This window comes from Rattus rattus, chromosome 1, assembly GCF_011064425.1.
Source record: "Rattus rattus isolate New Zealand chromosome 1, Rrattus_CSIRO_v1, whole genome shotgun sequence".
Classification (NCBI taxonomy): Eukaryota; Metazoa; Chordata; class Mammalia; order Rodentia; family Muridae; genus Rattus; species Rattus rattus.
Genome location: NC_046154.1, coordinates 253,758,730 through 253,895,615, shown reverse-complemented (window position 1 = coordinate 253,895,615; position 136,886 = coordinate 253,758,730). Strand labels below are relative to the sequence as shown.

At 52.5% G+C, this 136,886-nt stretch overlaps 1 protein-coding gene across 2 annotated transcripts; it reads left to right on the top strand.

Annotated features, from left to right (window-relative positions):
- Positions 1 to 59,430: 59,430 nt before the first annotated feature.
- Positions 59,431 to 122,035, top strand: Shisal1 (shisa like 1). 2 transcript variants are annotated; one of them, XM_032918886.1, is made up of 6 exons: positions 59,516 to 59,586; positions 84,374 to 84,469; positions 87,335 to 87,548; positions 98,366 to 98,683; positions 109,721 to 109,770; positions 121,584 to 122,035. In XM_032918886.1, coding segments are annotated over exons 2-5 (600 nt in total). In that variant the 5' UTR covers positions 59,516 to 59,586; positions 84,374 to 84,402; the 3' UTR covers positions 109,722 to 109,770; positions 121,584 to 122,035. The 2 variants fall into 2 exon arrangements, with proteins under 2 accessions (XP_032774788.1, XP_032774777.1); XM_032918897.1 differs by lacking the exon at positions 109,721 to 109,770 and having other exon boundaries at positions 59,431 to 59,586.
- The last annotated feature ends 14,851 nt before the right edge of the window (positions 122,036 to 136,886 follow it).

Genomic DNA, 136,886 nt, shown 5'->3' with positions numbered 1-136,886 from the left:
AGTGGAGAAGATGTTGAGCATGGCACCCGTTTAGAGAAGTAACCTAGGTAAGTGGGGGGGACAGCAGAACTGGCCCCCTTGGGTAGCAAAAGTGAAAGTGCCCTCCCTTCGGCTCCTCCCATCCCCGCACTCCCACTAAATATCCCATCGAGGAGAAATCAAGTTTCACAGAGCAAATGGCTTTGTGTGTCATAGGCAGAATTGGATCTAAGGCCCACAGTCTCCCATCCTACGTCTTATCTACTCCCTCCAACTCCTCCAGGAGAAGGGCCCTGGAGGTAGTCATTACACCTGTGCCAACCCTTTAGAACATTCTAGAATCTGGTTTCAGGAGACACATTTGGCTTCCATGAAGCGCTGGTCTACTTTCTGAGTGCTCTGTGGTTGGCACTGCCTGCCCAAGCACACAGGCCTCACCTCTGCCTGGCTGGGGCCACAGAAGAGGGCGAGCTGTGGTACAGGGGGTCACTCATCTCCACATCACCTCCCGAGGCCTTACACTGAAATGAGACTCAGCAACTGTTAACACTTCCCATTTCCTCTGGGAAGAGAGGAAAACAAACACCAATGACCGCAGAATTGCCCATTGGAAAGACTCTGACCACCACTTGCCACTGAATTTACAAATAGCTCATTAAGCCTGCCAGGAGAGCAGCTCCAGCAGCCACATGTGAGCCGTCTCGTGGACCTTCGGCCCCGGTGCCGGCTGGCCCAGGGAATATGGGAGGGTCCGGCAGAACAGAGGCAATGGCTCCTGGGCAACTCTGCTTCTCTACCTGGGGACACAAGGGTGTCAGGTACGGTTCTGTCCCTTAATGGTGGGGACTCAGAAACTCCCACTGCTTTGAAAGATACAATGCCGACTCAGGCGTGTGGTCCTGGTGAGGACAGACGTTAGCAGCAGGCAAAGTTTAAGATTCTTGGTTTGGGTCCGAAATCAGGAATAATGTGTGTGGAGGGGACGCTTGTCTTGGCACACGCATGGAGGTCGGAGGATAACTTTGTGAAGTTGGTTTTCCCCTTCCACCTTTGTCTGGGTTCTGGGGAATCAAAGCCAGGGCATCAGTCTTGTAGGAAAAGCTCATTTACCTGCCGAGCCATCTAGCCCGGCCAGTCAACACAGTTTTAAAGCCCTGCTGTGACGCCCTGTTCTTGCCAAGAGCGATGAGCACTAGCATGTATTGAACACGCCAGATCCACCAGCTCTCAACTCCCTCAGTCTCCAAGGGCACCAGGCCATGTGCCTTAGGGACTCAGGGCCCATGTGGCTGCTACCTTGAGGCTTGGAACCCAGCCCCCCAGTGTGAGGCCTGCTTCCTGCTCTTCACATCCTGTGTTTCAGGGACTTCCTGCTACGCTTTCTCCGTTCTGGGCCCAGGCGTGGGAGTGCGATGGAGGCTTCCGATAGACTTGGCTCCACCGGGATGGTGTGTCTACTTGGTTCTGTTGCAAGGGAAAAGAATGAATGAGAATGTGTGTGCGAGGGGGCGGGGTGCTGACGGAAGGCACGGCGCGGCAGATGGCAAAGGGGTGCAGGAGGGCTCGCCACAGCTCTGTCAAGGAAAGTGAAATTGTAAGTATGTAAGGCAAAGCTAAGCAGGGGAGAGATCGGGGTACGGTATGCTGTGCTTACCGATGGGAACACACTCTGAAAATTGGGTTATCGGGCTGTTCCTTATGGGAATGCCACATACCTTAGTGGTCTGGTCGGCTGTCTAGATGGCTTCTTTTACAATCTACGTGTGTGTGTGTGTGTGTGTGTGTGTGTGTGTGTGTGTGTGTGTACCAGAGAACGTGTGGGGACTTACAGGAGTCAGCTCTCGCCTTCCACTGTGTGGGTCTCAGAGATCGAGCAGGCTTTTTAACCCTTCAGCCAAACGTCAGCCAAACGTTACCCCACAAAAAGAAACCCATTTAAAAACGTACATGTGAGAAAATGTATAAGTACAATGATGGCTTCCCGGGGTGGGCCTGCAACAGACCAGACATGACAGGGGAAATGTCACTAGAAGTCACCTGAACCTAAGAATGAAGAGGGAAAACGCAAGAAGTGAACAAGGCGGAAAACAGCCTTTGTGCCAACGGTGTTACAACGGTAGGCGCCACCTGCCTATTGGCAATAGCAGTAGGCGCCACCTGCATACCACAGATGCGATATGTTCAGACGTACAAACGAAAAGGAGTCGGAGAGGGGCAGATCGGGAACCAAAAATGAGAAATGGGGAAATTTAAAACTTGTGGAAGAAGAGTGAGGAAACATCACCCTGATTTGGGACTTGGGCTCCAGTGAGAATGCAGAGCAGAGAAACCCTAGACTCTGTCCCTGCCTGGGGAGAATGGAAACTGGCCTGGCCGCTCAGAGACTCAGCTTGACAGTTTCCTTCAAAGCCGGATGCTGGCGTGCTTGACAATCCAGCAACTGCTCTCCTGGTATCTACCTAACCGACTGGAGAGCTCGTGCCCATACAAAAACCCCTGCAGTGGCTATTTATAGAGCCATTATTCACAGTTGTCAGACCCTGGCCGGTAGGAGGATGGCTAAACGGTAGCAAGTCCTTACAGCCGAGTATCATTGGGCCATAAAGAGGGGCGAGCTGTCAGGAGGAAACGTGTGAGGCACCAGGCATGCTCGCCTCATCGCTGCTGGTACCGGAGGCTGAGCTAGCGTGCTTACTAGAGTAAGGCATGCTGCGGACAGGACAGGGGCAGGATGTTAACCAGGTGGTCTTCGCTCAGAGACCGGGTGGAGGAGGGGTGAGGTGGAAGAGGCGAAGGACAGCAGACTTTGTTCCCTGTGCCATGGTGACAGTCAGTAGAAGATGATGGGGGTTGGGGAGGTGGCTTGGCGGGTAAATCGCCTGCCCAGCTAGCATGACGATCTGAGTTGGGATTACCGGAACTCATGCTACAAGCCAGTGTGATCGTGTACATCTATAATCCTAGTGCTGTGGAGACAGAGACGGGAAGATCCCCGGAACTCGCCGCTCAATCAGCGAGCACCGGGGTCAGCGAGAGTCTTTGTCTCAAGAAGTAAGGTAGACAGTGATGAAGCACACCTAATGTTGACCTCTGGCTTCTACTAACGCGTGTGCACACATGCATGCCCATTCACATGTACTTGCACACACACACACACACACACACACTTGTACATTCATGCGCAAGCACACACACGCACCCACATTCCTTAGCTTTGCCTGCTATCTTTTCAGGGTGCCTTGGGCAATTCCAGGACTGAGACAGGAAAGACAATGTGAGCCCAGAACATCTGTGTGTCAGGAAGTAAGAGAGAATGCTGGACACACAAGCCAATGAAAGAGCTGCCAAGGATGGTGGACTAGTGTGAGCTATAAGGTAAAGCACCAATGCCCACGTGTGTGAGGCAAGTGCCCATGTGCCCACACTACACAAGCTACAAGTAAATGAGGAGAGAATCCAGATTTCCCAGGCTGAGGATCTCCAAGATAACCACAGAGCTGCTCCACACTCAAAGGGTCTGGGGAGGTCTTCCCTCCAGAAGTGGGTGAGGGACACGATGGATGGCTCTCCCCCAAAGACTACAGGCTGAACAGATGAGAGGAAGGAACTTGCGGAGTTGGGGAGGTGCGGTGGGGTGAGGACTGACATCTGCTTTATCAGTTACGTGATCAGGTCACATAGCCTGCAGCAACTGAGAAATGCCCCATTGATGGTATGTGGTCACCTCACCCTCATGGTCCCCCTCCTCCAAACCTGTACCCTCAGTTTAACCTTAAGAAAAACTGTCCTCAGTTAAAGAGCGGTCTAGAAAATCTCTGCACACTAAGCCTTAACACCATAAGAGCATCAGAAACAACGTCGGAGACACTTAGAAACCATGGGGGAGGGGAGGACAAGAAACTGTAAAGTGATCTCCTGGCAGGATCCTGGGGCATTGAACATGAGGAAACCTGCATAAAGTGTCTGCAATCATGTAGAATATATGTCCACTCACGGTGAGCCATTCCCCATGTGACAAGATGAATGACCAAAGAGAAGCAGCCCGAGGTACACAAGAACTCCACGTTGGTTCTATAAAAAGCCTGCAAGTGCAAAACTGCCAGAAATAAATACTGAAAGGCAGAGACCTGGATGGGGCGGGGTCTTCGGTGGCTAACGTGCTTGCTGAGCACCTTTGGGCTTCCCTTGCCAGCCAGCCTAACTGCATCACTGAGTCCCGAGGCAGCAAGGTATCCTGTCTCATGTAAATACATGCACAGAAATGAATGGCACCCAGAGACAGCTTCTGAGGCTGGCCCCTGGCCTCCACACATGTGCACAATCATGCCAGGACTGTAGTCTACCTCAGGTGTCTACAAGGGTTTATTTATTTATTTATTTATTTATTTATTTATTTATTTATTTATTATTTCAGAGAGAGAGAGAGAGAGAGAGAGAGAGAGAGCGCTAGCTCTGAAAAAGCAACATCAGATAATCTGTGTATTGGTAAAGACTTTAGATTGCAGAAGAAAACTCTTAAAGGATTAAGACCTAACACTAATTTGATTAACGAGGTGGGGAATACAAACCACTGATAAGTCTGTAAAACCAAGCTGGATATACACACACACACACATACACACATACATACACTCACATACACATACACACATACATACATGCACACACATACACACATACATACACTAACATACACATACACACATACATACATGCACACACATACACACATATATACATATACACATACATACATACACATATGCATACATATATACACACATACACATACATCCACACATACATACATACACAATATATACACACATACATACACACACATACACATACACACATACACACATGCATGCACACATACATACATGCATGCACACACATACATACACACATATCCTGTCATATTGAAGCTTTCAAAACTGAATGTGAAAATGGCGCCTGAGGAGCTGGAGAGATGGCACAGTACTTCGAGCGCCAGATTTGATTCCCAGCACCCACATGGCAGCTCACAACCATCTATGACTCTGGAGCATTCATTACCTTCTTCTGACCAAATGCATGGTGAACATACACTTGTATGTGCAAAACATCCATGCACAAAAAATAAAAATGAATAAATCTGTTTTTTAAAAATAGGAGAAGAAAAAGAAGCCAGAGAGAGTAAGTCACATCAGAAGAAAAAGGAGGAGGAGGAAGAACAGGAGGAGGAGGGAGAGGAGGAGGAGGAAGAGGAGGAGGGAGAGGAGGAGGAGGGAGAGGAGGAGGCCGCAGGAGAAAGCCAGTTACACGGCATGCAGGGAAGCACGGTGAGCGTGCGTGTGGGAGACTTCTCAGCAGAAACAATGCGATGAAAACAGCAGCGGCATGGCGTGCAGGGAGACCTGAAGTGAAGAACAAGATTCTAACAGGCTGGAACTAGACAGCCACCAAAAGCACTGTACAAAAGCAAGAGCTGGGTCTGGAAAGACGGCTCAGCGGAGAAGAGGCTGGCGGCTCCTCCAGAGCAACTGGGTTCGGTTCCCAGCACCCACAACTGCCTGGGACTCCTATTCCAGGGGACCCAATGCCTCTCCTGACCTCTGAGGACACCAGGCACATACATGGTGTATAACCGTGCATTAAGCAAAACACCCATACACATAAAATATAAAGGAATAAATCTCTCTTAGACTGCCAATTTGTCACTGTTAAAAATAAATAAACGTTGAGTTCAAGGCCAGCCTGGTGTACAGAGCGACTTCTGGGACAGCAGGATTGTATAGAGAGAGCCTGTCTTGAAAAACAAAACAAAAGAAATCCCAAAATAAATGAATTTTTAAAAGAGAAAGATGAGTGAGTCTGAGAAGTGCTCAGCGGGAACACACAACATGGTTGTTACCATTGGTCACCGTGTCACCTCCCAGCCCAGAGGACACGGGGTCTCCAGGAAGCACATGGCGACCAGAGCAGGGTGGAGATAGGGACCGTGCAGTACGGTAGGCAGTATGGGGGTCCCACCAACACACACAAAGAGAAGTACAGCATGGTCAGGTCACTCCACTGGGGAGAGTAAGAACCCAGGCAGGACTCCGGAAAAGCCAGCACCCACGGCCTGCAGAGATCAGGCCACGCCTCCCTGCAGCTTCACGGAGAGTTGAAAAGTTACCAGCGCTGTACCCACAAGCAGCCCCTGAAGTATGACCCTGAGCAGTACCTGACTCATGCCATGTTAACTAACGTTAAATAAGTCACGGGATGTGAAGCTTCTCGCCGGCTTCCCCATTATCTCATTACAAACAGACCCAAGAACTTATCAGACATGCTAGGCCAAGGAAAAGCTCTCACCTGGACCCATGGACAGGTAGACATTGCAGTAGCAATGTCCCCACCAACCTGTCCCCTGACCACCCACTGGTTGTGTCAAGGGACTGGAAGGCAGAGAACTCCTGACTACCCTGGGGCTTCAGCTCGGCTCTGTTCCCACTGGTCATATGGCCCCCTCGAACAGTCAACCTGTCCACTTTCATCACCAGGACCTGCTGTCCATCCATCCTGTCTGCATGTCTGGACCTGGTCCTATACTTAACCCTGACTCTGGAGCTGCAGCGTTTCCCCGCTCAGTATGATTTGTCGTTGGGATCGAGACTCTTGCATCCCGTCTGTTTCTCAGCATTGGCCTCTCAGGTCTCTTTAGAACACCTTGCCTTGTTAGTATTTAAGCTCGAAGCAACAGCCTGAACTCTCTTCACCGTCAAGAGTGGGAGCCTTAGCCACCTTGCTCCCATTGAAAACACCGCACTGTGTGAAATGTTATTGAATACATTCTGACTCTGTGGAAAGAGGCAAGCACGTGCTAACAGCACTCATAACACTAGCCCACCCTGTCCCCAGCACCCTGAAGAGCTGCACAGAAGAGGTGCCCAGGCAGGTGAATGGCTGGTGCCAAGCAGGCAAGTACACAGCCCTCCCCCTAATGTCTAACTTCCTGCCAGGGCTGGTGTGCACACCTGTCAGTGAAGCCCTACTCTGCCTCATGCAGTCAGCTGCACATGGCCTCAGAGATAACCCCTCCCTGAACAGATAGGGAAACCGAGGTCAGAGAGGACAGTTACCTGCCTGGGTCACACTCTGTCAGGCCCTCATGTCTCCAGAGCCAGCTCCTATTTGCCATGGCTGGCCCTGCCTTTCCTCGTTCACAGCCATCTTTGGATGTCTGTCCATCAAGGCACTGCCCCACCCACCTCCCTCTAGAGCCAATCTGAGTGGCCTCAGAGACACCGGTTTCCTCACAGCACACATTCAGTGTGACAGCACCAAATCGGTCCCCTGAAGACCCTGGTTCCAAGTGCCCGGCCCTCCCGTTTGTCTCCAGGGGTTTCCCAAGGCTACCCTTTCTCCGACAGCTACAGCCAGGCCTGGCTGTCACTTTCCTGAGGTCGAGGTCACTGTGTTTGCCATGGCTACCATTCCTGTCCGGCACCAGCAAGAGCTCCTGACAGAGTCCTCTGCATCGAGAGACTAGGGATGGGATGGTGACGTAAGGACAGCAGTCCAGAGAAGACCCCTTTAAAATGTGTCTGGTGTCCCTTTATGAATCCTTGAACAAGCCCTCCTCAGGGTGTAAAATAAGGGAAACACAGGAAACTTAACAGGAAAAGGAAAGTATCCTGGTGCAGCACTCCCACCAGGCACTCATCCCTTCCCCGTATCCAACTATAAATACACGCCTTAGACAAAATTGAAATCATTCTATATTTACAGCCTGTAATCTACTTTGCTTCCTCGCCACATTCCCCAGGATATTAAATAATTTTAGAAAACAATTTGAAATGGCCCTGAGGCGTGACATCGTGGGGAGCCCATCATTACATGCCCCCTCACCTGGGAGGACCTGCCCTTGAACAAGAATTACAGGTCTTTGGGGCCCTTTGAGGCTGTGCTCTTGCCTTGGGGACTGGTCCCCTGTTGTGGAGAGCAGTGTGAGTCAAGCCAGGACAGTAACTCCTGCAGGGCAGGCTGGGTGGGCCATGCTCTGCTCCTCCTGGCTCCTCCAGAGCGAGAGGGAGAAGGATAGGTCACTACCTCCCCAGGCATCTCTCGACGACAGGCCAGGAATAGTCCTTTGGCTGAGCCTGGGGAGCCATCCTGGAACGCACAGGGTAGTTGAGGAACTGGGGGAGGGTGAAGGGGCTCCCCATTTCCTGTTCCAAGGCTGGAATGGGCTGACATCTATCCCTGTGCTGGGAGGGGATCTCTGCCTGTATCCCCAGCTGCCCCGACTACAGCATCTGGTCAATCAGCCTCTCTTTCCACAAGAGGTGGGTAGCGGGAGGGCAGGGGTCAAGAATTTCTGACTCCAGTCCTCTGGGGTTCTAAAAACATACGTTAGTCTCAAAGTACAGAGGCAGTGGTGCATCCTCCAGGTAGGAAAGGAGGACAAGAGACTTCCTAAACTCTGGAGCAACACCTGCCCAGGAGGATGGTGGGCAGGCCATAAAGATCCTGCTTCCTCAGCTCAGATTCAAGCACCTGCAACCAGTACACTTTGCTACTGCAGCGAGGCCAGAGTGTGCTGAGTTCACTTTGCAAAGATTAGCAAGTTTCTCTTATTGGGAGCCCCATGCTGCCATCCTTTGGTGGGGCTCTCCGGACAAGTTCCTTGTCCTTCCAGACCTTGGATTCCATTGGTCAGATGTGTGCCTTTCTGGAGCGATCGTAGGATAGGATAGGAGGAGACTGAAGTTAGTGCAGCAGAGGGGAAACATTTACTAAAGAGGGTCCAGCACTTTCTGTGATGGGTGCAAGAGGGACTGTGAGGGAGCCCCTGTGTGACCCCGTGTGGGGAAAGTACAGAATAGGAATTGCTGGTGGTCCTAACTCAGACCTGCTTCAGACAGGTGGGTCTGCTCTGCTTCGCCTTTGAGGAATACTGAAGAAACTGAGGCGGTCCCTGGAAGGGTGCTCCCTGCCTCCGTTCACCCAGGCTTTCCTTTGCTAGCCTAGCAGAAGAGCCCCTATCCAGAACCCTAAGAACCTTGGGACTCAGGTCCAGCCCTCGGTTTTTACACGAGGATGCCTGGGACCAAATCTTTTAAGGTCTCTTCTTCCTTCTAGAACATTCCCAAATCAGGGACAGCTCTGCCCATAATGGGCTAGTTTGAGTGGCTGGAAATCTCAGCTGGGATCCTGGCGTCTGTGGAAGGGCCGGGCTCTAAAAATAAACCCAGCCTCAGTCAGCCAGCGGCCGGCATAGCTGGAGTCAGAGCACAGTGCCTGACACTTACGCAGAGGACAGTGGCCCCTCCTGGCTGCAGAGCCCTGCTCGGGGGAAGTGGCCCCTTGGGTGGGCTGGTGGCCAGTGACCTCTAGGAATATCTGACCTGGGGTTTGAACACCCCCACAAGCACCTGCACATGTGTGCCCCAGCATGAGATGTGCATGCCTTGGGAGGGTGGCCTGGCCCTGGATGCCTGGATAGCTTAGAGAGGCAGCCTTTCATTTCTGCTGGACAACGACCACCATCTTATACAGGTAAGGAGTCTGGCATTGATCCCCCGAGGAGAGGAAGCGGTTGCTGTGGCCCTGGGATGAAAGGAACTTGATGGGAGACAGGGTGGCTTCCCTTGGTTCTTACATCTATCCTGCTTTAGTTGGGAAGCCAAGTGTAAGGATCCAGCTCCTGGGGCGGGGGCCAGTGTCTGCTTAATGTCCTTTCTGTCTTTCACAACTCCTGGCTACTACCCAGCGTTATAGTCCTGTCCCCTTCTGCAGATGTGTTACTGAGGCGACACTACAATTTCAGAAGGGATGCTCTACTGAGTGGCAAGAAGCCCGGGACTTGGGGACAAGAAGGGTGGTTCCTCTGTTCTGTGGGGTCAGTGGGGCAAGTTCAGCAGAGGATCCGCTCTATTGGAGGACAGCTACCAATCCCTAAAGTGATAGAGGCTGTTCTGGGACCCGGTCTCTAGTTTTCTGACTCTAGTGACTTTCAAGGCTCATTAGGAGGAGCCTGTTTTAGCAGGATCTGCACTGGGTGCTGAGCCAGGCCCGAGGGGACTGGTGTAAAAGCATATATGACCCATCATGCATTGGGAGCTCCGAAGGACTGTCACCTTGGGCTTTCTGCCTCTCTGGCTTTCTGTGCCTTGTCCCTGGACACACAGCATCTTCCCCCAATGATGAGGCCGTTAGTGCTGACGGGCTCTGTGGGTGCGGGTGTGGGTGCTGTGGGCAGCCATGAGGGGCCTGGGATGATACTCAGTGGAACTCAGAGGGAGAAACGAGCTGTGATTGGTTTTCCTTGTTATGGAAGAGCTGGCAATTTCCACAGCTGGGTCCAGTCAGGCTGGTGGGACAGAAAGGATGGTGTAGGGGCTTCTCTGGAGTGTTTGGTCCAGGGATGTGGCTGTAAGGGGCCTGGGCCTGGGAGGGAGGCATTCCATTGGTCAGTTGAGAGATGGCAGGCAGGCAATGTTGGAATTGAGGCTGAGGAGAGAGCTAGGCACATGGCTCCTGCTAGAAGTACCTGAGATGTCCATACCCCACCCACACCTCTCTTGCTGCCTGCTCACCCTCATCTAAGGGTCGACCCCTGCTCTCTCTTCTCTGGCTGGTTCTGCACATCAAGGGCCCTGCCTTCTGACTGTCCCAGGCCACCTACCCTGACTCCAAGCTCCCACACAATGTCCAATCTTTGTATGTGATGTCTGTGACTAAGACCAGGCGATTATCAGCTCACTTAAATTTCCACCATGGGCTCGCTCCTTCGGCCAGTGGACCTTTGCTCTGTGAACCTGACAAAGCCCCTGGTCCCTCTGTGACTCCATCTTCTCATGAATAAAAATGGAGAGGCCCACCCACCTCCGCCAGGCTCATCAAGTTGCCCAACAACACATTCCCCCCTTTGAAAGGTCCCTGATACCACAGATCTCTCTTGTTCATTTTGTCTCCCTGTCTGTATCCCTCATGTCCCCACTCCAAGATGGCCTTTCACTCTTCCCCTTCCCCCCAGCAAACCTCTTGCATTAGATCTATTGCGTGAAGTGCTCTCTTAGCAGCACACCTTGGCCCTGACCCTTCAAGGGGACCTTTTTCATAAGAGAGGTGTCCTAAACAGTGGGTGCAGAGGTCAGCAATTGTGGTGGTTAATATCCACAACTTACTGAGATCTAGAGTCACCTAGGAGACCGACAAGCCTGGACGTGCCTGTGAGGAAGTTTCTAGATTATGTTAACTAAGGAGAGAAGACCCATCTAAACAGGGCTGTGTCATGTGGTGGGCTGGGATCCTGGACGGCAGAGCACCATGTTTACCTCTCTCCGGTTCTGACTGTGGATGTGGTGTGACCAGCTGCCTCAGAAGCTTGCCGCCATGCCTTCACCAGCATGATGGACCGTGCCCTAGAACTGTGACCCAAATAGTCATTCCCTTCCTTGCTGTGGCAATGAGCAAAGTCAAGTTGGGAGTCACCAACTGGTGGAAACACACCCCCCCCCAACCCCTGGTACACAATGTCTAAGACGAGCAATGGAGACTGGCAAGCATCTGAAGACCTTGGAGAAGGTCCCCAAGTGACGAGATGCCTGGGTCCCAGCAGGCAGAGCAATGGAGACTGGCAAGCATCTGAAGACCTTGGAGAAGGTCCCCAAGTGACGAGATGCCTGGGTCCCAGCAGGCAGGACAGGGGCTGGGCTGGGCTGGAAGGCTAGCTGTACTCTGGTTGTCTTGTTGCCTCACGCTGAGTAAGCCTTTCTCTCCTCAGTGTGGACACAGACGAGGGGCCTTATCAGATGTTGTATCTCTCAGCCAACTTGCTCCCTCAGAACTCCTGTGAGCCCTCTGGCTCCAGCCCTGGATTCAGTGCCAGGACCCTCTTAAATCATTCATTCCAGTGCAGCCTTGGAGGTAGTGGCTGGGCTCTGGAGGGCTGGCCAGAGGCTGAGTAAAGAGAGGCCTGTGGTTTAAAGGTCACTTGCTAGCACAGCTTTACATTCACCTACAACATAAGGAATCCGTGTCCTTCGTCGGCGAAGGTGTTTAATGCCAGCCTATGCAGATGACTGAGGAAACTGGAGCTATTTTTCCTGGCTAAATATTCCCTGGTCCCCCAAGACCGTGAGGCTTTGGGCAGAGTGCAGACACTCCGGACATAAAGCTGAGACAACGGCATTTGTGTGAGGTGCCCCCTCCTCACACAAGCCTTCTGGTGAGACCCAGGAGGTAGGAGACCAGGGGCCTTAAGACTGTTGAGACTGTTTCCATGGCATATCTATAGCCCCCTTGAGCCTCTGTTTATCCATCTGTGGAATGGACTGGTGCTCTCTGCTTGGGACCATCCTTTAAGAGGGCGGAGAGAACTAAGAGGCAGAGGCTCTGGGAGTGAAGTTGTAAGGAACAAGTCCAGGGGGCATGAGGCTGGTGGTAGGGGAGGATACATAGGGTGTCCCTTGTGGGCACAGGGGGAGAAGGGTCAGGAACTCAGTCACTTCACATCTGCAGCAACTGTGTGCTCAGGAAGTGAGGGGCTCCAGAGTCAAGCTGGGTGCAGCCCAAGATCACCATTTGTCACCATGAAACTTAGTGGCCACTCTTCCTCTTAGTGTCCTCACTGCGGCAGTGCCCAGCATGTGTCTCTGTCTCTGTCTCCCTCCCTCCCTTCCCCTCCTCCTCCTCCTCCTCCTCCTCCTCCTCCTCCTCCTCCCTCCTCTTCCCCCCCCTCCTCAAAGTGAACAGAACAGGAGTTGTGGATCAGCCAGTATGCAGGAAGCCCTGGGCTCGATCCCAGCACTCCGGAGGTAGAGACAGGAGGAGTTCAAGGTCATCCTCAGCTACAAAGTAAATCTAAGGCTAGCCTGGGCTACATGAGATCTTGTCTCAACAACCAAGTGTTTTCTTTGGCACTCAGGAAACCTTCCCTAGTCCTGGGCAATAAGACCCCTCTCTCACAGCTGTGGTGGAAGGCCAGTCTCAGGGCCTTGGTTGGGTGGACAGACCTTGACTTTGGGTCCGGTAGACTGCAGTGCGAGGAGACCGAGAGTCTCTTCTAAGTGGATGTCTTGCTTGTGGGATGCTGTGGGGCCAGCTTCTTCATGTCGGTATCACCCACTGAACTCTTGGTTAGAGACAGTGTGACAACTCCTGGCTGAGCCTATCTCTTCCAGGAAACGCATCTGACTTTGGGGCAACAGACAACTGGAGGGGACAAAAGTCAGGGCCTTCCTTCTTGAGTCTCCTTCTTTCCTTCTCAGCTTTTCCTGAGCCTTGCCCTGGACACACCCCCTGAACTATGCCAAGGGGACAGGGTAGGTGACAGGAGCCATTATCAGGCTTGTGTGGGCAGATGGGTCACCTGGGGTCCTCTTGATGTACCTCTGAGCTCCTGAAGACGGCTGCAGATGGCCCCTGTGTGGGTTGCCTGCCTCTCCTCTCCTCCACCTGCCTCTCCCCGCTGCTGACCACTCCTCCTCTTCCCTCTCTCTTCCCAATTGGCCTCTTCAGCAATTCAAATGCAGGGCATGTTTTCCCTTCTTGATTTGAAATGTGGATGAGTGGGGCATTTTCTCTCCTCCTGTCTCACAAATGTGCAATAAAAGCCACTCGGCCTGAGCTAATTGAGTCGTCCTCCATCCCTCCCTGAGAGGCTAATCCTCCTCAGCTGCAGGTTCTTAATGCTGCAACCCGCCCTGTTGGGTCCAAAGGTCCTGCCCCGTCTCTCCTTGTCATGGGGGATGGTGGTGCTCGTGATGAGGGTGAGGGATACACAATGCCTAGCCTCATCACCCTTTTCAGACACTCTTAGCTCAGCCTCAGCAGCACAGACCTCCCCTCTCCTCTGTCCTGTGGAGCCCTGCCCTGCTACACTGGAGCAGAATGATTGGCAGGGTCTCAGACCCAGGTGACTCTGTCCAGCATGGGGATCCTACTGGCTGGTTTCTTTCCTAGCTGCTTCCTTACCGAATGCCCCACCAGTCCTTTCCCCTGATGAGGACCAAGGTGGACAGGACCTTGCTGGCCACTTCGCTGGTGGTAGTAGCTAAAGGGACCCAGACATGCGTTGTGCAGACCCAGAAAGAACAACTATACCTGGATACTGTTGTCCCTTGGACTTTCTTGCCTGTCCCTTGGCCCCTGTTATTCTCCTTGTTTCAAGGGCACCTGTATTTCTAGTAAATGTTTAGTCTCCATTTAACTGTTGCAGGAGGGCAGGGGCAGAGGCTGACTGGGCCTGTAGCATGTGAGAGCATAGCCTGAGCTTCCATAAACCCCAGCCACACAATGTCCACGGCATAGGAGCTCTGACCATGCACTATCTCCTAGGCAGGGATCTGTCCAGGCACGGTCCTGAGGACAGCTGGTTCCTGAATCTCTGAGATACAGAATTTGGGGGTGAGCTGTGGGTAACAGGATTGAACCAAGAGAAAAGGGAGAGCTGGGTCCATCCTGGAGCTTTCTTCACTGTGGTTATTCTCCATGGTAGTTGGTAGTCAGTGAAGTAGAGAGAAAGCCAGAAACCCATTGAGGGGGACTGAGGTGGTATTCAAATGATATGCAAAGGAGCTTGAGATGTGCAAGAGGACCTGAGATTGTTGCTAGAAGTGGATAATATGCATGTATGCATGTATCATGCATGCATGTGTTATGTATGCAGCATGTATGTATGTGTGTACATAAGTATGTGTGCCTGTGTATTTAATGTGTATGCATGTACGTGCTTGCATATGTATATGTGCATGTGTATTATGTGCATGTATATGTTTATGTGCACATGTGCATGTATGTGTGTATGTATGCATTGTTTATGAATACATCTTTATCTGCAGGGTCTGGGAAGAACATGAGGGATTCTGCGTAGGGAGAATTTGGGCTCTCTTCTCTGGTCCTTTGAGAACATGAACCCAAGGACAGAATCTTCTATGGCCACTCTTGCCATTCGCCATTTCCTTGATTGGGACCAGTGCAGATGTGGACATGGGGCTGGTGATTCCTTGGGGTTAGGTTACATAGCAAAGAATCAGAAATTCCTATGCCCAGAGGCTATTAACCTGCATTGTGCCCTGCCACTTTAGAGTCAGGACCCAATTCCCCTTGACCTGGGCAACTTACCTCACAGTCAAGCCTCCTGTGCCTCAGCTGGTAGCCCCAAGTCACAAATCCCTTTGCCACCTCGGTGCCAGAGTCCCATGCAGTCATCCTGCAGCAAAACCCCAGCACCGCGTGGTCCTGCCACCAAGCCTGCTCAGAGTGTCTTCAGAGGGTGGCTCCCAGCTTTCTGATCTCCTTGAGATCAGTCACTTAGAGGGAAGAGCTGCTTCTGGCAAACTCCGCTCGCCTGCCAATTAGCACCGTAGATGTACGGAGAGAACACCACACACAATGAAAGCCTGGAAGCAATTAGGGTCACTGCGCCTCCTGGTTCTCCTCTGCTCCTCAGAACAGCCACTTCACTGAGGATTCTGAGCACTGTCAAGACACTTGATGTTACAGGTCTGAGGTTACAGCTCTGAGGGTGAGCAGGGCCACGGGGACCCAAAGGGGCTAGTTTCAACCTGCTGTCAAATCTCACCTCTCATAGCAGGGTGCTGAGGTGTGAATGGACTCATCTCCTATTTGGTGCCCTGTGACCTTGGTAACAGTGACCGAGGCTCCAGAATCTTCTTGGGCCTGTGATCAGAGTTGTAGAAGCTGGGAGTGGTACCAAATGCCTAGAATGCTAGCATTGTAGGGAAACAGAACAGGGGCTGCAAAATGCTGGCCCTGGCCTGTGTCCTCCACTGCCGGGGTGGATGGCAAGGTCTGAAAGGGCAACGGAAGTTGGTGGTGACACCTCTTAGTAAGCAGCTGCTAAATGCAAGGCCAGCGAGGTGACAGGCACAGGTAAGTCCAGCCCCTTGTGTACCTGGGCAGGTCCCGCCTCTCCTTTGGGAAACAGAATAAGCTGTACCTTTCAGGCTGCTGCTCTGATCTCATGGGATAACAGAGCCGGATGCTTTGCTGTCGGTAGTGCTACATGGACAGCAAAGGAAGTTGCTAGAACCCATATGTGTTGATGAGCATGTGTGGCCAGGACATTGGACAGGCTTTGTGTTGGTCTCTATGTGGAGCTCCCAGGAGGTACCGTTCAGGAGGCAGGGGGGTGTGTTCTGAATGAATTTTCCTTGGCTATATGGCTTTGTGTGATCTGTGACCCCAAAGTACCACATCTATAAGGTCCATAAGGTTCATCCATTTCAGCGGTGAAAAACCTCCCCCTTCACCTAACCCAACATTGCGCAGAACAGAACTGTGTAGTTCCTCCTTGGCCTTTCGCTCTGGTACAGCCCATGCTCTGTAGCCTGCCTTTCTGGTCCATCAGCTGCCCTCACCCTCTCACCATGAAGGCCCTCCCACATCCTGGCGCTTTCTCACCTCTGCAGCTCCTCCTGGCTTCTGCCCTGCCCTGCTGTGTTCCTGAGAGTCAAGGCCTTAGCTTTGACTGTACCCCCTTCAGGACCCCAGCACCTCCAATCCGCTTTCGTACACTCAGTCTCTCCCCAGACAGTTCATGCCAACGTCTCATGAGCCTCACTAACCTGTATCCTGGAAATGGGACTTAGAACCCCTGCACTCCAGGAGAGAGAGCTCAGGACCAGGCAACTGGATCTGGTATTGGACACCACCCCCTCTCGAAGAGGGTTTAAACCTGAAACCAAGAGGAACTAGACCTCAGGGGTCATTCTGGGACACTTTCCCACGATCTATGGTGCAGCCTGAACACTGGAGGCTTTCACAATATTACCTTCCATTTTGGCCTGACCTTGCAAAAGTTATGTCTAGACTCATTGTCACAGTGTACACAGACACCAGAAGCCACTGGCTTCTAGTAGTCCTCCTATGTGACTCCAGTGTCTTCTTGTTCAAGGTCTAGGTCTGGGCACTCTCTCCTCGGGTTCCTTCAGGGCAAGGCCTGGGTCTTGTTCCTTCATGTATAGGGTCTGGAGACAGGAGCTGGACACCCGAGAGGCCGAGGGACAGCATGAGAAAGAGCTATGTCATTATGTAAGTGGGGACAAGGAGTGCTCCAGCTCAGGGAGCCGGGGACACTTAAGCTGAGATCTGGGGAATTGGTCAGGAAGTAGGACTGGTTGCTGCCTTCTAACTCTGTGCTCTGGGGGTCTCCACAGGCCCAAGGCGTCTGCTGCTGTTTTGATTTACAATTCTGCTGCTGTATTTATAATTTGAAATAAATGTTGTTTCCTGGAGAGTCCTGGACCCAGCTGGTGCCACTGCTTTGTTGGGGGCTGGACTTCTATCTCTGCCTTTGTAACCTGTCTGCAGGTGGGGGCTGCCAGAGGCAGCCTTGGCCCTTAGTGGAAGCAACAAGGGCTGCCCAGGGAAAGCCAGTAGACTAGCTATCTGGGTTCAAGTCCTACATCTGCATGTCCTCCGACTCTGGGTGAGCTGATGTCTGGTTGTGAGCTTCGGATCTACACAGTGGGCACACCTGTACCCACCTCAAAGAGTCAGGAAGTCGCCGTGCCTATGTTTGGTGTGGGCATGACACAGAGAGCTTCTGCCCACAGTGACTGTCAGACACAGCCGTGAGTTACATGTGGTGGCAGGCTTGTCACCACACAGCCCCCAATTCAAGGATGCCTTCCAACCCCAGGCCAGAGCCTTCTCCTGCCTTGTCTCCCTATTTGCCCCTGGTAGCAGTCCCCTGCACCCTCATAGCTCCTTTGGACCTCACAGCTCCTACCTCTCCAAGATTCACCAATCAGCACTCCCACACCCTTTTCAGTCCTGCCTTCCTGGATGGATTAACTCTTTGCATATGCTTCAAGGTCACAGCAGTGTGTCTCAAGGTCACAGTGTTAACTGTGTCTTCTCCCCTCATGGAGTTCGCCTTAGTGACTTGATTTTTCTGGAAGGGGGCCCTGGCTACATCTTCCTAGCTTCTCAACTCCCCTCCTTTTTTAATTTAAAAAAAGTTACCCACAAACACGAGCCTGGCCACGTGGATTACACACGCAGATCTCACAGAGAGCATAAAACAGAGCGTGCCAGCCTCCCCCACCTGCTCCCATCCTCCCCCTGGGCTCCCTCCCCTTAGCTGAAGGCTGTTCTCAGTTTGGGCTTTGAATCCTGTCTGTCCTTTATACCTTTAACAACACACTCCCACACATCTTGCCAACTCGGCAGCACACCTGGGTCCCCTGCTCTGTAGTGTGGCTTTCTCCGTGGCCCGATCCTCCTCTGTCTCCTGCCCTTCCCCCACTTCATGGTGTTTTTTTTTCCTTACAGAGTCTAATTGACTCCATGATTTCAAACCTAGGCCACCTAAGCCTGCCTGATTCTAACTGTCATGCCTGGTTCTGTCATCCTCCTGTCTCTGTGTCCCCCATCAGACAACAGCTGGTGACATCGGGGCTGTTCCCCACTTTGACCTTCTCAGCCCCCTTCAACAGTACCTCTGGTTAAGACTGGACTCCATCTGTCCAGGCTCCAGTATCCAGTTGCTCTGAGCCTGGGACATCCGCTGTATTCACTCCACTCTGACACCTCTCCTCTCTGAGCCTCTGCCTACCTTGTGTCTGGCCCACCAAGCAGCAATGCCCCTGCCTCAGTTCCTTGAGTCCCTCAGGCTGCTACCAGCCTGTCCTAGTTTGCCTTCTGTTGCTGTGATAACCACCACGACCAAAAGCAACTTGGGAGCAGCTCACAGGTTAAGGTCCACCATGGAAGCGAGGGCAGGCGCTCAGTGCAGGAACTGAAGCAGAGACTGTATAAGGACGCTGCTTACGGCCTTGCTCTGAGGCTCATGGGCCAGGATGAGGTACCCGGAGGGACTCAAAGTGTCATTTAACATGTTTAAAACCACACAGTGTACAGGGGAGATGGGCCTGAGAGCGGTGTCATCATGTGACACCAGCCAGCACCTAGGGCTCGTGTGTGGTCCCCTTAGGTGGATAATGCAGAAGATGCCAGTCACTTCCTCCTGCCTTCCTTTCTGTGCCCCTTTTCCCCTATTCTGCTTCCCTGAGAATCAGCCTGTTGGAGTACTTTTGGGGGGTTGCTTTACTGGGCTCTACCACCCTTCTCACCCTTAACCACACCAATCCCTTCCAACTCCAAACACTAGGTAGGAGAGAAAGGTTAGAGGGGAAAGGGGGTGTGGACCTCTTTTTTTTTTTTTTTTTTTTGGTTCTCCCCCCTTCCCCGAGCCAGGGACTGAACCCAGGGCCTTGCACTTCCTAGGCAAGCGCTCTACCACTGAGCTAAATCCCCAACCCCGGGCGTGGACCTCTTTAGACCACTTCCTGCTGATCAGGGGCGTTGAGTTCCATGAGGCAAGTCCAACCTTCATCGACAGAAGATCTCCAGCCGGCAATCCAGCAATCCGATAATCCAGCAACAGAAAACCCAGCAGCAGCAGCAGTGCCAGCAGCAGGGAGTCGCCACCACAGGCCCTCTTGAGGCGGTCACATTTATATCCTCTCAAGAGTCCCCAGCGCGCCAAACATAAGCTATCTGCAGCTGACAAAAGTCACAGCCCTTCTAGAACACGAGACAATCACAGTCGGTGCCTCTGGACAATCTGAAGCGGCCCCGTATCCCACACCTGGGATTAAAGCAAAGAAAAAAAAAATACTCACATAACCGTGTCTTTTAAGAAACCAAAATTCTCACTGCATCAGCCCGGAGGAAGATGAAGGGTGACCCGATGTCTTAGTTTTGTTTTTATTTGCTGTGAACAGGCACCATGACCAAGGCAACTCTTTTTTTTTTTTTTCTTTTTCTTTTTTCTTTTTTTCGGAGCTGGGGACCAAACCCAGGGCCTTGCGATAGCTAGGCAAGCGCTCTACCACTGAGCTAAATCCCCAACCCCCCAAGGCAACTCTTATAAAGGACAGCGTTTAATTGGACTGGCTCACAGGTTCAGAGGTTCAGTCCATTATCATCAAGGCAGACCTGGTCCTGGAGAAGGAGCTGAAAGTTCTACATCTTCATCCGAAGGCTACCCGGAGAGGATTAGTATCCCAGGAGGCTAGGAGGAGGGTCTTAAAGCCCACCCCAACAATGACACACTTCCTCTAACAAGGCCACACCCACTCCAACAAGGCCACACCTCCTAATATGCCACTCCTTATTGGCCAAGTATATTCAAACCACCATACCCATGGTTTCCAGACTTTTACAACTGAGCACCAACATGCTGTGTGACCATTAGGAAGCCACACGACCTCTCTGAAACCACAACTCTTACACACCAGAGAACACAATATTCTCTCCAGCAGGAGCGGTGGTGCGGGTCCAAAAGGAGAAATGAGTCCAGATCCCAAGAAGGAGAGGCAGCTCACTGTGGCCGGATTGGTATTCATCCATCCATCACCATCAGAGCCTCGAAGAAGGCATCCGGCTATCCTGCTAGTCTCTGCCTTTGGCCGTGGGCTCTGAGCTCAGCCCATCAGCATTCAGAAGTAATCATCTGATGTGATTAATGTCCCTTCAGCCCTCAGGAGAGACTGTAGGCTGTGGGCATTGTAATCAGACTTTGTGACAACCGATGGCATTAATAAAAATCATTAGTTCCCAGCAGCTAATCCTGCGAAGAGATGGGCTGACTGGCCGTTTGAATTCTGTCACTCGGTGTTCTGTTTTTAATCAAGAATGGTTTTAGACAACTTGTCAGGGAGATGCGGCAAGCAGCCCAGGAAGGAACCAGGCCTGATTGGACCTCCTGCCCTGACGGAGCCCAGGGCCTACCCCTTCCCCGAACCCCTCCTTACAATACGGCTGGCCAGGCACTTCTTGTAACAGTATCCAGACTTCTGGGGGAGGCTGGTGCCAGTTTCTCAAGACATCAGGCTGCCCGGGCCCCTGTCCCTAGAGTCTTTTTCTTATCTCCCTGCTATCCACACACCAAAATCTCAACTTCTTTGAGGGCCAAGGATGTGCGCCTGTACCCTGCCATCACCACCAACTCTGCAGTCCACCTTTCACACCCCACTGACCTGACATCTGGAACATCCCCTTTCCTCCCTGACTCAGCCCCTAGATATTTTCAACACTGCCTCCATTTCCACAGGAAGTCCCTGCTTCTCCCTTCATACTGCATCGCCAGCACCATTTCTGCACACCCCATCGGCTGCTCGTGTCTCCCCGGCATGCCCACAGCTGTTTTGCTCATTGTCCCCACCGATACTTACACCTCCCCATCAGCACCATCCAGGTCTGAGCACCTCTCGAGAGAGAGAGAGACCCCTGACTCACAACTCCTGCAGGGCCTGGCTTATGGTGGATGTCTCGTTGCTTTGCGCGGGACAGGAGACACATGGGCGCCAGTAAGTCCTTGCCCTCCAGGAACGCCTGGTGACAATAGACACAAGACTTCAGGAGATGCCACGTGAGGTTAAAGTGGGAGGGAAAAGAAGCAGGGGACAGCTGCCAGGCCTTGGCTCTGCAGAGTTCTGGGTTCGGCCCACCTCCCTGCATCTTCTCCGCTCAGACAGCCATATCTCCAGTGGCAACCCAAAGCATCCCATGGCCATCAGAGCATCTGGTGTCAGAGACCACCTATCTTCAGCAACACTCAAGCAGGAGGCAGAGGAGAGCTTCATGGTCCCTGCTTCCTTTTCAGCTCCCAAGCCTCTAAAACCACCTACCGTAGGGATTAGGGCAAAATGAGCCGGGGATGTCTCCCCTCGCTGCCTGGGGCTCTGCCAGCATCTCTAATGGTTCCTTGGCTCTTGGCCCTGAGGATACGAGTACCTCAGGGTCTGCCAGCGGCCAGTGAGGCCCACCCCAAGCTCCGGGCATCTTCTTTCCGGAGGGATTTGATGGTGGATTGTTTTCCTTTTGCTGTGTCTTGAACTAACTACAAACGGAAGGGGATTAAACAGCACTTTCTGCCGGAGTGGGGCTCAGACTGGAGAAAGCAGATCAGGGCCGGAGTGTGTGTGTTTGTTGGGATGGCACAGGTGATGGAACCTGGGGCTTCAATATGTGAAGCCCCAAGGTTGATCCTCAGGTCTGGGAGCTGACCAGACATCCTTGCCTGTGCTATGAGATGCCTCTGAGTTCACTCACGGCCGGGATCAGCACTTTACCGTGTTAAAGACAGATCCGCACACACGGCCTCCTTAGAGTCACAGTCTGGCTGTTAGCAGAGGAGGTACAGGGACCCAGCGTGAGGACCTTCCCATAGTCCTGTCTCCTCACCCCCACTCCACACCTCAAGCCAGGACAAAGCTACTGGGATGCCTAGCTCTTCCTCAAGCTTCCCGGGGCCCAGAAGGTCCTGGGAGGCACCCCAGGCCCTCGTCAAGACAGACTGTTCTCATCCTTCTGCCTGCAGCACACGGGAGAGCTTTCAAGCCCAGGGTCTCAAAAGAACCTGGAGGTTTTGCATTCTTGGCCCCACAGACAGGCAGCCTGGAGCCAAGGGAAATCAGGGCTTGTAAACACTGAAAAAACGAGGGCAATTAGGGAGAAGCTCTCTGCTTCCCCCCATTAATTCCAGGCAAGTGCTCTTCAGCCCTCTCCAGGGCCCTGCGAGTTCCTCTCCCCACTCGCCTCGCACAGTGAGCCGTGGCTCCTGGGACTCAGCACCGTGGGCAGTGGGGGCTGGAGGAAGGGTCTGAGTGTGGAAGGAGACAAGGCTGACCTGGGTGAGTTCACCTGGTACTCCTACTGTGTGCTCCTGAGTAAGCTCGGATCTGCTGAGACAGCCTGGGGGCATTAATTGGGTTGTCTGGATGAGCTGTGGAAGGCTCCTCTGGTTCAGTCTTTAGCATTGATTGCTGCTCTCAGAGCAAAGCGCCCATGTCTGGGGCCAGCAGCACACGCGTGGTGTGTGTGTGTGTGTGTGTGTGTGTGTGTGTGTGTGTGTGTGTGTGTGCGCGTGCACGCACATGCGTGCGCGCAGGTCCCGTTTTAATATGTTGAGAACTGGAAGCTTCCTGTAGTAGGTGGACTTGAGCTCTATACGCCTAGATGGAAAGCAAGGGCGGGAGGGCTCACCTGAATAAAACATGGAGGAGGTATATGGGTGTGGACACAGCAAAGGGACAGAGGGAGGGAAGGCTTGGCTAGACCCGGGGCTATGTCAGAAGCTTCTGGAATCCCTGGGAAACCTTCTGTGATGGGTGGGGGTCTCAACCCGGGCCTTGCCTTATAAAAGGCTGGTCATTCAAAATCAACCACCCCCATCCCTCCTGTGTGCTCCATACGGCCAGGCTGCTCTAGGTAACCAGGGAGGGCTTCCTGGAGGCAGAGACTGACTGAGCCTGCACAGCAGCCAGGCCTGTGGTGAAGAACAGTCTTGGCAAAGACACAATTCATGCATGAGAAAGGTGGAGGCAGAGAGGCAGAGGAGGCCTCTCGCCATGCCATCCACTGTACTGTCACCTTACCCATTTCCTTAGCAACCCCCTCTGGGCGGTTCCTCTCCTCCTACCATGACACGGGCAGGAGCATGGAGGGCCAGAGAGGCTAGGAGGTCACTAGTAGTTGGCAGAACTGGCATCTAGCAGAGGGGACCTGGCTACAGCAGTGTCCCAGCCAGGCCATCAGGCAAGGGAAAGACAGTGTCAGGTCTGAGCTGTCCCAGGCTGCATCTGTCAGGGGAGGGGAGCTGGCTGGCTGAACTGCTGTGCAGGGAACAGGTCCAAAGGCACATTGCCCTTGTGAGTGTGGCCCAGGCTGTGGGGTCTGCTACTAGGGGCCTGGCTCATTTAGTCCCCAAGGCACAGCCCACACCTGAACCAGGTGGGTGGAGGCCGAGGACCTCCTGAGAGCTGGCGGGGACGGCGGCCCATGTGGAAGCCCTGGCAATGAGGTGATTATGTCCTGAGCTTTGCCTTAAAATCCTTAATGGATTTTTTCCACTCCATAAAGCCGCCCCGCGGTCTAGCAACGCTAATTGAGATCTGGGATCAAGATGAATGCTCTGAGGGCCGAGTGGAGCCACCTTCCCCCACCCGTCTCTAGGAGCCAGGCAGCAGGGTGAACAGCCATCTATTTAGAGCCCACAAGCACGGGACAGTGGTCCCAGCCAGCCTCCTCGCACACCAGCAGCCTGCCTCAGCTTTGCAAATGAGGGTGTACTCTGAATTCACAGCAACGCCATAAACTGGGAGGGGGCCCCTATTTCGTACCATCCCGTGTGAAAGTAGAAAATCAGAGGCAATGCTGGCCCGGGAACCCTTCCCACACAGTCAGTCTGTGCTCGTGCACCCTAATTATTGGAATGCTCACTGCCAATCCCCGCTACCCTGGTAACCCCGGTGGTCTGACCATGTGGGGATGGGGAAGGCATTACATCAGGCCAGACCTCTCCCATCTCCGCCTCTCTTCCATCTATTTCTCCACACCTGATCCCAGAGCCTTTGATGGCATGGGCGACACATTCCTCACAGTTCCAGTCTCCTGTGGACTCCTCCTTCCAGGGTCCTTCTCACCATGTCCATGAGGGTAAGGATACGGGTACCTGGGGACACCTGGTCAGATGACTCTGTATGTGGAGTTACGAGCCTGGCAGCCCGGTCTAGTCCTTTGCACCCTTTCTTGGGACAAATCCTACAGTAACAGCACCAAGGAGAGGAGCAGTAAATACACTGGCCGGAGCTGCAAGTACTGGGGCTGTTCTAGGTAAATCCATGGCTCTGCTCTCCTTGCTTGGGGAACAGGCAGGGCTTGTCTTGGTGATCAGGGTAGGACTGACCGACTACCCCAGCTGGGGCTGAGCTCAGTTGCACAGCAAAGGGGCCACTCTTGCTTTGTCTTGCTTTGCTCACCAGCTCCAAGGTGGCTCCTCCACCTCCTCCTCCTTCCTTCTCTTCCTCCTCCTCTTCCTCCACCTCCTCCTCCTTCCTTCTCTTCCTCCTCCTCTTCCTCTTCCTCCTCTTCCTCCTCCTTCTCCTCCTCCTTCTCCTCCTTCTCCTCTTCCTCTTTCTCCTTCCTCCTTCCTCCCCCTCCATATATGAACTTGAGAGCCCAGTCTTTGAGCTCTGGATTCTTCTTCCTCTTCCTCCTCCTCTTCTTCCTCCTCCTCCTTTCTCTTTCCTCTTCCCCTTCTTCCTCCCCCTCCCCATCCTCTTCTTGTTCTTCCTCCTCATCCCCCTCCCTGCTCCCTTCTTTTTCTTCTTCTTTTTCTCCATTTCCTTCTCCTCCTCCTCCTCCGTCTTGGCTTCTCACAGCTCACATCCCTCCCAGACCTAGGAGGTGTAGTCAGGAGCCACCTGGGCTATGTGCCACCCAGCTACAGCAGCCACAGGAGCCCACAACATTCTGACAGGAGGAAAAGAGTGCAGATAACCCAGACACACCATACCTATCTCTCAAGAGGGTCCCGCCTCTAAGGAAGGATGCTGGCCCCTCTGTGTGACTGTTCCCTGATCACTCCTGACATTCCTCTCTGGTCTAGGCCTAGACTATTGCATTAGATCTGTGAAAATCCCAATCTTGGCTGACCTGAGGCGAGTGATTTTCACTCTCTGAACTCAGTTTACTTATCTATGAAATGGGATAACAAGAGGTACTACAGATGACTCAGAATGCTCATGCATGAGTTTACAAAGTGTGTCTTGATGTCCCAAATGGCAGATGTCCTTGTCACCCTCCCTTTACCTGACCTTACTGGATGCTGTCTCTGCTCCCCCTAAGTGCCTCCCTCACCTGGTCCTCCATGTTGGAAGCTAGGCATGCTGGACTCACTAGGAAGTCTCAGATCCAGCACTGTGACATTCAACTCTGCTGTTTTGAATATGACAGGATACTTTGCTTCTCTGCACCTTTTAGGAGCCATTTATTGATTTATAAATGCATACTCCAAAGCCTGCTGGGATGGTGAGAACGTCGAATGCATAGGTCACCATGGGTGGGATGGGGATGGCCACAGGCCCAGTCCTCTCCCAGGTGGGCGTCTCTGTCATTATGAAACCTTACTTTTTTTTCTTGGTCACTTTCTGATGCTTCTGGTTTCTTCAAATGCATTCTTGGGTGTTCTGTGTTTCTGATGCTACTGTAAGAAGTTTACATTTTAAAATTTTGTCTACTGGTGAGAGGGAAGGAGGGGGAAGGGCGGAGGGAAAGGGAGAAAGAGAGGGGGCAACTCTGTCTCTGGGGATTCACCTCATGAAAAGAAGGGGCCCATAGAGAAAGTATGTCCTCTATGCCTTTGAGATAAAGGTTTATGTCAGGTATCCACCCTGGCTTAGCAGAGCTCCTACACATCTTCAACCATTCCATGTGCCCACGATGTGTGCCCTTGTCTGTCTCCTTGCCCGCTGGAGAGAGCTTGGTTTAACCCCCACCCCCCACCCAACAAGCCCCAAACAATAAGCCAGACTCAGTCACCATAAGGGAACAAAGTGCTCAAAGGCACAGGGATTTGATGAACACTGAGCCATGGTGAACCCAAGGCTCCTGGAAGCCCCTGCTCTGCACCCTACCCAGGCTCGAGTTGGCACAGTAAGGCTGGGTGATCCCCAGATCCCACACCATCTGTCCCGCAGGCAGCTGGCACACCTAACCCAGCTCTAACTGGGCCACGGAGTCCCAAGCCTATTATTCTGCTACTCCCTTGGTTCCGGGCTGCCCCCAGCCTCCAGGCACTCAGGCTGGAGAGACTGAGAGGAGCCTGTGTTCGCAGCAGCTTGAGAAAGCTGAAAGGTAGCCATCACTCCCGTGTTACGTGTGTAGAAGGGACTATAGCCACCTGTGGAGTGGGCCCGGCAGAAGAGATGTGCAGAGGACACAGGCAGGAGTGGCACAGGGTCCACATGGCTGGAGGGAGAGGGGTATACAAAGCCACCCACTGAAGACTCCCTCACCACTCACGGGTATCATAGGGAGACTTTCTGAGGACCTGTGGTGGGTTTATAAGTGGGAGCAGAAGAATGGATATCTGAGGCCACATGGGCTGAGATGTAAGGTTAGACCCAGGATGGTTGATTCATCTAAAGTTACAGAAGATTCTTGATCCACAGCCAAGCTCCTACCTACTTCCTAACCACCTCCAGGTCTTGATGATGGACTCCTGTTCATCCCTCAGAGCTTGGATGTTGTCTTCTCTGGGAAGCCTTGCTCGGCCCCCATCATATCTCCATCACCTCCATCACCTCCATCATCTCCATCATCTCCATCATCACCATCATCTCCATCATCTCCATCATCACCATCATCTCCATCATCTCCATCACCTCCATCATCTCCATCACCTCCATCATCTCCATCACCTCCATCACCTTCATCATCTCCATCACCTCCATCACCTTCATCATCTCCATCACCTCCATCATCTCCATCACCATCATCTCCATCACCCTCATCAATTCCATCACTTCCATCATCTCCATCACCTCCATCATCTCCATCACCTCCATCATCTCCATCACATCCATCACCTCCATCACCTCCATCACCTCCATCACCTCCATCACCTCCATCACCTCCATCACCTCCATCATCTCCATCACCTTCATCACCTCCATCATCTCCATCACCTCCATCATCTCCATCACCTCCATCATCTCCATCACCTCCATCATCTCCATCACCTTCATCATCTCCATCACATCCATCACCATCATCTCCATCACCCTCATCAATTCCATCATCTCCATCACCTCCATCATCTCCATCACCATCATCTCCATCACCTCCATCATCTCCATCACCTCCATCATCTCCATCACCATCATCTCCATCACCTCCATCATCTCCATCACCTCCATCACCTCCATCTCATCCCACCCACCCTCGTCCCATCCCCATTCTATCCTACCCCATCTTTGTTCCATCTCCATGGCACCCCCAATCCTCACACTATTCATACTCAAAAATTCTGTTCCTAAATGGTATGGAAGGAAGGAGGCAGGTTAGAGGCAACAAGGGAAGGGGGCAGCCATCATCAGGGACTGGATCCGGCCAACAAATGCACACTCTGATGGAATGCACACCCTGGGTGGGTCCCCTCAGTCCCCTCTGGTGGTGGCAATGGTACACTAAACGGGTCACATACAGACCCCTGTATCTATCGTGAGTGGACAAAGTCCAGGTAAGGGCAGCATCAGGGGCTTACAGACAAAACCAACTGTTTTTAGCCTTTAAAATAAGTTGTATCTGAGCTCAGCGATTAAGAGCACTGACTGTTCTTCCAGAGGTCCTGAGTTCAATTCCCAGAGACCACATGGTGGCTTACAACCATCTCTAATGGGATCAGATGCCCTCTTCTGGTGTGTCTGAAGACAGCTACAGTGTACTTATATAAATATAATGAATACATATTTTTTAAGAAGTTGTATCTTTATCTCTTTAAAAGGAGTTTATTTCATGTGTAAGCATCTGCCTGAGTGCATGTCTGTGTACTGTGTGTATGTTTGCTGCCGTGGCAGGTCTAAGAGGGCATCAGATCCCTTGGAACTGGAGTTACAGATAGTTGCGAGCCACCATGCAGGTGCTGGGGATTGAACCTCTGCAAGAGCAGTCAGTGATTTAAACCACTGATTCATCTCTCCAGCCCCAACACACTTAGGAATCCTAACTCCCAGGCAGGAAAGGAACAGGAACCAAGCGGTGGCTCCTAGTGGTGTAGGACCTAGGCAGGTCTGGCTATCGGGGCCCCTGAATGCCTTTCGGACACTGCTCACTGATGGTGTCATCTCCTCCAAGAGCCCACAGCTCCTGTGTCTTTGCCTCCAGGCCAAACTCTGGTGAGCCTCTGATTGGCTAAGCAGGTCACATGATCACCATCTCTTGGTGAGACATTTCTAGTAGAAAAGGCATAAGATTGTGGGTTCCCTGAGGTGGGTGGGAGCTCACGTGCTGTGGCCCCAGTCATCTGGAGTTGGCATCTATAGTCACTGTCTAGAACTGTGGGCACAGATGACCTCAAACCTGAGGCTAGAAATGACAAGTTGAAAGTTACATGGTGTTGGACACAGAAATCAAGATCAAGGTCTCAGTAGAGTTGGTCCCTTCCAAAGGACCCAGGAGAAGTTTTCCTATTCCTTTTAGACCCTAGCAGCTGCAATGTCCCTGTGTTGCTCCAGTCTCTGCCTGTCCCCTCATTAGCTGTGCGTCTCCGTTATGGATATAGGACTCCCAGTCCAGCACAACCTCACTTGGTTGAATACCATCTGCCAGGAGCCTGTTTCCAAGTTCCCAGTGGGCTTTAACTGTCAGTATAAAGCAACCTAGAGTCACTGAGAAGGAAGTCAGAGTTGAGATAGTATCCAGATCAGACTGCCCTGTGGGCGTGTCTGTGGGGGATTGTCTCAACTGCTAACTGATGCAGGAGGGCACAGCCTACTATGGGTAGCAACATTCCCTAGGCAGGTGGTTCTGCGCTGTGTAAGAAACCTAGCCAGCAGCTCCTCTGTGGTTCTTGCCACACTACTTTGGCTATGAAGTGAGTCCATTGGTTGGAGGTAGTGCTGTGTGGTTAGCAAGCAGAACTGCCTTGGGCACCTGCTTGGACTTCCCTCGATGATGGACTGTGGCGTGGGAATCAAAGCCAAAGCATGAACCTCCTTTGAGTAGTTTTGGCTATAGTGTTTGCCACAGCAACAGACAGGAAATGGGAACACCAAGCACCCTCACATGCTGAGTTCCCAGATGCTCTTGGAACACTGGTCACCTCATACCAGAGGAAGGGTGCTGTCACACCTTCCCCATAGGGTCCCATGCTGGGGTCCCAGCTCCAGTCAATTCCCTCAGAATCAGAGCCAGGTCACTTTCCCTGGGGCTACCTTGCAGGGTCTATACTCACAGTTGGCTTTGCCAGGGACTGCTGCAGTTCATTCCCTCTCTCAAGCAGGAAACTGGTTTCAGATGTTCAAGCCTCAACACTTCGTTAGTGCTGCCCATGGCATCTGGTTTGGATGCTTCTGGAGAAAGGCCCCAAATGCTTCCAGATACCAGGGTGATGGCAATAGAGAGCCCAGGAGCTTGGTGACATCTCCACAAGAAATCTTCAAGGACTCCTGTCTCTCAGGAAAAACCAAACCTTTCAGTGGAATTCATAAAGCCCTCCCTGTCTTGTTTTGAGCCATCTTGGGTCTTTCCCGTTTCAGTTACATCCCAAGATCCTGCCTCAGGGCCTTTGCACAGGCTTCTCCAAGCCCAGCCCTTCTACCAACCAGCTCGTCCCTGACCACCCTCTGGGTCTCAGTGCTAGGGCTCGGGCTGGTGCAGGTCACTATGCACTGTTCTCCTGATACTGTGCTTCAGTTCCTAGGCAATGTGTTACTAGTGGTGACCATGTGACTTAGATAAGGGTTACTAAATGTGTAGGTATCTACATGTGAACATGTCTTTGTGCACATGTAGGTACATGTGTTTCTGTGTGCATGTCAATGTATGTGCATGTCTGTGAGCATAGGTAGTATATAGGTGTGTGTGCACAGGCATGTGTATGCATTAATGAGTGTGGTTTTGAGCATATGTGTGTCTGTGTGCATGTGTGCACATTTGAGCATATTGTGCATGTATGCATGGTTGTACATACATGCATGTGTGCGTGCGAGCACGAGGGAATAGCCATCCCCTCCCTTGTGTGAGGAACTCAAGGATAGATCAGAGCTGCAGCCCAGATTTGGCTTCTTCAAACTGTCATTCATGTCATAAAAAGATGTATTTGCTTCAAAAAGCTTTTGAAGACCAGAGCCTCTTTTCAATGTCCCTGGCTCAGATGGAAAAGCCCTTCATAAAGGCGCAGCTTCAGGAAGTGTGGGGCACTCAGGTGGCGAGGAAGAAAGAATTGCTCTATGCTGGGATGGCACTGCCAACTACAGCTGACCCTGAGGGCCAGCCCCATGATTAATGTGGGCTCTGGGTCCCCTGGGATGAGCTAGCTCCACCTTGGCTGCCTTTCTGGGGACTGTCTCTCCCACTCCCCGTACCCGACTGACATAGCCCCTCTGTGCTCCAGGCTGTGGCAGTGGGTAGCTACCATAGGCAGGAGGACACACTGCCAGCTCACAGGTCACCAGCTCATGCCCCTGCTCTCTCTTCTTATGCTGGGAGACCCAATCCTCAAAGGGCTCTGCCCCACAACCTAGTGTAACTTTATTTTTTTCAAAGTCTGCTTTTAATGAGGGTTCTTCAATGCTTTAACCTCCCTTCTGGCCCACCCCCCACCAGGGGTAGTGGGAAAGAAAGGATGCAGGTCAGCAGCGGCAGCTCAGTCCCCTCAGAAATCCTTCACACACACCAGCAGTCCAAGTTCAGTAGGGTTGGGATAGCAGCAGCGGTGACATGACCTAGCAGGGACAGCCAGGCCTCAGCCAAGTCAGTGGGGGATCTGGACCAAGGGATCTGGAGGAGCAGCAAGATGAAACAGATGCAAGAACAAGAAGCCCAGCTGGCCAACCCCTCACAGTCTGTTTTGGTGTCCTCCACTGGTTTCTCTCATGGAGTCAGCTGACAACGGAGTCTCAGCAGCACCACAATTTAAGGCGTTTCTCTCTATGGAGTCCTGACAAACGGAGCTCAGCTACACAATGTAAGGTGGGCCGAAACATGTGTGTTGTTAGCAAAGAATCTTTCACCACGTGTCCTATCACGTGCTTGCTTTAGCAGAACATCCTTCCTCCTGTGTCTGCTCCAGTGAAACGTTCCTTCGAGAGTCTGCTTTAGCAAAACACCATCCGACACAACTGACTTTCCAAAGAACCCTTAAGTTTCCACTTCAACCTTCCTCATAGCAGCCTACGGGGGGTGAGGGCCAGCATAGATGAACTTCGATATCCCAGACTCTCTGCCAGTCCTCTCACTCCCAGGGACCATCTTTTCCTGGAACCCTCATCATGGGCTCAAGGAGCAACAAGAACTGGGCGTGACTTGCTTCTCTTCTACCCTTTTTTCTTTGCTGACCTTCTCTACTGGCCCCTGGTGGCCAATGTCCCTCTTATCCAGGATCTGCTGGCTTTTTCCAAATCCACATCAGTTAAATACTGGACAGAGTCCCTTTGTCTAATGGTTTCTAGCACAGCATAGCTCCTGGCCACCAGGGCATGTATCTAGCTTTTGAGTAGTTTGCTGTTCCCACCCTCCTGCATGGCTCCCAGAACTTGCTTCAGATGTGGACAAACACAGCCAGACCCTTCCTCTAGCCTCACCATGGTTTAGCTGGACAGGAGGCTGAGCCCAACCCCTATCGTAGCCCATGGCCACTGCTGACCATCCCAGGTAGTCACTGGCTGTAGCTTTTGCCAGAGCCACAGCAGGCAGAGAACTTGGAAGGGCCAGTCATACAGGGTGTCTTCTCTGGATGAACTCAAGCTCCCCACCCTAGCTTGCCTGGTCACACTGTGTCCTTCCCGTGGTGCCGAGAGATGGTCACACTGCCACACAAGGTCTTAGGGCAAAGAAACTTTCCTGAACAGGACCTGGACAACTGAATGCTTCAGCCTGTGTATGCAAGCTGAAGTTCCTTGGGGAAGGGGACCAGCCCCAGTGTGGCCCAGGTAGCCCGGGCTGGGGATGTGTTATCCTGAGAGCATCCTTGCCTCTGCTATGGTCCCTCAGCTTTGGCTTCCTATACTGACCTTACAGGACCTTTCCCCAACACCCAGAGTTCCTGTTCTCAGTGCTAAGTGGGTCCCCAGTATCAGGAGATGGAGTCCAGGTGGATGGGGATGATGGACAGGAGGCAGGCCTGAGGTCTTGATCTTTACATCTGTGAAATGGGAAGTTTGGGTCAGGGCTATGGCCTTTTTCTGGTATCTTCTCTGGGTCAGCTCAGAGCCAGCTGGTTCCAGCCCCAACTCCATCCTTGTCAGACTGAGTGCCAGGGCGGAATTCTCGGAATGCCCTGGAAAGGCTCTGGGTACCATCCAGGCCACATCATCAGCCGAATGGAATCTCTCTCATTCATAGCTCTCCTTCACTTGCCAGCATCCCAGATCTAGGGGGAGAGCTCTTTCCTTCCGGAGAGCTGGAAGCCATCAGGGCCGGGGCTGTCCTGGGCAGAAGGACTTAGTATGGTCACCATGACCTCATAGCTTGGAAGTGACCCCGACTGGCCCTCAGGGCACTTGGCTTGCTAATTTGTATATGGTCCCATTGGAGCTCCATCAAGCTAACTCTGGGACTGCAGAGGGGCCAAAGGAGCTGAAAGCCATCCTGTTTGGAAGTCTAAGTCTGTTTTTGTGATTTACACACTGTGTTCCTAGCTCCCAAGCCACAGGTAGAATTTCATGGCCACCATTCTCTCTGCTTCAAAGTCTGTCACTCATACAACTGGACATCTTGTCCATGTATCACCAATTCCTGTCAGATTTCCCCTACAGTGCCCTGAGGAGGCTCTGGTGGGGACACACAGAGGCCCAATTAGCAGGTGAGGTTCAGGGACTTGCACAGGGCCTGGAGCTCCTCAGGATCACAGCCGTATACTCAGTCACTCAGCAGGCAGGGAATGAGAACCAGAAAATGCCAGGTCCATACACACAGGTTCTGGCTGTTTTGAGTGATTCCCTTGGGCAGGTCATTTGTCCTCCTGGACTCCATCTTCGAATCTGTACAATGGGCTTGTGCGCTGAATATGAGTAAGCACATAGTAGGGTATTGTTAGCACATAGTAGGGCATTGCCCAATGTTTATGTCCCTATTGCTTTCTGCCATGGAGTCTTGGGTAGGGGGCAGGGACACGGGATGGAGAGAGTCACTGATCCTGCCTTCACGATGCCCACGATACTGGGAGACAAAACACAGTGTGGGCCTGGATGGGAGTGGTCTCCTGGAGACAATCTATTGAACACTCTTGTTCCGTCTGTTATGGTGGTATTTGAGAAAGAAAGCTTCCCCCTCCCCCCTGCAAAAAAAAAAATCCCACCACCCTCTCCTCCCAGGATGCAACTGTGAGTGAGGTTCACACTGCTTCGCCTGTGCCTGGATTAAATCTGTTCCCCTGGGTCAGTGAATTAACCCCAGTACTGGGGCTAACGACTGCCTGCTCCAGGGTGTATTCTTCAGCCTGGAGAGTAAAGGCGGATTAAAAAGTATCCACCATCCTCAAGTGATCATAAACAAAGCTCATAAGATAAAGTGTGTGTTGGGGACCAGCGGTCACCTGGGGGTCCATGCAGTAAGTATCCTCTCACCCCCAGATGCAGCTTTAGATCCTTCAGGTTCGAGCTGGGCCAAACTGTATCCATGTGTCCCATTTCCCCAGCAGTTCTGTGAGCAGGATGACGTCACTGTGAGCCCCATGCCTCAGGCTACTTCTTGGTTTGCATTGCTGGGAGTGAACCCCAGGCCTCCACTGCTCAGGGGCATCCCATCCTGGAATCTCAAGGAGTGAAGGGGACCTGACTGATGCCAGTGAGATCCATGGTGACCGCCAGAGGCTCTGATGGTCAGACCGTTCTCCGCTCTTCACTATTATGGGATTTGGTTATCTGCCACCACCACAAACACCCGAGCCTGCGTGCATGGTTAAACGACAGACAGATTCTACTGCCTTCCTCTGCAGGCCCCAACTTCAACATTGAGGCATGGCCAGGAGCCCCATTCCTTACTGTAGAGACCACCTCATCCCTGTTCTCATAAGGTTGTGTTGGTTGGTGTCCTGACCCCTTCCTATAAAGACTCGATCTATTTAACTACCTCTTTTTGACTCATCTCTTCCCTAAGACCCTGTCCCTAACATCATCCTAGCTCAGGGGCTGAATTTCATTGAGGGAGGCATACAGTGTGTCCCTAGCCACAGGATTTATTGGGATTCTAGAGCTTAATTATGGAGCACCAATTATGGAGGTCCCCACAGTGTCTCCCAGTAAGACCCATAACTGCACCATCGGGCCGGCCATCTCATCGGACGCTGAAGCACAACCAGACCCAAAGACAGTCATCTTTCTACCAAGCGCCAGTTTCCCAAGCCACCTGCAGGGGCCATGACAGAGATGTACAGGTTGCAGGTAGGAGAAGGAGAAACCAGGCATTACTTCTCTCAGCGTCAGCTCTGCCTGGAAGCTGTTGGCTGAATCTTTCAGTGACACGGTGCTGGTTTCCGGCCTCAGGAGGTGCACACAGTCCTCCATGTGGCAAGTTGGCTGGCCACACTGAACACCAAAGACGCCAGGGAGCCAGAGTCAGAGTCTAGTCTGGTCCCATAATGGCTCTTCCCAAAGCTCTGAGTCACCGAGAAGATGGTGCCTTCCCCATGGAAATCTGGCCCCCAGATGTTCTCTCTGCCCCTTCCTCACCAGTCAGATGGAGCCACTTGACACACCACCAGAAATATGCATCAGGGACACATCTTGGCTGGAAGGACACGCCTTTCTGCCCCAGCCCTGAATTCCTCCACTCTGGTCCCCAGGTCCTGCCAGCTGTCACCAGCCCAAAGCCACTGCAGGGCACGAAGCTGAGGTAGTGAAGAATGCGTGCCTGGCCTCCCACTGAGGATTTTCTCCCCAGATTGAATTGCATGTGGTGGACCTGCTCCGTGAACAGTCCATTTGCAAAACCCCGAACTACCGGGCAGAAGAGGACCAGCAGGGGACAAATGACAGAGTCTCTTTTGTGTGCACGAGGTACTCATAGCCACCCATGTGGGCTGTCAAAATCCTGTGTCAGAGGGTCAACTCAATAGCCCAGGCTCTGCCCCAGAAAGGGACAAAGCGGAGTTTTGTCAGGGGGCTGTAACATTTGGAGAGTAATTGGAGTACATTTTGGTGGAGGTCAGTTCTCATACCCTTCCCCCAGTTTGCAAATCACAGCTCCTTCCTTCCTGGTCTCTCTCAGCCCATATCAGCCCCTCGCTGGGAACAGGGAAGCCCCTCTTGGGTCCTAAAGCCCAGTTTCCTTCATAGGGAACTTGGGCAGCCATCTTCCTGCGCTTGCTCCATCTCGTCCTCCACAGAACTATCATAGTCTAGCGGCTACTGAGCGTCATCCTACCAAGGGCAGATGGATGGGAACAAAGAGAGAATGGCTTCTAAAAGAAAGTGTCAAAGGACGTCACCACCAGATTCCCCTGGCCCTTTGCACAAACCACTGCACAGCCCCACAGAAGAGGGGCCTAAAATATCAGCCAGGCTTGCCCAACATGAGCCTGTAAGGTAAGCTAATTCTTCAGTGTCGTGAAGTCACTATCTGGGCCAGGCTAAGGCCATGTAATCCTCAGGACAATTCCCAGGAAGAAGGTGCCCTGATTATCTGTTCCCAGGATGCAGAATTGGACCTGGGCCAGGGTTGTGTTCCCTGCCTAGACATGGCAGAGATGGATGGGCCTCTGTAGCCACAAGGACTCTTGACGTCTGACCTTCCTAGAGAACCTGAGATAGCAGGTGGGGGCCATGCCCACCCCCAGACAGATCACTTGTCCTGGCTCCTCCCTATGGGACCAGGCACATTGCTCCCTAACCAAAATCTGCATTCTGATAGCAGGATATGAGACATGGCAGCCTGGGAGTGATTGCCCCACCCCAAACACCTGAGAAGTGCTCTCAGCTGTAGGAGAGGGTCTCCCCTCTGATGCCACAGGAAACTGGGTGGCCTCACACCCAACCCTCAGGCTATACTGCCTTCTGCTTGCCAACTTACCCTGGCTAAGTCATCCTCCCCACTCCTGCTCCTCTCATGACCATGACTGGAAACCTCAGCTTTGTCAGGACCCACAGAGGCCCCAGGGTGACCCTAATCATCCTTCTCCTGGTCTCAGACACCCATTTTCCCCCTTCACCATATCTAGGATACAGCTGAGCCTTGCCAAGTTTGTGGAGGTCTTGGCTGGTCACACTCGATCAGAACTCTGGCTAAGCATCCCGCCCCGCCCCTGACCCAAGCTCCAGCAGCTGCCTTGAGCTCTCCAGGAGGCTGCTCCCAGTCACTCAGAGCCCTACTTACCAGGCTGGCTCCAGGGATACCCATTTTCAGTCAGCTTCCTTGTTTCCCAACCTTGCCGTCTGAGCCATGCGCCACTCAGAGGAATTCCTTGAAGGACAGCTTGGCAGCATCTCATTCCCAACTCAATCCTGATCCACTCGCTATGTCCCAGAGGCTGGCCTTGAACCCCTGATCCTTTTTACTTTAACCAGCACTGGGTGCAGTTTCTCTTCCTTAGACAAACCCTGAGTCCCCAGCAGCCTGAACATTTCATTAAAAGTCCCTGAAACTGGTCCATGATTAGGTTTATCTGGGGCCTGATTCAGAGGGGTATCTTTACCCCCCCTCGCACCCTGTCTTAATCTGTTTTCTGTTACTATAGTAAAATCCTGGAGGCAGGTTGTTTTACAAAGAAAAGTGCAAAGGTTTATTTAGGTTACTCTTTTGGAGGCTGAAAGTCCAACCGGCATAAGGTTATGTCTAGTAAAGGTTATGAGAGAGATGCTGGGTGTGTGTGTACAAGGAGAGCGATGAAACAAACCAGTGTGGCTTGAGAGATCCCGTAAAAAATGACCTTAATGGGGTAAGGATGTATAAGGACAGGCTCCCTAATCCTTCCCACCTAACACCCTCCCACTAGGCCCCGCCTCTTAAAGGTCCCCTCACCTCTTACACACTCATCTGCTCTAAAGACCAACCTCTGGACACCTTAGTTTCATGGGGTCACACACTCAATCCACACCCAAGCTGCTGACCCTCTTGAGTGGACTCAGCGACTGCTCCTGGTCTTCTTTAAAATGGTGTTGGAATGAAGGAACCACACGCAGAGTCCACAGCCCAGAGCCTGGCCAGCATCGGGCCTTGGCAAGTTTGTTTCTTTTTCTTCCTCTAGCTCCTGTTTACACAAAGCCTTAAACCTGCCAGCAAAGAGAGACTGTGTGTCGCTGGGGGATTCTGTCTTCAATAGGGAAAGCAAAATCCCAGGTGGCATCTCTTAGAGCTGGCCACATCTGCCAGCTTCCCCATTTAGCCTTCCCTTTCAGCCAACAAAAGGACCGGTGGGTGGCCAGCCTTGTTCATCAGAGCGGGAGGCTGTTGGCAGCGGTGGCGGTGGCGGCAGCAGCAGAACTGGGCACAGGTCTTCCTCCAGACCAGCTCCGTGCTTTGTTAGGGAATGTTCAGCAGCTGGTCCGGGAGGCTTTCCTTATCCTCAGATACATACAGCTCCGTGCTGACTGTGAAGTCAGCGCAGTGGGTCTAACCTTGCCTGAGTGTCTCATGGGTAACTAGTAAGTATCCTTGTGTGGGTTGACTTTAAGGGGAGAGCCTGGGGATACTGAGGCTCAACCAGTGTGCGTTCTCTGGGCCTTTCCCAGAGGTACAGGAGACTTGGGGGCCCCGGTTTTTTGTTTGTTTGTTTGTTTTTTATCTGCTGTGCAACATTCAAGACTGCCTGTTCTGTGGCACTTCCTTGAATAGCCTGGACTTTCTTAGATGGTATCTGGTTCCTACCGGCCTTCAAAGCCCCTGAAGTCACATCCTCAAAGCCCTGATCATCTGAGCTGTTTTTGGACATGCCACCCTCCTCGGAGGCTGGTGTCGATGAGCTGGCATTGGGACAGTAAAGACGTGGATACTGATGTTTCTGTGTCCTACATGGCTTTAGACTTGACCCCACTGGGGAGGTAGGAAATGGAGAAAGGACAGACACACAGACACATGTGCAGAAAAACTGCTGCCCAGTAGGTCGTGTGTACTCTGACAGTAGTATGAATACAACTCCGGGAACCCCAGCACGTCTATTATGTACAGCATGGGGGAGGGGCTCTGTAGGAGGTCTGGGGGGGTAGGGTGAGGAGTCTCAGGGTGCCATCACCTAGAATGCTCCTAGCCTTCTCCTTAGCTGCTTGCTAGCTTTCACACACAGTCAACATTTGCACTTGGATCAGAGGAAGGCTTTTCCATCCCTCTGAGCCTGACCCCAGGGGAGAAGGCTTTGCCACTCGCATGGGTCTGATGCATTTGGTTGTTGACATCACTGTCAACAAAACATTTACTGGAGCCTTGTCTGTTCTTTACACATCCACTCAGGCTACCTGGGCCCCCCCACACATGTCGGAAGTGCACGGAGAGCCGCCCAGACAGAGTAAGGGAGAAAGTTGATGACTGGGTACAGCCCAGTTCAGCATGGCACCACCATTAGCTTCCTGAGGCTGTCTTCATGGGTACCGCAGGCGGAGGGGTATGCAGCACAACACCCACAATTGATGATAAAGTGAGGGCAAATAAAGTTCCTTTTGAGTGACATGGAGAAAGCAGCCTTCTAGAGGCTTCATCAGTACCTCCCCTTGCCCTCCCGGTCCTGTAGACACACAACCCTGTCTTCACATGTGTGCGTGGTTTTCTCAGCACACCTGCTCCTGTGTCCAAACTGAGCTCGTTGGGAGGTCCTGAGTCTGACTGGGTAAGGGAGTAGCTGGGATGCTCTCCTCTCAATCAGCTGCAGCACAGGAACTTCCTTCTATGCAAAGATGCATTCTGAAGGCCAGGGCTTGGCCTCTGCATGTGAATCTGGAGACAAGTTTAACTCCAGGCAGCAGCATGCAAGTGTTGCAGGAAACCGGCGCCGACCTGGGAAGCCAGCTCGTGTTGTGGGACGTCCACCAGAGAAGACTACTCGGCTATGGGTGTAAGCCAATAGAAAGTCTTTTTATTCGCCATCCAGCGACTACACTGGGTGCTTGGATCCCAGAACAGCCCTGAACCTTTCCCAGGGTGATCTTTTAAGCACAAAACCATATCCTCGGTTGACACACTTCAGTTAGCAAAGGCAGTTAACCAGAAGCAGAACTACAGGAGCCAAATATCAAGGCTCGTGCACGTAGACACTTTCCCAGAACTACGGACTTTGATGGATTAGGTCTGCTTTAGTGCTGGCAGAAAGTGCTCCACGTGCCGAGATTTACAGCCTGTATGGTGCTTCCATCATGGAGTCAGTTGTGCTAAGGTCTGGGGCCCTGTTACAGTCAGTCGATTGCTATGTGTATCTTGCTATAGCCCAGGTGAGACCATGGGTCACTGAGGTCACTGGGACACATGGGAAACCTGAGCTTGCCAGACAAATGCTGTCTTGGAATGCATTCACAAATACCTTCACTTACACCCCACTCTCTCAAACCAGAAACTAGGGGAGAACTCCTCACTCCTAAGTCCTTCTGCCGCCACTTCCACATCTCCCAAAGAGCTCTGGAATCTAGTCGCTCACTCTCAGTAAGTGTGTACATAGGGATGAGAACGGGGAGGGGATGATTGCTGAGAAGGGAGAGAGTAACGGGTGGGATGTAGGTATGTCATAGACGCTCTCCCGAGAGGGGGAGAGCAGTTAGTGCAAAGGTCCTGAGGCAGCAGAAGGCTTAGCTGAAGGCCCACAGAGCTGACTACAGGAGACCATGTCCCAGCCCAGGTTTCTCCAGTCCAACCCCTTCTACTCCCTGTCCCTGGTGTCAGGAGAAGCTTCAAATCCCAATCCTGGGTCCTACTCTACCCCAAGCTGCTGTAGTCTGTACACGCTGAGCCTGGCCTACACCAGCAAGAACCGAGTCTCTTGAGTTTCATTATTGAGATCTCTTTATGTAATAACACCATGTCACCCGTGGGCAGAGAGCTGAAGAAAGTCCCAGAAATAAAGAAACAAAGCCCACAGCTGTGTAGGAATCAGATCCCCACCCCCACCCCCAGAGAAACCACAAAGGAATCCACAGGCTTCCCTTGTGTCCTCTGGCCTCACCTTAATTACACCAGGCATCCCTCTCCTGCCAATCGGCTACTCCGTGTTTAGATTCACCAGCACTGATGAATGAAAAGAGAAAATTTCAGTGCCTGAGTGAGAGCCACCTGCCCCGGGCTCCACCCAGGTTCCAGAGCCCCAGGCAATTACTGCCCTCAAAGTGGTCCCTGAGGGTGGCTCTATTCATCTGCCGGCTTGTCCCTAAGGCTTATGGGAGGCTCACACACAGACTCACCAGTGCCTACCCACTCTGAAGATCAAACCTAGATCAAAGGGTGAGTTTGTAACAAGGATGAAGCAAGTTGCCTAGGGAATGGGAGGAGGCTACTGGGCTAAGTGACTGATGACAACAGGAAAGGGACAGATGGGAAGACATACCAGGGTGGGTGAGCTGCACCAGAGTCCCGATGGCACGCTGGCATCTTGGCCAATCCACTTAGCCCTAAGTTGGAACAGTTTTGGAAAGAGGGGGCCTGTGGGCTGGTTTGGTGCCACACAGGGAACATGGGGGGCTGAGTAGCCAGGTACACCATCACTCTAATACCCTTTCCTTGGATCCCCCAATCTGCCCACTGGACAGCTAGAAACAGTTGGATGCAGAAGTCCCTTACCCCGAGACCTCTGCTGACTGTGACCTGCCATCATCAACGTGGGCTTCTAGGTAGACCACCTGTGGGCTCCTCCTTGGAGGCTTTAGATTTTTCAAACCCTACTTTTAATAACAGCTCTTAAATGCTTTAACCTCCCTTCTAGCCCACCACCCATCAGAAGTAGTGGAAAAGAAAGGTTATTAGGATATGGGGGAAGTGGACCTGTTTAGGAATTGTTCTTTGGAGCGAATCCCATCTGCGTTGTCAGGAAATCGGCAGTTCAGTTCACAGGTCAGCAGCGGCAGCTCGATCCACTCGCAAACACTTTGCAAATACACCAGCGGTCCAGTTCAGTGGCGTTCAGATAGCAAACACCATTCAGCAGCAGTGGCACGACCGAGCAGAAACAGCCAGGCCTCTGCCAAATTGGCACAAGTTGACAGGAGTGAACAAGACCAACAGGGACGCCAGGGGAAGTTCTCTGCTGTGCTTCTCTCGATGAAGTGAAGATCAGCAAAGACTGACCAACGAAGCTTTGCAAAGCTAGCTACCCCAGCAACCCTCCATCACTGTCCGTCGAGTCCTATTTATCCTCCCTCCAAACATCATGTGTCCTCCACAGGTCTTGCCTCACCATGTGTCTTGCCTCACCACATGAGTCTGTCTTAGCAAAACTCCACGAGTTTGTCTCAGCTGACCCTACTCTGCCAACCAGCCATGGAAGTAGCAAGAAGCCATCAGAACAGCGCCAGAAGTTTTTTGGTGCATTTCTGTCTATGGAGTCAAGACAAATGGAGCTCAGCTACACAATGTAAAGTGGACCGATATGTGCTTGTCGTTATCAAACGATCTTTCATCACAAGTCCTTTCACCTGCTTGCTTTAGCAAAACATCCTTTCACCTGTGTCTGCTTCAGGACAACACCTCTTTACGTGTTTGCCCCAGCAAAGCACCCTCTGACACAACTGACTTTCCAAAGAAACCGGAAGTTTCCACTTCACCTCCATGTTTCCACCATCAGCATCCCTGGGCCTCCTCATTCCCAGAAGCCTCTGGGGTGTTTCTGTTGCAGGTTGATGTAACAGGGCCAGTTCGTGCATCAGAAAGGGCATAATGGGCAGAGTTACAGTGAGGGCATTACTCCTTAGGCCAGCAGGAAGAACTCTTCCTGCTTTCATTGAGGCTGCTGATCTTTTCTCTGTTTTCTCCAGACTCTTCTGAAGGGCAAACCTATATCACTCACTGCCCAGAGCTCTATCAGGGACTGAGGTGGGAAGGGCAGGGGTCGGGGGTGCCTATCTTGTCTGAATTTGTTGCTCATGGGCATACATGAAATCCTAGGACAGTCCCTGACCCACACATGTGCACCTGTGCTGTGATGTCCCCAAGCAGAGACCCAGAGGATATTTGATAGCCTCTAGGAGTGGGAAGCATCCTATCAGGAGTGGGGACTCTTGTTCTGGAACATCCCCAGGGTTCCCCTGCTCTCAGACCCAGTGAGCAAGGGCCTCTTTCCATTCTCCATCATCACCAAAGCAGCTGTCCCATGAGGCAGCAGGAGGCGTCCACTCCTACCATATGACATGTACACTTACACCCCCATTTGATGCAGGACTGAAGTCTGAGAGAGACTCCTCAGGACTCCTCCAAAGTCACCAGGTCCAGGTCTGTCAGACCTGAGCTTTGCTCCAAGCCTAGGGCTTGGGGAAGCACTCAGCTAGTAGCCCTTCCTGTTTCTGCAAGTAGTTCTGGGAGGTCAAGGCTAAGCATGCAGGTTGGACAGCTAGCTGCAGGTCTGCACGGGGGCTGAGTGGGAGCTTCGATCCTCAGGTCACTCAGTGGGAGCAGAATCAAGGGGGTAGGGAGTCACACCCTGAAGCCAGGCAAGGCCAGATTCTTCTGGGCCACAGGCTTAAGATCACTCCTTCATAAGTGGCACAAGGATGTCCTTATCCTACAGAGAATGGAAATAGGACTAACAGCCAGGTGCTGGCTCAGCACATTTGAAGGTGGCCTCTCCTGTCTCTCAACAGCTAGCAGGGCTTAACCATGTGCCCAGAGCCTCCAGCAGCAGCTGTTCACACTGTGGGGGGATACGACACACAGCAGGGGTGGGTAATGGGACTGCTGTGTCCCAGGTCAGCTTTAGATCCTCAAGCTAGAACAATGTCACCTTCTATTCTTGGGAGGCAGTTGACTCTGGTTGGGATACTCTGATGGAAGACTCGGTCAGTGGGTTTGCTCTGCTCCAGAAGGCAGGATGCTGAAGGCTTAGCAAGGTGAACAGCCAGGTGAGAGTGGGGCCCACTAGGCCCTGTGCCTTGTCCCATTTGCCGTGATCCATGATCCCACCTTTTGGTTGCTATTCTTCAATAGGTATCATGACCTAGACCGTGTCTTGGGATAGTTCATACTCACTGGGGTACCCATCCTCTAGGCATCTTACAAATACTTATCAGAAGTAACCATGCCCCTGGGGAAGAAGGGAAGCATGGGTCTTGTTTCCCAGAAGCCCACCATTTGGTGGGGAAGGCAGTCCTATCACAGCCCAATGTGAATGGTGCATGGTACAGACCTATAAGTCGGCTACTCAAGAGAATGGTTAAGACAGAGACAGGCAAGTTTCAGGTCATCCTGGGATACACATTGAGTGGAAGGACAATCTGAGGAATTTAGTGATGGCCTGTCTCTAAATGAAAGGTAAACACAAGGCTGGGGTTGTGGCTCACGGTGGAGCACTTTCTTAGCATGTGAGGGACCTGGCTTTGGGTCCCAGTACTGTGATACTAGTAATAAAAGCATAGACTGCTGCCTCTCTTGTTTAGTCCACACGACACAGCACAAGGCGGCATTGCCCCCACCCTCCTGTGTGGCTGGAGCAGGATTTTAAGCTACAGGAGAAGCTAAGGTCACCACCAGGTGCTGGCCATAGGCCCTGGATGGAAGAGAAGTTGTGTCGACTTTTAGATGGTCATGGTGGCTATGCCAGGAGATGGAGAGCCCCGGGCTCTGGCATGGCTAGAGAGTGGTCCAGTCTGCTGGGAGCTGAACCTGCTAGGTATGTGTAAGGGGCAAAACAGGGTGTGGTTTGGGGCAGAGAGGCAATGAAATGAAGTTGACTGGCAAGGCTTCTTTAGCTGCTGTGGTGGTGGGGGGCATGTAAAAAGCAGGTGGGGAGGGTGGTAACAAAATCCATCAAAGGTTAGAAGGGTCTAAGTTGGGGGTATAGACACTCAGAGCTCTGCAAAATGCAAGTAGAAAGGCTCACCCACCAACTCACCAGTCCACCTACCCACCCACCACCAACTCAACCACTTATCTACCAATCCATCTACCCACTCATCCATCTACCCACCTAACTTTCCATCCATCCATCCTTCCATCCACCCACCCATCCACCCACCCATCCACCCATCCATCCATCCATCCATCCATCCATCCACCATTCATCTCACCCATCCACCTTCCTGTAACTTTAATTTTTTTCAAAGTCTACATTTAATAATGGTTCTTAAACACTTTAACCTCCTTTTTAACCCACCCACCACCAGAGGTAGTGGGAAAGAAAGGATACAGGGGGTGGGGCTGTGGACCTATTTAGAAATGGTTCTTTGGAGCAACTCCTGTCTGTGTTGTCTGGAAATCCCGCAGTTCAGTTCACAGGTCAGCAGTGACAGCTCAGTCCACTTGCAAACACTTCACAGACACACCAGTAGTCCTGTTTGGTAGAGTCAGGTTAGCAACAGCAGTGGCATGACCTAGCAGAGACAGCTAGGCCACACATCAACAGGAGGGGCCAGGAGGGACTCCAGGAAAAGCTCTCGACTGTGACTCTCTCAGCGAATCAAAGATCAGTGAAGACACAAGACCAACAAGCATTGCATACCTGGCTGTATAAGCAAGCCTAGCTCAGCCTCCTTCGCTGTCCATCGAGTCCTATTTATACTCTCTCCAGACATCATGTATCCTCCACAGATCTTGCCTCAGCATGTGCATCTGTCTCAGCTGATCAATCACTGATCACTGATCAATCACTCTGCCAATCAGCCCAAGTGGCAAGAAACTGCAGCACACCACCAGAAGTTTGTTGGTACATCTCTTTCTATGGAGTCTTAACAAATGGAGCTCAACTATACAATGTAAGGCGGTCCAATACATGTGTATTGTTAGCAAAGAATCCTTCATCACGAGTCCTTTCATGTGCTTGCTTCAGCAGAACATCCTTTCTCCTGTGTCTGCTTCAGCTAAATGTTCCTTCACAAACCTACCTTAGTCTTTCACCTGTGTCCACTCCAGCTAAACTTTCCTTCATGTGTTTGCCCCAGCAAAACATCAAACCAACTTTCCAAAGAACCCTTAAGTTTCCATTTCACCTTCTATCCATCCATTCATCTACCATCCATCCATTCAATGTTCCATCCATCTATCCACCCATCTTTCCATTCACCCATCCACCCACCCACCCGACTTTTCATCCATTCACCATTCATTCGTCCATCCACCTTTCCGTCCATCCATCATCCATTTATCCATTCATCCATCTATCTATTCACTCAACTTTCCATCCATCTATTCATCCACCTACACACACACACACACACACACACACACACACACACACACACTTTTATCTACCCACCCATCTATTCATCCATTTATCTACATATCCATCTTCTTAATTACCATTTATTCACTCCTGCAGCCCCCTACTCATACATATCACCTTCTGGATACCCACCTGCCATCATTTCCACAGATGTACAGACATGGAAATCTGAATCCACAGTGAGGCCTCTCAGGGTAGACAGAGAAGCCAGGTCTAACTGCTTTAAGGACAGAAGGAAGCTGCAAAGTAGAAAGCCACACCAAGTGGACTGCCAGGACTGGGAGGCCACCTGGAGGGGGAAAGTTTTGAGTTTCTGTTGTCCCCTGAGCAGACCCAGTGACTTGCAGGAGCTCCATTCCAGTTCTTTTGTTATCTTTCTAGTGACACTGCAGAGATCTGGAGGCAGTGATCCTGTTCGTGGATTTTAAACAACACCACGATACACTGACACCCTTGCTGGATCCCCCCCCAGTCCACCTGTGGGGAGGCCAGAAGGCTGAAGAGAGAATCCTAACATGGTGTGAAGTTCATTACAGCACTTTTACAAAAAGAAGAAGAAAAGGAGGAGGAGGAAGAGGAGGAGGAAGAGGAGGAGGAAGAGGAAGAGGAGGAGGAAGAGGAGGGGAAGAGGAGGAGGGAGAGGAGGGAGAGTAGGGAGAGGAGGAGGAAGAGGAGGGGAAGAGGAGGAGGAAGAGGAGGAGGAAGAGGAGGAGGAAGAGGGAGGAAGAGGAAGAGGAGGAGGGAGGGAGGAGGAGGAAGAGGGAGGAGGGGGGAAGAGAGGGAGGGAGAGGAGGGGAGAGGGAGGAGGGAGAGGAAGAGGAGGGGGAGGGGGAGGGAGAGGAAGAGGGGGAGGAGGAGGAAGAGGAGGAGAAGGAGGAGGAGGGGAGAGGAGGAGGAAGTAAGGGGGAGGAAGAGGAGGAGGAAGAGGAAGAAGAGGAGGAAGAGGAGGAAGAGGAGGAAGAGGAGGAGGAAGAGGAGGAGGAAGAGGAGGAGGAAGAGAAAAGGGAAGAGGAGGAGGAAGAGGAGGAGGAGGAGGAAGAGGAGGAGGAAGAGAGGAGGGGAAGAAGAGGAGGAGGAGGGAAGAGGAGGAGGAGGAAGAGGAGGAGGAGGAAGAGGAGGGAGAGGAAGAGGAGGAGGGAGAGGAAGAGAAGGAGGAGGAGGAAGAGGGAGGAGGGAGAGGGAAGAGGAGGGAGGAGGAAGAGGGGGAGGGGAGGAAGAGGAGGAGGAGGAGGAAGAGGAGGAGGAAGAGGAGGAGGAGGAGGAGGAGGAAGAGGAGGAGGAGGAAGAGGAGGAGGAAGAGGAGGAGGAAGAAGAGGAGGAGGAAGAGGAGGAGGAGGAGGAGGAGGAGGAGGAGGAGGAGGAGGAGGAGGAGAAGGAAGAGGAGGAGGAAGAGGAGGAGGAGGGAGAGGAAGAGGAAGAGGAGGAGGGGAGAGGGGGAGGGAAGGAAGAGGAGGAGGAGGAAGAGGAAGAGGAGGAGGAAGAGGAGAAGGAAGAGGAGGAAGGAGGAGAAAGGAGGAAGAGGAGGAGGAAGGAGGAGAAGAGGAGAGGAGGAGGAAGTGGGAGGGGAGGAGGAGGAGGAGGAGGAGGAGGAGGAAGAGGAGGAGGAAGAGGAGGAGGAGGAAGAGGAGGAGGAAGAAGAAGAAGACGACGATGACTTCACATGTCATTATCTGCTTAGGGGAAGAGTCTCAGCTTTTGGGGTGTGGGAAGAAGTAATTAAACTTGAGGGATACATTCAAAGGGAGAGAACAAAGGTGTGAGGCCAGCAGCAAGTGGGCTTGCAAACAAACCACTGGCATCAATTTGCACAATGGTTGGACTGGACAGGACAGCCTGGGAGCTTTGAGGGTTGCCACATGCTCTCCCCCCTGGGAAGGTCACTGAGCCAGGGCTTCCAGGGACACCCTGCAGCCTAACACACACAGGCTGTGGCACCAGCAACACTGGGGCACTGAGTCCTCAGAGAACTCCTGGCGGTGGCATGTAAGCATAGACAGACTCCATGCTTAGTGGTGGGACAGGCAGAAGACCTAAGGGATGCAGGAGCCCTGAACGAAGTTCACAGGAATCAAATGGTCAAAGCGACCCAGGACTAACAAGGGCTTGAGAAGATGCTTAATAAAGAACATAGTTCTGGGTTCTGTGGCCTGTAGGACCCATCTACAAGGTTAGGGGGAATCCCTTCTGGTTGTAGAATAGCAGGTACACTGTAGGCCTTAACTGAGGGCAGTAGGGAGCCAACAAAGAGTTGTGAGCAGGAGAGTGATGGCCAGAGAATGAGGCTGGGATAAGACTTGTTGGCTACCACAGGGTCAAGAGGGTCAAGTGGCACCTGTGGGTATCAAGGGGGGCATATGGAAGTGGTAGCTGAGAGAGAAGAGCTGGAAGCCAGAGATCTTTGCTCAGTTAGACCAACATACTGGTGATGGGGAGCATGCCTGAGGTGGCAAGGGTGGGTCCCTCCTGTCATTCTCAGACCAACCCTGGGCCACTGCACAAACCTCTTGCCTTGAGTTCCAACTCGTTTTGGGACGGGACCTTGGGGAGGCTTCTCAGCCTTTCTGACACACATTGGAAAGGTCCTGGGCAACCTACCCCTCCCCTGCCTTTCCTGTTGCTTCTGCTATCTCTCCTGCTATGCCAGGCTCTGCTGCAGAGACCCTACACTGGCTGAGGTTGTCTCTCATAGGGACAGGAGGATCTTGGCTCTACAGCTATGAAAGTTAATCTTCATTGTCAAGTCGATTGAATTATAAAGAAACAGAAGCACAGCCCTGGGTGTGTCTGTGAGGGTTTCCCAGAGGTTTCACTGAGAAGGCCCACCCTGGATGTGGGAGGCACCATCTTGCAGGCTTGAGTACCTGGATGGATGGATGGATGGATGATGATAGATGGATGGATGGATGGACTGCAGATACCGTGTGACCCACTGTCCCACACCCCTGCTGCCTTTCCCACCATCACAGAGTCTGTCCTTTCTTAAACCATGAGGTTCTCCCTCTCTCTCTTTCCCTCCCTCCCTCCCTCCACCTGACTCCTTTCAAGTATTTAGGCCACAAGGAAAGTGCCTAAAATAGAAAATTGGTGCTAAGAAGTAGGGCTTTGAGAAACCTGAGCCCTGAGCATGTGGTTTTCAGAGTTTGGGGACTGATTCGTGGGAGGGTGGAGCAGTTAGGAGCTATAGGCTAAGCAGCCCTAGAGAGAGCTGTAAGCTGAGGCTAGATCATGCAGTTTCAGGAATTGCGCTAGAATCCATATATTAGGCAAAGAATCCAGTTTCATTCTGCCTGCATCCTGAGAACTTGGACCAGACTGGACTCAAAAGTAAAAGTGTATTTGTTAGGTGGGGAAACTTCCAGATGGCAGAGTACCAGGGCTTGGTGTGGTAATTGCTCAATGCTTCTATCCAGGCCTATTGTAATAGAAAGCAACCCATGCATGAGAAAGAATGGGGAAACCTACAACTTGGCAAAGAGAAGAGAAAGAGAACGCTCACAGTGCAGACAAGAAGGCTCAGAGAAAGCAGCTCCTGTCTCCACTGGGACTCCAGGACTCTGGGGAAAGAGGCCCCGAGTTCAAGGCTCCACCCACTAAAGGCTCCAGTAGAAATGCAGATTGATTTGAAGGAGGGAGCCTGAGCTGGGGTGGCCCCCACAGGGATCCCTACTCCAGAGTCAGCCTTGAAGATGAGTGACGAAAGGGGCTAGCCTACATCTCCAGCTGACAGCATGGCCCAGATGCTTTTACAGGCATGAGAGATACAACTTCCAAGGAGATTCCAGAAAACCAGTTAGGGTCAGAGTTAGAGCCTGAGAGGCCATTGCGGGAAGCTGTGAAGATGAGGCCAAAATTGCCATGAAGATCCCTGGATATCTAGGACCATGGGCCAGCCATGGAGGAAAGGTACAGGCAGAGAGTGAAGCTGACCCAGCAGAGAGGTCAGAAGTGCTTAGGTAACAGAGCTTGAGGGGCAGGGATGGCCCAAGGGTGTCATGCAGATAATTTCATCCTGAGTACCAGATGCCAGATATGGTGTGGCTCACTGGATCCCAGACTCGCTTGCGGCTGGTCTTCCTTGCTGTGTTCCTGTTCTTCCCTTTTGGAATGAGGACATTCATTCCATAACTCTATTAGAAATATGTAACTTGTTTTGTTTTGTTTTTATGAGGGTTCATGGGTAGGAGATTGCCTGGGTCTCAGAAGAAACTTTGCGCTTTAGAGCAGTGTTTTAAACTTGTAAAGGTTATGGGGACTCTCAGAGATGGACAAAATGCATCTTCCATTTTGAGGTAGAAGGGGGATTCTACGGGGCAGGGAAGGATGCTGGGTTCCCAGTGATGCGTCTGTGTCAAGTTTGCGAGGGGCGGAGCTGCAACGGCTCATCTCCACTGTCAACTTGACTGGATTTAGAATCACCATGGAGACGCACCCCTGAGTTTGTCTCTGGGAGTGTTTCCAGAGAGGTTTCACTGAAGAGGGAAGAGGGCCCATCTTGAATGTGAGCAGCACCGTTCCCTGGGCTGGGGTTCTGGGCTGAAGGGAGAGAGCAGGCTGAATGGCAGCATTTCCCTCTCTCAACTTCCCACGGGAACAGAACGAGCATCTGCCTCACATCCCTTACCTTGATGGACTGGACTCAAACCGTGAGCCAAACCAAACCGTTCCTTAAGTTGCTATGGGTGCCGGGTTATGGCCCAAAGCACGCTGCGTCTCAGCCGTGGCTTGTTTATGAGAAGGGGGTGGCAATGATGGAGGTCACCTCACAGTAGTGTAGGTGACACCTGGCTCCTGCTTAAGTGGTACCCAATGTGTGGCCCAAACAGCAGCTTCAGCTGTGGTCACAAATAAAATGAAGACAGTTTGTCCAGTGGCAGCATCCACCGCATAGGATTACGGAAGTAGAAAAGCTCCTGTCACCTAGTGACACTGCAGGCAGCAAGGTCCCCGTGAATCCGTGGTACTGGTTGTAGAGGACATGTGGCCAGTGTGTAGCTGGGTTCCAGGCACTGGGTTCCAGTGGTGGCTGTGAGTGGTTGTGTAACTAGTGCTTCCTGACTTGACATCGTTCTTCTGGATTGTGCACTCTCTGCTCACCAAGGAAAAGTCAATGGAGGCTAGCGATAGTCTCGCCCTTTCTGTGGGGACATCATCTCTTGATGCCATCATTTGTACCTGATGCTTGAGTCACCCTAGTGTTGGTTTGCTCACCGTGACCCTGGGAGCAACAGGTTCCCTGTGGGACATTTGCACTGTGACATGCCCCCTAGTGCCCTTGTTCTTAGTAGCATCCCTGTCACTGGAGGTAACGCCAACTCATAGGTGGGAACCCTCCACCTGATGCTGATGCAAGTGAAGTGACAAGCTCTGGGCATGCACCTCTAGAGGGCTGGGGATGGTGAGAGCCGGCAGCATCCCCGCGTCTTGCCAAGGCCCTGGTAGATACAGCCACACCCCAGGGTCTCTGGGAAGAAGAAGCAATGATGAGTCTGCTTCCCAGATGAGCTTCCTGAGGAGGAAGCGACTGGTCCCAAGTGGCATGGTCCTGGTAAGTGGCAGACCCAGAGGCCTGGGCTTGCTTTGTAGCTGTTACATCTGGAAGGAATGTGAAGGATGTGTGGCACCTCAAATCTGGGCAGCCTGGGGGCAAATCCCCAAGTGCTCCTCCTCAGCTTCCTCATCCACTAGTGGGCTGTGACTCTGGGTTCCATCTTGGCAGGTGGTTCCAAGATGCTCCCATAGTGCTTTGGGGCTGAAGTCAATCTGCCTTCTGTAGCCTGGACTTTGGTAGTCAAAGGAGACTGGGAACCAACCATGAATGAGTCTGTCTGCATAGCTCGGGCCCCTTGCAAAGGTTGGGTGGGGAGGGCTAGGTAAGGGCACCTCTAGGCCTCCAAGGTAGGGCTTCCCTTTTCTGTACAGGAAGGACGCTGGTGTGATTTAATACAACACAGATGCCGTCTTCCGATTACCAGCGGTGAGACCTTCAGAGATAGTTAACCTTCTTGGTCCTCCCTGTTCTTTGTATGCATAACTAATATCTTGTTCTTGGTGAGATTCATGAGGAAACCTGTGTGGGGACAAGGTCTGGGCAGGGCGCGAGGACCCAGGTTCGGAACATCTGCATTTTCTTTTGTTCTCCTGTTCCAAAGGAACTAAGGCTGAGCTGGCGGGTCAGCTAGGAAAACCCTACGACATGACCTGTACGTGTCCCTAACCCTTGCTCATGACACATTCTCCCTCAGCCTCCCACTTCACACCCAATCAGGCCTTCTGTAAGTTTAGAATCTTCACATATGTGAGCCACTGTGGCTGGCCAGTGGTCAGTTGGCCTGGACCGTGACTCTGCCCTGCTGCCCAGCCCTTGACTGGCTCTCTTCTAGGAGTCTCTCCAGAATAGATTTCAAGACCTTTGCTCCCTGGGCCATGCACTCCCTGGGCTGTGTGTTAACACGATTTTTCGGTGATAAAGGTGTCTGGAGAGGCCTAGCCAATAGTTTAGCATGTTAAAGGGGCTTGGAACCCTGTGGGACCCCAGGGCGTGTGCCATGGAACCCTGGATGGCCTGTATCCTTCGTTCCCCATGCTGGGCAGAACTGTCTGTAAGCTATCAAAGTGAGCTTGCCAGAACCTTGTACTGTTGGCTGGCAGGTACGCATGGAACAAGCTGGGAGACTGAGGTCTGGAAGGCAGAGACAGACATGATCCCATTCAAGGGCCTTCTATTCTGCCAAGGGTAGGAGACTGAAGTGGGAGTGGCGGTCCCAACTGTGTTGCTCTGTGCTCTTAACCTCCCTGGGCCTGCTCTGTTGTCTAACAGAAACTCAGAAGTGACCCCCATGACAGTTGTGAAGATGTGGGGGGAAGATCTGAGTGGTACTGAGGGAAACATATCGCCCTTCAGTTAAACAGACATGCTCTTGAGGCTCTCACCTAACCCAGAGGGAAATTTCCTGCCCCAACAAACAGGTCTGAGAGGCAGATTGTCATCTTGTCTGTGTGTTGAGGCCACACAGTCGAGCTGAGATCCCCGTTCTGGTTGGTAACGCCTTGCTCAGCCCTTACAGAATGGACAACTGGCTTGTAGAACAAGGTCCCTCAGTCTAATCTTCCACGACAGAGCCCCCACCCGCAGAAGGGATGTCGCAGGCCATTGGGAATCCTCAGATTGCCTCTCTAGCTTTGGATCTGAGCTGTGTGGGCTGGGACCTGTTACGCCATTTCTCTGAGCCCCCTTCCCACAGTTTAAGCACCAGGTTGTCCCTGGCCCTGGTCCCTGTACTTGTCAAGGACACTTGGTGATCTGAGAAGGTTTCTGCTTGTGCCATGGCAATGGTTAGCCTTATGCTGGCACAGGGATTCTGGGTCTGCCGAGGAGAGTCAGGGCTGGGTGGAAGTCAGGCCTGTGGCTAGGGCTCTCTGTTGAGCGAGCTGATGAACACCCTATTCATTGTTGTGGTCTCTGCTTTGGGTCTGTGCTGGTTCTGTGGGAAGATAAGACGCACTGTGAGAGCCACCAGCTGTGGAGAATCCAAACCCATGTGGACCGAATGAGGGAGGTTACCACTGCTGATACAAACCGATATCCCCGAGGCTCGGGCTGGCCTCCCCTCTGTCAGCAATTTCCTGTTGGGAATAAGCAGTGAGAGGCGGGGCTTTGGGAGACCCTAGTTGGCACAGGGTGAGCTGTGGCTCAGGCCCAGGGTTCAGAGTGTCCCGGAAGCCTGAATGGAATCCCACACCTTGGCTTGCCCCTATTGTCAGCTTGTCACCTGGGAAGTTATTCGTGAAGACAGGCTGTAACACCTCCCCTGGGCTTGTAACAAATTGATGTGCTTTCTATCCTGAGAATGGAACCTGGCAATTTCTGGGTATTGGGGGATGGGGAGCTATCAGTGAGGGGACTACCAGCGATGGCACGGATGGGGAAACTGAGGCATCACACTAACCCCTAGGGGCTCTTGTTTTTCAGTTTGGGGCAATGAAGTGGGTGGCCTGTCCCTTGACCCTAGAGGCAGCTACCCCTTGGTAGCTTTATGTCCCATATAGCAGGGCCTGACTTAGTTACCACAGTAACCTGGGAGCCTGAGGGCCCTTGCTAGTGTGTCTGAACTGTCAGGTCCAGGCCTTTAGCTTCCCAGGATAAACACCAGGCCAGGCCCACTCCACTCAGCAGGCTAGACCACAGGTCTGCAAAGCAAGCGGATAGGCGGGTCAGATCTGTGCTGGTCCTGACTCGTTGTCGCAGGAGAGGTGAACTATCAGGCAGGCTCTCTGTAGAAGCCACAGTCATGAGCCTTTCTTGAGTATGCTGGTTTGAAAGTTACACTTAGCATACCACCAGCATCCCTTTGTGGCTTTGTGGTGAGTGGGAAGATATCCAATTGGGCTCTGGGGTCCCTCTGCTCAGGCCACACAGGATGTCAGAGTGGTAACCTTAGGTGGAATCAGGGACCTGTCTCCCTGCCAAGGACCAGAGTGTCCGAAGCCCCTCCCCTTCTTGCCTGGAGAACCTGTCAATCTCATAGCCAGCCCCTCCCACACTGGGACATTGGGGATAGCCTCTGTTTCTAAGGGCTCATAGGGTACAGTCTTCAAACCCCATAGCTTCCTCATTCCGCAGGCAACAGATCAACATCCTAAGTAAGATCTGCTCCCTCCCTCCTTCCTTGCCACACGGTCCCCGGTCAGCAGCAGGAGGAAGATCCTGGCTCCATCTTGGACCTGGGTAGGCTTAGCTGTGAGGACTGGGGACTGTCCTGCCTCACCTCCTCCAGGACTAGCATGGAAAATGGTTGTTACAGCTGCAGCCAGAAGGGAGCAGGCAAGGAGAAAAGAGAGAACAGGGCATCTCCATGGAGTCCTAGTATAGACAACCAGGTCTTTGGCCATTCCTTAGGACACGTGGTTTGGGAAGTTTGCTGGACCCCGGGGCCAGTTCTCTAAGTCTGAGCTCCCAAGTCCCCAAGATGGCTGTGGCATCTGTACCCTGCCTGACCTGGTCAGTCGGTTGTGTGTACCTCCTGGATAAGTGCAGTGAGGGAACGCATGCTTCCCTCGAGTCATCGGTGCAGAGCTGATGCCAGAACTGACTTTCCAAGCCTCTGGGCAGACTGGCTTTGGCAGCCCTGCTCCTACAGCTCAGGGGAGCATGGGCTGTGCTGAGATCTGTGTGGCTCCGGAGGGAGATTGGGAAACACGCATGCAGCTGACCAAAGTGGAAGGGCCTCAGAGGCTTTATCTGGGTACCTTTCACCTCAGGGCCTCTGCCTCCCACCAGGAAGCCTTCCAGGGTTTCTCCAAACACTTGTTATAGCAAAGGTCTCTCACCCTGTGTGGATAAACAAGGCAACAGGCACCCCCACCCCCTCCATGAAAAGATCAGAAAGTCCTATGGAAAGTCCCCTGGTCCAGCACTTGTCTGAAGACAGAGCCAAGGCCCGATGTGGCCTTATCCTTTCTTGAGGGAACGGGACCTCTAGACCTCTTGAGCCTTGCTTTACTTGTACTGCATGCACACTGGGGAACTGGGACCCGTGTCAGAACCTTTGAAGAGGAGGAAGGAAGAGACTGATGGTCCCTGGAAGGTGGGGGCCACTCCCTGAAGGAAGTCTGGGAGGGACTTGTCACAGCTGGGGAGCCAGCTGGCTCTTGCCCCCTGGGGCTGTGCCTCCCCCTCAGCTTTTCCCCCCCAGGAGGATTCCAGAGAGAGCCGGGTGGGAAGCCTTATGCCCCCAACTTCTAATTAAACGGCAGCGATCTTGACGTGGCAGGTGATCTTCTCGGGAAGCCTGGCTTTAAATTTAGCTCCCTCCCCAGCCAGCCCTTTGAAAAGGCTGCACTCCACCGAGAGAGCATGAGTCATCGCTAGGCCGGCCCGCCTGCCGCTCGCCTGCCCGGTGAGCAGTTGCTTTTGCGGGGGAGCAGGCCTCCCGAAGGCTGAGATGTAGTAAATAAGGCCGGAGGATGAGGGTGGTGCTGGGGTGCAGAGCAGGACTCCCCGCTGCAGGTGCTGAGATGGGGTGAGAGCAGCTGCTTGGTCAGCTGGGAAGAAACCGAGCCCACCTCCCAGCTCGCCTCCGGGTGGGGGAGGGGACTCAGCAAAGACAGTTGCTCCATAGGTGACCCCTGGGCTGCCTGCCTCGTCTGGTCCTCCCAGCTCTGGCAGCCTGTCTCTGCACATGCAATGGGGAAGGAAACTGAGAAATACTCCCCTTTCCCCTTGGCATCTCGGCCTCATTCCTGAGCCTGTTGGGGAGGGGGTGGTCCCTTAAGGGCTGGCAAGATGGCTCAGTAGGTAAAGGCCTTCCTGCCAAGCCTGACAGATCCGAGTTTAATCCCTGGGACCCATATAATGGTAGGAGAGAAGTGACTGCTCAAAGTTGTCCTTTGACCTCCACGTGTGCACCATGGCATGGTGTGTGTGTGTGTGTGTGTGTGTGTGTGTGTGTGTGTGTGTGTAATAAACAAATAGCATGTAATAAAAAGAAGGAAATGCAGGCTGGGGGGGTGTCTCGGTTGGTAGAGTGTGTGCCTGGCATACATATTTAGATTCTGTCCCCAGCAATACATAAACCGTGCATGGTGGTGCAGGCCTATAATCCTAGCTCTTGGGGAGTGGAGGCAGGAGGATTGAGAAATTCAAGGTCACCCTTGGGAGTCTGAGCCCAGCCTGGGCTACTTAAGATCCTATCTAAAATAGTAAGAAAGAAAGAAAGAAAGAAAGAAAGAAAGAAAGAAAGAAGAAAGAAAGAAAGAAAGAAAGGAAGGAAGAAAAGAAAGAAAGGAAGGAAGAAGAAATAGCTTTGAGTGAGGTTGAGTTTAAGACACTGAGATGGGAAGTTAACAGGGAGAGTTGGGGTGGCCCCTGGTACAGGCTACAGAATACGGGCACCACTGAAGAATACTGGGGTCAGCTGGACTGAAGGTGTAGCAAGGGCCCGCTCCTTGAGCCCTCAAGGAAATATGGCCTCAGACACACCTTAGTCCAGGGCAGTGTATTGTTAGGCTTCCTAGTGTGTGGTCATTGCTAAAGCAACCACAGGGTATTAGGATGTACAGGCAACAAAAAGGGGAAGTAGGGTGGGGCCAGGCAAAAGACAAGGTCTCCTTCCCCCTAGAGGACAAGAGGGCATTGGCAGGACCAAGGACCTACAAAGCCAGCACTTGCTGTTGGCCTAACGGGGCTGATGTGATGTCATGAATCTTGTTGGTCCTGGTGGTCATCCTACTTTACACACAAGGAAACAGGCTCAAGGAGGCTATGGGATTTTGTTCAGGGTAGGGACACCTGAGCAATGGGGTATGGGCAGAATCGGGCCCTGTACCTATAGAGAAAGTACGTGGGCAGGGAGGTGTGGGGGACCTAATGTGCCCATGCTGGCCTCAGTGTGGCTGGCACAGACTGGCTGCAGAGAAAGTAGTCAAGGGAGGAGCCAGGAGCTTGGGCTGTGTCCCATGGACTTGGGCTGGCCAGAAGCAGGGCATTAGTGGTCACTAGCCACCAAGTCCTCAGGTACCTACACCCACTTAACATGAGACTGCTTAGTGTCAGTGTCAAAGGGAGGGAGGGGACACCTCCATGCAGAAGGCACCATACACAGATCCCTCTCACCAAGACAGCCTGCCTCACATGTGGGAACACACACAGACACGCCATGGATGGAGGTTGCATGGGAGTGCCAGGCAAAGTGAAACGCCCATACATCCCACCTATCCCTTGTGTCTGAATATCTGTTGACACATCCCCTCAGATACGGTGATCTGCACCATGACATTCACCCCTCACACACTATCCATGTACATGCAGAAAACATGCTACCCACAGCCACAACACACGCAAACAAAGCAGACTACATTCGGCTCCCTGCACACATCACATATGCTATACACATGTCCCATGTCACCTAACACCCCCATCATACCACATACTCAAACACTCCACATCATGTCATATAGCATATATGCAGATCTCTCTCTCTCTCTCTCTCTCTCTCTCTCAGACACACACACACACACACACACACACACACACACACACACGCCCCACACTTCTTGCCCTCCCCCAGTTACCAAGCAGACTCTGCCTCCCTGTGGCCCTCTCCAGAGCCTGGCCTTACCTATCCTGACAGCTTTGGTGTCCTGGCCATTGGCAGCCCCAGTCTCAGGGTGTCCAGTAGGTCAGTTCAGGCTCTGTCCATGAAGGGAACCAGGGCCTGGACGCTGTGAGATGGGAACCAAGGCCCAGTGCTTGGGTGGAGAAAGCACTGGTTCTCCCCAGCTGGCGCCTCCCTGAGACCCTTACCCTTGAAAGCAGCAAAGAGCCAGGCAGGTTCCAGCATCCCGTGGAGTTCTAGAGCCTGCCATGAAGGAGGGAGACGGTCTGTTCCAGAAGAATCCCTCCATGTCAGCGAGGCAGCTGTGAGGGAGACAAAGATGCTTGGGTTTTGATTCTGCTCCTTGTCAGCTGTGTGCCTCTGAGGTGCTTTCTCAACGTCTCTGAGCCTGGTAGTCTGTCAGCAGAGTCCAGAGGAACCACTCAGTGCCATGGCAAGAAGTAAGCTCAGAGTGTCAAGGGCTCAGCTCAGTTTTCCTTGAGGTTCCACTGAGGTCTCAAAAGTCAAAGGTGCCCGACCCCGAAGTGTGGGTGGCAACAGTCCAGCCTGGAGGGGTGGATCTTGGGGGTCTGCCTTTCCAGATGCTCAAGGGTATTCTCCTTCTGTGAACAGCGAAGAAGCTCCATCCTGGCTGTCCCCTGGGAGGAATGCAGGGTTGCCACAAGCTCCCACAGAACTCCAGGCAGTGGGGAATACAGGCCCGAACGCTTGAGGGTGGAGTCCAGTACCTCCTTGCCCTGCAGGTCAGCAATGAAAAGGGAGTGAAGTCAGAACTTGGGGTGTGCTGGGGAGAGTGACACACGGGGTGAGGGTTTAGACCCAGGTCTAGGAGACTGGGGAAGCAAGTCTTCCCTCAATGAATCACAGACCAAGTCTGCCCCTGCCCTTGACTGCCTGGCTCAGGGGTGGCTGGCAGAATAGATCTCCCAGCCAGGGGCTGGGGAGGTGCCCAGGGTGGGTGGGGCAGAATGTCGCTGGCTGCATGGGGCAGGGATCTGTCCACCTGGAAGGAGAGGCTACAACCCTGCAGGCAATTGCTGGTGTCGGGAGTCTCTCGAAAGAGGTATCAAGCGGGGGGGAGAGGGAAAAGAGATGGGGAGATTGGAGGGGCGTTGAGGAGAACCCTCTGGGGGAGGTTGGGAAGGGGGGAGGGGGGAAGGGAGAAGGAAGAAACCGGAGAGTGAGGTGGGGGGAAACGGAATGGGGGGGAGTAAAATGCTAGGAAGAAAGTGAAGGATGAGAGGAAAGAAAACGGAGGGTGAGGAGAAAGGCTGAAGAGAGGGATGGAGAAAACACAAAGGCGGAGCAAAGACAAGGTGGAAAGAGAAGGACTGGGACGCGCGGGGGAGGGGGAAGAGAGAGAAATGGAGAGAGGGAGAGGAGGGAGAGGGAGAGAGAGAGAGAGAGAGAGAGAGAGAGAGAGAGAGAGAGAGAGAGAGAGAGAGAGAGAGAGAGAGAGAGAGAGAGAGAGAGAGAGCGCAGGCCGGCGCGGGGCAGCAGAGGGCGCGGCGGCTGAGCTGAACGCGGCGCGGGACGCGCGTGGGGCGCAGCGGGCGGAGCGCGACCGGAGCCCCGGAGCCCCCGCGCCCGCAGCCTGGCGGACAACTGTTGCGGCGGCGCGCGTGGGCAGCCCCGCGCCCCTGCAGGCGGCTCCCGCGGGCGCCGGCTCCCGGCTGCATAGCGAGGAGCGACCGGCGCGAGCACGAGGTGAGCGGGGCGCGGGGCTGCGGGGTCCACGCAGTGCTGCGGAGCGCGGGCGGGACGGCGTCGGGGGAGCCGGAGCGGGGCGAGGTGATGGTCGCCAGGATCGGGCGACAGCGGGGAACAGTAGCGGTGCCCGGCGGGAGTGGCCGCGGAGCGCGGACGGCTGGGGAGCCAGTGCGCGTGGGGCAGGGCGCCGGAGCCGCGCTGGGAGCCGCTTGGCTGCCCTGGGTTCCCGTTCGGCGACATCGGGAACCACAAGGCTCATCTGCTGCCGCCTCCCAGGGCCGGATCCATAGTGATCCCGCGCCCGGGGCTGGGTGGCCCGGCGGCGGCCTCCGAAAAGCTCATTAGCGCCAGCTGTTGTCATAGCAACGAGACCCCAGCGTCTTCGGGTTCTATTTATTCTAATTATTATTATCATTATTAGTATTAGTATTTCTTATCCAGCCGGAGGGAGAAAAAAGAAAGGAAAGGGGGGCAGCGCATCCTGGCGCCTCCAACTGTTCTCCTTGGAAGGAGCAGCGCCGACTGCCTGATGGGCCAAGCAGAGTCTGGTTCTTGACGGGGTTCCCCAGGCTAGGGTCCCCGGGTGGGTCCTGAAGTGGGTGCTTACTGCCCCAGTCAGACCCCTGGGGCCATGGAGAGACCGGGAACTGGAGTTACATAATTTGTCCCGAGAGTATTTACATGTAAGCATCCTACACCCCCCCCCCACGACTTTTCTGTGTTTTCTGGTGCCCTCGGTTTAGTGGGTGCTCCTGTCAGGGAACCCCAGCCTGGCATAGGAAGAGAAAAGTGCTTTGCGTGGGAAACTAGAGGGACCTCTCTTGAGGCTGTGTGACCTTGAGCCGGGCTCTCAACTCCTCTGAACCGGTCTCCTCACCTCTAAGATAGAAGGGGAGTGGTTCCCATGAGCAGAGGCTGCTATAACCCAGGGCACAGCGAGAAAGCAAGTCCGGTGAAGTTGCCGTGGGCTGTGTGACCCCAGGCAGGTCTCTGCACCCGTTTCTCCAGATGCTGTCTAAAGATGCCTTGGCCACTGACACTCTGTGACTCTGTGACTGCAAGTTGGGCTCCACCCAGAGCCGGCCAACCCAGAACTTAGCCTCTCTGTCCTTTTGTTCTCTTGCTTGATTCCTACTGCCCAAAGGTGTCTGGGAACCTTTGAGATTGTCTACCCCCTGAGCGCTGAGGGGGCTGATTGGAAATGGCCTTTGGAGCCAGACTCTGAAACCAGACTTTGGTCCCTGGTATTAACTTAGGCTGCTCAGGGCTGCCCAGAACCTAGGTTTTCCCCTAATGCTGAGACCTCCCTAGGCAGCTCTTTCTTTCTCTACACAGGGCCGGGCCTGTCCTGGTGACAGAAGAATCCGAAACAGAGCTGGCTAGAAAGTTCTGTTACCCAGCAGCCCCTGAGCCTTCAGGCTCAAGTCAAGCCAAAAGCATTGGATCAGGATTTCTTTTTAAATTTTGTTTTAGTTTAGTTTTTTTGTTTTGTTGAAACCTGGTTTCACATTGTAACACAGGATGGCCTAGAACTCGTGATGTAGCTCAGCATAGCTTCAAATTCACCACGATCCTCCTGCTTCAGAGTCAAAAGGGGGGCTGGGTTTGCTGGTAGGAGCCACCACTGCTGGCCGGCCAGGGTGGGTGGAGGTGGTGTGGGGGTTGAGGGGGTGGGAACGTTACCCTCACAGTCACTCTGGGTTCCTGTGCTGACTCAGGTTTCTGCCAGGGTGGGCACAAAACTGGTGGACTGGCAGTAAGGGGAGGAAATGCTTCTGGGAGCAGCCATCCTGCTGTCCTGGGCCATCCTGCCTGGAGATTGTTGGGGCAACTGGGCAGGAAGGAGGGGCATGGTTGGGGTTGGGAGCATTTCTGCTTGCTCAGCCTTTTATGGAGGCTAGGGAAAAGAAAGCGGTTGGGACCTGTCCAAAAGGAAAGCAGCTGAAGGCCACTCCCCCGTCACCTGTCATCCATCTGTCCATCCACTGCTCCCACCCTGCCCTTCTTTAGTGGCCCCGTGCAGTGCCTGGGCCTTAGTGCTGGAGGAAGCAGGCTGAGGAGAGACCCCGCTGAGCCACCTGACGGTGGGGCACAAGAGGTGGGCACACGGGAGAGGGTAAGGTTGCGAGAGTTGTGGGTCAGTTAGAAGGGAGATAAACTCTCTGAAGCAAAGTTGCAGACAGTGAGGAGGGGACAGCCCCGCCTTGGCCAGGCAGGGCCGGGAGGCTACACTACAGGGTTGGGAGGGTAGAGGAGGTGGCACAGGAGGGCCCTAGCAACCGATAACCCTATCTTAAGTCTAGGGTTGGAGATAGGGCATAGGGGGGTGGTCAGTGAGAAGAAGCTTCGTAGCTCCCAAAGCTCGCTCGCACTGGGGAGCACGGAGGAGAGGTGCCCACAGGAAAGAATGTGCCCGTCTAGAACAAATGTAACCCTTGGCTGGCCCCACTCCTGCTGCCTGCTGCCTGGGGCCTGGCTTCTGGGGGTAGGTGGCAGGTGGACTCTAGGCCTGGCTGTGTCAGCTGCCGGCAGCTGCAGGAAGGGACTTAGCTGACACAGACTCTAAGCTGTGCCTGTAGCGATGGGATTCCTTGAGGCTGGCCAGCGGCAGCACACAGGACCATTGTTCGGAGCAAAGCCCAGCCTTGTGCTGGGAGTCTTATAGACTCTCACATGAGGCCCCAGGGGTACATTCGCTGGTCCTTCTGTACCAATGGAGGAGCTGTCGTGGGAGAGCCTCTAATGAGAGCTCAGCGTGCACCCTGCTACTGAGGCCACAGTGCCTGGAACTCGGCCTTTGACCCTCTGGGAGAGAAAGGAGTGGGCTCTGCAGATGCCGTGTGACCACTGGGGGTGTGAGGGTCGGGGGGCGTCCTCTCGCCAGTATTGTCCTCTTGGCTTTCCTCAGGATGGTCTCAGAATATGGTTCTTGTTGTGCTGGAGGGGAAGATAGTATCTTCCCGTACTCTACCTCTGCTAATTCATCCTTTATTGCTATGGCAATCCCCAAGCACAGTGGAGCCTCGTTTCTCAGCCATTGTCCTGTACAGTGGGTTCTAGAAGCCCAGCGGTAGGGGTGAGTGAGGAGGTCGTCCTGCCTGTTCTGGGTCACACCTCCTTGGTGCTTTGTGTGCCTCCTGCCCTGTGGGTGCTGGTCATAGACCTGGTGGATGAAATCCTGTCTCTTTCTCCTCCATTTCGCCCTTCCCTCCTTCCAGCAAAATCATCCTATTCCGGGGGCCCCTTGCTGGGGCTGTTTTTAGATGATACTCCCTTGGGATGGTGGCAGGAACCTTGGGTCTGCTCAGACTTACCCCTGAGAAGCTCCATCTAGAAACAGGGCCAGGACCTCATTTAGCATGGGCTGTCTAAAGAACAGACCATCTCTAACTGGACCCTGGCTGTCCCAGCTGCCCTGGTCCTGCTGTCACCTCCATAGACACACCCCTCAGCCCACTCCCTTCCTTTGAGGATATTCAGTGACCTTGTCTGGGTGTCTTGATTTAGCCTGTCCCTGGCAGGTTGGAGACACCTGCCCGGGGAAGTGTTGAACGCACTGACAATTGAAGCGTATGAACCCTGCTCTCCATAGCCTATATTGGAGGTAGGTAGAGGTGGACACTGGAAGTCTGACTGGACAAAAAATGTCCCCAGGAGGTCCTTGAGGGCCAAGGTTATCTAGCCGGAGATGGTGGGTGTCACTCAGAGGCTGGGGGAGGGGTACAGATGCTTCATAAAGTATGAACTACACGACACCCGCCCCCCCCCAGGCCAACTCTTGAGAGTCACCTCTGGAATCCCTTTTCTGTCCATGGGAACCCTCGTCCATCTGTATTTTCAAGTAAGTCTCGGTGAATAGGGCACACAGGTCACCACATGCCCAGCACCCTGCTCTCACCTTCCTGGGGGTGGGGTGGGCGCTGAACACCCCACAGCTCTCTGCCCAGCTGACCTCAGCAGACATGGGTACACACACCTTGGAGAATAGAGAAATAGTCCTCACACATTTCAAATGACACCTGTTTAACAGTGAATTCAGTTCTATGAGCCTGGGAGAGAAAAAAAAATGATTTTTGTTGTTCACACTTCCATGGAAAACAAGACCAATCGTGGTCTCTTAAAAGCCAGCTCCCTAATCTGTTTATCCCTGCCTGGCGGCCTCTTAGGAACAGGCAGAGGCAAGGCTGGAGGAGGGAACGTAGCTGCCCTGGCTGAGAGCCCTGTGGGGCTGGGAAAGTTCGACTCCTGCACCAGGTCTTGAAGATCCTGGACGAACAAGGGGCTCAGGATAAAATGACATTTTCTTAGACATCAGCACAAATTAAAGGCAGATTCCTTCCAGCATCTCGTCCACACTACCAGGCGTGCTTCGGCGGTGGTGGTGGCGATGGGGGCTGCTTCACAGAGGCTTGTGGGAAACCTGCAGCTGGAATCCAGCTGAGAACAAGCATAGTTAGCGTCCATTCACTCCCAGCTCCCAGAGCACCTTGCAAGTTGCTCGCTCAGAGCCAGGCTCGGAGGAGCGGCAGAGGGAATTTGACCCACTTGCCCTGCTGTGCTGCGTAGACTGGAGGCAGGAGAACAGAGGTACCTGAGGGGGGCCGGGAGGGCTACTGGAAAAGCTGGCATCTTGAAGGGTGTGCAGGAGTGATGCCTGGCAGAGGAGAGGAAGGACATTTCTAGAAGGAATGCCGTAAGTCCCACAGAGACCTGGTTCCAAAGTGACATCTTCAGGCTTGAATACATTCCTTTGTCACAATCTAGCCTGACATGTGTCTGTTTCCCAGACCTTTGTGCTCATTGTCACCTGCCACCCTCAGAGAGCCCCAAGCAGATCTCCGATTCTCTAAGGAGAGCTGAATCCTGAAATCAGGAAGGAAGGTGGCCAGTTAGAGTCAGATCTGGCTTGACCCTGGATGGAGTGGGCTCTGTAAGGGCTGGGGGGCAGGATACAGGCTGTTGTGAGCACACTGTGTACTGCACAGAGCTTACACTGGTTCTGGAGCCCTCCCTCCTGGGCTGTAGCAGGGCCTGGGGCTTCAGGATGTGGGGCCCGAAGGCTGCCTGAGTCCCACTCTCTACACACCTGGAAACAGGCTGATGGAGCCTTTGTGAATCTGCAGACAGGCTGGCGTCCTCGCTGGCCCCCGTGAGCACAGCGGGAAGCCTTCCCCCCCCCCCCCCCCCACACACACACACACACACACACACACACACACACACACCGTCACCTTGTTTGTTCCACTGTGGTGTTTAGATGGTTCAGGCTTCTGGGAGCAGGTCTGGGATGTGACATTACTGGGTGTAACTGCCTGGAATTGGAGTCCTTTTGGGACCGAGCCCAGCTGCTGTGCTGGGGCCTGTCACCAAGGCAACGAGCCCTGGGAGTCACAGAGGCTGTACTGGGCTCCATTCTGGACAAGTGTCTCTTCTGCATGCTGCTCACTGGGGGACCTTGGGTAAGTTATATGGCCCCGTGGCCTCAGTTTCCTCCCCCTGAAAAATGGGTGACTGTTTAGAATGCATTGGTTTTTTACTTCGGGGCCCAGCCACAGCTTTCAGAAGCCCTACTCTGTGATGCAAACCCATTACTCCGAGCCAAGCCTCGACGTTGAGGAGGCCCGGAAGAAGCAACCCCCGTGGTGCCTGGACCCCTGCAGCAGGGGTATCCACAATAGTAACTGGAATGTCATGGAAGGATACTGAAGCTCAGTGTCGTGCCTGTCCCAGCACAGTGGCAACTGCCCAGCAAAAGAGGCAGTGACAGACTGGGACTCTGTTCCAGCCCCACCCCTGCCAGCCAGCCAGGGGCCTTGTGCTTTCTTCTGAGCTCCAGTGTCTTCAAAGTCTGGTGGACCTGGATAAGCATGGTGACAACGGTCACAGGCAGGCAGAGAGGGTAGAGGCAGGGACTGTAGCATTCTGAGTAGCCCACCAGTTCCATCGATGGCTCCTCTGTCCCACCCCACCTCTGACTCTCTCTGGCCCTCAGTTTCCTTTTCTTGGGGTTCTTGTAGGATTTAGGTGAGTCTGGTCTATAGTAAATGCTCAGTGTACATTCATAGGATGACATGAATACCACAGAAGGTAGGGCAGGACTAGCCTTCTCTATTCTGGGTGGAGAAGCCTGCTCCTACTTAGACCCAGCAGGTTGGACAGGTTTGCTCTGACTGAAGGGAGACAGGGATGGCCAAGTGAATGGGTGGATGAATGAATGAGTGGGTGAATGAATGAATGATGGCAGGAAAAGCACTATAGCTTCATGTCAGGGCAGCCCAGGGAAACTTCAAACGGCTAGTGCAGAGAGGCGACACCCTCCTGTCTCTCTCCCCATCATGATTTGTTCACTGAGTTGGTGGTCCAGCTTAGGGCCAGGTCCCTTTGGTATCCCAGAGTTTGGTCCTGCAACAGGGCAGAGCCGTACTCAGCTTGAACTTCCTTCCTACCCATTGCCTTGGAATGGCTCTGACTCTTTTCTCCCCATCATGCAAGAGGCCACGTTGTGCTGTCTTTGCTCAGAGCCCTGGGAGCAGAAACAGCGTGTTCGAAGGGCACCTGCCGCCTGCAGGGGAACAAAATCAGAGGAGGAGCCTGGGCTCAGAGTTGCAGTGATGGGGGCAGGGGAGGCTGAGGATTGTCATGGCACAGCCGTGAGGGCCACACAGCCCTCCATGCCAGCTCTTTTCAAGAGCCCAGGGGACAGAACAGAGAAGGGATAGCAGAAACCAGGGATACTGAAAGGCATCCACAGGCCTGGACAACCTAGCTAGCTACCCTGGGGCCCTGAGGGTTGGGAGAGCCCCTTCCTGACCACAGTGGTACTCTGCCACTCTGCAAACAGCAGGTCCCAGCAGAGGGGCTTTCTAAAGCAGGAGTCATGGAGCCCAGCCAGTTTCCCTCTCCCACCTGCAGGAGAATGCCTTGGTCAGCTATCGAGGAAAAGAGAATGGTCTCTGCCCTGGGCCCAGCCCTCTGAATGCTGGCCTCACTCAGTGCTCTTTCACCTCTCTACCTCAGTTTTCTTCTCTGTAAAGTGGGTCCACGTCAGATTGCTAAAGGCAACGGATCCGTTCATTACCTCCTGTTATCTAAATGCCTGGGACAGCAAGACAGGGTAACCAGCTCAGGGGAAGGACGGGCCTGTACGAGAGGCATGGAACCCTGCTCTGGGGGTTTCTGGTTTTTCTGGGGGTGCGTGACAAATGAGGAAAGGCTGGAACACTGAAGCCTGGTTTAAAAGCTAGAGGCAGCACAGGACAGCAGGACTGGGAGGGTCAGTTGTCCCAAGTGTCAGGAGTTCTTCTGATCTGACTGACCTCTAGGGCTTGCCCAATGGAGTCAGAGCCTCTGGTGCAGATGAGACAGTCACCTTCTCTGTCCTGGGATGTGACCGCTTTGTGAGAAAACTCACAAATGTTGGGCACGACAGATATGGAGCAACTCTGTCTAGCGGGGGTTGGGGGTGCATCAAGGAGGCCTGCCTGGAAGAAGTTGCAACCCAGGTGCCGTTTAGGCTAGAGAGGCAAATGGAACAGCAGTAAAGCTTTGAGGAATGAGTTGGAGACACTCTCTACATTGTGACCTGGCTATCCCTGAGCATCCATGGGAAGCTGAATGGAGGTAGGGGCCCCAGAACTCCTACCCCAGCCATGCAGCACAGAGCTCTACTTTCACCCTGGAGACTTAGAATGACATGCATGCCCCTACCACCCACTGTTGTGCCCAGAGCAGACAGTACTAATCAACCCACCCTAGGAGGTCAGGTGACCCAGTCCTTTGTGTAATGCAGTCTTGTTAGTCCGTAAGAGGATATGTAGCTACGCTGCCTGCTATGGGCATTGGGACCACTGAGTTGTTATGGTCCTTTGTGTCTGTGTCTCAGCCCCACACCTACAGCGCTCTCCTGGACAAGGGAGTTGGAGGGCATGGCTCCATGGCTCCAGGCCTGGAGGGTCCCATCTTTACTAGAGCAACAGAGATAGCCCACCAGGGACATTGTGTCATTATGGACCCCTAGGGAAGAGTGCCTCTGTGGAATGCAAAACTTTCCCTTCTGGAGCTGGCCCTCACCTGTCACCTGCAGGTCCCAGGTCCCAGGTCCCAGGATGAGCCCAGGCAGCCTTGGGTGTCCTTCTAAACCCTGGCTAAAAGAGGAGGGGGAGAATGTCACCAGGAGAGAGACCAGCCAAAGGCGTGCGACTTCTCTCCTGAAATCCAAACAATCGGACAATCTGTTCGGGATCGATTTAGAAGCGGCAGAGTGAAAAAAAAAATCAGCAAATACAGTGTGAAAGCTATTTTCTCTCCCTCCGGCACGGCTGGGAAGCGGCTGGGCTGGAGTTTATTTGTAACCTGGCCAAGGCTAGCCAGGCCTCTTCCCCTCCCCGTAGCCCACTCATGCCCTCCCTGCCCACAGCCGCCTCCTCCACTCCCACGTCCAGCTGGACACCTAGGGGCTCTCAGTGACATCAGCCTGCTTCAGCCTCGGGAAGTCAACACTGGCAGAGGCCACAGAGACAGCCGTGGGCCTTGTGTTCCCCAGGCACCTAGTTGGGGTAGCTCCCAGAAAAAGCACTTTCCCTGCCCCTCTGCTGACCCAAGGCCCTGCACAGCAGGGCTTCAGGATGGCACATGACCCCCAAGACTAGTCCGGCATGTTTTCCCGGGCCCTAGGCTGGGACATATATGTAGTAACTGTTCTGTAAATGGTTCTAATCTAAATGGTGACTCTCCAGTGCCTCATCTCTGGGGCCAGGAGGTAAGCCATGAATGTTTAGAGCCTCCGTGTCTATTACTACCTTTTCCTGGGCATGTGGGGTATCCCATTCTTTATTAGCTGGGATCTGAACCACAAGCTAATTAAAGTGACTGAATAAAGAGTCAGAAAGGTGACACTTCCCTGGTGGTCTGAGTGCCCCCTGTCCCCTGCCAAGGGGTCTCAAGGGCTGTGAGGAGCTGGTGTCTGAGGTGCCTACAGGCACCTCTGAGCAATGGGAACACTAGTGGTTCATATGTTCCTAATCTTTCTTTGGTTGAAGGGGTAGGAGGGGACTCCTGGTAACTAAAGCTGGTTGATTTTGGGACACGGGGACTAAGTTAATCTCCTCTAAACCCCACTTTTCCTCCTAAAGACCAAAGGCAAGAGCCAAGGCTCGGAAAGATTCTGGACCGCGGAGATCAGACAAGCTTAGGTCTAAGTCCCAGGAGCTCAGCTGAGCTCAGCTGCTGTGTGATCTTAGGCAAGCAGGGCTGTCTTTCTGGACTTGGTTTTCTCTCCTGAAAACTGAGAACAGGGCCCTATTTTCAAATATGTAAGGGGTCAAGGTTTGTGGAGCTGGGCACACAGTAGGTGCTCAGGGCAGTCTGTCCCTCCTGGTTCCACTGTTCACTAGTTCCACTGGAAGCACTTAAACCTCTGCCCGACTCTATGAATTCTAGTCTCTGGGACAAGGAGGTGTTTTCCCAGAAGACACTAGGATTGATGTCAGAGCACAGGAAGCCCTTGGGCCCCAAGTATCTGAGTTCCCACCCTGAGCCACTCAGGAGTCACATGGATGGGAACTGGACTTGCTGGAGGCAGTGTAGACACCCGGTGCCCAGAAGTCTAAGATGTGGCTCCAGTTCCCGTCTGCCACTTGTGATCTGCCACAGGGTCCTGAACGTGGCCGTGACTCAGATCAGGCCTGTGGCCTCCTCTGAAGCTCACGAGTGGCCCTGACTACTCCTTGCTTTCCTTGAGTGCATACAGAGGCTTGGCAAGGAGAAGGACAACTCTGAGGTCACAATTCACCCTGGAGCCTCCCCCAACAGGCTAGAACTGGCACCCTACTTAAAGACTGTCATGAGTGCAGGAGCCTCCCCCCCCTTTGTCCTCGGTGGCTGTGGCTGTGGCCACCCTCTGCGAGCATGCTCCCCACCTCAGACCCCCTCCCGTTGCTGATTCTCCTCGGTTTTTGCAGACCGAGCTCTTTCACAAAAACCTCTGATGTTACCTCCCTGGTGGAAGGAAGTTCTGAGCCCACAGCTCCAACCCCCAAAGCAGTGCTAATTAGACCTCCAAAATGCTTTTTGTTTTCCCAAACATCGACTGAGGCCACAAGACATGGCAATTTCCTCTCCATAACCAGACACGTTCTGGTTGGGAAAGGGTAACCTTCCTACGGTGGGCCAGGGGGGACACGTTTCCACTCTGAGTGTGCGTGGTGGGCTCTGCCACGCCCCCCAGGTCCCCACCCAGAGTGAGCCTCCAAGGTGAACGTCTATCTTAGATTGCTTCCTATTGCCATTATAAAAACATGGAGCTAAACCAACAACATGAAGAAGAAATGCTTTTATTTTTTTTATTTTTTATTTTTTTGGCTCACACACCCCAAGTCACACTCCATCACTGAGGGAGGGCAGGAACTCAAGACCACCTGCCCAGGGGAGGTGCTGCACACTGTGAGCTGGGGTCTCCCACGTCAGTCATCATTCCAGAAAATTCACCCCAGACATGCCCACAGGAAGCCTTCTTTCTGCTCATGTTCCCAGACAGCTCTAGCTTCTGTGAGGTTGATGAAAATCTAACAGGCGTGGCCCTCTAAGATGTTTCCCTAAAGTGCGTTCCCACCCCCCCCCCCGTAAATAAACTCCCTAAGTATTCCCCCCAAGGTGAGCTCTCCTCAAGGCGAGTGCCTCCAAAGCCGTGTGGGTTGTTGAATGGCCCTTCTGGCACCCCTTCTTGACGTCTTGGGCAGTGGTGGGTGGGGCAGGCCCAGTGGCCCCAGAGGGATGCTCTTGCTCCATTGTGATTCAGGAGACAGTGAAGGAAGAGGTTGTAGCTGATATGAGGGGGCAGAAGAAGGAACCCATGGGATAGCAGTGCTGGAATCTGACCTAGGAGGAGGCACAGGCTGGAGAAGAAAGCCCTTGGGAGCTGGGTGTCTCCTACTTCGAGGTGAGACAATCAGAGGTTTGGTCTGGTCCTGAGGGAAGCTCTCAATGACTCCATGCCTGGGTAAGGAGGCACGAGGTCCCCATGTGGTAGGCTCAAACAGGACACTTGTGTTTTAACTGGTGTTTCTTTTGGGGGCATGCATGGAGGTGTCTTTTATCTACTCTACAACCCCTACTCTCTTCAGCTCAGTAGCTCATCCTCGGGTGAAAAGCAGGTCATGGAGGTAGCAATCTGAGATAGAGGAGTTTGGGGGTTGGACTGATGAGGAATTCTTTTGGGAGCTTTGATGCATTTGTGGTTTCAGGGACTGCAAGGTTGCAAGCCAGCAGAGAGAGAGAGACACTGTTGCCTTCTCAGATCTGGGCTGGTAAGAGCTTGCACGTGCTCACCAAGGGGATCGAGTGCCACTTCTTGCATTCTTTAGAAGTGCCTGGTCCTCTGCATGCCCAGCCATGCCTCTGAGAAGCCAGCCTGAATGACAGTTAATGAGAACAGGTAGGCCTGGTCCACTGAGGCCTGTGGCCATGTCATAGATCATTCCTGGAGCCACTGCCACCTTTGAGAGGAGCATTCAAGTCTTGCCTGGCTCATGGTGGCTGTTTTGGTGCCAATTTGGGGGAGCCTAAGTGGGGGCTCATTAATTCCAGCCACGGACCAGGTTGGGGGCAGATGTGTGAGTGGCCACAGTCCTCCAGGCCAGCTAAGAGACGGACTGCAACTATTCGAGAGAGGGGCTCTGCAGCTCTGCGGCGGTCCTATTTGCATAAATTTGAAGTTGATTGGCCTAGAGGCAACTTCACTTTATCACAGATGACAAGCCTCTGGTCGGAACAGCAGCCACTGTCAATTATCGGCCTTGGTGACTTGGTTTGTTATAGTTGGCATTGTCGCCCCTCCCCACACTCCCTCCAAGTCTCAACCTGCATTCAGTGTGGTTCCCCCAAGGGTACTCCGGCCTAGGGCAGATTAACCCTGCAGACACTGGAGCTGTGACACTGGGAACTGCTAGCAAGTAGCCAGGTTCTCAGGCAGAATAGGACAACCCTGAGTCTACACTTCCAACCAGTTCCCAGGAAGGCTTGCTGGGCCAGAAGCTTAGGAACTTGGGCCGATGGTTTGTGTCAATAAAACTTTATTGAACACAGCATCTGCCTTTCACAAACTCTGTCTATGGCCACTCTTGACGACAGCACTAACAGAGATCTGGTGACTAACCTCCTACAAGAAGTGGCCCAGCCTCTGATTAGACCATAAGTTTTGGACCTAGAGGTCTAGGAGTAGTGATGTTGCCTTCCTAACCCATCCCCCATTTATCTGTAATAGCCATACTCCAGGTACTGTGATCAGCCATGTCTGGGATCTGCTGTCCATACTGTAACAAAAGACCTGAGACAATCATCTTAAAACAAGGAAAGGTTGTTCGGGCTCATCCTTTTGGACCATCAGCCCATGGTCAGTGGTGTTTTTTGCTTTGGGCCTCTGGTAAGGCAGAGCATCATGGTAGTAATGTATGATAGAGGAAATTCCTTACCTTCTGGCTGGAATGGAAGACAGTAAGAAGAAAGGCTGGGGTCTCAGCAGCCCTTTCACACATGTCCCCAGTGACTGGAAGACTTACTAGGCCTTACCTCTTAACTGACTACCACCTCCCAATAGGGCCAAGCAAGAGAAAAACACTTCAATGCATGGACATTAAGCTGTAGGACCCGAGCACCATCCCATTAGACAGATAGGAACACAGAGGCTGCGAGAGGATCCTTGTTTGCCCAAGGTGCCAAGCTGATAAGCTATGGCATCTATGGCACACTTCCCTTGCCCCATTACAGAGGAAGGAGTGAGCTTCCCAGAGGCCAGGTATTCCTTGGGCATTCAGTGGGGCCGCATAAGAGGTGACCTCGGCTCTGAGAGCGGAATCCCCCATTTTAGACCAAAGCATTGAGTACAAAGACATTTGTTACTGTTGGCCCTGAGTGATAGATGAGGAAACCCAGACATGGAGTCTCTGACCAAAGAGTCTACCAAAGGAGAAGGTTCTGGGGCTCCCTTGAAGGAGGCTGGAGATCACTAGGAAACGAGTCCTTCTTGGGATAAGGACGTCCCCAGGAAGCATGACCTCAGGGAAGAGGATCCAGTGTCCTGTGTGCCTGCCTGAGGAGGCGCGATCATTTATATTTTATGTTTAAGCATGAGTATCTGTGTGCGTGCATGTGTATGCGTGTGCATGTGTGTATAACTGTGTAGGCCAGAGTTCAACATTGGTATTTTCCTCCATTGCTTTCCCATCTTACGTTTTGAGACTGGGGGTGGCGGGGGTATATCACTTGCTAACTGAGTCTGGTGCTCACCAATTCAGCTGTGCTCCAGGGGTCTCCCCATCTCTCCCTCCTCAGCGTTGGGATGAGAGGCACCCGCTACAGCACTTGGCTAAAATCTTACACAAGTGCTGGGGATCCAAAATGAGGTCCCTGTGCTCATGTGCGTGACAAAGCACTTTGCCCACTGAGCCGTCTCCCCAACCCCCCCGTTTTGGTTCTTATGTAGGGATTTTCTCTATTGCTCTGTATTTTATTTGAGGGACCTAGACCGTGGAATTAGATCTGTTGCTGCCCCTGGCTTCTAGCTCTTTCCTACCTAAATCTGTGTGGTGGCTTTGATGGTTACCCATGTGTTGTTGGTCAGTGACAGCAAATATTCCTGTCTTCACCAGGGCCAGCCGCCAGCTGCCGTGTGTTCCACAGAGTCCCCCATTCTCCCCTGTGGGCCTTGCTTGTCACAGGCAGTGTATTCTGAGACATCAGGTAGATATGTATTTCAGAGCTCTCTTCAGCCTTGGGAAAGAGTGTCGATCTGAACCCAGTTTTTGGAGCTTAAGCATCTCCATTGGCTTTGCACGGCTGGGCTGGCCTGGGATGTTGAGTGTGACCATTCTTTGCTCTGAGGAAGCACCTGAATTTGACCCTCTTGAGACATAGTTTGGTCTTTTTTTTGCCTTTGGCCAATTTCCAGGTCTCTTTCTTATAAATGGTGCCACTGGAAGGCCATTCTAGAACCTGGTGCCCCTGGACCAGTGGAGCCTTTGCTCAGCCAAGAAGGGTGTTAGCCATACCTGTCCTCTGTGTGGGTAGAGGGGGAAGGACCCAGGATGTGATACAGTGAGTCTCACTGACAGGCTCCTCCTGGGGCTCTTTGCTCCCCTGGTTTCTCTGTGGCTCTGAATCTGTTGAGGGGGAGGAGGAGGAGGAGGATGAGGAGGAGGAGGAGGAGGAGGAAGAGGAGGAGGAGGAGGAGGAGGAGGAGGAGGAGGAGGAGGAAGAAGAAGAAGAAGAAGAAGAAGAAGAAGAAGAAGAAGAAGAAGAAGAAGAAGAAGAAGAAGAAGAAGAAGAAGAAGAAGATTCTAATTAATAAGATATCCACCGTGGCCCAAGTTCTAAAAAGGAAAGGGACTCACCCAGGGCAGCATAGCTAAGAAGTGTCAGAGCTGAGACTGAAACCTGTGTTCAGACTCCAAGCTCAGAGCCCTTCCTGCTCCTTGTCAGCCGCTTAGGTTTGGGTCTCAGCTTTGTCACAAGCTAACTGGGTACATCCACTCCCCCCATACCCTGTGCCCCTGCTTGTACCCTGAGGATCAGCACAGCACCCCTAGCCTTAAGGATGATGTAACCCGCCAGCCCCTACCATAAGGTTGTCCCATGGCTGCCCTACATGGCACCCAGCCCTCTGGGCTGCCACGGTCCATCTGGATTATGGCTCGATAAGGGCACAGAGACCCATGTGTGCTGTCTGCCAAAATGGATAAAAAAAAGGTTTATCTCTGGCCTTGCTCGGGAGGGTGGATTCCAGGGGCAGCGGGCGGGAGCGAGGGAGCTGGCCTCCTTTATGGCCTGGCTCTTAATGCCACCCAGAAGCTGCAGTGCAGGCTGCTGTAGGAATGCCAGCCCAGGGCAGGCAGGGGGGCTGAGCCACACAGATCTAGTGTGGGAGATGTTGTGAGGAGGGGCAGGCAGGAACAGGGTTGACGTGAAAACTGGGATGCAAGGGACCAGGGTTGTGCCCAGCCAGAAGTATCTCAAAGAGCAAGGAAGGGTGGCTCTCCCTGCAGAGAGGACATACACAAGCCCCTCAGGTCTGCCCATGTCCTAGCTCTTCCACCCCTTGCTGTGTGACTTTGGGCTTGCGCTGACCCTCTCTGTGCCTCAATGTCCTAATAGCAAGGGTCTAGAGAAGAAGGGAAGAGAGAGCTAGGTGACAGACCAGAGCTTGCTGTGTGCTAGAACTGCAGGCCTGACATAGGGGTGACTTGAATGCTCCATGAACCAACAGGACATGGACACTACCCTGGGAAATGGGCTGGAGGGTGAGAGATGACAGTCATTATGGAATCAGGACAGGGAGGAGCCAAGCCAATATAGAGTCCGCCAGTGATGGCTGACTGCCTAGGGTCCCTGGCATCTCTCTGGGCTTCGGAGACATCTGTGCTTATGGCTGATGCTGAAGTTTACTTTTCTCCTGCATGCCTCAGGGCAGTGTGGGTACAGAAGGGGTCCCCATAATGACATCCTAACACCTATCTGTCTCCTCTAAGCCACAATTCAGGGGGTTCACATATGTGCTGAGCCCCAGCTATAAGGCCTCAGAACCTCAGCTATAAGGCCCCAGAACCCCAGCATAGCTGGGACACTTCACAGGGCTGCTCATCTGAGAACTGACTCTCACTGGGGATGGATAGGGCCCCGTGGGACAGCAAGCCCAGAGTCTGGCCTATGTAGAGTATGGTAAGGGGTCACCGGTGACATGTTCCTAGCCTCTGCATCCCTTGGAGCAGGCAGAGTCCTTCCAGCACATGCAAGGAGGGTGGGTGGCAGGCTGGTAGACTGGAAGCCTCTTTTGCCTTTACCAGGTCTGACCCAGTCACTTGCCTTGGTTGGGGTTTAGAGCCAATGGTGACTGGAGAGTCAAGAGAGAGACCAGCAGCTGCAGGGGGATCACAGCCGGTATATGCAGTTGTTTCTGGCCCCTGCCTTACAGAACTCTGCAAAAAGGGAAAGTCTTATGGAAGTTTCCAGAAGAAGGTAATGACGGTTGGCGTCATTAGTGGGAGTCTGGATGTTCAGCCCTGTAGGGGAGCATAGACAGCCCCTGTCCTGGCTCTGCCACACCTTGCTTTGTGACTTTGAGCTCTACACCTTCTCTCTGCCTCAACGCCCTAATGGCAAGAGCTTGGCATGGAGGGTGGCTGGGAAGAGAGAGCTAGGTGAGAGACCAGGGCCTGGTGTATGCTGAAAGCTACAGGTCTGAGGTGGGGTAAGTTGAATGCTTTGTGAACCAGCCCGACATGGTGATGGCAGGGGTAGGGGTTGGGGGATGAGGGAATCAAGTTCTGACCCAGGCTTCTCACATCTTCAATTTCTGAAAGGTTGATCACCTTTAGGAGCCCTGACCCTGGTGACAACTGGCTTTAGACAAATGCACTGTTCCATGTCCCCTCCCTACCCAGTGCCCAGGGATGGCTTTCTATTCCTCTGTGCCCAATCAGCAGGCCAGCCAGGGTTGCCAGGCAGAACACAATGGGAGCCAATCATGTCCCCAGGGGGCAGTGGGCCATACCCACCTCCTGCCTCAGGACCTCAGCACGACTGGGCTTCCTACTGGCAGCGTACCTTAGCATACAGACTCAGTTTCCTTTGCTCTGATTCTGGCCTGCTTACCTACCAGACCTCAGCTTCTAGGGCTTTCAACCTAGACCAATCTGGACCCCCCTCTGCAGTCAAGATTCCTGTTTAGCCCCCTGCAGGTCTGTGGGTCCCAGGATCGTCTCACACGTGTGTGAAAGAGTGGATTAATGAATGAATGTCAGTCAACATCACCTCATCTCCTCTTTAGTCCCTCTTATATCCCTTAGGATGGGTGGGCTGCCCCATTATGAGAGGGAACAGGGGTTGGGGATTTAGCTCAGCAGTAGAGCGCTTGCCTAGCAAGCACAAGGCCCTGGGTTCGGTCCCCAGCTCTGGAAAAAAAAAGAAAGAAAGAAAAGAAAAAAAAAAGAGAGAGAGAGAGAGGGAACAGGCTCAGGACCTTAGTTCCTCTCCCCGGTGAAGGCCCCTGACACGGAGGAGGTCTTGGGAGAGAAACCAGACCACGCTCCAATAGGCAGTGGGTGTGCCCACTTTCCCCCCTGTCTATCTCCATAAGGGACATCCCTCCAGTCACACCTCTTCCGGAGAGCCTGGGGTTCTGGATGCTGGTCCCCCTTCTCTAAACAGCTGATTGCTGGGAGGCCTGAAGCAGAAGCTGGCCATACTGAAAAGGCCAAGGGTCATCTCAGCCAGAATCTTCTTTTACATGCAGCAGAAGGATACTGAGGCACAGTGGGGAGCTGGTGGTGGCCCCAAAGAGAAGGGCACCAGGAGCCTTCAGCAGGCCTGGAAAGCCACAGTTAGCTGTCACTACGCTGCCTACTTCCCTCCGGCCTTAGTTTCCTCTCCTATGAAGTGGGATGGCAGTGGGGACCTGACTTCCCATCTAGCAAGCAACACACAGAGAACCGCTGATGGGTGGAGCGTGGGGAGCCTCTGGAAGGGGCAGCCCTGTTTGGGCTCAGAACTTGCACCCTCTAGAGCCTGGTTGGCTGTGAGGTGGGGAGCAGTCGCCGGAGGGAGCCTTAAATGGGGATAAGCTCATCTCTGGAAGGGAGGGCCTAGGGAGACCAGAGGCAGTAAAGCTGCGTTCTTCCCATTAGACTCAAGTGTTCAGAGCCTTCTCCTCTCTCTCACCTGACAGGGGCTCCTGGAGAAGATGGCTTCACACACAGTGGGACTCTGGGCCCTATGCCCGCCCCATCACTCCAAGCCAAGTGGCTCAGCAGGAGGAGCTAGCCATTCTCACCACACCTCTGTTTGACCTCTCTAGAAGTTTCCTTTTTCCTATCTAGAAGTTTCTAAAGCTTTGCCAATGTCCAGGCAGAATGTCAGCAGGTTCCTGCTCTGCAGAGGCAGGGGGTGGGGGATGTTTAGTGCCTACTGTGTGCAAAATATATAGGTGGTGTTAAGAATCTGGGAGACTGCCAACGTGGATGGAAATTGAGGAAAGGCTGAGCAGCACTGGGGAGGAGAGCTGGAGTGGCATCAGGCACGGTCGTCACACATGTTTCTTAAAGGGCAAGGAACCTCTCAGGACCTAATCGTTGCCTTTGGGAGCTGCTCCACCCATGAGCTCAGAGCTGTGGCTGCCCTGCTAGCTATAGCCCTTCTGTCTAGCCTCACTGTGGTCCTCAAGGTGGGTGGCATGGGTCCAGTCACACACCAGGAAACAGACTGGTGAAGCAGCTTGCGTCACCTTACCTAGCTAGCTCAGTGCCAGAGTATCCGTGCTGATGCACAGAAGCCCACACCCCAAATCCAGTGTGAGTCCCTCCGTAGTTGGGGCTGAACAGCCTCAGATGAGCTTTTATGGTGCACCACCCTTCAGCTCTGACACATCCCCAGGCCTCTCTGAGCTCCAACTCATGGATCTCATAAAAGGAGATTGGGCCGGATGATGGTGCACACCCTTAATCCCAGCACTTGGGAGGCAGAGGCAGAGGGCAGAGGCAGAGGGCAGAGGGCAGAGGGCAGAGGGCAGAGGGCAGAGGGCAGAAGGCAAAGGGCAAAGGCAGAAGGCAGTGGCAGTGGCAGTGGCAGAGGTAGAGGCAGAGACAAGAGGCAGAGAGAGGGAGCAGAGGGCAGGGGCAGAGGCAGGCAAAGAGGCAGAGGGCAAAGGGCAAAGGGCAAAGGGCAGAGGGCAGAGGGCAGAGGGCAGAGGGCAGAGGCAGAGGCAGAGGCAGAAGCAAAGGACAGAGGGCAGAGGCAGGCCTTCAAGTTCAAGGCCAGCCTGGTCTACACAGTGAGTTCCAGGACAGCCAGGTCCACACAGAGAAATTCTGTCTGGGTTGGGGAAAGAGAGGATGACCTCAGCCAGCTTATCATGGGTTTGTAAGATGCCCACTACGAACCACAAGACAAAGAGCCAAAGCAAACTGATCTCAACCGGATGAACCGAGCTGCGGGGGGAGGGGGGGTATAAGGGGCTGGCCTGCCCCTCCCACTGCGGACCACGTGTCCTGGTGGCAGGTGGGAGGTGCCCCTCTCCTGCCGCCTTCCTCCATCCATACTCTGGCTAACACTGTGAGGGAACGCACTGTTTTTCTTCCTACTACCCGAAACAGATCAGAGGTGCACTGCACGCTTTGATCTGCCCTCAAACACCCAGGGACATGTCCCAAGTTCCAGGTACGTGTTGTCCTAAAAACCAAAGCTCACGCACCTGACATCAGGCTGACTGCTGGGAATTTGAGTGACAACAGCCACTGGTGATACACAGGCTGTGAGCTGGTTATTGGGCGTGGGGCATACATACACACACCTCTGGGTTGTGTGTGGGCGGGTGCGTGCACGAGTGCATGTTTCTTGGGTTGTATAGCTGCCAAGCAGACGTGAGGGTATATGTGTTTCCTTGATGTGTGTGTCTGACCCCATCAGCTGGCCCTGCAGCCAGCCTCACATCCCGACTCTGGCGTACAGACCCAGGCTTGACGCTTTTCTCCTGGCCTATTATTTCCCTCCACATCTGCACAGGCTCTGGCACAGACAAGGATGGTGAGCCAAGGTGAGAGGGGGAAGATGCTGAGCTCTGTCCTAACACAGATAGGTTCTGTCAGCTGCCGCCTGCAGTCTCCGTTTGCGGGTCCTCTGCTCCCCTGTTTATGTCTGGTCATAGCGCTGTTGTCCACAGGGAGGCCATGGAGACCTTGGAGGACCTTGGCCTGGTGGAATTATTTATATGAACGCTAATGTCACTACCGCCATTAGTACGGCCCAAGTTTAGTCACTAGCTCATCACGTGACAGCTTTAATGCCTGTCCTTCCCAGGGCCTTCATCAGAGCCATGGGGCCTTGTCTGTCAGGTTTGCTTGACGCCCAGTGGCAGCTCATCAGGTGTTCGTAGGACACCATGGCTGCTTCAGCGGCAAGTTGACGCTGACATAGGCAGATCTGATATGGATGTCCCAGATGGTTCAGAAGAGAATGCCTGGGCGTGGCAGGCTAGGACACAGGCGAGACTCTGGACATCCCTGAGGCCACTTGGAACCCAGAAAGCAGAGCAGTCCATCCTCCCCACGGCTCTCAGCTCCTTTGTGTGCTTTGGGGACTGGAGTTGACTGGTGATTTGTCCTTGTGGCTACTATCTGCCGAGAAGCAAGCCCCTGACCCCTCACTTCACTCTCAAGACAGGACACAAACCCCATGAGCAGCACAGCTCCCACCCAGACTTAGCATTTGGACAGTTAGGGTGGGCACCATTTAAGGGGGGACTCTTGAGGGGTAAGAATCAGGAAGGAAAGCTGCAAGTGGGCTCCACCCCCTTGAGCCTCTAGCCCTGGCTGCAGGGTGGAGAGGATGGCCTGGGGTTGGGAGGTAGCAACTATAAAGGTTGAGGGGAGAAATCTATGCAGCAGGCGGTATGGGTGGTTAGGTAGAGCCAAGGCCCCAGTATGGAGCAAGGCTTTGATTTCTCAAGTGGGCGAGTGGCCTGGTGTGCTCTGTGGAATGGGGACCGTGGCTGCCTGGGAGCTGTGCTGGTGGGTGGCAGTCATGCAGAGAGTTAAAGGCAAGGATAGTGGCCCACAGCCACGTGAGGGCCTGATGCTATGGGAAGAGTCTTGAGACAGCACAGTGATCCTGGGAGTCTGCACAGTTTCTACCTTTGCTCTAGGGCACAGAGGACTGAAGGAGGCTCTCCCCGTCACCAGAGATGTGGTTACAAGCGGTGACAAGGCCAGAAAGTAGCCCCAGGCAGAGTGACTGGCCTTGAGGACTCTACCCACAAGTCTGGCTGACCCTCACCCTCTAGACCAACGGGGTACCTGGCTTCTGCCCAGCGGCTGGCATCAGGACTAGAGACAGGCAGCGGGGAGCTACAGAAGTTGCTGAGTGTCCAGGTTATTGATGAGGCCCTCCAGTATCTTCCCCCTGTCCCGCTGTCCCTTGCTCAGTGCGCCCTTGCCCTGCTGACGGGGAAAACAGATCCGTTCTTGGCGGTGGGGGTCTCATCTGTCTCACCAAGGTCTGTTTCTCTTCACATGCCCTTCTTTTTCCCCTCCCAGCCTCTCCAAAATCAGTGTTTAAAAATAACCCTGAACTCTTAGAGCAGCAGTCCCCAGCTGACCCACAGAGAGGGTGGGCCGTGGTGGTACGTGCCGACCATGGTCCTGGACCCCGTCAAACCTCAGTCGCTCTCAGATACTCAGGTCTTACTGTTGGTGACAGAGCTGCCATCTTGGGCAGTTGACTGCTTTTTTTCAAAGTGCTGGAACACACAGGGAGAAATCTCAGATAAGCCTACCCCTTGCGCTCCCTGGGAGGCCTTATGAGCCTCTGCATTGTTTTGGCACTTGGAGGTACAATGCTCTTTGCCTCCTGTCTCAGGGCTGAGTGGCTGTGTGAGATTGGGCAGTTCAGTCTACCTCTCTGAGCCTTTGCTTCCTCTCTGACGAACTGGTCTGTGGGTATTGGGTTAGTGTGGACATTAACCAAGGTAACAGAGTTGTGCATAGAGTAGAGCATGTTCTGTGAAGACCCAGCCAGCATAAGACAGCCGCCTGTAGAGGTGTCATAGTCCTCAAAGGCAGGACAGACCTCTTTCAGTCCCTGTCCCTCTCCAGTGGAGTGAAATCTAGCAGGTGTCAACTTCTGCATGTCCCAGATCAGGACATCTAACTGCGATGCTCCCTCCCAGCCAGGGTGACAATCCTGGTGGACTTCTCGGAGGCAGACCCAGATGAGGGTTGAACAGTCAGTTGAACCATGGCGCTGAAAACCATTGAGATCTTTGAAGGCTGGGTCACAGTCAGGCTCAGCCACAGGGTCAGTGACTGTGGGCAAGACCTGCTGGGCCACAGGCTGAAGTGCATACAGCTGGCCCTGAGACTGGCATCATGCCACTCCCCCAGAGATGCCTGAGGACCAAGGCTGGGATCCTGTAAGGCTAGGATTCCCACAGGGCCTGGGAAGCCTAAGCTAAACCCCCATGCCTGGGCCCTGCAGTCAGGCCCTAACCTAAGACCCTTCTGGCCTGACAGAGGAACCCAGGAAGGAGCCCTCTAAAGTCCAGCTTCAGACACCAGGAACCCCCAGCCCCACCCCTTGGACAGTGACTTCCACCTCATTGTGCTCAGCGCCAAACCCAGGGTCAGTCTATTCTCAAAGTACTGGGATACAGGAGTGTACGTCTCAGGGGAAGCCGGCGGCGGGCGCCCCAAAGAAGTTCTCACAAGCGGGGGGGGGGGGACTGTTTCACTATGGGAGGTAGAATGTGCTCTAAGTCCATTTTGCCTCCTGTCTCAGTGGCCAGCAGAGGGAGGAGAGCCTAGCAGGGGAGTAGTCGGTGTCAGGAAGAGATGAGGTCTCATGGGTCTAGGTTGAGGGGCAAGTTAAAGTAAGGGCAGAACCTCCCGGAGGGGGCTGTACTTCTGTGATCGCAAGATAGCAGAGCCTGGATTCGCCACAGTGAGAAGGACAGCCTCAACATCGGCCAGTATACTGGGACTTTGCAGGGACTGGAAACTGACCAGAGGGCTGAGGCAGATGCCTCATGCTCAAGCCCAGCAGCTCTTAGATTCAGCTTCCTCCAACCCCCTGCTCCGTAAAGACAGAAGTGGGGCAGCCCTGCCTCTCAGGGCCTCTCAGGCTGGGAGAAGAGGCTGGGCATCTGGAGACCCAGACAGCCTCTGGAGGCCTCACCTTCCCTGCCCGAGTCTATAGTGAAAGGAGCCCTGAGGGGTGTGGGCATCTCAGAGGTGTTTTTTCCCTCACAGTGCATTTTTCAGAGCTGACCCTGTGGGTTTCCACATGGAAATCCTTTCCTAAATGTTCTCAAAAGCCTTAATCTCTGTTCTTCCTCCCAGGAGGGCCAGGGGCGGGAGGCCAAGCACAGAGCAATTAAGCAGCTTAGGGCTCCAGAGGAAATGGAAAGGCAGTAGTGTACAGAGCAGTCCTCCTCAGGGCTGGAGGAGCCCTCCCCAAGGCCAGAGGAGTCCTCCCCAGGGGTAGAGGAGTCCTCCCCAGGGCTGGAGGAGCCATGCCACCAACAGGACTCAGTGCTGAGCTTTGGTGACATTTGTATGATAGTCAAGTTTGTCCTCTCCCTTGGACAAATTAAACTGCCCAAGGTCAGCACCTGTCCCTAGAGATACACACACCCCCATACACATGCACACCCACACCCACATCTCCCCACATCTCACACACACACACACACACACACACACACACACACACACACCTCAAGGATTAGACTACTGGGATACACACACACACACACACACACTTCAAGGATTAGGGATACACACACACACACACACACACACACACTTATATACACACATACCTCAAGGTTCAGGCTACTGGGATATATATGGGGCTCATCACATATATGCCTGGCCTAGAACTAGTTGTCAACTCTGGATCATCCCAGTGGCCATTAGCCAACCCCGGATCTCTGATGGAAGCAGAGTTACAGTGCTCCCTTGGTGACCAGGTAGACAGTACCTGAGGGCAAGCTGGCTCCAAGTTCATTGCAGAAGGCTGAGCTAGGGTCTGGGACAGTGTGAGCTGAGAGAGGGGCGCTTCTCTGTTGCTTGGCCATGGCCCTTCCCCTGCTGAACTGCTGTATGGGCAGTGCACTTGGGCATTGTCCCAGACTGTCCTCGGGAGGCTGATCTGCGCTGTAGAGACACCAGAACCATGTGAAGGGGCGTGGTCTGCCCTGAAGATGGCAGGGACTGAGGGACGTGCATAATACAGGCAAGCTGGGGAGAGTCACAAGGTCTCCTACCTACACATCATGTAGGCTGTGGTCATCACGTTCTGGGCCCCTTTTTCTACAGATGTGACTATTCTGGGCACTTTCCCCGCGTGACTGTGAGTTAGATCACTCGTGTTTATATTTCTGGGTCTGTCATATTTCCACAAGCACAGTGGCTGGCGAATTCTTCTGTAGGGTAGATTGTTTGAGAGCCCCCTTTCCTGTTGTTTATGCAGTACTGAGAATCGAACCCAGGACCTTTCTCATGCCAGCCAAGCACTCTACCACCGAGCTACACCGCCAGCTCATTGCCTTCCTTTTTAAGGCTGAGTAATATTCCACTGTGTGCACACATGTGTTTTGTTTACCCCTTCTTGTCCGTGGAGGCTTCTGCTATTTTAGCTGCTGTAAGCAAAAGCCGTGGTTATGGGGCTGTGAGTACCCCGTGGAGCCTCTGCTGCGGTCCAAGTCTCCCAGCGCTGTGCTGTCCCGTGAATGCTCACCTGTGAGGGCTGTGGCTTCTACTCTGGGGCGTACACCATCGGGAAAGGTTTCTTCCCCCCACTGTTTGCTTCCTCTTTTGTTAGCTGCTGTGTCCCTGGTGCCTAGAAGGGTAGCCAGGCCAGTGTGTACTTGCAGGAAAGTAAATGGACGTCACCCTTAGAGACAGAGCAGGGAGGCAGGGTCCCTAGCCCTGAGGTGGCAGAGGTAGAGGACTTATCATCCCCCTCCTCCTGGACACTTTGGATGGATGGTTGGTGATTTCACCACCTGAGCCATCGGCATCCTTTGATTAAGTCTCATTTTGCTGTGAAAAGCAGAGGTGACGGGGCTGCTGGGGGAAGGTCACTCATTCCAGAGAGGAAATTGGATGGAGGTGTTTTTTATTCTCCATTCGCCCGCCCCGGCTCCCGCAAGCTCCTGCTGTCTGCTGCCTGTCTGCTGTCCCTCCTCTGCGGGTAACAAAGCAAGTGCGGGAAGACAGTTGCCGAGTGTCTCTGTCTTACACAGGCAGCGCCGGACGGGTCAATGCCAGCCGGATGATGACCAGTTGTGGCCAGCGGTCCCGGAACGTGCTCGCGGTATTCTCCCTGTTGTTTCCTGCAGGTAAAACTTCTGTGGGGCTCAGGGGCTTGAGGGAGAGTGGGGGTTCCCTTCCAGGGTAGGGCTGCTGCTGGGGCTCTGCATGTCAACAGGACAAGGGTACCTCAGTCTCCGGATGAAGTTTCCCATCTGATCGTTGGATGCTGCGGGGGAGTGGGGCTGCCAGGAACCTGCCACTCACACTTGCTCCTCTAGTTCTGCAAGTCAAAACTGAGCCTGGAGATCACAGCTAGCAGAGGGGCCAGGATTCAGACCCCGGCACTGGAGCCACACCCTCCAGGTACCTGGGCTGGCACTGCATGCAAGCTTGGACTCAGAAACCAGATCCTCCGTGCCTCCAAACTAGAGCTGAGCCAAGACAAGAGACAGCCCAGCGGCCAGCCAGGACCGAGGCAGAGCCTGGCTCTTCACAAAGGCTCTCGTGGCACTGTCTGTCTGTCTCACTCCTCCATCTCTATATGGTTCTGTTACTTTGTATATTTTCCCACTTCTCCATGCATCTCTCTTACCTGCCTCTCTGTTTCTTTCATATATCTCTTCCATACGCCTCAGATCTCCTCCTCAATCCCGTGTCTCTCTGTCTGTTGTGTATGGCTCTGTCTCTCCTCTCTGACCCTCCCCACACCATGGCCAAGCCATTGCTTGGGACTGGTGGCTTCCTTCCCTCAGCCTTTGCTTGGGATGTAGCTTGGAGGAGATTGTGATAGGACTCCCAGGAGAGCAGAGTAGTGGCCAAGCTGAGGCCGGTGTCTGGGGCCACCACCTCCCCAGCTCTTCCCATGTGATGAGGACCCTGGTTCTCTCCACCCTAGCTCTTTCCCATGTAGGAGGGCCTGACAACTATATGTTGTGTCTTCCCAGCTTTTCCCCATGTGGTAGAGGGCCCTTGGTTCTCATTATTCTGGGTGTAAGGACTCAGTCACTTTTTATTGCCACTGGGGACAGGGACTCAGAGGAGGCATGTGGGTGGTGCTCACACGGCTGAATAAGAGTTGACTCGGCCTGGGCCACTAGAGCTGGGGTTCACCATGCTTCACATAAGTGCTGGAATTCACGAGAGCTGGAGGCAGTGAAGCTGCCCCCACTGGTGTTCCGAGCTCCACCACAGGGGCTCTGATCCTTCTCCAAAGCAGAGAGAGGAAGGGTGGAGGTTCCCCAGCCCAGGGCTCTTCTGACCCTGGGGAAGCAGCAGGGTCTCCTGGTCACTGGCTAATGACTAAGGCCGGAGCATCCAGGGATAGCTATGGGGTTGTGAACTAGGTCCTGGGCAGGACCTTCCAGTCTCACTCCTATGTTTGCAATTGCCCCTGCCAAAGCCTGACAGCCCCCTGCTATATGCTGTGACTCACAGTCAAGAGGCCAGTCCCAGAGCTAGGTTGGTCTTTCTGCTAGCACCCTAGGTGTGTCTGGCATTCCCAGGTGCCCATGCTGAGCACACAGAGCCACGACAGGGCTTCAAGTCACCCAAGAGTCATGGGACATGACTGCTGTCCTCTGCCTCTCACTGACAATCTCACCATGTGCTGTTGCTTTGGGGCAGTGGTCCCCAGCACAAGCCCCGGGGCATGGGCTTACCAGAATAGATCATGTCCCATGTTCCCTACCCTAGAGCTCTGTGCTCTTGTAGGGTCAAAAGAGCTTCCATTCTGACTAGCATGCTTGGTGGGCCAAGGCTCTGAGCCTCCCTATCACTTCTGTTTGGTGGGAGTAGATAGGACTCCATGCCACATCTCCCTGGGGCACCACACCAAGTGGTCTCCGTGTCCCTGGATTGGCTCTTCTCAAGATCAGGGATGGACTGGAGGCTGGAGAGTCACTACCTCTCCACTGTGTCCACAGAAGGAGGAACTGCCCTTCAGGGAAGGGCCTTTGGAGTCAGCCTAGGCACCAGCTCTCAGGGTGTCCACCCCCTGCCAGCTGGCCCGCTGGGGTCCCCTGTGGTGGCGCTGTGTGGGCTGCAATCTAATAACCTCTCAGCTTCTTGTGGGAGCTCTAAGAAGCCAGGGCCTTTGTGCCTGCCATTTGCCTGTGCCAAGAAGCCCCTTATCAGTGATACAAATTAGATACAGCGAGCCCTTTATGAAGATACTAATTAAGCCAGAGACAGCCCGCTCTGCTTTCCCATTGTTGCTTTGTTCGAATTCCGTCCTGTTTATCACTATCGGCTCATCCTGCTTTGCGGCAGAGAAAGCTGAATAGGGGCCTCGTCCTGTGGGCCAGGGAGAGAGGATCGGGAGCCAGCACAGCCCTCTCACAGTATGAGCTGCTCAGGTCTAGGACAACAGCTTCTATAACGGAGTTATGACTTTCAGTAGAGGTGGACCCCAAGTCGGACACTCCTTTGTGGTCTCACCCCCAGTGAACCTGCCAGGGGGTGGGGGTGGGGGATGGGGAGTGGGGGGTGGGGAGTGGGGGGTGTGGGGGGTTGAGGGTGTGGGGGTGTGTTTGCAGGAGCTGGCTTGAGTCCTGTGTCATCACCACTGACCAGCTCCTCTGGGTCCTTTAGGCTCCTCAGGCTCAGTTTCTCCACCTTCAAAGTGACAGCAGAATCCTGCTAGGGTGACCATGTGGATTCAGTGAGGACACCGAATAGGTCCCTAGTCACTATAGGCTGAGATGCTGGAGGTGGCCCTACAGATGAGCTTCAAGGAGCATTCAGTATGGGCTATGGGGGCTGTTGTTGTGTCAGAGGTGGGGATCAGAGGTCCAGGAGGCTTTGGGGCCGAAGTGAGGCTCTCTCTGAACCATGAAGGATTCCCAGGAAGGGAGGGGCCAGTAGGACCCTGGAGCAGGTGGCCCAGTCCTTTCTGCTCAGCACCTGTGAGCTGCCAAGGGGACCCTGGCAAACCTGGTGTCTCTGTATTCCAGTCCTGTCCGCACATTTCCGGGTCTGTGAGCCTTACACGGACCACAAAGGCCGCTACCACTTTGGTTTCCACTGCCCCCGGCTCTCGGACAACAAAACTTTCGTCCTTTGCTGTCACCATAACAACACGGTCTTCAAATACTGCTGCAACGAGACGGAGTTCCAGGCGGTCATGCAGGCAAACCTCACAGCCGGCCCCGAGGGCTACATGCACAAGTGAGTACCAAACCCCCACCTACCAACTGCTCTGACCACTGCCCACCCCTACCCTGGGGATGCTCCAGATAACACATGCAAGGAGGCAGACCTGAAAGGAGCTTTGCAAAGACTTGAAACAACCTAGGTTCCTTGCCCATCCGCTCTCTGAGCTTTACAGTTCCCGTCTGAGAAATGGGCATAGGGTACCCACCTGGACGAGCCTGCTGGAGAGGTTGAGTGGGGTCATGTTTGTGAAGCTTGGAATCCCCCAGAACTGTTTGACGACTTTCACTCAGTAATATTGGTACTAGCATTGATGCCGAGACTGATCCTTCAGAGGTAGTGAAAACACATGGAGATCAGGTCTCCAAGAGGAATTTGTTGGCACAGGAGCAGAGGCTGTACTGCTCAGGGCATGGCGGGTCAAAGCGGCACTCACTTCTATTTGAACAGAGTTGACCATCCTTTGCTGTGTTAGAGGCAAGGGCAGGGCATGTCATTGTGTTTCTTGTATGCTGGCTGTTGATGTGGTTCTGTCAATTTCTTTTCCTACTACATTTTTGGTGTTTTTCTTATTTTTTAACAAGAAATCTTTATATATGAAGGAAACATGATACAAATATTTTCCAGCACTCCCTTCACTTTGAAGTGCTTTTTATGCATGCTCAGCAGTCCTGTGATCTCAGGATATCCATTTATTTTTTGTGGTGTCTGATGTTTGCCCTTTTGAGAAAAGCCTTTTCTTCTAAGAGCATCAAAAAGTTCTCCTGTCTTCTCTTTCAAGTTTCAAATATAGCTTCCCAGTCTCTTATCTGTTGTTTGGGTCAGACTTATTCTAATGTAAATATTCCATCAAGAACTGGGTTTTATTACCTTTTTTATACAGAGAGTATCTTAGTTTCTTTTCCCATCATTGTGGTAAGATGCCCCTGACTAGAACAATCTAAGGGAGAAAGGACTTATTTGGCTCAAGGTTCCTGGGAACACAGTTCATCATGGCAGAGTCAACATGGCAGGAGGCAGGGAAGTCTGGCAGAAAGAGAAAGAAGCTGGTTGGCCACCTTGTACCTGGGAAGCAGGGAGTGAAGAGGAACTGGGTCCAGGTTATACAGACTCAAGGCCAGCCCCTGGTGACTCACTTCTTCCAGCAAGGCTCCCTGTCCTAATGGTTCCACAGCCTTCCCCAACAGCGCCACCAGCTGGAAGCCAAGTGTCTAAGCACTCGAGCCTGTGGGTGTCATTCCTCTTCCAAAGACTAACAAAGCCCCATGCTCCTGTTGAACCGCCTGCCTTCTCTCTGTCTACTGGTGTGACATTCAAACTCACCCTGTGTCATAACGTGCCACATGTGAGCCCCAGGGCAGAGTGTCACAGCTCTGTGGCCTTTGCTGCTCCATGTTCTATGCTAGTGTTACAACTGTGTGAACTGCTGACGTCTAGCCTGACTTCATGTCTCTGTGGTTTAATCGTCCTGGGCTCTTTAGACCCTGGTTTTTAGAATTTGCTTATATGGTTCTCCTGCTCTGCAGGCCCCGACAGAACAAACTGAAAAAGTCCTATTAGTATCCTCCATTGCCCTTAGCTTCACGGAAGAAACAACTTCTGGCAATATTGTTTCTGTTTCAGTCTTTGGCATTGACTGTTTCCACTCAAGAACACACAGCCTGTTTACCCATTGATTCAAAGTTTCTAGGCAACTGTCCCATCCCTGAGCTATCCTCTGCCCTTCAGATTTTCTTTTGTAATGCTTTTGGTTTTCTATGTAGGGAAGACGTGGGTGACGTCTGCGTTTGTTTCTAGCTTGTTCTTTTCACGTTGCTGTCAGAAATAGCCTCTTTTCTTCTTACCCTCCTGGCTATGGATGTTCAAAAATTAGGAATCTTTAGTCATGAATTCGGTCCTCAGTTTTTGTAACACTTTGTCCATCAATTCTCTCCTGTTTCCAGTTATGCCACTTGGAAAAAATAACCCAGGACCCCCCCTTCCTTGCTTATCAAGCAGGAGCTCACAGTGTGGCCCTGAACTTGCGAACTTGTGTACCACCTCTTGAGTCCTGATGCCAGTCTTACTTTCACAGTTTCTGGGTTTGTTTGTTTTTTTTTTATGTTTGTTTGTTTGTTTGTTTGGTTTGGTTTGGTTTTTACAGACAGCGTTTCTGGAACTCTCTCTGTAGGCCAGGCTGACCTTGAGCTCAGAGATCCACATGCCCCTGCCTCCCCAGTGCTGAGCTTAAAGGCGTGCCCCACCACCAACTGGCTTTTCGTTCTTGATTTTGTATGCTTTTGTTTGTTTTGTTTTCCTTTCCAGATGCATAGGCTAGTGTCTCTAAAACAGGCCAACAGTCAGGCACTCTTATTATCCTCGGCATTATGGGAAGCTTCAAGTCTTTCCCTGGGGGTTGAAAGGTTTCCCATGGTAGGAGCAATGGACTGAATGGGGGATCTTATGGAGTGACTGTTGTTATGATTCGTGGTGGTGCTGGGAGCAACAGGACTGAGGAGCTGAGCCTCCAGCTCTGTCTGCCTCTGTAGCTCGAGGCTTTGCTACCAGGCTCTGCTCGCTCGGGAGAAGGTGCCTCTTTCCTTTGGGTGGGCAGGAGATACAGACTCTGACTATCATCCAAACCTCTCCTCCTCCCACCATGGCCAGCTCCTGAGAGCTCCTTTCTCAGTTGCACGGTGCTTCCCCTGAATATCCTGCCATCTGCTTGGGCCTCTGAATAATCCTGTGTGTGAAGTGGCTCAGCAAGCCCCGTCCGTCACAGCAGGGTCTGGAACCAAGCCTGGAATCTGGCCTAAGCCTTTTGTAAGACCACGGGCTATCTCCACGAGGGGGAAGGGTAGTGCCAGGACTGGGGTTGGGACTCGGTGCTACAGGTGCCCTGTGAAAGCCAGGCAGAGGCTGGGCCCCACAACTAGACTTCCTCGAGGTCTGGCACCTGGGCTCTGGGAGCCTCCCTTAGAAGCCCACAGGTTTCTATAATCTGCTCCCACAGGGTTTCCCACAAAGCAGGCACAGGGGCCTGGCTGTTGCCGCTGGCTGCCAATACCAAGGGCCTTCCCCCAGAGGGAGTGGGAACGGTGATGCTCTGAAGCTTCGCTTGAGTTTTTAATCATTGGCTTTCAGAAGCACTCCCGGGGCAAGGCACTGTGAAATCTCTGTGCCGGTCACAGGGGCATCCCATATGCGCGCTGCTGACACCAGTGTCCCTTGACAGATGTGGGGCCTGCTGACGTAGGGCATCCTCCTTTAAGTGTCTAGCCATCTTCCTGATACTCCCTCTTCAGAGATGGGGATGTGAGGTGAGGCAGCTGGCCCCTGCTCATCACCACCAAACCAGCAGCACCCTTTCCAAGGGAGCCGAGGTAGCCGACCTAGAAGGGGAGAAGGCACAGGTGAGGATGAGTAACTCTGCGCAGACTCCTTGAAGAGGAAGAGGGGATATAGACGTGACTGTTAGGCCTGGACTCCCAGATGGGACAGGGCTTCCAAGACAAGGTCAGCGCCTCCCAGTAAGGGAAGGGGCTTTCCAGTCAGGGGCGGGGCCTCCCAGCCAGGGGCGGGGCCTCCCAGCCAGGGGCGGAGCTTTCCAAGCAGGGGCGGGGCCTCCCAGCCAGGGGCAGCGTTTCTCAGCCAGGGGCTAGTCTTCCCAGCCAGAAGCAGGAACGCCCAGTTGGTTGGGATGGGAATTCTCTCCTGAAAGGTCTAAGCTGCATTTGTATCATAGAGCGAGTTATTGGGATGAGGACCCTGGGGACCTAATCAGTCCATAAAAACCAGAATGTGGCTTGGAAGGGAATCAAGCCCAACAGAGGGCAGTGGGAGCCGTCAGTCCTCTTTCCAGGTTCAAGGACTTTGTGGAGAGGACCCAGGCCTAGGGACCTGTAGTAGGGGTTGACTTCCAGGTGGACTCAGTTACAGAGGGGTGCCACGAGGTGAATCTCTGAGATGGCAGCCTGACACATGGCCAAAGAAAGTTACTTTAAGGTAGACTCACAATGTGGAGACCACTCGTGGATGCATTACCTTTTAGTGCCTTTGCCATACCATAGGACAGCCACCCTGAGTCTCCATCAGCCTCAGACTTTCTGAGAGAAAAGAGGGGAGGGACCAAAAACATGTTGATGAAGTCTCTTGTCCTAGACCCCAGCAGGTTGACAAGAATTGAGGCTAGGGACACAGACACAGGTCCAGGAAGCTGAGCCTTGTCTGAAGCCAGTTGTGACCCCCCAGAGGGCCCTGGGGCCCTGTTCAGAGTGCAGTCTCCTCCTCCTCCTCCTCCCCCCCCCCGCAGTGAGTCAGCTGGAGGTGGGCTGGTGACCTGGTCTTATTTATTTGTGTTTTTTGGATGAACAGAGTGTTGTGTGGCGATTCTGTCTGCCTGGCAGAAAAGCAAGCCACTGAACGAAAGGAGGCTGCTTTGCCAATTCCACCACCGCAGCAAGATGCCTGCTTCCAGCCAAGCCGGCAGCCAGGGGCCAAATGAGGGCCAGCCAGACACCCTGCACCCCTCTCAGGCAGGCCTTGCCCCTGTCAAGTCAGGGGAGGCCTTTGCTCAGAGCTGCAGGAGAAAGCAATCAGCTCTCTCTCTGTCTCTCTGTCTCTGTCTGTCTGTCTGTCCGTCTGTCTGTGTTTCTCTGTGTGTGTGTGTCTCTCATGCCTGAATGCATGCTCTCTGTGTGTAGGTGCCTGTCTCTCTCTCTCTCTCTCCCTCCCTCCCTCCCTCCTCAGGGGCAGATGCTAGGATATGTCTAGGGAAAAGGGGCCCACAGGTATGGAGATGGGTCTCCACGAAAATGAAGCAGTTGGCACTCCTGGGCCAAACAGGCCTGTCAAGGCCTCTTCTTCCTGGTCTCTGCCAAAGCCCTCCTTTCTCATTGGTCATAGTGAAGTTTCTGAAGTGTGGTGTTATCAGTCTGAGTCCCAGTACCCTGGTGACCCCATGTGACCTCTCCCATGGCCTCCAGTTTTGAACTCTGACCCAGGCTAACCAGAATAGAATGGGAATCATTGAGTCACAGTCTCGCCGAGGCTCGTCAGGTGTAAAATCTCCTTACACAGTATCGTTCTTGAGAGGACCTTCTAGAATTATCATAGCTTCTTGCCTGAACACCCCTTCCCCTAACCCTATAAATGACTTCTCTGCCATCCATACAGAGCCATTACGTGTGAGCAAGTCCAATAGACAGGCCTGAGAACCAGAGAGTGTGGAAGTATGTCTGAAACCACACAGCTCACAAGGCCATAGCAATACCTATCCAATTGTCGCCTGGACCCAGCTGTACTGCGATGACATCCACATGGGACACTCGTAGCTCTGCACATGGAATGTCATGGCCCAGGCTGATGTGGTGGTCAAGCTGCAAGAATAAAGTCACACACATCTCTGCTCACGTGGCTCTGGCCAGTGCCGTCCCCATTATACCCAGGTGTGCCCCAGCCCTGCAGAGAGACATCTGTGTGTTTGTTCAGGGACTGAGTCCGGGTGGGCCACTGGGTCAAACTGGCTCTGTGTGCAGCATCATCCTGCCTCCTGACCCTGTGGTCCTGCCCTTTAAGCCTATAGCAGCAGGGCCAGAGGAGACAGTGGCTGACCCCACTGGGACATCCCCCTGGAAAGGAAAGGGAGATTTTTTATATGAGTGAGCTCTGCCTCCCAGGTTACTAAACACAAGATCTGTGCCACCCATGACTGCCCCAGCCAACCTCTTCCTGGACATGTGACCTTAGTCAAGGTACCATGCTTGACTGCGCCTAGACCTATTGAGGCATCCTTGGTGATTTTTATTTGTGATTGTTTAGATTCTGTAGCTCAGACTAGCCATGAACTTGAGGTCCTTGTTCCTCAGTCTCCCAAGTGCACCACCACACCTGCCTTCCTCTGTGATCACAGGTGTGCACCACCACACCTGGCTTCCTCTGTGCTTCACAGGTGTGCACCACCACACCTGGCTTCCTCTGTGCTTCACAGGTGTGCACCACCACACCTGGCTTCCTCTGTGCTTCACAGGTGTGCACCACCACACCTGGCTTCCTCTGTGCTTCACAGGTGTGCACCACCACACCTGGCTTCCTCTGTGATCACAGGTGTGCACCACCACACCTGGTTTCCTCTGTGATCACAGGTGTGCACCACCACACCTGGCTTCCTCTGTGATCACAGGTGTGCACCACCACACCTGGCTTCCTCTGTGCTTCACAGGAGCTTTCCCTCATTGATTTCTTCTCTCTCTATTTTGTTTTGACTGAGACAGAGTCCCGTGTAGCCCAGGCTAGCTACCAACTCTCTATGAAGCCAAGGATGACCTAGAAGGCCTAATCTTCCTGCCTCTACCTTCCAAAAGCTGAGATTAGAGGCACATGTCACCATGCACCTTTTATGTAGTACTGTGGATAAAACCCAGGGCTTCGTGCACCAGGAAACAAAGCAAAAAACAAACAAAAACCTCTACAAGCTGTACTGTAGCCCCTACCCCCTGCCTTCAAGGTCTCTTCTCTTTTCTGGACCTCATGCCAGTTTGCAAAGCCTCAGTTACACCCCAGAGTAGGATGTGTACTTAACTCCTACTTTAAGGCTGAAACCGAGGTTCATCTTCCTAAGACTAATGGAAAGTGGATTTTGAAGAGCTGAATTTAGGTCCCAGTGGCTCCCACCTGCTAAAGCCGGGTCTCCATGGTGAGGCTGACCAGGGCAACTCCCACAATATGTTCTGTGTTCCCACTTTACGGGTGAAGTCTGCACAGGGCTGTTCCTGTTTCCACCTGCCCAAGCCAACCAGCAGGACAGGGCTTCTGCAGCCAGGGTCTCCCTGCTCTGACTGATGGGCCGGACCACTGCTCTCCTGACTTCTGGGTGGGGGCGGGGATTTCTATCCCAGGTCAGGCCAGGCAACTGCAGCCTTTAGCTGACGGCCGGCCGTTCTGCTCCACAGACACATTGCAAGTCCTCCAGTGGGAAGGTTCTGTTATCGCTTTGGAAACCCCGAGGAAGCTGACTCACCCAGACCTGCACACGGCGGCGCCTGCCACTGTCTGAGGCTGGGCGGTCACAGAAGCCCTGCCACAACATCTGCCTTTTATCTTTGCCCTCCACGCACGCGTGGCTGAGGCCCGGCATCTGGGTGCAGTTAATTTCCAGATTGCATACTTTAAATGGCATTTTAAAAATTAAAGACGCAAATCCTTGCAGCTGGCAGGCCTTGGAGAGCATGGGCTGGGGGCTGCAAGCTGTTGTGGAGAGGTCTGTGGTCCTGGTGCCCCACCTGCCACACACAGGGCATGGTCCCTGTAGGCAGGGCCTTCTGCAGAATCGAGAATAAACAGACAGGTGGGGATACTGTCCAGCTGCAAGCCCCACACACATGGAACCTTTTCTCAGACAGAATGCTCAGATGAGAGACGACAGGACTTGTTTTTAATTCCTAATACAGGTAGAGCCAGGGTGATAACGAAAGAATCTCAAAGAATCTCGGGGCTCCCTTTCTGATGTCTGTTTTAGATTTAACCCTGGGATTTCCCAGGATTCAGCACTCTCTGAGGTTGTAGGGACCTGGCTTCAAACTCCTGGCCTGGAATGGAAATCCTTGCCCCCATCCCCAACACCCAAAAGTCATGGGAGCATTGGTCCAGCCTGTCAGTTAGAGCAGGAAGACCATGGCTGAAGCCGTCCCACCCTGATGGGTTGGATTGGCCGAGTGGGAATTGTGGACAGTCCTCTGCAGCCTTCATTCATAAAGCGGGAATCACAGAACATACTGTGGGAGCGGCCCTGTCAGCCTTACAACAGAGGTATGGGCCGAGCCAGGGGGAGCCACTGGGACCCACATGCAGCTCTTCAAAATTCATTTCTCACAGTCTAGGGGAGACGAGCCTCAGTTTCCAATTCTGCGCAACAGGAATGGCGTGGTCACTGTGAGCAATGGCTGCTCATAGGGGGCCCATCTGTAAAATGGGGTCCTCACTCTGAGCCCAGAGCACATATGTCCCTTGTTCTTCGTTGGTGTGCCAATCACACAACTGTAACATCTGGCCAGCGCTGGTCGGTACCATGGCGCCTGCATCCCACCCATTCCCAGTTCTTACTGTGTCAGTACCACACGGGTATGATTGACACGTGTATGATCCAACCAGCCTTGGGGGAGTCTGCTGTCCCGAGGCTACCTACAGTCTTACAAATGAAAACAGACCACAGGGTGATCTCGGAAACCCAGTGACGTTGTGACCCACATGAGGTTCAACGAGGCTTCCTGATGACCACACCGTGACCCAGCATCAGGGTCTGTTGGGTGCACAGGAGATGGGGAGTTGGCTCAGCAGGGGTGCATCAAGGCATGGGGCTAGGTCTCTAAGCCTTTGGGATTGCTTAGGTTGGGTTTAGAGGTGCTCTGGGGAATTCAAATCCTGATACTGCTGTCACAGTTGGGGAATCTCAGAGAAGACTTTGGTCCCCCAGAGGTTCCTCTCCCTGTCCAGTTTCCCCCTCAGGCACGAAAGGTCTGCTTCCTTCCATCTGAGCACTGTGCAGAGCAGAGGGGACCTTCTGGTGCCCCTTGTCCTGCACTGTTTCAGTGTTTCTAGCTCCAGGCAGGGCCACCACCCCTCCTGCTCTGGATGCCAAACAGCATCTGCAGAGAGCGGCCCTGCTCCCTCCCCGCCTCCTCAGCCCCCAGGCTGCTGCCATGGGAACCATCAGGAACAGCCTGGTTTTCAGAGCCCTGCCATGGGGGCTGCAAGAGAGAGGAATCTGGGGAGAGCTGGATGCCTGGGACCAGAGCCCACCTAGACATCTGTCTCCCATGAGTCTCCAGCCTATAAGTGAGTTGGGGATCTTGGCCTTTTTCCTCTAGCGGGCACACTAGAGGAAAGTGCCCTGACACTTCCAGGCAAAGCTAAAGTCTATTAATAAAAGGCTCAGCACTTGGCTGTCAGTCATTCACACCTTTGCATCGTCTTAGTTGGCTGAGAGACAAGGTTGCTTTGGAAAGACTTCCCTGTTTAGGATTTGCTGGGTACTGAGTCCAAGTACTGACTGGTATTGAGTTCTAAGCACCCATCTTGAGGCTGCCAAGCTCTCTGTGCACAAAGTGGCAGAGCCTTACCAATAGCCCATTCCCCACCCCCACCCCGAACCCCTACTGCCCTGACTCCCGAGAGAAGTCTTCCCGTCCAAGAAATTGGCCCGCTGGGAAACATTCTCCTGAATGGAGAAAGAAAGTGGCCTTATCGGCTCTGCTTCTGCCCTGGCAAGGCTGGGCAGGATAGCCACCATCTCACCACCAGAAACCACAGCTGAAACTAGGGGTCACCCTTGGAAGATGAGGAGGTGGGCATCCTAAGTTGAGGAGAGACTTAAGACCTGGAGATGAGCGGGGTTTCTCATAGACCACACAGCAAAGCAGACCCAGATGATCAGGCCAAGCTCAGTTCCTAGCTCAGGCAGGCAGGCAGGCAGGCAGGCGCTCCAGGTCCTTCTGGAGTGGAGGTTCTCAGCTCGCCTCTCCCAGGCTGGTCAGCAGCCTCTTCTCAACACCCTGGCTGGCCCATGCCCACTCAAGCAGATGCCCATGGCAGGGAACAGACTGAAGTGGGTGTCACTTGAGCAGTTAATAAACCAGTCTATTTAAACGGTCCAGTCCCTGGCAGGTTCCAGGCAGCAACCCAGCTGTGGTGGCAAACCTGGAGGCAACCCACCCTAGGGGACTGAGACCCCAACCTGGGGCGGGGGCATCACAGGCACAGATATGCCAGGTGATGGGGGCCAAAGGAGAGGCTGGGCTTCATGAAGACTTGGAGGATCGGAACAGTCTCAAATGAGGGTACCCCAAACAGTGGGACAGAGGGGGAGGGAGGTGGGGACATGGGAAAGGCTACCCGGCAGAGGGCTTGGCCTGTGCACAGGCACTGGGCAGGGGGTGGCCAGTTGTGTGCTCCAGTGTCAAAGCAACATGTAAAGAGACAGCTGAGTTTGCAATGAGTTGGGATCATTTGAAATATTAAATCCTAAGGACTCTTGCCACCTCTGCCAGGAGACCACAGCCTCTGTTGGGCAACACAGAATAATGGAGTGGCCATCTTGGCTTGGCTAGTAGGGTGTTTTCGTAGCATGCACAAAGCCCCAGGCTCCATTCCCGTTGCCTACAAACCAAGCACTTGTCATCCCAACGCTTTGAAAGTGGAGGCAGGAGAACCAGAAATTCAAGGTTATCTTTGTCTTACATAGCAAGCTTGAGGCCAGCCTGGGCTACATAAGGCCTTACCTTAAAAAAAAAAAAAAGGATTTCTCTGTGGTCGGAAGGAAAGGACTTTAGCAAGGACAGGTTCTGAGCTGAAGCGGGAGTCATGGACAACTGGGTAGGGAATTCTGCAAAGGATCTGAAGGTGTTGCACCCCGGCAGAGGTGCCATGGGGCTCTGAGGCACGTGGGGCATGACTTGGTTTACTGTTTCCTCAAAGCCAATGACAGGCCTCAGGCATCTGTCCTTGGGAGTGGGGCCAGGAAGGAGTGTCCCAGGGACAGCTGTGGTAAGCACAAAGCCAGAAGGGAGCCTAGCATATACAAGGAGAGGTGGGGGGGGGTGAGGTAGGACCCCCAGTCATGGGAGCCCCAATACCCAGTTTAGAAAAGTCAGAGTTCTTGCAGAAGGAAGGACCCAGGAAGCCTAGCCTAGAGCACAGGGCAGGTCCAGAGCAGTGGACAGTGGGGTGCAAGGGAGACAGGGCAGGTGGAGATGGAGCCTAGTGCCTGATCTATGTGTCTTGTCAATCTGTGGTGAATGCTGGCACACCGGCCTGGGGCTTCTGGGAGTACGGCTCAGTCTCTGCTTCTCTTTCCCCAGCAACTACACTGCGCTTCTGGGAGTGTGGATTTACGGCTTCTTTGTGCTCACACTGCTGGTCTTGGATCTGCTCTATTATTCCGCTATGAACTACGATATTTGCAAGGTTTACCTGACGCGGTGGGGGATCCAGGGACGGTGGATGAAACAGGACCCCCGGCGGTGGGGGAATGCTGCTCGAGCCCCTCGGCCAGGACAGCCAGCCCCACAGCCACAGCCTCCCCCTGGTGCCCTGCCGCAAGCCCCCCAGGCCGTGCACACACTTCGGGGAGACACGCACAGCCCACCCCTGATGACCTTCCAGAGCTCATCTGCCTGGTGAGTGTTCGAAACAGCAGCCTGGGTGGACTGGACTCTATTACTGCTGCTGTGTTGGGACCACGGGTGGCCGGGCTATTTGCTGTCCTTACTGTTTGCCAAAGAGGACTTGAAGCCACTCACGTGTGGCAGCACATGTGTGTCTAGAGGAGAAGCCAAAAAAAGAGACAGGTTGTCACTTGAGTTTCCTAGTGGCCAAAGCGAAAGGGGAAGTTGGATGACTTTTCAAGTTTTTGTGGTCTGGTCAACGGAAAGAAAGTTTCTCATGGATGGGGAGAAGAGTTTTCAGCGAGAGGTCAGGAAATAACTCTAAATCTATCCTTTCGTTCCTTTGCCATACATACCTGGAGGTGACTCAGGCAGGCTGTCCCATGGAAGCTCAGGAGAGAGAAGGACGCTGGCAAGGGAGGTGACATATCAAAAGCTTGGCTTTGGGGATGGCCACGTCCCGTCTCATCTGGGCGGCTGTCATCTCTGCCCTACTCCAGTGTGATATTGATGGGGGCGGGGGTGTGTGTGGCAGCATTGCTACCCAGAACTGAGGACTTTCAGAGCAAGTGTCTCATGAGGTCAGCTAACCCAAGAACAGAGATAGGCATGGCCTTGGCTCAGGGTCATAGGTGGGCAGGTTCTGGGGCCTGTGTGGTAGCTGTAGTACTCAGATTCTGAACACAGCATCCCTGGGGGTCGCAGCCCAGTGCCCGGTCTGCAATATTGTCATCTTGAACCCTCTTGCTGGCGATCTGCATCTTCCAGCACAGTGACCACCAGGCTCTGTGGGTGACTAGCCACCTACACCTCTCAGCACAGTGATCAGTGGACCCTGCAGGTGACTGGCCACCTATACCTCCTAGCTCAGTGACCACTGGGTTCTGTAGGGGGCTGGCTAACACACAACGGGCCTGGTTTGTTCTATTATCCTTCAACCTCCCAATGCCTATGAGAAGTCAGGGTGGTATAACCTTCCTTGGGTTATTCTGGGACTGCTCGGCGCATAGTAGGCACACAATGCATCTTCGCTGCTTCTCCTGGGAGGTACAGGCGAGCTTGTTAGCCACTGCTGGAGCAGCTCCCAGGTAGCGACCTTTTCAATAATGAATGGCGTGAATAATTAATCAGACGCACTTACAGACTCTTGTGCTTAAGGACGGACGAGGAAGTGCCTGTCGATCATGCAGGAGACAGCCACTGTCTGTCTTTCCTTGGATGAGCCCTGGGCTGACTCCTGTGGTAGGAGGTGAGGGTGTGGAGAGCCACCATTCAGATGTAAAGCAAGACCCAGACCCAGGGAGAGCTAGACAGTGAGCAGTCTGTTGACTGTGCCTGATGGTGAGGTGTCCCAAAGTATCCGTCTCACGTCTGTGCCACAGAACATCCAGAGCCCACTGGCCAAGAGGGCCTGGTGGGGTGCCTGTGGGCACCATGGTTTTAGCTGGAACAGGCCTCTCCGTTGGGGTCCCCACCTGCTGCCCAGGAAGCCATTGACGGTTATTAGTGGTCTATACTCACAGCTGGAGCACTGGCCTGCCTGGAGGCCCACGGCGCCTGGAGATATAAAAGACCCCACCTCTGCTCCGATGCCCCGGGGTTACCTGCTGTGAGCTCTGGGTCTGTCTCAGTGTTCCCCCTCCCCCACACTGGTTTTCACCATCATGGACGTATTATGCACCTACTGTATGCCCAGTGCCATGCTGCACCTTCGGTATACAGCCGTAGAGGAGGTGAGAGATGTATGCCCAGAGCTTGGAATTGCACAAAAGCCAGAGCTTTTCTTGAGTCTGAGAGGTGTCTGCCTGGCCATGTAGGACGCACACACTGCAGAGCCCAACCGTCCCTGCCCTCCTGGTTTCCTCTTCAGGAAGTTGTACCTGGGGCCACCTGGTTACCCATCCAAACCATGGCTCCGAAGCCCACGCGTGATGTATTGGGGAATGTTCTAGCCACTGACCACATTCACACACCACCTCCCAGTCACTTTCTGTCCTTGGATATGTGGTGACTTTGCATGAGGCTTCAGGGTTTTCCTCCCCACAGGGAGAGTAGAGGGGGCAGGAGGCAGGACTTCGGAGGACATTTTCTGAGCTCAGCTCATAGCTTCTCCCCTCCTCATCATGACTTGTGTAGAAGACCTCTGCATCTTTGGCTGTCTGACTCTCTGGCTTCTATGGCACACCGGCCTCCAGCTGAGGAGCCATGATGGTGGCAGAGCCATATGTCACCTTAGGAGGCTTGAGGCCACGCAATCAGCTGGGCAGGGCAGGTCAAAGGCTCCTGCAAGATGGAGATCCTGGCAGCTATGGGAGGTCTTGGCTGCCCAGGCTCTAGGGTACCCCTACCCTGCTATGGGGCAAGCAGGAAAGCTATGCCCCCAGCCAGCAGCAGGGTCACTGATAAGTGACAAGCCCTGGGTGGCCCCTAAGTTGCCACTTCTGCAGCAATACTGAAGACCCTGGGGGCCGTGGCACAGCCCTGGCCCCTTAGTTCTCTACTCTATCTCCCTCTCAAGCAATATGGCTGCCTGGCTGAAGGCAAAACCAGGTGCCAGATTCAATGGCAGGCATACGGAGCTTCAGCCAGCCCTATGTCTCTGACTGAGTTAGGGAGTAGTGGGGCCTAGGCGAGCTGGAGACTCGCTGCCTTCATTGGATTTTGCAGAGGAACTTTTGTTCAGATTCTCAGACTCCACCTCTGTTCAGATGACTGAGATTTGTCCACTCCCTGCGGCCTCCGTGCCCTCCACACCTTGAATCTCTCCTTACCTACCTCAGGGCTCTGCCTTCCTCAGCCAGAAGTGCTCCAGTCTCCTCCTTGGTTGCAGATTGTAGTGGTCACTGTCCCCAGACCAGCCACCTACCCAGGCTCCTAGGTTCCCCCAGGCCCTGTCCCCTGCCGATAGTCCCAGTAGCTTGTTTGCCTGTGGTTTCTGGTGGTTCCAGGCTCTCGGTCCATGGTGGGGCTGCCTTTGGCTCATAGCAGATGCTCAGTGAGTATGTCTGACAGTGCGGCAGGCCAGCCAGGGCACAGGCGCAGTGCAGGATCTGGCTGAGCATGGTCACCTCCAACCCAGGCCCTCAGAGCCATCTGGAGGGAAAATCAGCGTATCTGCCTCTGCATCCCACCTGTCCTGTGACAGGTGAGGGAGATCAGTTGTCATGTTGGCCACCCCATCCTTTCCTTGTAGTCATCGGCACATATGTAGGGGAATATGCATACACACACTCACACAGAAACACACACACACACAAAAACACACACAGGCTCACACACGCTCGTACTCGCTCACACACAGACACGCACGAGAATACACACACCCTACGCTTCGCTGGGACTTGGTAACTATTTCATTGGGGTCTCGAAGGTTAAATTGTCTTTACTTCATGGATAGGAGAATTGAGGCCTGTGTGGGCTTGGGCCACATGTGCGCAGACGGCGGACCTGAAGCATGGGTGACTCAGGTCGTTGCATCACCAAAAAAGCCCACTCCAATATGTGTGGTGACTCCCAGAGCTCCCTGCACTCCTCTGGGCACCTCCTAGTCAGTCTCCTCTCTCCAGCAACAAGCAGGTTCACCGTTCTGTCCCTTCCTGGGGGGACCTCTGAGTCTTGTGATTTTTCAGTGTTCCTCCCCTTCTTCCGGGAGAGGCTGTCTCCAACATCTGCACAGCCCATCTTCAGGTTCCCTGCCCAACACTCTGCCACTTACGTCTGTAGACAAGGAAACTGAGGCACATAGCGATTTGGTGACTGGCCTTGGGCCAGCCAGCCAGTCAGCAGTCAGCATTTGAAAGCGGGTGGACTGGCTGCAGCCAGATCAGGAGGATGCTTGGCTGGTCATCTCCATCTTGCCCACACTGAGGCCAGAGCCCCCCTCCTGCCTTTCTTCCTGTCCCTATCCATTGTGCCTCACAGTAGAGTGACCCTTTTAAAACAGAATCAAAAACAGCTAATGGAATCAAAACCCTCTTCCCCTGCTCACCCAGCACAGCGAGCGACCTCTCTGCCCCAGGGCCTCAGCTGCCGCTCCTCCCTAACAAAGCACTTCACCCAAGTAACCTGTAGGGCTAGCTCCCTTCCTCCCAGCAGGTTCAAACCCAGAGTCTCCTCCCAGACAGACTGTCCTCACCCCTCCCTTCCACCTCCCCTGGACTCTGACACCACCACACTGAACTCCATGCACACACTTTGGGTCCCTTTGATCAACACCTGGCACTGTGTCTGGTTTCCTGTTTAGTGTCTGTCTGCTTATCTGTCTGTCTGTCCCACTGGAAAGGAACCCTGGAAAACAGGACTCTACAGAGCTCATGGTTCCCACACTCAGAGTGAATGGCCTGTGTCTTGTGGGATGGTGTCTTGAAGGCTCACCGTGAAGGTCAGCTCAGTGAACGAACCCCAGATTGCATAGCAGGCTGAGGCAGCAGAGCGTCACAACTCCTGTGACAGGGCCGCTGGCTCTGCCCAGCATCCCAGCAGTGAGTGTCCTCAGTCCAATCCAAGAAACCGAGTCCCAGGGAGAATGACAGCAGAATTCAGGATGGCTGACTTCTGAGTCCAGGGCCTGGGAATATAAGTCCCTTCCCTACTGGGACATCTGCCTCCTGAGATACCTGGGACACTAGGTATGTCGCCAACCTTACCTATCCCTGGAGGGACTCCCAGGGTCCCCCAAACCACAGGAAGTCTAGGGTTCTAAGTAACCCCATAGATAGCTCTCTCTGGCTTGGGGCAGCAATGATTTGACTCAGGCCCTTCCTGAAGGCTGTAGAGACCTGACAGATTGTTCTGGAACTTGCTTGGCCCAGGGGGCCTGTGTTTAAGGTCTCAGTCCTTTCTCTTATACCAGCATCAAGGTTGTTCCTAGCATTCAAGGTCCTAACAGAAGTAGTCACTCACCTGCCTACCCACCAGTCCACCTACCTGTCCACCGGCCTACCTATCTACCCACCTACTGAACCACACACTTACCCACCCACCCACCCCTCACTCCCTCCTTATAGTCTCCTTACCAGCCAACCACCTGCTCCTCACCAGCCCTCTGGTCTGTCCGTCTTCCAGCTAGCCCCTCCCCGCAACAGGAGGCCAGGCAGCGCAAGCCTGCAGGATGTATGATTGATTATTCCCAGTTAATTTAATCCCTCCCCCCACACCCACACCCATCTCCTGATCAGACTCCAGCAAACTTGCAGGGCTGACAACAGCTGTCTCAGAACTGTACAGGGTTCATACACACCCATCTCATGGGACCAATCATTCTTGGAGTCCATATTTCCATACGTGAAATGGCTATAAACCAGACCACCGCATGGACTCCTAGCAAGGATTCCGATGGTCCTGGTGTAGTCAGGATCTCAGTAAACAGGAGCTGTTATCATTACTGTTATCGAATTAGTAACCAATGGCGAGGGGGAGGCCCCAGGCCCCACCTGGCTGATGTTTTGTTTCCTGCCGTCCCTGTCCCCTACGCCCTGCTTTTTTTTGCTCTCGCAGAAAGGCTGTGTGGGATTCTGCGTTCCAGTTTTATTCACAGTAAATTGGCTATTATCATGCGAATTTCCTTAATGTCTCTAAACATCATTTTAGCATCTACTCGGTCGTGAAGTTCCCTCTTGCTGGCGTTAACTTAGTTCCCCACAGAGCGACATTTAAGACTGCTCACACTTTCCTTTTTTCTTTTGCTGTGACAAATACCAATGGCAGTGGCAGGGGTGTGGGAAACAAGGGCTCACCAACACCTACCTCACTGTCCCTGGCCTCTCCCTGAGGTGAGTTACTTCCTCAGGGTGGACTCCCGGGCAGGAAGAAGCCTGAGCCTAGGGTCACAGTCTGATTGACGGCTTCATGCACAGTGGCAGGGTCTGGTGGCACTACAGATGGGCTCATGATGCAACTCCGGGGCGCCATCTCTTTAATCGTCATGGTGTTGTTATTAATCCATCCTGCCTCCTCTCTCCGTGAGCCTCCGGTCTATTTTCCTGCGCCTCTAAGACCGTTGATAATTGTCTGTTTCCATAAAGCGGCATTTGTTTCTCAAACCTTGGTTCCTTGGGGTTCTCCTCCACCCGCTCTCACTGAATGCATGTTTAATTAACTTTCAGTCAAGTTGCTTTTCTGGAAAAAGCAGGCTTGCCCTGAGTGGCACAGCTCAGTGTTTCCAAAGCATGTCCCACATATGACGGGATCCCCTGTCCCATGCCAAGAGTGGTCAAGGAGATAGTGGGAATTTGGGAGCCTCTTGTTAAATGACAAAACACACAAACAAAAACTATGGGCTGATGATTTAAATACACTGTAACGGACAGGGGGAGGGTAGCCCTTGAAAACTGCACATTTCTTATTATGATTCTGTGTTGATTGTAACTGTGCTCCTGGGTTAGGGGATGTATATATTGGTCAATCTTGATATCTGCGGGATGGGCTGGCCGACCTAGACATCCCTTCTGCATTTAGGGATAATGAGCTGTGGTGTTTATACCTCAAAAGCAGGCAGATGTGTCCACCCAGGAAGCTGGGATTCTGCCAGGGTAGGGGGATGCTCTTGGCCCCTGAGGGCATGGTGTCCAGTGCTCCCCAACTCCTTCCTTGTCACTAGCCATTGGGACTCCAGTGCTGGAATGTTGTCCCTTCGAATAGCCTCACCTGTCCCTTGGCCTGTGACCTCTCTGGGGACAAACGTGTCTCTTCAGCTCATGTTAAAAAGTAACTTGTCTGCAGGGTCACCCCCAGACAGGCAGCTGATGGCGCAACTGTGGTTCTAGAAAGACAGTTCATCAGCTCCACACAGGAAGCAGGAGAGAGGAGAAAGCAGGACTGGCCGCTGGTTCTGTACTGCTGGGTCTTTTGTCCCTGCTGGGGCCATCATAGGCACCTCTTTAGCAGTTTCCCAGCCCCAGCCTGCTCCCATGCCAGCATGACTGGGGCCAAGGGTTCCACAGACAGCACAGGACCCTCACTTGGACAACCCGTGCCTTTTGGAGGTCGTCTACAGGGTTCAAGCCCTGTGTTGAGGATTAGGAGCAAAGGGACAAAGAAGGCAGAGCTCAGAGCCTCCAGAAGCCACCGCTGACTCAGAGAAGGCCCACATTGACCTCTGCCTGCTTTGTTTGGAAAAATCAATGCCTTCCGTCAAGGGCAGACACACCTTAGAGACGGGCAGGGAAGCCATTTTGAAAACCATTCCAGAGTGACCTGAATAGAACAGGGAGGTCACAGGTACCTCTTACAGCCTCAGTTCCCAGGAGACGGTAGGTTTGAAAGGCCGGCAGCCTCCCAGCAGGCTAGGGGAGGGCGGCTTTTGGTCTGGATTCCTGTGTTTTTGAATAAGCCTCTACTTGGCCACATGGAGAGAGCGGGGACTTTGAGAGAGTACAGACAGGTATTTGGGGAGCTTAGGAACTTGGCAACACGGATTCCATTTCAGCTGATCTCCCTCGCACAGACAGGCCAGTACCCTGGTGTGGGGACTGAAGTAACAACACACACACTATATGGAACTTCCATTAAAGTGTCCCAACACAGAAATTGTGTAAGTAGACAGGCCGGACCTATGAGTCATTAACAAAGAGGCACTTCATAAAGGCCAGGTATGACCCTCCATGAAGGGAGGGGACATCCCTCCACATCCATGACAGAATCCGTATTATCACCTTTTAAGCCACAGCAATCTACTCATGAGAAGGACCCCAAGAAAGCCCACCCCACCTGTCTCTTCCCACTTCTGTGAGCTGGAGGAAAGATCACTGCCTCATGCCCTACCCCAGCTAGAAGCGGAGGACAGCTTATGCCACTGCTCCATCAGACACACGGGAGAAGGGATGTGGGGTGGAGTTTGTTGCCATCGGCTCAGTCCCTGTCTGGGTCAGTCATGCCGGCTGCCACTGGCTGCGGTTCAGAAAGACAGCATCTGGAGTTAGGTGTTGTAGGTCTGGGTGGGAAGAAGCAGGATGCACAGCTATGCCGGGCCCACAGCTCCTGCACCTCCAGAGTGAGTGTCCATTACTCAACACCCATGCCCCAGCCAAGTGACCACCTAACTACCGTAGACTTCTGGGGACAAGAGCCTCCTCCAGTGCAGGGACCCTGCTACTGAACAGGGAGACAGGCCTTGCTTCCACTGCCGCTCCCAGTCTCTTCCCATGATCTCCTCACCTGAGCTGCCCAGCGGCCTCTCTAGGCATTTCCTGACCAGTGCTCCCACAGTGAGGGAACTGACTCCCCTATAAGACACTTTATTCCGTAGGATGAAGTCAGAGGTTAGAGGATATAGGGAGAGCTAGTTGACCCTTGACCAGAAAAGCACTTCCAAGTCTCCCTCTTGTAATCACTGTGTCCCCGCCTCTACTGTAACCCCTTTTGTGTTTCCAAGGACTGCTTCCCAGAGCCCCAGTCCAGATGGGTCCCGATCGATACACGCATGTAATGGACTGATACTCTGTCTTCCTAAAAGCCATTAGTCAGTCGATGGCAATAGTGTGTCTCCCAGCTGACAGCAGGAGGAGGGGGCAGAGCTCTTTGTGGTGCCTGGAGACAAGAGCACAGAGTCCATTAGTCTGAGAAATCTGAGCCTCTGGGTGGGAGTTGGGGGCCAAGTACCACAGTGGGCAGGTGGTGCCAAGGGCAGCAGTGGCTGTGCCCAGGCCGGGTGGGGGCTGCAAGCAAGGTTGTTTTGGTGTGGATGAGACCTGAAAAAGAGGTGGGTTCAGGGCAGGCAAGAGAGCACAACTGACTCCAGAGAGACTTGGGCATGGCATGTGGGTCTCTACTGAAGACTGGGCACTCTGGGTTTCAGGAGAGGAGAGGAAGGGTGGGATGGATCCTAAGGAGCCAGGACAGGTCACATGTGAAAAGGAGAAATGAGATGCCCAGAGGACGGGCAGGTCTCCAGCAGGCACGGAGGCCCGGCAGGGATGCTGGGTAGGTTATCACCCATGAAAGACGGCTTGTTTCTGGCTGATTGGGCATCAGTGAACAAGGAGGTGGGTGGTGTGTGTGTGTGTGTGTGTGTGTGTGTGTGTGTGTGGTGTGTGTGTGTATATCTGTCGTTCCATGTGTACATGTGTCTGTATGTATATGTGTGTTCTGTGTGTCTGTGTCTATATGTGTCTGTCTGTGTGTATGTGTGTTTGTCTTTCTTTGGGTGTGTTTGTGTATATGTCTATATGTGTGTGTTGGTATGTATGTGTTCTATGTGTGTCTCTGTGTGTCTGTATGTGTACTCTGCGTCTGTCTTTGTGTGTCTGTATGTCTGTGTGTGTCTGTAGGTGTGTCCTGTGACTCTGTCTGTGTGTATATGTCTGTGTGTGTCTCTCTCTGTGTGTGTATATGTATGTCTGTGTCTGTGTCTGTGTCTGTGTGTATCTGTATGTATGTTCTGTGTCTCTGTGTGTGTGTATATGTCTGTGTGTGTCTCTCTCTGTGTGTATAGGTATGCCTGTGTGTATGTGTGTATGTGTGTGTGTGTGTGTATCTGTCGTTCCGTGTGTATGTGTGTCTGTATGTGTTCTGTGTCTGTGTCTATATGTGTCTGTCTTTCTGTGTGTCTGTTGTTTGTCTTTCTTTGTGTGTGTTTGTGTGTATGTCTGTATGTGTGTCTGTATGTATGTGTTCTATGTGTGTCTGTGTATGTCTGTATGTATACTCTGTGTCTGTCTTTATATGTGTGTCTGTATGTCTGTGTGTCTGTATGTCTGTGTGTGTCTGTAGGTGTGTTCTGTGACTCTGTCTGTGTGTATATGTCTGTGTGTGTCTGTAGGTGTGTCCTGTGACTCTGTCTGTGTGTATATGTCTGTGTGTGTCTCTGTGTGTGTGTGTATATGTGTGTATATGTATGTCTGTGTCTGTGTCTGTGTGTATCTGTGTATCTGTATGTATGTTCTGTGTCTCTGTGTGTGTGTCTCTCTCTTGTGTATAGGTGTGTGTGTGTGTGTGTGTGTGTGTGTGTGTGTGTGTGTTCTCTGATTCATGGTTGAATGTGAACCAGAATGTGGGTGTGCTATGGGATCTATGTGACACAGTTTGTCCTTGTGTACCATGCAGGAAGTGAATGCATTCACATGCCGTGTTGGGTTTGACACTGGATGGAGCTTCTCTCTGTATCCTGCCCTTGTGAGAGGGTGTCCTAGTTTGTTTTCTGTTGCTGGGATAAAACACTAACCAGAAGCAACTTGGTGAGGAAAGACTTTATGTGGCTCACAGGGTCCATCTAGGGAAGCCAAAGCAGCCACTCGAGGTGAAGGCTGAAGCGGAGACTACAGGAGAATGTTCCTCGGTGGCTCGCTCCTAGCTCGTTTAGCTAGCTTTCATACCCAGCCCAGGTGTCTCTGCCTAGAGATGCCACTGCCCACAGTGGGCTGGGCCCACCCACAACAATTACAACCAATCAGCAATCAAGAAAATGCCCGACGGACATGCCCACAGGCTGCTCTGATCTGGGCATTTCTTCAACTGAGGGACCCTCTTCCCAGGCAACTCTAGGTTTGTGTGAAGTTGACTGCTAAAGCTAACTGTGACAGAGAGGCTGTGCTGGGATGACTAACAGGGTAGACTGCAGAAACTGATCCCAGTCTGCACCCAGGTTTAAAAGAACACAAGTGGGACCAGAGAGACAGACAGCTGTGGATAATCAGGGACAAGGATCACACCTTAGGGAACATAGATATATTCCACATAATTCACAAAACATAGACAGGAGACTGGGCTGGAGGTCAGGGCTGAGGATGCACAATAGAGCTGATCCCAGTTTTAGTACCATTCCCCAGCCATAGCAAACTCCTATTCACCCCTCAGAGCCTCCCTGAGGAAGTTTCTTTGATGGTGTGATACTTCTGCAGACCCTCTCTCCCTGCGTCCACTGCAGTAAGAACCCTAGCCACTTGGTCTGCACCCTGCCCAGGAGGAGAACAGGACATACCTGAATCATCAGAGTTCACAGGGCCAGGGTAGAGTCCTGGGCAGGAGCGGGCACCCTAGTCTACTCTCCACCCCTTCTCGCTGTTTTCTGTGAGCAGCCGTGACCCTCCATGTCTCGGTTCCACCTTTCCACAGAGCCTCCTGACCTTCCCGGGCTGCTGGAGATGCAAATAGCACAAGAGTGGGTAAGTGGTTTGAAGCCTTTGATGCAGGAGATGAAGGAGTCTTGATTCCCGTGGGGCGGAAGGTGGGCAGTTCCAGACAGAGGCCTTCGAGGGAAGGGCGGCACTGAGAGACAGCTGATGTAGAACACGGGTTTCCTGTTAAAGCCGCACCATCAATTATTGACCAGGGTGACATTAAAAATTAACAGTCAGGACGTGTGTGCTGAAAGGCATGAGCTTCCCACAGCTGAGAGAGAAAGGCAACCGCGTGGAGGGTAGCAGGAAGATCTAGACTAAGGGAGCTCCAGAGCGCACAGCCCACCTGTAGCCCCACTCCCAAGCTGCACTGCCCACTGCTCTGTGCCAAAGAAACGCCTGGCCCACCCTCCGGACTGTAACCCCATAGAGGCTCCCTGGCCAGTAGGACAAGGACAGTCCTTCAGCTTCCAGACAGCTTCCCTTTGATGGAAAGGACAGGGATCGTGTTAAAACTCTTTGCTTTGAAACAGAGTTCCATGTAGCCCAGACTGGCCCTGGACTTCTGATCCTCCTACCTTCCCATACCCACTTTATGATGTTCTGGGCATGGAACATGGACCTTCATGCATGATAGGCTAGCCCTCTATCCACTGGTCCACACCTTCATCTCACACGTTAAATTCTTCACGAAGCACAGCGTCCTCCGGCACAGTAACTGGATCCTCTCTACTGACAGCATCATTTCTCTGGGAGACCCAGTGGGGGAGAGAAAGGGATCCAGACCCCGGGTGAGGAGAAGGGATACCACCTTCCCAGCCTCTCAGCGGGAGTTCTTCCTGCCATTTAATGCCACTGTGGCTCTGAAAGGTCACAAGCATAGCCAAGGTCGAACAGCTAAGGAGAAGTTGGTCCCAAGAGGCCTCCATGTCTCCAGCACAGATGTGTGCAAGCCAGAGTCACTCCCCTGCACACCACCCTCACTGAGTGTCTCTTCTGCACTGAGGCCACAGCCAGTGTCTATCCTAGTGGGTGACCCCAAGTGACCCTTACTTTTTAAAACACTTGCTACTGGACAGCTGTCACACACAGACACACAGACACACACACACACAGACACACACACACACACACACACACACACACACACACACACACACACACACACGTCTGTTCCCCTCTAGAGCCTGGGTTGGAACCAATGGGTTACCCTACCTCTTGCTGCTTGAACTTGGACCTGGAAGCCTCCTTGCTCTGGGAGCTGGAGACTGTGGTAGCTAACATGGAACCCTTTGAGTGATGGTGGCACTGGCCGATGGCTTCTGAAGGTCACCCCTGTCCTTCAGAGACCCTCCCTACTTACATAGTATCCATGCCGAGCCCTGCTGAGCAGATCTGAGGGAGGAGGCTTAAGGAGCAGGTAACAATAGCTGGGAGTCAGAGAGGCGATGGCTTGCCCTGGGAGATAGCCAGGACCTGGTCCACACTGCTCGTGGCCAAGACAGTCCTCGCTGACCATCCAAGCCTCACTGAAAACAAAGAAGGGACACTAAGCTGAGGTGCAGGAAGGCTGGGTGCAGAGACAAGCTACAGAGTCCTACAGTATGGAGCAGAGCAGAGGGACACCAGAGCCATGGGACCCTGAAACCCCAGGACTCCAGAACTGAGAGACCCCAGAGTCATAGCATGTCTGACCCTAATATCAAGTCGACACTTCTACTCCTTCGGGAGGCTGTGAGGAGACGTCTTGAGGCACTGGCTCACTGGCCCATAGCCTTACCCGCGGCAGTTGCTGTCCAACCTCTGTTTTCTATTTCCTTTCCTAAAAAAAAAATTTTTTTTTTTTTTAAATTTTAAGTGTATGAATGCTTAGCCTAAGCTGTACCACTTGCATGGTTCTTTCCTGTTTCAGAAGAGGGAGTTGGATGCCCTGGGATTGGAGTTGCAGGCAATTGTGAACATCCATGTAGGTACTGGGAATCACATCTGGGGTCGTCTGCAAGAGCAGCCAGTGCCCCTAACTGCTTCTGAGACCTTTCATCTCTAATGCGGTCCTGGCGTGCTCAACTGACCACGCCTCTTGTTAGGATCCTGAACAGAATCCCAGCAGTTAGCTACCTGACTTGCAAGGCGGAACCACAGTTCCCAGGGATGGGGGCAGGGGGCCCGCGTAGAGGCCTTGCCCACATCTATCTACTCAGGGTGTGACTGTCAGGGTGGGTGTGCGCTCGCTCTCCTGCAGCTTAAGGGCGAGTGTTGGCCTGCTAACATCCTTATCCAGCCGCAGTGAGAGCCTGTGCCATCCAAATGCGTTTTGCATCATTGCACGAATAGCGCCTCCTACTGGAGAGCTGCCACTTGTGGAGACCACATCTGCTGCCCAGGCTGCCACTCTGCCCTGGGACTGCATCCACCACCACCACCACCACCACCCCACAGCTCTCCCAGCATCCCTTCCTTGTGCTCCCTTGTAAAACATGCTGAAAGCTGTCCTGACCATAGGGTTGCTGGGAGAACACCCCAGGAAATGTGTCAGGATCCTGCCCTGGCCCGGCATCCAGCCGGTGCTAAGTGGCTATGAGCTATTGTCATCCCAGGAGCCGTGTCCACACTTCACCTGCAGTTAGGCAGAAGGCTTTCATCTCTCCTTTGGTTTCATTGTTCCAGACTCGCCTGGCATTCTGGAAGTGTTCATTACTATTCAAATTGCCAGGTGCTCTATCTCGTTTCAACCAGGCTGCAGATGCCGGCCTAGTGTGCCTGCCAGCTGCACAGCTTCTCCTCTCCTGCCCCCTCCCCTTGCCTGCCTCAAGTGCAGGTTGGAGGCAGTGTCGATCAGTGGTTAGAACCACAGCTGGGCTCCATACCCTAGCACTGGGTGGGGAGCACTCTGAGAAGGCCTAGTCCAGTAGTGCCAGCACTTCCTACCCCTAACTTGCCTTTCTCAGAATTTTCTAGAATCCCAGGGTCCCGGGATGGGGTCTGAGGACCTTCATCTAGAGTTGAGGTCTGTAGCAGCTATTGTCTCTCTTACCAGGTTTGCTATGGCTTTTTGGATGTCTTCAACCTGGCTGTCCCCCTAACCACCCATCCCCCAGCATCAACCAACTTCCAATTCAGGCCCCACTGAGCTGAGGAGCAGGCTAGGTCTCCTAGAACCCTGTTTTTAATGCAGTCACGCATAGCAGAGAATCTCCTGATCCTGTTTGGGGCCCTTATATTCTGTCTCAGAGTCCTGGAGGGAGGCAGTGACCTGTGACTTAGTCCCATGGTCCCGGGACCAACTCAAATAAGCTACAAAAGACAACGTTAAGACAGGCTTCCAAAAGTCACGTGGGAGACAGTGGCATCAGCCCCGAGGGAAGGAGTGTGGCTGGCACAGGGCCTAGTTCTTCCAGGATGTATAGTGAACAGGCACTTCTGCGAGACAGGAGCCAGCAACCAATCAGGAAGTGTGTTCACCCTGGGCTCCATGTGACCAGTTGTGATCACTGTGACAGCCTACAGTTCCTTCCAGAAAGTTAGGGCAAGGCCAGGCATCCTGACACACACGGTCTCTGCTGTGGCTAATGCCCAACCAAGGCACTGTGGTCAACTCCCTGCTGTGAAAAAGTCCTGCAGGCCTGGAGTGGCAACTAGTGGGTGCCTGAGGCCCTAAGATATTAAGTAATTTACTTGCCCAGAGTCACATAGCATTTCTGAACCCAGAACTGCTTGATAGTAAAGGCCAGACCCCCTCTACAGTGATGTGGGATATGGGGTAAGGTGCTGCTGAGGCCTGTGGGAAGCAGGGAAGCTTGGGTAAGGGACACCCAGTGAGGGTTCCTGATGGATGTGTAGGAGTTTCCCGAGTGAAAGCAGAGAGGATGTGTCTAGCATGTGGAAAGTATCCTGGGACTTGTGCGGGGACTTTCAGAGCGGAGGCCACAAACCTGGAAGAAGAATAGAGTCTAGCAATGCGAGGCCTCTAAGGTCTCAGCTCAGACATCAGGACTGAACCCACTGAGGAAGCCAATATAGAACAGGTTCTTCCAAAATGTATTGATTTTTAAAACATTTCACTGTGTACAAGGTATTGTTAATGCAGTCGGGCGGTGAGGAATGGGGTTATCTGACCTCACTCAGTAAAGCACTTGCCATTCAAACATGAGGGCCAGCGTTCCGTCCTCAGCACCCACGTTAAAAGCCAGGGGTACACGGATACTCTGCTATACCCGTAGACCAGGACCGAGCACAGCATCAGAGGCTTTATCCAGAAACTGAGGGGCAGGGCCGGGGGGAGGGCAGATACAAAGACCCACAGCCAAACCTTAGTCAGAGCTCAGGGAATCCTGCAGAAGAGGAGGAGGAAGGATTATAGGAGCCAGAGGGGTCGATGACACCAGGAGAATGGGGCCCACAGAATCAACTCAGCAGGGCTCGTAGGGGCTCGCGGAGACTGAACCGACAATCAGGGAGCCTGTATGGGTGTGACCTGGGTCTTCTGCATATATGCTACAGTTGTGTAACTTGGTGTTCTTGTGAGACTCCTAACGGTGTGAGCAGAGGGCTGTCTCTGACTCTATTCCCTGTTCTTGGGACCCCTTTCCTCCTATTGAATCACCTCATCCAGCGTTAATCTGAGTGGTTGTGCCTAGTCTTAATGTAACTTGGCATGCTCTGTTCATTTGATATCCCTGGGAAGTCTGCCCTTTTCCTAAGGGAAACAGAGGAGGGGTAGATTTGGGGGAGAGCGGAGGTGGGGGCAGGGAGAGGCTGGGAGGAGAGGCAGGAGGGGAAACTGAGGCTGCAATGTAATATATGTGAGAAGCATGAATTTAAAAGAAAGAAATACATACAGACTGTGAACCAGACAAAAATAAAATAAGATTGAGAGAGCGAGAAAGAGAGGAAGAGAACGAAAGAGTGAGAGAGAGCAAGAGAGAGAGAGAGAGAGAGAGAGAGAGAGAGAGAGAGAGGTCTATACTGGGCCTGAGGCTGTTGAAAATCGAGTCCTGCATCAATGGCCAGGCCAGTAGTCCAAGTGGAGAGCCCAGAGCCCCTGAGGCAGAGGTACCCAGACACTGAAGAAGTAAGATGGCCCTGGTGTGTTTGAAATGTTTTGAGAGTGAACTTGGTGGGCCTGGCGCCTGCAGAAAGGGAGCGAGGGTGGAGCTGCAGGGATTAGAGCGAGGGTGGAGCTGCAGGGATTAGAGAGGCTAGAACGGAGGGAGGAAGCAGCAGTCTAACTTTAGAGGGTATGTACGCGTTTGATACGGGACGCGATAAAAGCAAGATGCCTGGAAACCATGGGCGGGGGGCGGGGACCCAAAAGGAGGCTGAGACCTCCGTGCTGAGACACCCAGCCTGTATCAATGCCATGTAGGTCACTGTTAACCCCCTGGGACGGAAACCAAGAAGTTCACAGCCAGACCTGGACCTGGGGCAACCTCAGCATCCAGGCCACTCTGGTGTCAGTGCCTCTGAGCTGGCACGGACTTCAGCTGTGATTCCGGTTGCTGCACAGATGATCTTGTGAGGTCTCTTCTCGCCCTGTGGGTGACTGGAGGGGCTGAATGACATCACTTGATCAGGGCACACAGGCATCTGCCCCATGGGTATAAACCCTTCCACCTGCCACGGAAATTGAGCATTCCTGCTGTGTGTTCCTTTGTGCCCTCTCTGAACTTGGTCTGCAGTGAGTGAGGAATCGTGAAGAAATAGGCCTCTCCCGGCAGCCTGGGTTCTGATCCACCCATCACCTACTGTAGATGCCTTTGCCTTTGACAAACTCTTTGCATATTTCTCCTTCCCCAGAGAGGAGGTTATATCATGGAGGCTTTCCAATAAAGCTGGGACAAGTAGAACACTGTCTCTTGGGTCTGGCTTGATTGGTCGGTTCTCACTTTAATCTGTGGTCTATATGTGCTGTCTAACATCATGGCCCTGGGGGTCTCAGTGTGACCAAACCAAGCTTAGGGAGAGCCAAGGTGTAAATGCCTGGGCTGGTAGCAGGGCAGCAACTGCCACAGACAGCAGTCTGAGCTGAGCAAGGGAAGGAGGAGTTATAGTTTAACCTTGGCAGCCAACAGGTACTGTTGGGGGAGAATAAGCAGAGCATGCTGGGAGATGGCATGTGTATCCTGTGACGACATTAACTGATGATGACAGATCACATGACATGAAAACCAAGAGGCCCTGAGACAGGCCTTGGCAAGTCAGGGATCACTACAGGGCAAGTTAGGGTCCCAGATGAGGGCGTGACCATCAGGAGCACTGTTTGCTCAATGCTATAACAAGACAGCTGACAAACCACTTGAGAGCAGAAGGGTTTATTCCATCATAGCGAGAAAGGCACGGCGGTGGGAGTGTGAGGTGGTTGGTTATCCCACATCTAGTAAGGAAAAAGAGGGAGAGGATAGCTCTTGTTCCTCTCCCCTGTGCTTTTTAAATCACCTAGGACCCCACCCATAGAACTGCGCCATTCACATTCAGGGCAGATCTTTCCACCTCAACAAAGCTCATTCAGAAGATTCCACACAGACAGGCCCATTGCTTTGTCTTCTAGGTCATTTGAGAGCCTTTGAAGTTTACAATGAGTGTTAACCATCACACGCACCAAAGGGATGAGTGTCAGCCCCAACTGGGTCTGACTGCAAGAGACCAATGTCCCAGACCATAGAAGTTCCGTAGAGGTGATGTCCACTCCCCAGGTCTCTGTGGAAGAGACACGGGTGGCCTCAGTGACAAGTCCCCTCCCCCTTCACTCATCTCCCATTCAGGCGCTAACCTCATCAGAGTCTCCTTTGACAGACAGAGCCTCAGTGGAAGTGGGTAACTGGGGTTGGCCTCCACTTCCTGTCGGCTGTCTGCCTCTGAATCCTCCCAGATCTGAGCCAGAAGCTTCCTGCTTCTGTGGACCGCAGCCCAGAGCTGTTCCATCTGCAAAGCCCTTCTCCGCCATGATGGACCGTACCCCCAAGCCATGGACCCCGATAAATCTGCCATGTTCTAAGTTACTGCTTTTCAGGAATGCAGTCACCGTGGGGAACAGGGGACCCCACTCAAAACAAGCACGAGTGACTGAGTAGCAAAGAGGGTTAGTTTATTTTGACTTCATAAATCCGGACAACAAAGGACTGTTTCTACAGCCCCGAAACCACGCCCTTCCCCCTCCTCACTGGCTGAGTAATCAGGGTACACTGCCGCACGTCACCATCAGTCACCCACAAAGTTGGCTCATGGCTTTATCTGTACATCCTACATCCTGGCTATTTCAAAGCCTATGGGGTACATGGCTTAGTCGCATCTTTCAGTCATTAGGCAAGCTTGGTGGTTAGCAATTTTTAACTCTAATCTTGGTCTAGGAGGGTCCAGCCCACTGTAAGTGATATCCTTCCTAGGCAGGGGTCCATGGGCTAAGTAAGAAAGGTAGCTGAAGATGAGCCCAGAGCAGCCACTAAACAGCATCCTTTCATTGGTTTCTGCCTCAAGCTCCTGCCTTGGCTTCACTCCATGAGGAACTGTAACCTGTAAGCTAGAATAAACTTTTTCTTCTCCAAGTTGGTCTTGGTCATGGTGTTTACTACAGCATCAAAAAAGAAACCAGAACAGTGTCATGTAGGTGGTGTTTGAAGTCCTAGGAAAACACTGAGGCTGAAGGTGACTGGAGATACAGTCTGAGATGAAGATGTCTGGGAGGGTTGACCATCAGGGACCTGGGCAGCAGATTTAGCAGTGTGCGGGTCTCTGGAGAGTTGCTCTAGTTGGAGATTGGAGTTGGACAGGTAACACACAGCCCTCCTTTCCCAGCTACCATCGTCCCCTTTGTCTCTCCTCACTTCTGCTGTGTTGGAGTCTCCAGCTGGTCACATGGTCCATTGCTCTCCAAAGAACCAACAGCTAGGTTTGCTTATGAGCTTCATCTTTGGGCTAATGTTTCTGTTTTCATCTCTTTCTTGCTCCCTGTGACTTCCTCTGTGTTATTTGTTTTGTTTGCTTTCTGTCCTGTCTGTTTGAGTCTGGTGATCGATCCCCTTGTGTTTGTTTTCTTGTTCCTGAAGGACTTATCTAAGGCTATGAAACCACCTCTCAGTGCAGCTTTGGCTGCACCACTCAGATTTAGAGATGCTATTTTCACTTTTGACCATTTTTGAAACTCCCGGTTTTTTTGTTTTTGTTTTTGTTTTTGTTTTTGTTTTTTTGCCTAATGTTTTGCAATTTTTATTCTTCACTCTCTCACTTTATTTTTTTAAATGATTATTTATTTATTTAGTGTATGTGAGTTCACTCTTGCTCTCCTCAGACACACTAGAAAAGGGCATTGGATCCCATTACAGATGGTTGCGAGCCACCATGTGGGTGCTGGGAATTGAACTCAGGATCTCTAGAAGAGCAGCCAGTGCTCTTAATCACTGAGCCACCTCTCCAGCCCCCTCACACTTTTTGACTCAGGAGTTATTTTTAAAGAGTTTATAAAGTTTTCAGCAGTAGACTGTATTTTGTTTCATTGTTTTTCTCTGGCATGTGTGTTCGCGTGTATATATGTACATGTTTGTGCACATGCATGTAGAGGCTATGGGATAACACCATGCATCTTCCCTAATCGCTTTTTGCCTTACTCTTTGAGATAGTATGTCTCACTGAACCTGTAGCTCACCCCTTTGGCTAGACAGGATGGCCTGTCTCCTCGGTTCTGGGATTATAAAAGCGTGCCATGCCACCTAGTTTCTCAGATGGGTGCTGGAGCTCTGAACTCAGGTTCTTAGGCTTGTATGGCAAGTACTGACCCAGCTGTCTGTCTGTCTGTCTGTCTGTCTGTTTGTTTGTTTGAGTCTTGCTATGTAGCCAAGGCTGGCCTCAAGCTGAGATTATAAGTGTGTGCCACTTAACATCTCTTATACACGACTCGTTTTTTTTTTTTAATTCTGTTGTATTATGACCAGATAATGTTTTAATTCTGCTTTTTGAAATTCAGACACTTTTTTCAACAACACTTGAATAAAGGGTAGATTCCATTTAATACACATTTGTGTGAGGGTTTTGTGTATGTGAGAGACACAGAGACAGAGAGACAGAGAGACAGAGAGGAAGGACTCCCTTAGGTACATTTTGGCTACTCCATGTATCATGGAGAGAGGAGAACTGGGGGTACCAGTGATGGCCTATCTGCCTCTTTCTCAGCGGCTCCTGTGGAGCAAATACCAAGGCTGTGCTGCATAGTGCACAGGGATTCACTGGTGCTGGACTTTGATGGTAACTGGCCCTCCATCTTCACAACTACCCTTGCTTCTCTTATTCTCTCTGCTTCCCGCTCCCCCCACACCCCTATTTTGTTTTATGTAGCCTAAAATTCCCACCACGCCCAGTTCATTCAGTGCTGAGGATGGACCCTGGGACAATGCATCAGGAAAGCATTCAACAGGGCTCTGCCCAGTTAACCCAACTTGGCCTGGTCTACTGTTCGGACCAGGACCCTCAGTTTCTTCCTGTTTGCAACCGTGTATTACCATGCATGCTTTCTTCTGAAATGGGCTAGAGTAAGCGGAGCAGAACTTGCCATCTGACCATTCTGAAGCGTGGGTTCCAGTGGCTCGAAGTGTGGGCCTTTCTGAGTCACTTGGTCTGAAGTGAGATGTCTCTGCAGTCCCCACGAAGCGTCTTTGTCTTTTTTAGCTAGCGAGTACGGCTCATTAATGTCTACTGCCGCAGGAAACACACTCAGTCCCATTTCTGTCCTCCTGGTTTATGATACATTTTTTGCGTTTATAGCTTTGGTGGGGGCTGTCAATTTCCCCCATATGGCCTGGGTTTTCTTTGTTTTATTTTCCGTGTAAATGTCTTCTGATCACTCGGAAAGCTGTGTTTGGATGCCATGGTTACCTCCATAATTATAATGGGACGTGATGGGCTTAATCATTTATTTCATGACACGGTGTTTTCTTTTCTCCCCACGATGAACAATGTCAGCACTCACTGACGTCGCCTTCCTCTCCTGGTGTCTCTCCATCACTGTTTTTCTTTGTCCTCAGACTTCTGATATGAAGAATTCTTCAGACCCCCAACTCTAAATGAGTCAGACCTCATTTATCTAAACCTCCTCCTCCTCACCTCGTGCCTCCTACGATCTGTTATTTATACCACTTCCCTGTTTTCATTCCCGTTCTCTTGTGTTCTTGTTAGAACCCTTGGGCTTTTTCAAACATTCTCCTAGAACGAGGGCCTCCTCTGTGCCCCCTCACATGCCCAAGCCTGTCTGCTGGTGATTTATTTAAGAAGGGTTCACGGGGACAGTAATTCAAAAACTATATCAAGCAAATCTTTCTGCTGACCTCATGCTTGAAAGATGATTCCCCTGCCGAGGCTCTAAATTGCTTGGTCCATTCATGCATTTAACTAATATTTATTGGGTCCTACCACATCCTGCTTGCCATTCTAGACCCTGGAAGTACAGGATAAGGGAACAGCTAATCACCTTGGCCCTCTTGTAACCGGGTAGACTTCGACTTCCCTGTGCTAGTCACCCCCATCATGTGGTTACCCTCATCTGCAAAGGTCTCTGGGAGGACAGGGATCTGCAGCTGCATGGCTGTTTTTTTGGTTGTTGTTGTTGTTTGTTTTTTTTTTTAAATTACATTCATTTCATTGTTGAGCACACTCATGTGTGTGTGTGTGTGAGTGTGTGCGTGTGTGTGTGTGGGGTGGGGGTGTGTGTGGTGTGGTGGGTGTGGTGTGTGTGTGTGTGGGGGGTGTGTGTGTGTGTGTGTGTGTGTGTGTGTGGTGTGTATGTGTGTGTGTGTGTGTGTGGGTGGAGTGTGTGTGTGTTGTGTGTGTGTGTGGGGTGTGTGTGGGGTGTGTGTGTGGGTGTGGGTGTGTGTGTGTGTGTGTGTGTGTGTGTGTGTGTGTGTGTGTGGGGGTGTGTGTGTGTGTGTGTGTGTGTGTGTGTGTGTGTGTGTGCATGTGTGTGTGTGTGCATGTGTGTGTGTGTGTGTACACTGAAGTCATGTGTGAGGGTCACTTTTGAGAGTTGATTTTCCCTTTCACTGTGTGTTACCAGGCTTGGGAGCAAGCACTCGTACCATTGAGCCAGCTCACTGGCCTTGAGTAGTTGTCCTTCGCATGGTGACGTGTGGCACAGGCATAGACCAGTTTGTCCATGCTCCTTGTTGTCCTGCTTGCAGCCTGGCTCAGCAGTCCCAGCCCTCGGCCCTCAGTCTTCAGGCCTGTCTTACCTCCTCGCTCTTACACACTCATCTTCTGGCTCATCTCCGGTCCAGGAAAGTCTTGGGTTCCTTTCCATGACTTTATCTGCCCCACGGAGACCCATCCAAAGGTGTGAGTCCAAGAGGCATAACGGGATTATTTTTAATTACTATGAATGGCATCCGTATTTGTTTTGAACAATCCTTAGCTCATTCCACAGGGATATATTTTCACCCAAGTCAGAGTACTTTGGAAGGCTGAGGAGTAAGTTTTAGAAGAAAATTATGTGCAACGCCAGGTGCCCACTGGAACAGTTTCAAGACAAGATATATAGGCAGGCTGTGGCAGATGAACGTCATTGGCCTTATAAGTTGATCTGGTGGCTTAAAGAGTGAGGATTATATTTAAACCGCAATCTCTGCTTTAATACGCAGCCTGCTAGCTCTGTTGGATCTTCCAGATACACTGTATACAGTTAACTGTGATTTGGGTTTTCCTATGTAAGTCCTGGCCCTCCGTATGTTTTTCTTATCTTATTGCATGGGCCAGAAGTTCTAGTATCCTATGCAAAGGCAGCGGCACACACTTTCTTGTGTCCGACGTACAAATGTCATACGTTCTTGGCTTTTTCCTCACTCTAACTAACGCTTGGTACTTCTTTCTTCTACTCTCTCCAGAAAACCCTTTTGCTGTGCCTCAGGATGGAGGAGGCTAGAACCAGAGCACCTGGTGCAGCCTCCAAGAGCAGCTTCAACCGAGACACCAGGGAGAGCCGGGGCAGTGGTGTGGTAACAAAAGAGGAAATACCACCTGTGCCCAGAACCCCCATCCGTGAACTTCTGAGATTAGGAGCAAACTCAGGGTCCGGGGACAGGGTGTAGGAAAGGGGCTCTGAGCCGCCTGTCTGCAAGCAATAGTTCTCTTTGGGGCTGGTGGCTTCTGAGAAGAGACTCGGTGTGGACTGAGGTGACCAAGAGTAAATTGCCCTGACTGATTCCAGCCAGAGGGATTTGGGGCCGTGAGCTGTACCATGGTCCAAACACTGACGTTTCCCCGCCTCCACTCCCTCCAATAGCGGCCCCCTTAGGCCTATCCGTGTCCGGATATCGAACTTGAGTGTGTGCGTGCACATGTGTGTGATCAGGGTGTTTCTATATGTTCAGTCAGTTAGCTTTTAATTGAGCCCCATGGCCACTGCAGGCTCTCCGATGAGTGCAAGTTGCCGTGTGGCTCAGGAATCTTGCCCATGTCCTTGTCTGTGGCTCAGGCCTCTTGCTGGGGCCAGCAACTGTGAGCTGGTGGAGTCCGGGCGGCAAAGGGCCCAGCCTTCCTGTGTCACAGGCAGTGGGGACTGGAGCATACCAGTGACGGTCGGTTCTGGCGGAATCTATTCCCATAGCAGCAGTAACGAGAAAGCATCTTAACCGGCTTTGGGCAGCCTAGGTGGGATGTGTGGTGTGTACATCGCAGCCCCTGGGAGGTGAGGGTGCTGATGTCATTGAAAACAGTGCAGCTTGGGGGAAGGGGTGCCACACTTATATGGCAGGAAGTGATCAGCTCCATAGCTTGGCCCCAGGATGACAGGAACCTGAGCCTATGTCCTTGGGTTCCCAGGGTGTATCAGGCTCCATAACCTGGGTGCCCCAGAGTGGTCACTAGAGCACGTGCCCGACATTTTCACAGCACCTCCAGCCCAGCTCCTCCCCCGCCTCACCCAGGAGCTCACACTAGCCACATGCCTGCTGTGCACCGGGCCAGGCAGAGAGGTCCAGAGGTGAGTGGAGGCTGGGCTTTGCCCTGGGGTGCCACATCTGGAAGGGAGGAAACCACGTGGCCAGAGCGATGGGTCCAATGGGAACCCAGAGCAGAGGATTCTGGGAAGCTGTCCGCTTACAATGGGGCTTTCCGAGTAAGCCTGGGAGCCCAAAGAGCTCGGCGTCTCTGCCCTGGGGCACACAAAAGGAAGGACATCCCCCCCAGAAGTGACCCTGTAAATCTCCAGAGGTCACATTGCCAATGTAGTCATGGCCATCTCCCCCCACGAAGGAGGCCAAAGTGTTCCTGCCCTCAGCCCTGTGATCCATTCTTCCTGAAGCTGCATCCCTCCCTTGGCCAGCGCTGTCCCAGGCAGAACGTCTGCAGGGGAAAGGATCCTGGGGCTCGTAAGATGAAGACTGTGTTAGCACATGAGCAAAGTGATCACAGGCCCTCCTGCCTCAGTTTCCCCAGTGCTGAGAGGAAGGAGTCATACCAGATGTCGAGGCAACTTCTGGTTTTGGGTGGCGCTGGGTGACACTCGAACAGCTGCTTGCACAGGGCTCGGAGCTACTTCCTCTGCAAAGCCTCCTCCCTCAGACACAGGAAGGGTCATGGCCATGCAGACAGCAGGGTACTGTGTGGGGGTGGAGGTCCCCATCAGAAGCCTCTTAGGGAATAGCTGAAGGGCCCCATGAGGCTTCTGATTGGGATCTGCTGGGATGCACCTCTCATGTACGTGTCTGAGGCTAAGAATCTAAACACTGTCCGGGACACAGGAGAACCCCCGTCCCCAGAGGACAACATAGCCTTTGACTTAGCAGGCCCTGAGCACCCTGCTCCCTCCCAGCTGGTTGACCCTGGCTCACCCACCACCCAACCCCTCTGAGCCTCCTCTCTTCCCTTGGCAAACAGGGGTTAGAGGTCAGGGTCTTACCCAGTGCTGACTCCAGAGCTACTAGAAGCAAGAGCTGTGTCCATGTGGGTGTGAGCACTCGGGTGGGCTGCAGGACCCCAGGTGGCCATGATGAAAATCTGTCCCCTGCCCGTGGTTTCTGTGGGTGACAGATGTGCCAATTAGTAGCATGTCCTGAAAGGACACAGAGTAGAGACAAAGTCCTGAACAGTTGTTGCGCTGTCTCTGCCGAGCCTCCCACTGCCGTCTCCTCCAGCTGCAACTGTGCTCTTTCCATGAGCCTCAGGCGACAGTACATGCCTGCAGCCACAAGTAGCCACGGGAAGCAGAGAAGCTGCAGACACGGGGTGCCCACAGAGGGTCACAGAATGTCTTTGTGTCTGTCTGGCTTTGTCCCAGTGGGTACCCTAGTGATCAGTGCTACACCCTGTCATCTGTGTGCTCTGGAACCTCCATTCAGAACTCCTCCCTCTCTGGTTGGCTGCACCCACCAAGGAAATGGCTTACTCATCCCGTGTGGGAGTGGCCAAGCATCTGATGGTGACTGTAACCAGTATGCAACAGGCCTTAATCCAAACAGGAGCACACACACATACACACACAAACATGCACATCCAGGAACACACACATGTGTGCACACACATACACATACACCCACACATGTGAACATACTTGTTCATGTGTCCACACATGCAGATGCACACACACACAGTATATACACATATGCACATATTCGTGTGTGCACGTCTATACACACACCTATGAGTGTCACTTACATGTGTTCAGTAATGAACACCTTTGAACATACACATGTATACATGACAACAGAAATAATCACCCATGTATGCATACACACCCACGGATACCACATGCACATGTTCACACATGTATACACACACACACACACACACACTTACATGCACACACACACACACACACTTACATGCACACACACATGAACTCACATATACATGCTCCACAAGAGGCTGTAAGAAGATCCTTGGGCTTCCAGACATTTTCTTAGTGGCTTGTTTTAACTTTCCAATCTGGCTACTTGTCCCCACTAACGGGAATTGCTTGAGAGGTAACTTGAGAGTCCCCAGGCATTTGGGCACAGGTGACAACCCGAGTGGCCTCCTGAGCATTTCCTGTGTGTGTGAAGGGCATGGAGCCAGCACACCGTTTACCGTCTGCTGGGGCAGTGGCCCGAGGCTGTCACACAGCTCACTGTGTGTGTGCGCGCGTGTATGTCTATGTCTGCCTGGTCAGAGGACGGTGAAGAGGTGATGTCCTGGGGCAAAGGTGTTCTGTACCCTCTAGAAAATGAGGCTTCGTGCCTACCATGTGTCAGGTACCACCATGGCTTTCTGCCCTTTCCACAGCCTCACAATGTGCCTGCACTTTATGGCTGTGGTTGGAATGACTGACAGCTGAGGCCATCAGCGCAGGGACACGTACCATCCCCATGCTGCTCAAATCCTCTTCTGTTCAGCAGACGCTTGCTGAGCAGCCCCGGACACCCCTGCTGTGTCATTGGCGCCCCCCTGAAACCGCTCCTGTGCAGACACAGGTGCTGCATCAGAAAACAGGCAGCGGTCCCCTAACAGGCCGGTGGTCTACCATTGCTGACCTGACTCTGTGCCTAACAGAAAACTCCCACCCCCCAAAATAAAGACAGAACATTTCTCTGTTCCTCCCACAAAAGTGACCTTGGAGGTGGTGTTGCCTGTCCCACTCCACCCTGTTCCCAGTCCAGACTCCAGCCAGGTAGTCGGTGCTAGAAATGTTTGATGAGTGAATGGATTTAACCACAAGTCAGTCACTCGGTGGTTAACACTCCTATCTTTACGTCAAAGCCCTAACCTGTTTACCCTTGACACATTAGAACCGCCCTCTAAAACATACAGAGTCCCCTTGCAGTTAGTGTCAACTGTAAAGTAAGCATGAGGCCAGCAGCTAGAGCCACAGGGCCACCATGGCCTCCCATTTGGTTACGGCTAGTATCTGACTAGTGTGAGCTTTTAGGCCTGCGTCTCAGTTTCTCACATCCGGTCTCTTCCCATTACCCCCGCCGTCTGTGCTCAAGCTACCGGGAAATGCCCCTTCTAATATCCACAGGTGAGCATATGGGCGAAGTGCAATACCAACAAAGCTGGAGGGCCAGAGCCCGGCCACCCTTGAGAGCAAGAGGCCTTCCTGCAAGTGACTTGCTCTCTCCTCCCTGGGTCAGTGTACCAAAGGAAGCAGACAGGACGGAGCGGGAAGGTATCTCTAAGCTAGAAGTGCCAGGCTCGTGAAGAGCAGGCACGGGTGTCTCTCTCAGAGCCCATGACCAGGAAAACCAAAAAGAAAATAAAAACTGGTATCACTATTCTCCCCCTTCCTAGTCCGATGTAATAATGGCGTGTGTTACACTGGCGCTGTCTTGCTGCGTTTGTCTTTCTATATAGTGGTTTTTATAACGACGTCCTTAGTTTTAATAAAGGAGAAATCAAATCAACTGTTTCCCCCTGTTGAAGCTGGGTTGGATGTTCAACACAGACGCTGGGAGCCCAGGCAGTGTAACTTGTTGCCGTGGGTCGAGGAGGGAGAGGACCAGGGGCTGGGGGCTCAGCCACGGGGTGGTGGTCCATCGTGAAGAACTCAAGGTTTGTTCAAGGTCAAGGGCAGAAAACAAGGCCAGGCAGACACTGTCCTGAGTGGGTGAAGGCTAAGTTGTGTGCACAGGGGAGTGACAGCCAGATATGGCTTGGGAGCCTGGGTGTGGCTGTCCTGAAGTCCTTCTGGGAACAGTTGAGCTCAAGAGAAGACAATGGGTCTTCTCTGCCACAGTCCCCAGGGCCACGGGGACTCACACAGGAACACATCCTCATCCACCCACACCAGCTCTCCCCCAGGTGAACACAGTATGTTCCTTGTGTGTCAGATGAGAAGACAGAGTAGCCTTCATTAGTAAGCACTGGTTTCCTGAAAAGCCATTGTCCTTTCCTTTGGTCCCTCACATGGAGGACACCGGACAGTCTTGGCCTTGGAAGCCTCAGGCCCCAGAAAGGCAGCTGAGTGACATGGGGAATGGACAGTAGGCTGGGTGCAGGCTGAGGGTAGGAGAGACTTCACAGGTTTAGTCTCTGGGGCATCTAGTGGGTCTTGAACTTGGAAAGACAGCCAGGACTGGTCTCCTGGTAGCCGAATGGTAACCGTGGATACTAGAGACACGCTGGCTTTCCTCATGGTTCTTGAGTTCTAGGACAGGCTGGATGCTTTTCTGAGGAGGAGGATGGCAGACCAGGTCCTCAAGAGAGGTACCCACAGGCAGAGACCAGACCAAGAGACTGTTAGGACCATCCTTCCTAATCCACATAGGCGTCAGTCGCCTGGATCACAGCATCAGGTCCTGGCTATCGGGGTACCTTGCCCCTCTATTTCCTCTCCTCCCTCTGTTGGAAGATTCCTTCATCTTCTCTATTGGACCATGATTATTAGTGCTCATCAAGGAGACAGGAGCACACCAGCCAGCACTGCCTGGGTCACTCAGGCACACCCTCTACCCCAGAGAACATTTGGTCCTCAGGGGTTCCAAGTCCAGGAGATGATGGAGGAGACACCACAGGATGGGCCCAGGCTGCCAGGCATCCAACTAGGAAACAGGATAGTTATGGACCCCAAAGGCTGTTCCCCAGGAATTAACATGCCCGAGCCCTCACAGACCAGCCCCAGTTCGCCAAACCTGAGTCAACTGCTTCTGGGTGACAACAGCAACAGATTTCAATAAATGGGATTAAACAAATATATTTTCTCCACGGTCTTGCTTCTCACTGTTTACTCAAAGACACTGACAGCCTGGCCACACACAGCCTTGGGGGTGATGTAGCAACTTTGTCCCTGTCTTAGGGTTCACTGCTGTGAACAGACGCCATGACCAAGGCAACTCTTATAAGGACAACATGTAATTAGGGGCGGCTTACAGGTTCAGAGGTTCAGTCCATTATCATGAAGGTGGGAGCATAGCAAAGTCCAGGCAGGCATGGTGTGGGAAAAACTGACAGTTTTACCTCTTCATCTGAAGGCTGCTAGGAGAAGACTGGCTCCCACAGCGTTAGGAGGAAGGTCTCCTTGCCCACTCCCACAGTGACACACTTCTTCTAACAAGGCCACACCTCCTAATAGTGCCATTCCCTGGGCCAAGCATATTCAGACCACCACAATCCCAAATTGCCAGAACTTGGAAGCAGACAAGCATACTTCAGCAGAAGAATGAGTCAATAGACAATGGGATATCATACAGGGCTATCAAGCTAGGAAAGACTGGGGGAAGGGGAATTTGAAAGTGCATATCGTTGAGTGCAGGAGGCTCATCTGAAGATGATGTGTGTTCATGATTCCCAATTCTGTGCCATTCTGGAAAGGGCAAACAGGAGGAGCTCAGGGATCCTCAGGGCAGTACAGCTGCCCTGCATGGTGCTATAGAGTTGGGTCCCTAGCTCTCTACACCTGTGTCCAAACCAGCAGGCTACACATGCAGGAGTGCGCAGACCCTCAGGAAAATCCAGAAGCCTGGTAGTGATGATTTGTCAATGTGGGTCACTGACTGTGCCATGGACATGACTCTAGTGGAATGTTGGATTTGGGGACATGATGCATGTGGGGCCTGGAGGTGTCAAAAACTTGAAACTACCCTTAAAAATATTTGCTCAAAAAAAAAATTACTCCAGAAATAAGGCCAAAGGTCTGCCTCCATCTTTTTTGCTCAGGATGGTTCTGGATGCTGGAGCCAGGGTGAATAGACCTATTCACCTGCCTGCCTATAACAGATATTCCGAGGAATTGACAGAGACCAAGAGCTATGAGTTCAAAAGGCCTCAGAACCCTGGATGTGAAGCCGTAAACCAATTGATTTCTTCACATGAATATCAGATATAAGAGGAGGAAAGTTTACAATGCTGTAACAGTCACAGGTCCTCCCAAAATTAGATACTTAGATGCAGAGGTAAAGATAACGTGAAGGACTTAAGCACCCAAAGCCAAACCAAACAAAAAACCTAGTGAAAGAAATCAAAGACAATCTAAACCGAAGAGAGACATACCTTGATTGTATATCAAAAGACCCAACATGATAAAAATGCCAAAAAGATCTGCTCTGTGAAAGTTCCTGTTAAGAAAAATAAAAATGACCAGTCATAGATAAGAGAAAAACATTTGCAAACACATACGTGACCAAAAACTAGTCGCCAAACACATAAAGTCGATTCAGAACCAAACATCCGGAGGCTGGAGCCTCCAAATTAGGGGCTGGGGATGTGGCTCAGTCTGTAGAATGCCTAGCAGGCACAGATCCCCATTTTCAAGCCACAGAACTACATAACTTGGGCACGATGAAGCATCGTTTGCAATCTCAGCATTTGGGAGACAAAGGTGGGAGGATGGAAAATTCAAAACCATCCTCAGTGACACAGCAAGTTTGAGGTGAGCCTGAGATATGTCAGATTCTGTCTCAAAGGAGAAGTGCGGGAGAAGGGAGAGGAGAAGAGAAGGAGATGAGGAAAATGGTCAGAAAAATCAAACTAGACAAGGGCACAGAAGGCAAATGATTCTGATGGAGGACATTTACCTATTTTAGTTTTGTTGGATGTGCTTTTAGCCTTGAGTCTAAAACACTACTTCTGAATCAAGCCCGTGAAGCTTCCTGTCTGACAATCTGGCCCCATCATATATGCCTTTGGTCTATCCTAAGCTAATTTTGCATATGGTGATGTTTGGTTCCAACTTTATTCTTTTGCATGTGGCTATCTCAGTACCATGAGAAACCATCCTGTGTCAGAAAGGAACTATTTATAAATGTGAGGTTTATTTCCAAACTCTAAATTCCATCCCAGTGACTAATACATGCCCCAATGCCAAGAACACATTGTCCTGATGTGTATGGCTTCATAGACATCTGAGCCTTCTCCGTTCTATTCAGTGTCATCCGAGCCGTTTTAGTTCCTTGTGGGACCAGGAAACTCAAGGATCTGCCTCACGCATGGTCTATGCATGGAAGCCATATGGGGTGCCAAGAAAAACTCTGTCATGTCTACAGATCATCCTGGAGTACATAGCCATCGGAACACCACCACATCTTCCACTCCATGAACATGGGATGTCTTCCCATTTGTTTGAATCCTGCTTTTTTCCCACTCTCAGAGCCTAAGTCTTAACTTTTGTGATGCTAATCTTGGCTGTCAAGTTAAGACACCTGGGTAGAGGGACTCTCTGTAGAAGAATTCCCAATGGCTTGGCCTGTAGGTGTGTCTATGGGGGATTGCTTTGATTGGTGTTTAAGGTAGGAAGACCCGCCCACTGTGGGTTATATCATCCCTAGTCAGGTGGTCCTGGGTTGTAGCTGACGGTGAGCCAGAGAGGAAGCCACTGAGCAGAGTTACCCCATGGTTTTTGCTCCAGGTTCCTCCCTAGAGTTCTTGTCCTGACTTCCCTCAGTGAGGGACTGTGACCTAGAATTGTAAGCTGAAAACCGCCATTACTTTTGGTCATGGTGTTTATCACAGTGACCAAATGAAAACAGCACACACTTCTGTTAAACACAGAAGCAAGGAAGCCTAAGACCTCAAAGCAGAAATCCAAACTGAAACCACAGTGTAACATCACAGAATACCCAACAGAGCAGCAAAGTCAAGAATTATAGCAAACGCTGATGGGGATGCAGAGGAGAGGGTGGTATTCATACTACAGTGGGGTGTAAAACAGCCAGGCTGGAAATGCTTTGTCAGTTTCCTTTTAAGGAGCACAGGGCAGGGATGGGGGAGGAGCTGCCTCTGTAGTTAAAACCACTGGCTGCTCTTCCAGAAGACCCAAGTTCCTGGTCACCATATTAAGCAGCTCACCAGGACCTATGAATCCAGTCCTAAGGCATATGATGCCCTCTTCTGGCCTCCATAGGTACTACATGCTAGTACACACACACACACACACACACACACACACACACAGAGAGAGAGAGAGAGAGAGAGACATAATTAAAGATAAAAAAATCAGTCTTTAAAAACTGAACATGAGGGTTAGAGAGATGGCTCAGTGGTTAAGAGCATTGACTGCTCTTCCAGAGGTCCTGAGTTCAATTCCCACAACCATATGGTGGCTCACAACCATCTGTAATGGGATCTGATGCCCACTTATGGTGTGTCTGAAGACAGCTGCAGTGTACTCATGTACATAAAATTAATAAATAATTATTTTTTTGAAAAAATGAACACAATACTGGTACATAGGCCAGAGGTCACACCCCAGGCATTTGTTCCAAATAATTCAAAATTAAAATCCACACAAAAACCTCTACTGTTCACGGCAGCTGCACTGGTAAGAGAATCAGACTGGAAACAGAGCTTCTTCTCCAGGCCAGTGACTAGACAAACTGTGGTACATCTTCCCGTGGAATATTAGATAGTAGTAAAAATGAACCACTTATACACAGAGAGATTTGAGAATTAGTGTTTGGAGGCAAATGGCTATATGCTGTAATATACTGTATATTATATATAAGTTATATACTATATGGTTCCATTTCTATGACATGCTTAAAGTTTATCAAACATATGGTTAACATATTAATGATTGCCTGGGATGAAGGAGATGGGGGGACAGGAGGGAAGAGTGAGTGGCTATGAGAGAGGACAGAAGGAGTAGGTAAGGCAAAATGACACATGCCCTTAGTCCCAGCACTCAAGAGATAGAGGTAGGAGGATGTTTGAGAGTTCAAGGCTAGACTAGTTGACATAGTTACAGACCTGTTTCAAAACAAACAACAGAGAATACAAGAGCACATAATTAAAATATTTAAGCCCGAGACCTACAGTGATCATATTAAACACTTGTAACTGAACCATAACGTCTCCACACATATACTATGGCATGCACATGTGTGCACATGTCTACACGTGTGTGCATGCATAGAAAATAAATAAATGAGAATATTGTTTAAAAACCATGGATTTATAAAAGATATACATGGTGTGAGTCTACAGGCCAGAAATGAAAATTAGAGCGGGGGAAACATACCACGCTCACTAACCCTGGCCAGCAGACCAACCAGAGCCTGTATTGATGAGATCGGGGACAGGAAAAGGAGAGGGGAGTGGAAGACAAAGGGCGGGAAGATGAAAAAAGTGGAGAGGAGAGGAGAGGAGAGGAGAGACTCGGGGGGGGCGTCTGAATGACTAAGAAACAGACAGCTTATGAGCCAGCGACTGTGTCCAAGTTGATGCTGGAGTTTAGCTGGTTGAAAGCTAATGCGCAAGCCACACCTCCCACAGACTAAAAATAGATTGGTAAAAGAAACACAAAATAAAGAAAAAGAGCAACGATGATAAACAGCCAAGGGGGAAGGAGCTAAACGACTCGGAGGGTGGCGAGAGCTTTCAAGAGAAGCTAATACCCCATCGTCCCCCAGCAAGACGCTTTGGGGTAAAAGTAAGAGCGGCATAGATAGAGTCTCGGGAGCGGGCGTTTGCAAGATGCCATTGCAGGTGAGACAGCCACCAATCGATGCGAACCCAATGTGCTGGGTGGGCCTGAGTTCCCGGGACCCACACAGAGGGACACAGGGCCCAACTCAACAGCACTGAGAGGCAGGTCCTGTCAGGAATGAGGTTGTGATGTGCAGACCTAATAAATAGGAACCTTATGAATGACTTCAGTGAAGCATCTGGCTCTATTCTCATGTGTCCCTTTGGCCTCTGTCCTTTTCACTGTGTGAGCATGTGGCATGCTATCCCAAAGAGCCAGCAACAAGGGCACCTCAGAGTCCAAAGGCAGCCCCCACCCAGCACCTCGCCTGCAAGCACCTTGATCTTAGACTTCAAATCCAGTTAGGCAGTTGACCCTTTATTGTGGCAGCCAATGTGTCAACTCCATACATTTTTCCCATTTATTTATTTATTCACTTTACGTCCCAACCACGGCCCCACCTCTCCTCCCAGTCCCCTTCTCACTCAGCCCCTCCCCTTTCCCCTCTGAGAAGGGCGAGGCTCCCCTGAGTACCAACCCACCCCAGCACATAAAATCACTGCAGGACTAGGCACACCCTTGCCCACTGAGGCCAGACAAGCCAGCCCAGTTAGAGGATCAGATTCTACAGGCAGGCATCAGAGTCACGGACAGCCCCAACCCTGGTTGTTGGGGGACCCATATGAAGTCCAAGCTGCTCATCTGCTACGTATGTGCGGGGTACCTAGAACATGGTTGGTGGTTCAGTCTCTGGGATCCCCCAAGGGTCCAGGTTAGTTGACTCTGTTGCTCTTCTTGTGGGCAGCCAAGCATTAGATGGAGCTTGGATCATGTGGAAGAATTCGAGGAAGGATGGACAGTGCCATATATTTTTATTGTTTATAGATGCAGAAATGTTTGAAAGTAAAATGCCCTCCAGTAGTTCCATGCTTAAACATTTACTTCCTAGCTGCTGACTCATTCCACTGGGGAAGCTCCGGTACCTTTAGCTGGTGAGGTCAGTCTGGAGGAGGTTGGTCTCCAGGGTTACAGCTTAGCCCTGCTTCCACCCTTCTGTCTCCTGTCCTGCTGGGATATCAGCCAACATCTACAATAAGCCCCCATCACCACAGAGAGCCACCTGCTGCCATTTCCCCATCCTGGTGGACTGTGCCACCTCAACCGTGAGCCAAAATAACTCTCTCTTCTCAGAGTCGCTGTCCTTGTCCCTTCACAGCACAGAGAAGGGCAGCTGAGGTAGAGAAGTGATGTGGAGGAGTAGAGCGGCTGACAAACCTGGTCATGTGGTCCTTGGGCCTTTGCACTGGCTTGTGGAAGGAATGTGAAAGAGTTTGAAGCTCGGAGGTGGAGAAATCCTAGAACGGTTTGAGCAAAGATTAACACGTGGGGGTTGAGATTAGAATGCCAAGGAAAGCATAAACAATAAAGACTACAGACACTTACGGTCTGTGCTGCCACCAATGGCCATGCTGAAGTTTGTATCCTGTGCTGGCTCTGGGGACAGTACGGATGACCACGGTACCTGCTGCCATCAGAAAGCCTGTGGAAGTCCATGATTCGTGCTGTTGCTGCTGTTATGGGGGAGGAAGCTTCTTTTGCAGTGGTGCTGATGACTCCAGACTCATAGTTGAGAATGAGAGACTTCGAAGGCTTCTGTGACAACCCTTGCTCCCACCACCCCTCCCCAAAAGAAACAGTCTATACAGGAAGCTATTAAAGAGTATCCTTATCAGAGAAAGAACTGGAAGAGCTTGAAGGGGCTCGAGACCCCATATGAACAACAATGCCAAGCAACCAGAGCTTCCAGGGACTAAGCCACTACCTAAAGACTATAACATGGACTGACCCTGGACTCTGACCTCATAGGTAGCAATGAATAGCCTAGTAAGAGCACCAGTGGAAGGGGAAGCCCTGGGTCCTGCTAAGGCTGAACCCCCAGTGAACGTAGATTGTTGGGGGGAGGGCGGCAATGGGGGAGGATGGGGAGGGGAACACCCATAAAGAAGGGGAGGGAGAGGGGTTAGGGGGATGTTGGCCCGGAAACCGGGAAAGGGAATAACACTCGAAATGTAAATAAGAAATACTCAAGTTAATAAAAAATAAAAATGAAAAAAAGCAAGAGATATAAAGAAATAAAATACCCATTCAAAAAAAAAGTATCCTTAAAAATTGTGATAAAGACGCTAGGCGCAGCTCTTCACAGGGATGGGCAGAGGACTCAGCTGTCTTTAAGGGGTTGAAGTGAGCACTGGGAGCTTGACCATGCTCCAGTGAGTGTATGGGCAACACAAACTTTGTGTCTTTCCTTCCTTCCTTCTTATTCCTTCCTTCCTTCCTTCCTTCTTATTCCTTCCTTCCTTCCTTTCTTCCTTCCTGTTTTTCTTTCCATTCTTTGGAGAGGACAGACCTGGGAGGAATGGGCAGTGAGTGTGATTAGGGTGCATTGTATGAAATTCCCAAATAGTCAATAAAACATGTCAAAGGGGAAAAAAAAACTCATGAAGTGTCAGAGAGAAGAGACAACTCTATCAGGAACTGGGCTGGTGCCAAGAATCTGGCTGCATTCTGCCTGTGTCCTGAAAACTTCTTATGATTATGTAGGTGGAAAACTCAAAATAATTGAAGATAAAATTAAGCTCAATAGGTAGGCACAAGTACCTAATGTAGATTGGTGAGAAGTGGCTCCTGCACTAGGCTCAGGGAGCTGGGCACACTTTGTCCTGTCTCCTGAATGATCTGTGCTCTGAGTGAGAATGGGCCCCAGGTTCATATGTTTGAACACTTGGTTCATAGTTGGAACTGTCTGGGAAGGATTAGGAGGTGTGGCCTTGTTAGAGGGGATTTGTCACTGGGGATAGGACTTTGATGTTTCAAGAGACCACATCATCATTCCCAGTTCTCTCTCTCTCTCTCTCTCTCTCTCTCTCTCTCTCTCTCTCTCTCTCTCTCTCTCTCTCCTCTGCCTCCTACTTGTGGAACAAGAAGTAACACTCAACTGTTTACAGACTCTAACCCTCTTGAACCATAAGCTCAGTTAAACACTTTCTTTTAGAAGTTGCCTTGGTCAATCATAGCAACAGAAAAGTGATTAAGACAGGCTGAAAGTGAGGCAAGAAGTCTTACAGAGACATAAAATTCCTGAACGTGGGGAAATATGACTAGATGCCCTGAAGCTACAGGAGACATGATGAACGCTAGGTCATAAAAAAACACTAGGTCACACACACACACATACACACACACACACACACCACATACACACCACACATACATGAACATACATACACACAGACACACACATACCACATACACACCATACAAACAGATACACACACACACACACATTTTACCTGATGGAAGATGACAGAGTCAACATCAAGACAAGCAGAGTCTTGGAACACAAAACCCACAAGCAAAGCTTGTTTGTAACATACAGAGAACAGAGACACACTGACAGAAGGGAACAAGGGACTCTGCAGGAAAGTGTGAGGGATGTGGGGAGCATCAACCGTGAGGAGCTGTCAGCAGATGGGGGATCAAGTGAAATGATGAGGCTGTGCTGGGACCTCACCGGACTGCCAGGAACAGTTTTACAAGTCCTCGGTAGGCAAGCCCATGAGCGGGGCGACTGTTCTGTATGCTAGAGAAGAGATTCAGAGCTGACTCCTCCATATAAAGTCAGACCATTTTTATAGCATAAACTGGAGTTCCCTGTCACATCGACTAAGTATTCTGTGTTTAGGTTAAGTTTTTCTTAAGGGGGACAACAAGGTACACATGGTGGTAGCTCATTGCTTAAGAGGTAGAGGAAGAAGGGTCAATCTAGAGTTGGAAGCTAGCCTGGTCTACATGAAGAGAGGTGGTGGGGTTGCTGGAGGGAAAGCTGGGTGATAGAGCCCTTTCCTCTCAACAGTGAGACTCTGGAAACAATATGAAAATATATTCAAAAAGGATATGCCCTGTGGTCCAGCACGAATAGAATGGAATTCTGTGCTGGATGGGAACAAATCTCTGTGTGTGTGTGTGTGTGTGTGTGTGTGTGTGTGTGGTGTGTCCTATCAACAGGGGATAGGCGTAAAGGATGTGTCAGTAACTAATAGGGTTTTCCATCTGGAACGCTCGGTGTGATTTTCACTCTGCAGTGAGGTGGAAGTGGAAGCGATGGTGTGGGTAGGTGCCTCAGTCACTCCTTGGCTTGAGAGACCTCCTTCTGGGTCGAGTAAGAACTTTCCAGATCTCGGAACATTTTTCCAGCTTCATCCTGCCGTTCACGACGCAGTTTACCACAGACATGATGCACCTTGAAGTTGACTGGGTTGCTAACGTTCCCTCTGTGACTCGCTCGAGTCTAGACAGTCAACCAAACAGCCCATCTGGCCCCGAGGTGCGGTGTGTGCCAGGCTCCATGGGGGCACACCCGGCTCATAGCCAGCTCGAAATGCCAACATTGTCATCCTCGAGTGCCATCTTGGGAGAGATGTGCCGTGCACCACTGGGTCGTGTTCCATGGTAACAGTCGACGACTTCCAGAGCACCTACAATGGCAAGAAGGCACGATCGATCTCCTGAGCACTTATTACGCTTGTTCTCGATATAATGTGTTTTTGAAAATGCTACTCATTCCTGGAGCATTTTGTTCAGGGTGTGTTGATTATGTATTTTCTCTCTGCTCCTTCTCCAAATCCTCGCAGATCCACCGTCACCTCCTCCTCAGATGTTCTCAACCTCATGCCCTCTCTCTTCTTTAAAAGAAAGGAAAGATCCAATGAGCTGCATATACTCTCTCACGCATGAGGCGATCCACGGGAGCACG

Excerpts from the sequence above, each read along its gene's own strand:
- Shisal1 (XM_032918897.1), top strand. The coding sequence starts at position 84,403 with ATGATGACCAGTTGTGGCCAGCGGTCCCGGAACGTGCTCGCGGTATTC. Across the intron at positions 84,470-87,334 it reads CTCCCTGTTGTTTCCTGCAG|TCCTGTCCGCACATTTCCGG; the intron begins GTAAAACTTCTG and ends TCTGTATTCCAG. Across the intron at positions 87,549-98,365 it reads CCCGAGGGCTACATGCACAA|CAACTACACTGCGCTTCTGG; the intron begins GTGAGTACCAAA and ends CTCTTTCCCCAG.